We start from the raw sequence: 144179 nt of genomic DNA on the forward strand, positions 1-144179 counted from the left end.
GCTTCTTCAATTTAGTTTACTGCTGACCCCTTGTATTTCATTTTTACTTCCCTTTACATATGGATTCAAATCTACTATACTTAGGATTTTATCTCCCCTGGTGTCAGTGGGATTTCAATGGGGTGGGGCAACATGTAAAAAAAATGTCACAGTGTGAGGTGGGCTTGACTGTGACATCTACCTGAAGTTGGTCATCCTCTGAATTAATTTATTGGGTCCTCAGATGTAATCAGTCTTACTAAGATGTCCATATCACCATCAAATCCTTAGACAGAGAGCCTCAACCTTGGCTCTGTCTCTCTTGAATATATTAAGTTATACACACATTGCAACCTTAACCTTGCTGACTATGACATGAGCTATGTCTTCTTTCAGTCAGTTCCACAGACAATTGAGCTCTTCTCTGTACTGTTCTGAGGAGACACTGAAGATGCCTTGGGCACGTGCCAGGCTATTGGCCACTGTCACTGTGGGCATCCTTGGGGTCAGGGCTTCCATTGTGGGCTTGATATTTCTGTCCTAGGCTCATGTTGGGAAATGGGATATAGTGTTTCTACAATCTGGGACTTCTCCAGTCATCCGTACATTCCAGTTGCACCCCAATGTTATTAATGATAATTATCTCTAAATTTGAAATATAAATAACTTTTCTTCTCTTACAACTCTGCAAAATCTTTTGTTTGTTTTGATATTTTTTCCTCTTTATAGAGGGCATGTATTAGCTTTATAATATCAACAAAGTAAAAGTCAAGAACATTTGTACAGGAGTGTTGGAGAATTATAAATATGGAGGTAAGATAATAATATGTATTATTCAATAAATGGCAGAAGAGAAAATTCCCACTTAGAAAAAACTATCAGTTTGGACCCAGACATCACAAGATAAACCAAAACAAATCTCCTTTGTGTGTATACTCCTACTTCTAAAGATTTATCCCAAGGACTCTGTGTCCAGTGCCTCACTGCAATGATATACTTTGAAATATTATTTATACATAATAGAAACCATCTGGAAATCAAGCAGATATCCAAGAATAGTGGAAATGGCAGGATAAATGATGGCAAAATCAAATAAAATATTCAAATGTTTGGCATAAAAGCACTTTTAAAATGATTTACTCCAAATGTGTAGATAAGCTTGTCTTATGGTGTCAACTTGGAAAACATGAGTGCATTGCATAAAAACTAATACACACGGAGAGAAAGATCCGAGGAAAAAGCACTGGGCAGTGCTGTCCTGAGTGACGGGAATGAAGGTGCTCTATATCCCCACCTTATCATTGTCTCCCTTGTTCACATTTTCCTCAGTGATATGTAATATTTTTGTAATTACAAAAAAGTCTTTTTTTAAATGTAAGCACAAAAAGTTTGTAAGCACAAAAAATTTAAAAGGTCATTATAAATATAACTGGCCAAATCTCAAATAAAAGAGAGAGACAGACTATTATCAAAGAAAGGGTCCTGACCTGGTGGTTAACAGGGGAAATTTGTTTTTCACAATCTTCCAGCAATTAGATGAGTAAAACTTTAAAAAAAAAAAAAAGACAGAAAACAGACACTTCTAAAACACCATAGTCTTGCTCCAAGTGTCTTGTCTCCCCCCACCCCCCACCCCTGCCACACACACACACACACACACACACACACACACACACACACACACACACAGTCTCTCTCCTGCAACAATCCCTGCCTGTCTATCTTTTAACTTCAGACCAGCACCTCCGTTGTTGATTTCTGTAACCGACAACAACTGTCACAAAATAATTGATGAAAGCCTCCTTCCTCATTTTGCCTCTGAAAACTCTGGCATGCTTTAACCTCTTGGAATATCTACAGGGTTCACTACTCTCCACGAAATGTTGCATCTCAAGCAAATTCAGCAATGCATCTTGAAGGACCTTTCGCCCCGTGTTATTTAGGTTCATAAACCTCTAAGTAGCTCTCCCAGAGTAATTCACGCTGCACGAGGGAGACTTCCTACTGGGTTATGATTAATCCTCATTCACTCTCTTCAGCCTTACAGAAGACTGAGATAAACTTCCTGTTCAGAGCCGGTCCCTGGGTGTGGCTGCTTGCTCATGCAGTAGGATTCCGCCTCTTCGTCCAGGACATAAATCCTCCACTAGCCTCATTACCAGCACACAGACATCGGCTCTCAGGAAGTTTTCGACAGCAACCATGGCCACCTTCGTGGAGCTCAGTACCAAAGCCAAGATGCCCATTGTGGGCCTGGGCACCTGGCAGGTGAGTGTGCCATCTTGGGAGACCTGCTGTCTTCAAGGCGAGTCTTGGCATTTCCCTCTCTTTCCCCAGTATCTGCTGAGGGTTTGGAATCCTGGAGCCAGGACCCAAGTTGCTGTTGGCTTTTGTACCGCTTCAGGCCTCAAGCTCAGACAGGTTTTTCTGAGCCGTGATGATAACTTCTTGAACAAATGTTGGGGTTCCAGCTGTCCCTGGACTTTAAAAACAAAAGGCTCCGGACAGTTACTCTCTTAGGAAGCTTTCCTCTGAACTTATGAGACAACCAACATTTTGTAGGTCTTGACTGTGTTTTGGGTTTTTTTCTTGCTGAGTAATTCAAAGACAGAACACTGAGCTCCACCAACCCGGTTTTCCTTGCTGCCAATGGGGAAGGACTCCGTCTGTAGCATCTGGCCTGGAGCCTGTGTGAAAGGCAGAATATCAGACCCCTGCCTAGTCTACTGAACTGGCTCCTGCCCCTTACTTACCAAGACTCCACCCGATTCCCAGGCACATTAAACTCTAAGCACGAAGACCACAGAGCCTGGGCTTGGGGCCTGCCTGGCAGTGTTACTCCCCTGGCAGAATGTCCCCTGGCCCATCCTCCTTTCCAGTGAAGAAGATTCCCCAGCTTCTGCTGAGACAAGTCTGATACTGTTCCATCTCCCAACCCTGCCTTGCACTTCCCTTGGTGATAATAGGACAGTGGCTAACTCGTTTCCAGGAAGGAGCTCTCTATTCTGGAGACAGGGAGTTTAAGTTGCCCTAGAACTCACCCTGTAGCTTAGGTTGGCCTTGAACTTGGCAATCCCCTTGCCTCAGCCTCCAGATGTTATTACAGGTGTGAGCCTCTCCAAGGAGCTGTTGTTGGAGCCCATGGCTCCTGTTCTAGGGATTTAGCCACTGCCTCTGTCTCCTGTACTGTCTTTTCATCTGCCCGTGGGACACAGATAGGACACCGCCTTGTTTCAGCACTGGGTTGAAATCTTAACTTGAATTTGCTCTATAACAGAAATTTCACTTTCTACCAAGCTGACAGGCACTCTTACCAGAAGAAACTCTCAGAAATTCAAAATTAGATGGAGAGCTGGACAAGGGAGTTGTTTTAAAGATAGAGTTGGTGAGAGAGGAAGGGTCTTTGTTTGTTTGTTTGGTTGAAGGCTTTTTTGTATTCATGTTTTATTTTGAAGGCAACTATGTACCCCAGGCTGGCCTCAAACTCACAATCCCCCTGCCTCTTATTTACTAAATGCTAGGATTACACACATGGGCCACCACACCCAGTGGTTTGGCTTTTGTTTAAAAAAGAAGTCTACGGTATTCCGTCCATTTACACTGCTGTGTGGCAGAGTCTGAATTTATCATTCTCCACCTTCTTCACGTGGTCTGGGGCTGAAATTCCTCTGGGTCACTTCAGAGTTGAGCTTGGCTCTTAGCAAGTTGCAGTGGGAGCCATCTGTCACCTCAGAAACAAGAGACCCTTTAAGAGCTGGTGGATTTGATGGGAACTGACGTTTAGCTAGGAAGAGAACATGTGCTGGTGAACACTATGGTCCACTTTTTCTTCCCCTTTGAAAAGTTGGTTTTCTTCCCCAGTGTCCCCCAGCAATGCTGTGGTTTTCAGAAGCTGGGCTGTTTGGAGTCTGGTGAGCAAAGTCTTGGCATAAGAGCATCCAATGGCCTTTTCTGTTGCCTTTTAGTCTCCCCGAGGCCAAGTCAAGGAAGCTGTGAAGGTGGCCATTGATGCTGGATATCGCCATATTGACTGCGCGTATGCATATTACAATGAGCATGAAGTAGGAGAAGCCCTCCAAGAGAAGATCAAAGAGAAGGTTGTGAAGCGGGAGGACCTCTTCATTGTCAGCAAGGTACAATGGCCCACTTGGTGGACATGACTTCAAAGCCAGTAGAAGAATCTGGTCCATACCAAGAGCCCTATCCATCATTCTCCTAAACTCCTTACTTGCTCTTGTTATATCTGTGGACGTGAAGATCCACACCCCAAGTCAATACTGAGAAGGTTCCGCTGTTGGCCTACCCTCCAGTGTTAGCTTTCCCATAACAAGATGGTTCCGTTGAGGGTCGAGTGCTCTTCACTGTCTTGCTTTCTGTCAGTGGGATCCTTCTACCTGGTCAGAAGCTAGGGTTGCCATCAAGGGTGGGTCCTGGGGCTGGAGAGATGGCTCAGGGGTTAAGAATGCATACGGTTCTTGCAGAGGACCACGGTTTGGTTCCTAGCACCAACAGGAGGTGGTTCACAGCTCCTGTAACTCAAGCTCCAAAGCACTCCACACCCTCTTCTGGCCTCTCCAGGCACCCACTCACATTTGAGTGTACATAGGCATGTACACATAAATAATAAATAAAATAAATCCCTTGGAAAAGGGATGGGCCCTGAGCCATACCGCTCGGTACCGTGTTCTCAGTGGCTGTGTAGATAGAGCTTTTTTTTTTTTTTTTATCATTACATAGGAATACCTTTTTAATCTCAATTCAGTAAAGGGTGAATTATAAAATGCTATTTTTAAAAAAGGAGAGAGGCGAGTGGAGTGTGAGGCTGTTGTTTGGGTATAACTAGCTGGGACACTCTACCCACTTGGAAGCAGCATCTGGTGTGAGAAACAGACTCACTATACAGAGTCTTTGTAATTTACCATTAGGGTCTGGTGTCTTGGAGATATGTGACTAAGCCCCAATATCCTCAGAACGCTAAGTGATCTAAGAAATACACAGAATTCTGTAAGCATGGGAAAATAAATCACCCTGAACACGCAGGAAGTAACCTGACTCACTGAGCCCTCGGAACCTTGCATATCAGATCATGTATGCTAATTAGCCAATCTGGTTAAATATAAATAGCTTGTCTTGAGGTGAGATCAGACTGTAAATCTCAGAGCAGGGAGGGTGAGCTTAGCGTGGCCCCTTCTCTCCAGTTCCTAATGCTTCCTTGTTGCACTCTGCAGCTGTGGCCCACCTGCTTTGAGCGGAAACTGCTAAAGGAAGCCTTTCAGAAGACGCTCACGGATCTGAAACTGGACTATCTGGACCTCTATCTTATTCACTGGCCACAGGGACTTCAGGTTCAAGCTGCTCTCCGTACCTTCTATGGCTGCTGAGACAGGGCTGTGGGAAGGGGGGCAGGGGAGAAGCCTGCCAACTTCCTGTTGATTCCAGGCCCAGTGATGCCCTCTCAAAAGATGTCTTTGGCTATTCTTGCATATCCTATTTTAAAGTTCGACACTCCTTCCAAGCAAAGTGTGCCTAGGGAGTGGCTTCCCAGAGCAAAGCCCAAGTATGACAATGTTGGGAAGTATTAAATCCATGCTAAAACAAAACAAAACCCCCCATTACTCAGCGCCTGGAGCCCTGCCTCTGCTTGCTGTGAGGGGTTGAAGGGCTGTGAGTTCTCAGTAGCTCCCCTCACTCATGCCACAGCGAGGGTGATGGTAACCACCCAAGCTCCGGACTTCCAGAGGAGTCAAGGACAGGATCTGGTTACAGTCTTCAGCAAAACTCTACCATTCAGATCTAGCCCATGCCTAGTGATGTTGAAATTAAAATTTCCTCCAGGTCTATGTGGGTCCAGGTATGCTGCATTCATTTCCACAGTGATGGAAATTCCTGATAGCATCTTTGACATACAGTAGTAGATTTGGGAATCAGTCCAGCAGTTTCTGTAATTTAGGATTTACCTACTACGGTAGGTTGGGATAGAGATGGTATTGAAGCTGACCAAATGCTAAACAGGTGTGGGTATTTGGTATTTCACTGTCCTGGAGGCTTGCTTCATAGGGCAAGTTCAGCCAATGGGCATTTTGTTTTGTATTTACAGCCTGGAAAGGAGTTATTCCCCAAAGACGACCAAGGCAATGTCCTCGTCAGTAAGATAACATTCTTGGATGCCTGGGAGGTAAGTTCCAGCTTCTACTGTCCAATGGAGATGTTGTCATTACGGTATGAAAAGGCCCACGTCTTGTGTGTAATTCTGTCTCATTTCCTCAAGTTCTTCCTACTCCTTCCTTACCATCTTTGGATTTAGGGTTCATCTGGCATCATCTACTTTTTTTTTTGAGATGGTCCCACAGTGTATCCCTGGCTAGCCTGGAGCTCCCAGAGATCCATTGGCTTCTGCCTCCCAGGTTCTGGGATTAAAATCCTTTGTTTTTTGAGGTGACTATTAGGATCTTAATTGAGACAAGAAATACAGTGTTCCTCAGTTTGTGGTAAGCATGTGCTGTGTTGACACTAAGGGCAGGTGCTTGATACAAGGATGCTGTCTTGACTTTGGTACAAGGATGCTGTCTTGACTTGCACAGTTTAGCTGAGTAGCCAAGGGAAATTATTATTATTATTATTATTATTATTATTATTATTATTATTTTGGGTTTTCAAGACAGGGTTTCTCTGTGCAGCCCTGATTGTCCTAGAACTCAGACATCTGCCTACCTCTGCTGGGATTAAAAGCGTGCACCACCACACCCAGCTAGCCTAGGGAAAAGATTGAACTCCTTCAAGCCAGTTAATTCTTAGATATGGGCTTTTTGTGAGAAGGCTTAGTGGTTCAGTGCTTGCTGCACAAGCAGAAGGATCCAGAATGCACACAAAGCCAGGTGTGGAAGCACATGTCTGTAGTTCCTGTGCTCATACAGCAAGGTAGGAGGGAAAGACAGACAGTCCCCAGATCTCCAGCCCGTTAGTGCGGTATACACAGAGATGAAAACAAAGAGACCCTGTCTCACACAAGGTGAAAAGTGAGGAACAACACCTGAGGTTGTCCGTTGACCTTTGCACACTTGCCATGGCCTGTGTTCCTGCACACACACACCGTGAACACATTCACATAATACACTCTACTGCTCTATATCCTTCAGGGTGTGATAAGGATGAAGAGAACGAACATCCAAAGCTTCATTACGGTGCATTAGTCACCAACCCTGTGAGAGAATGTTACTTTCTCTATGTACAAATGATGAAACCAGTAACCAGGAGAATTGGGACATCATCAAGTTACGCAACAGGGGTATGACACAATTAAGATTAGACACAGTTCTATCTGACTCAAAAGTCCAGTTACCAAAATTTTTAGCACCGTGCTTGGCAAACAGTGAGCATATATCTAAACATCAGAAAATAGCAAGCACCCTTGCTTTTTAAAAACCCAAACAATTCAATCTATCAGCTGTGTTCCTTTGGAGAACCCAGACCAACACTTGATGTCCAAAATAAATGTTCAAAAGCTAAATAGGTTGTGGGTGCTTTCAAACATCAACAGTGGAAAAAGTGAACGAGCTAGTCATAAACAAGCAGTGATAGAGATTCCAAGAATTCATGTGTTGCTTGTCCAGCAGCCCTGAATTTGGGTTGTGTCTCCCTACTTCAGAATGACTTACACGGATTTTCCTAAGAGGAGGGAACTGATAGAATGACATTAAATGTAACTCTTCTATGGTTAGTTTGTGTAGACACCAGCACAGTGTTTTTGCTACTCTGAACTTTAACTGGAGGTAGCAGGATAGTATAGAGAACACGGTGTGTAACAGTGGAACAGTGGAAGGGACAGAGAGGAAGCAGAGCCACCACTGATGTTTTATAATGGCAGGGCTGGCAGCCTTAGTGTTGTGGAACGCTGTGCTCTGGCCAAAACACGGCTATTGCTTTCTTTTATTTATTTATTTTTTTTATAATTTGATTTAATATTACCTATCAGCCACGGATTCCTCTGTCCTCCCCCCCCTCCCCCAGCCCATCCCCCATTCCCATCTCCTCTAGGGAAGGACTCCCTTGGGGATTCAGCTCAACCTGGTAGATTCAGTCCAGGCAGATCCAGTCCCCTCCTCCCAGGCTGAGCAAAGTGTCCCTGCATAGGCCCCAGGTTCCAAACAGCCGGCTCATGCACTAAGGACAGGTCCAGGTCCCACTGCCTGGGTGCCTCCCAAACAATTCATGCTGATCAACTGTCTCACTTATCCAGAGGGCCTGATCCAGTTGGCTTTCTTTTAACAGAGCAATCTCCCGTAAACACAAGACCCTCACAAGACTGGGCCCACTAACCTTCCCTTGTGAAATGAGGGTGGGAGGAGGGTTCACAGGGATCGTGAGGTAGACCAGGGGCTCAAGAGCAGCTCAAGTGTTAGCACACAGGGCCCCTCCTCTTTCATGTGGACACGTAAGGGGTTAATAGTTGCTGGAAAGACGTTTTCTTTGGTGGTGTAGCAGCTCTGAAGTTGCCCCTGCTCCTATAGGTAGCTCCTCATTCTTGGTCCTGTGAGAAACCAGTTCAATGATTTGTTTTACCGGCTTAGACCAAGGACTCGGGTCACTTGGTCTGCTGTTGGCACCCCATCTGGGCTGAATAGATGTCTGTGTCTCCCCTGGAAAAGATAACACAACACCTAAAGATATATTTGAAAGGAATTATTCTCAACAAGTAAATCATTAATTATATCTGCTAGCAATAGAAAGCTGATTACAAGAAAGTCTAGGGCGAAATTTAGAAACTGTGGATTTAGTTCACTGGTGAGAATTTACCTCCCAAGCACAAGGCCCTGGGTCCAGTCACTAACACAGCAGGAAAATAAAATTCAAAAATCTGTCTATATTTTTTATAATGGGTCTTGAGTCTTTCTGACCTGGATGGGAAAAGGAAAAATTAAAGGCCTCCAAAATGACCAGCAACAATAAAGAACCACCTACTTTGATTGATGGCTTAATGAACAATAGAGTGGTTTTATACACATGGAGTAAACAACAATGAATAGTCTGTGTGGCATTCATTTTTGCACTGAAACTTATTATTAATAACTTGACATTATAACTGTTGTACATGACCATGTAATAATTTAGTAATATTTCATAGTGAGATGTGGAGACCACCCAAGCTTTGGTTCTTATACTGAATTAACTATGACAATTCTGTCACAATCAGATACCTAAGGATATCCCTGACTTGCCTAGTGCTATGTCCTAAGGCTGAATCCAATAATTAACGCTAAATGGAACCTTTTAAGAGCATGTGTAGACAAGCTGTCGGTGTTGGTTAGAGAACAGAAGGACTAACCACGCGAGCATGGAGCAGTTCCTTTGGAACAACCACCAATCCAATAGAAACCTTACTGACTGAACTCCAGAAGAGGGTAGGGGAAATTAATGTAAAGAAGGTGGGGTGGATCAGACATGCAAACCAAAGTTAATTTAGGATACAAACACATTAAAATGATCTCATTCCACCTCCTGGTCTCATCAACGCTAGATAGCTCTGCCTATCAAAGTCTTTCTTCACTCACCCTGGTGGCTCTCAATTTTGTACACTAAGTTCAACAGGGAGTTTTGAATATGCTGTATCACAGAGGAAGTCAGTAAGAAGCTTGGGAGTGGGCTGGAATGTTACCACAAGACTTTTTTTTTTTTTTTTTTTTTTTTTTTTTTTTGAGGCAAGGTCTCACTATGTAGCTTTGGCTGCCCTGAAACTCACTATATAAACCAGGCTGCCTCCTGGCTGGGATAAAAGTTATGTGCCACCACACCCAGCAACATTTTTTTAAGCTTTCAGAGGGTTCCAAGTTGCACGAAGGCTGGGAAACTGTACCCAGTTCTCACGGTTTCTACTGTTAGTTTTGCTTCTGACTTCTTTTGCGCTCTGTTCATAGATTCCCTCCTTTGCGTTATTTTTTCTCAGGCCCAATTTAAACTCTGCTTATCCTGTCATTCTGGGACCCATGTGGATTCCTTCCTTTCCACACTGATGCTCAGGGTTATGCCAACTGTCAAATGAACCCAAACAGCCTCATTGTGAAGGCTGATGGCTCACTGAAAGACACACACTGTGTACTTTTATATTCTGCAAACTCCTTGGCAGGGAATTGTAATAAATGAATTCTAAGTACATGTTGAGTTTGTGGCTACCACTATCAGGTAGGATATCTTGACAAATTTGTGAATCGTTCATCCTGGGCAAAATTATTTTTAGAAATACCGGTTCTTAGGGTTAACATAGAGTCATGGTTGTGGCAAGTAGTCAGTTGGCCAGATTTCAGACCCACCTAGCCCTAGGTTGGGCGCCTTGCTAGGGTCTGATATGTCTGCATGTCTCCCCACTGGAAAACCAGCTATATGGCAGAGGAAAGTGGGGGTCAGAACCCAGCTAGGCAGCTGGTTCTGATGGCACGGGCCTGTAATCCAGGTGCGGGAGGAGGCAGAGGCGGGAGGATCCAAGAGGGGGCTAACCTGGGCTGCAGAGGAAGTTCAAGGCTAGTCTGGATAATTAGAGAGACCGTGTCTCAATGTCTAAAATGAAAAGAAAAAAGGCTAGAGATGTAGCTCAATAGCAGATTGCCTGAATGACCCTAGCATCAGTCTCTCTCTCTCTCTCTCTCTCTCTCTCTCTCTCTCTCTCTCTCTCTCTCTCTCTCACACACACACACACACACACACACACACACACACAAAGTAGGGGGAGAAAAAGGGTAAAAGCCAGGGAGCCTATTTTCTCAGGTTATGCCGATTTGGGTGAGGTGAGCGCAGAGCACATACATTCCTAGCAGCATCTGCCTCTTGATGGGCATCCACTGTCGGGACTGACATTTCTAGTGTCGCAGCTTACCTAACCTGGAGGGTTGTTTAACCATTCCTCTTATCTCAGGACTAAGCCAAGCCAGCATCCCTGTATCCTCCTACAGCCATCAAACTGTCTCCCTTACTGTGACAGGTCATGGAGGAACTGGTGGATGAAGGGCTAGTGAAAGCCCTGGGTGTCTCCAACTTCAACCACGTGCAGATTGAAAGGCTCCTGAACAAGCCTGGGCTGAAACACAAGCCAGTGACCAACCAGGTAAATTCTCTTTGGTGAAGGGTTCTGCTCTGTGACTGCTTCCACACTGGGAGGCAATTTCCATACTATCTACTGAGTCTCATCTCTGAGGTCTGTGTTCAGGATGCTCAGGGAGGTGGGAGGCAGATCTCTGGACCTGGTCTGTAGCACATCTATCAGTGGGTTGCATTTGGCCTGTGTGTTGGTCTTTTCTTATGCCTAGAGTTCCCTCTGAGCCACTCAGGAAGGAAGGCCCACTTCCCTAGTGACAGGTGTTTTCTCTTGCAGGTCGAGTGTCACCCATACCTCACCCAGGAGAAACTGATCCAGTATTGTCACTCCAAGGGCATCACTGTCACGGCCTACAGCCCCCTGGGCTCTCCACATAGGCCTTGGTGAGGCTTCGAGTGGTGACTTTCTTCTATCACTCTTAAAATTAGTGTCTAATAATTGGCTAGTATTGGTATGAATTTCTTTCTTTCTTTTTTTTTTTTTTTGGTTTTTAAAGACAGGGTTTCTCTATGTAGCTTTGGAGCCCTTCCTGGAACTCACTCTGTAGCCCAGGCTGGCCTCAAGCTCACAGAGATCCACCTGCCTCTGCCTCCCCAGTGCTGGAATTAAAGGCATGTGCCACCACCGCCTGGCTGGTATGAATTTCTTATGCACCTGGAAAAAAATGTTTCTATAGCAATATATCTGACATACCCAAATCGGATTGGGGGGGGCACATTTTTATTTTAAATACAGGATGCCTTACCTCTTAAGAGTGCTCCATTTCTGCTATTTAGTGCTAGAGCATGCTTACAAATTCCCGAGGCTCCAGAGCCTACGGATGGGACCCCAGGAAAGACACAATGCTTCCAGGTGGCTCCCCTGCCTGCTTTGCAGTTGGAGAAGGCTGTGGTGCTCAGCCTTGATACTGTCATGGAAGTGGGGTTCATTCAATGCATGGAACAGCCCTGGTGATTTGTTCATTCCAGCTATCTTTCTGCCTTTAGGGCCAAGCCAGAAGACCCTTCACTACTAGAGGACCCCAAGATTAAAGAGATTGCTGCAAAGCACAAGAAAACCTCAGCCCAGGTAAAATATGCTGCTCCCATTTTAATCCTGCAATCCCTTTAAATTTGTTTTTTGAGAGTTTCTCTGTATATCCCTGACTGTCCTAGAACTCACTCTATAGACCAGGCTGGCCTCAAACTCATAGAGATCTGCCAGCCTCTGCCCCCTGAATGCTAGGATTAAAGGTGTGTGGTGTTTTGTTTTGTTTTGTTTTTTTTTTTTTTGCAATACATTTTTATAGTCTTGCTTTATTCTTTATATTGCCTTCTTTTAATCCCTTAGAGAGAAAGAAGTAGGAAATGTACATCTATTGGCGTCTTTGGGAAATCCAGTTGGTGGTGTCCAATGAGAATCACCACTCTTCATCAGCTCCCTGCCACGTCCTCGCTTCTAACTGGAGAAATCATGGTGTATCTCTCAGGATTAAGGGAGATAAGGGAGCCATAGGGAGCTGCAGAGATTGTCCTTGTGTTAGTTACTTTTCTATTGCTGTGAAAGGTGCCATGACTAAGGCAACTTACAGAAAAAAAGGGTTTATTTGGAGCTTACAGTTCCAGAGGGATAGGAGCCCATCACCATCATGGCAGGGAACATGGCAGCCGTCAGGCAGGCGTGGTGCTGGAGCAGGAGCTCACATCTCAACCCACAAGCAGGAAGATGAGAGCACACTGGGACAACATAAGTCTTGAAACCTTAAGCCCGCCCCCAGTGACATACTTTCTCCAACAAGGCCACGCCTAATCCTTCCCGAACTGTTCCACTAACTGCGAACCAAGTTTTCTAACACATGGACCTGTGGGTCCATTCTCATTTAAACCACAATTCTCCTCTTTTAGTGAACACATGCCTTCACATTTTGTGCACAGGTTCTGATTCGGTTCCACATCCAGAGGAATGTGGTGGTGATCCCCAAGTCTGTGACACCAGCACGGATACTTGAGAACTTTCAGGTAAAATCCTGGTTGACCCTCTGGTATGTATGTATGGGAGGACTCTCAGGCTTCTCATCCTATGCTGCAGCATCAGTGACGTCCCTAACTTCTCATCATCTTGTGAACTCTTGTGCCAGGGAGCTGAGATAAAGCACCAGTGAGCCACAGATAAGCTGAGGGTGGAGCCAGAGAAGCCCTGTCAGCTCTGAGCATAGGTGTACCTTATGCACAGAGAAAAACCTTGCTTTCCCATGAGCACTTAGATCAAGGGCCATAGATTATCCTGCCTAAGTGCAGACTGCCCTGGCCTTCACAGCAACCTTTTAGCTGAATGGACTGGACTTGAAGAAATGTCCTTCTGGAAGGATCCATGTGTCTTTCAAGGATTAGACACTGTGCAAACTGAGATTTTGTGACTCTGAACCCTAGAAATAACTCAGTTTTTAACTAGAAATGGTTTGTATGTAGTGCGAGCTTATGTATAGCCTCAGGTGCCAGCCCTTTCCTTGCTAAGGAGCTTTGGGACTTTTGTCTTTCCAGGTCTTTGACTTCCAGTTGAGTGACCAGGAGATGGCCACTATCCTCAGCTTCAACAGAAACTGGAGGGCCTGCCTGCTGCCTGAGTAAGTGGGTAGGGTTATGTATGAGCTTCCTGAAGCTGCAGAGGATTAACTGGAAGGGTTGGAAGACATCCAGGATAACTTTATCTTTAAATACTATCTTCTGGAAGTTGTGAAAAAGTAAAGTTTGAGTCATGGGAAGTCATGACTGCTAATTGCTGCTAATTCTATGAATTTTACACCTGGAGCCAGAGTTTCAAGAAAGAACATGATGTTCTGTAGTTGGTTTTTTCACTCTTTGGGGGCCCACCACCCAGATCTGAAATAAATATGTGGAGACTTATTCTTACTTATGAATGCCCAGCCTTAGCTTGGCTTGTTTCTAGCCAGCTTTTCTAACTTAAATTATCCCATTTCTCTTTAACTATGTCTTACCTCTGAGCTTTTTACCTTTCTTTATTCTATAAATCTTTCTTTCCATCTTACTCCATGGCTGCCTGTGTGACTGGGTGGTTGGTCCCTGGTGTCCTCCTCCCCTTTCCTCTCTTCTCACTCCTCACTCTCTTCCCTAGATTTCTCCTCCTATTTATTCTCTCTGCCTACCAGCCCCACCCATTTCTCTCTTCTGCCTAGCTATTGGTGTTTCAGCTCTTTATTAGACCGATCGGGTGTTTGCGGCAGGCAAAGTAACAAAGCTTTTTACGGAGTTAAACAAATGCCACATAAAAGAATGCAACACATCTTTGCATCATTAAACAAAATTTCCATAACATAAACGAATGCAACACATCTTCAACTAGTAATCCACAACACTGTTCCTTTTCTGGAGGCAGAAGTGCTTATCCACTCACTCATTCATTAATGACTTACCTGCAATGTAGTACATGCCAGCATGTCCTAGGTGTTTGACACAGCACACTATACAAACTTCATGCTTCCCAAGCTTGTATGGTAGCACCATCTGAAGTAACTTTAAGTGTGTATGTCAGACAGTAACAAATGCCGTAGAGGAAAGTAAAATAGGTAAAAAGTATGGGAAGTGGTGCATCCTGGTGGAGTAGGTGTTTTATATGTCATGATCCAGGGGGCAGTTTTGCTGATGTATCAAGTCACAGCTGAAAGAGGGCAAAAGATGCAGCATGTGGTATTAGAAGAACGCCTTTCTTGGCGATTGCAGCAGTGAGTGCAGATGCCCTGAGGGAGTGGATTTGGGGCGATGGAATAAGGGGGCCAGTGAAGCTGCAGCAGATGAGTAAAGGCTGTTGTGGGAAGAAAGGAATTCAGCCTTAAAGCTAAGGGCATGCAGCTGGTACACACTGTGAGAAGGATTTTGATTTTCGAATGGAAGGCACTTAGAAGCCAGGAGAGGATGTGACGTGTCTGAAAAGTTCCAAGCTGACTTCTGCATTGGGGGACCACAGGGAGCTTGCTATAATAATCCGGTGAAGAGAGGACAATAATTGGACCTGGCTTCTAATAGAAAACAGCCAACTGAATTTGCCAAAAAAAAAAAAATGAACAAACATGGTTTTGCTTGCTTGGTTTTGTTTTTGCATGAGCAATTCAAGAGCAGAATTGTCATTTAGAAGTGAAGGATTTGGCTTGAGACATGATTCTGATGCCTTTTGATTACCAAATAGGTAATGTGAGATACTTATAAGTGAGTGGAGGTAATAGATTGGTCATTCAGGAGTAAGCCCCGCTGGCTTGTAATCCAAACTTCAGCCATTCAGTAGCTATGAAGTCTTGGATAGATTTATAACTTTGCCAATTCCAATTCCTTATTTACAGGGTAGGGATGATAATACCAAATACAGCAAATATTCATTGAGTACAAGTTTAGGATTTATCAGAGATCCTAGCTCATGGCTTATCTTGCCTTGTTTAATACAACTATAATACATCAACCAATCTATCGATTTCATCATGATTTCCCACTTTTCTGTAATATGGAATGAACAGTATGTATGAGGGCCTTGGCAGTGGGCCTGTTTCTGAGACCCTGGCCACTGCTTACTTCCCTACCCTCTTTTCAAATGCTCTGCTCATCAGTTTGAGATCATGGTATTGGAGTGACTTATGTGTCATAGTTTGTTGTCAGTTGTTTTTTCTCTTTTGAGGGGACCACCACCCAGCTCCCAAATAAGTCACACATGGAGGCTTATTCTTAATTATAAATGCCTGGCCTTAGCTTGGCTTATTTCCAACCAGCTTTCCTTAACTTAAATTATCCCATCTACCTTTGGCCTCAGGGGCTTTTATCTTTCTCTATTCCTGTATACCTTTTCTTTACTTCTTAATCTGTGTCTGGCTGTGGGACTGGGTGGCTGGGTAGCTTAGTGGCTGGCCCTGAAGTCCTCCCCCTTCCTCTCTCATTCCTCCATCTCCTTCCTCCACATTTCTTCTTCTACTTATCCTCTCTGTCTGCCAGCCCCACCTATCCTTTCTCCTGCTTCGCTGTTGGCCATTCAGAGCTTTGTTAGACCACCATGTGTTTTAGACAGGCACAGTAACACACCTTCACAGAGTTAAACAAATACAACATAAACAAAAGTAACACACCTTAAAATAATATTCCCCAACAATCGTTCCAGGGAATGGGGTGAGGAGAGGCTGAGAAAGCACATAGAAAGTACATTCTTATGTATTCCATATAAGAATGCCTGGACTGGGGAAGTGGCTCAGTTGAGAGAGTGTTTATCTGGTATACATGAACACTTGAGTTGGATCCCCAGTAGTACATAACACCAGGCCTCTTCTAAATCCATGGTCTATTTTACTGTTGTTACATACATGTATGTTTATGTACATACATACACATTCCTAAGAGATCAAGGAGAGGCATATGGGAGGTTTTGGAGGGAGGAAAGGGAAGAGGGAAGGGATATGATCATATTATAATCTCAATACATAAGAGAAATAATAAAAAAAATAAATAAAACCAGGCCCAGTGGCACATGCCTCTAATCACAGTCCTCTGGTGGTGGGGGCAGGAGGATCGTAAGTTCAAAGTTGTTCTCTGCTGCGTAGAGTTCAGAGCCTTCTGGGATACACGGGACCTTGTCTAAAAAAAAAATCATTAGATGACACTAACGTTTTCTCCATGCTTGTTGCTGCAGGACAGTAAACATGGAAGAATATCCCTACAATGAGGAATATTGAGGCTAAACCATCTGATGAGGCTTTGCTGACGTACACCTCACTCATTCCTGGACTCCCATTTGAGCCAATCCTGCCTGACATTGTGCTCTTGGCGATGCTGTTCTTAAATCCTCATGCTGAACCCAGGAGTAGACTGCAAGGAAATGTGACTCAGAGAAGCGAATGGGCATTTCTTTCACTAATTTAAACTGACCGAATGTTCGTCAAAAAACCCAGAAACTCTGGTAACATAGGAGGATATAAAGATAAAACAATAAAAATCATAACAGTCACAAACATATCCAACACATTTTGAGGTGATTTTTGAATGAGTGAACTCGTTGGGGCCAACTCTTATCCTTCATATTTTACACAGGACAAAATGGAAGCGTGGCAAAGCCACGAGCTTGCTCGCTTGAGGTCCCTGAGAAGTGAGTGGCTAAAACCAAGTTTCAAAGGAAGGTGCTCTCACGGAGAACACAAGGCAATTTGATGCCCTCCTCTGCCCAAGTCTTCTTACCTCTTCTATTTCCAGGTGACTTTCTTGGTACTTTCTTCTGGTCACTCCTCAACCTTGCCTTTAATACCCCATCATGCCTTAGAGTCAGTGCGTCTTTAATACCCCATCATGCCTAAGAGTCAGGGCTGGTAGGGAAAGAGTCTGAAATCCACAAAGGACATACCTGGGTAAATGGGGAGTCTGGACATGAAAAATCTATTGCCATTTATTTATCTGGGACATGCTCCTTTTCTATAGTATTTCTTCTTGGAAACATTGCAGTCATTGAGAAAGGCGTAGAGAAGAACATAAAGGCACCTGGCCACCCATCTTACACACTTAAAGACGTTCACATTGGGTCACATTTGCTCCAGATGTTTTGAAAAGAGAAAAGCATTCAAAAACTAAGTGGTAACCGTAGGGTAGAAAACCTCTCTAGCTCGCCCTAACCCTGCTTCCACGGTCAGTGCCTCATCTACTGCTCGGAGGCCTGCTTGCTTCCGGTCCTACCCTTCCTCCAGTGTGCACGGTGCTGATGGTGGGTAGACACCTATACTTCAGGGCTCCTCGTCAGATGGCTTCCCCTGGGACTGCTTAGTGGTGGGGACTACCATTAGGGAGCTGTAGGGCTCAAGAAGCAAAATGTGGTTTTCAGATGCTGTTTCTCATAGACGTCTCGTTTGCTGTGGGAAACCAGCTCTTTCTCACAGCCTTGACCTTGCTTCTGTCTCCTACCAGTTCACGAAGCTTCTGGGATTAGAACACACCACTTTGTCCCTTCCTTAATGCAGTACTCCGTTGACTTCTCAAAGGGGTGGTTCTTCCTTTTGAGGCTCTGGTGTTGCCCTCACTGACTCTCTCCTACTTTTGCTGGCTGCTGGCCTTATAGTTTCTTCTTCAGAAGTGCTGACTTCTCTGACTTCTCATGATGCTCTTATAGAGAAACCAGCCATTGGATTCATGACCCACCCTTACCAAGCATGCCATCGTCATCGTCAATATTATTTGTTTTTTTTGAGACAGGGTCTCACTATGTAGCCTTGGCTGTCCAAGAATTACATCAACCAGACTGACCTCAAACTCACAGAGATTCCTCTTCCTCTGCCTTCTGAATGCTGGGATTAAAGGTGTGCACCATCACACCTGGAAATATATCTTAATGTAGTTTATTCTGTTTGCAAAGGCCCTTTATTCAAATAAAGTCACATTCTGAGGTCTGGGCAGACATGTGCTTTTGGCTTCCTATTTAGGCAATGTCTGGAACATTATACCTTTATTTGACTACTTAGTATTTCTGAGACTATAGTGTGGACATTTAAAAGATAACTTACTATTATATTCATTTGTTACCAAAATGGCCAAACTACCATCTTCTTATATCATCTGAAAATATTTACACTTCATTTTTTTCCAGTAGCTTGTCTGCTTTTGTCGTAATTCATCTTTCTGGCTCCCTGGACTCTGTAATGTTCTATGTACAGTGTAGACTGTTAAATGTTGGCAACTTTCCACCAACATTTGCCCCAAGACAGATGTGGCAGTCAGAATCTATGACCCTCCAATGACCTTCCCTGTGTGATTCCTTCCCTTGAGTGTAGGCAGAACTGTGAATTATACTCATACAACATATGAAAATTTGATGAATATATACAAATATATACAAAATTTGATGAAATAAGGGTTTTGGTTGATGTAATTGTCTCAAACCTGCTGAGTTTTAGATAAGAAATCATTAGGGAGGGTATGACTTATCTGCGCCACTTCTGTTCATGAGACAATCACTTGTGTGGAATGTGACAGAGAATAGGAGAAATGATAGAGTAAGCCATAATTCCCTTTCATGTCAGTAATCCAGGCTCATCAATAATCAATAGCAGGGCTTGTTAGTAGCCGGTGCATATCTAGAATCGAGATGAAAACACTCTTGCTGATTCTGTGCAGTATTTCCTCTGCTCTGTTGAGAACAATACTCATTTCAAGTGTGTGCTCCAAAATAAGAGTTTTACAGTGTGTGACCCTGTGCTTGAGTTAAATATTTTATGTTTATACTTTAAACAGCCTTGCAAAATAATAGAGGCATACTAATAATTAAACATCTAAATGCTTCTTCACTTAAAATGATAATGAACAGCAAACCAAAACAAAGTCCACAAACAACGAAGGAGACAGCGGCAGAAGGGAGAAGGTCATGTGTTTATACCACCAGCAGCACGTTTTCCCTGTGCATTGGGAGCTGCTAGCTTTTGCATTTTCCAGCTGTGAGTAAATCATGTAGTGAGCTCTGAGCCAGATTTCTTATCAAAAGAAAAGTCTACAGCTATGAAAAGTTACAAAAACTAAAATATACCCTTTAGAACTGGGCAAAAATGAGGAAGAACTCTTGGCTTTCAGTAAAAGCAATACAGACATAGCAATACAGACATGAATATTTGTGCAACTAGAGACACATGTGTACCATTTCCCATGAGAAGAAACCAGAGTGTTGAGAAGCCAAGGAAGGATGATGGCTTCATGTTTAAGATCAGCGGATGATGAGCCCTGCCCCTAGGACACAGAAGCCAGCTCAAACAGAGCAGACACACAAACATTGACATTAGTCAACAACAGTCCAGTGAATGAAATGAAATTCAGGAGGATACATGAGAACGAATAAACAACGAAGAAATGGTAAAACTTCCTCAAACATATTGTCACCTGATCCATGCGCAAGAGATGGAAAAGCCATGTTGTGACAACCATATTAGCATTAATCCACTCAAGGAACGTCAGTCAAGGTTTAAACTAGTAAATAAATATTTGCCTTTTCACTTATTAGTTACTTATTAATTTTTTCTTGTAGAGCCCTGGCTACCCTGTAACTTCATTTGTAGACCAGGCTGGTCTTGAACTCACAGAGATCCACCTGCCTCTGCCTCCCAAGTGCTGGGATTAAAGACATGCGCCACCACTGCTTGGCAATTCTTGCCTACTTAATCACTAAAGGAAGAAGTAGCTTTAGGATAGACAAATTCGAGCGACTTTGGAATGGGTGGTTCTCTGCACTAGCACTTCCAAAAGCCACCTCCATCACCGAGAACTTGGCTGAGATCTCACACCAGCCTTGCTGTATCCTGTGATGTCGCTCTGACTCCGTGTGGCTTTAGCTTCCTGTCTGTGACAGCCATCGCTCCCTGCCAAGGCAAGGGCTGTAGCCTCACAGGAGAACCCCTAAGAATCAAATTATCCACAAGACTAGCCCCTTCTCTAAGGACCACTTTTCTGGGTGTGAACTGCAAAATATTATCAGTAATAATGAGCTGGCGTGATGTTGCAGGTATTTACTTGTAGACGGAGGAGTCTGAGGCAGGAAGTTGCAGCAAGATCCAGGCTGGCTCTGACAACCTAGTGACTCTCTGCCTCTCTGTCTCTGTCTTTCTCTGTCTCTTTGTCTCTCTCTCCCTCTAACACACACACACACACACACACACACACACACACACACACGTACAAAGGTGTCACGCACATCACTCACATGGTCTTCAAAATACATGGCCCGACAAGTATACAGTGTCCTCTCACAAGTACAGAGACAGGAGGAGGGACCTGTAAGTTGGAAGTCACGACTCCCCTAAATATTAATATTTCTACATCTTCCAAAGTAAGTTCTCCTTCTGCCTGCCTCAGAGATGCTGCAGCTCTAGAGACAGGCTCTTTCTCTAATGACGAACTGCAGCAGTTCCTAAAGGCCCTGGGTCCCTTCAATGACCATTTCCTTCACTTTTGCCTGAGCTCTGACAGAGAAAAGTGACCCCAGGAAAAAGAGCCTTCCCACTCCATCTCCCCTGATTTGGTCACTCAAGTGCAGCCTCTCTCTCAGCTTGGCTTCAGCTGTTTATGAATGAACAGCCCTGGAAAGCCAGTGTCTCTGTGGTAGCTCTTAGGTCTCTGGAGTCTTGTGACTTCACTCCGTTCTCCCAGGAAGCTGGAAGCCAAGTTCCGGGACAAGCGGGTAAACACAGGCCTCATAATTATCCGCCGGCACCATCATCCCTTAAGAATTCACCAGACAAGGAGCTGCACGCTCTCAGCTGCATGCTCTCCTAGCTCTGAGGAGCTGAAGGGTTTGCTCTGCCCCAGTGGATGTCTGCGCTGCTTCAGCATGGGGTGAGCCTGGGCTGGCAGCAGAGGCCACATCTAACTGTAAGGAGTAGTAGAGTTGTGGGCTTTAGGCTGCAGAAGAGGGAATGAGACTGTTCAGGAGCTGCAGCCTGGGTCAGCCAGCCTGGAGTCAGGGATTAAGATGTAACCAAGTTCTCCCAGGTCTTCAATATCAGTCTGGCTAAGAGAGTCCTTAGGAAGTCCTATGTTTATAGCAGCCTCTCTCATGTGCTTTGTTAATCCTAATGGTGAGAATAAGACCACTACCACAATTTGAGCCAAATTTGAAGAAAGCTTGGTTTTTATTGGGGTGCACCCAAGAGCTGGTCAGCAACTGCCTTCTAAGTCAGGTTAAAGAGAGCAGCCCCAATCCATCTCTTGGCCCCCTTTTAAGGAGTAAAATCACAAGTAGTTTTACAGAAGGGATACGATGGGGCAATAAGGAAACACACACACACACATCTTTAAAATAACATCATGTGGTCGCCCACCATGTGATTAGGGAGGGGTCAGGGAGAGTCAGGGTAGTCTCACAAACAAATCAAGGTCATGGGTTGGGGAAGGTCAGGTTCTAGGAAACAGAGAGCAACTCAGCTCTCACAGTAAATAGAAATTTATTTTAAAAAATATAGCATAATGGCTCCTGCCTTCAAAATGGAATCAGGCAGGTTCTCCGCTTTCTTCCACTTTCCTTCTACACTTCTCAGTGCTGTGTGCAGTGACGCAGACACCGGCAAACGGAATCCAGCTGGCCACATTGGTCACTTTTCTGTTGCTGCGATAAGATGTCATGACCAAAGCAACTTAAAGAATACTTCATTTGGGCTTACAGTTCCACATTGTGAGGGCTGAGGCAGCAGCAGGGGGCTAGGATTTTTATCCCAAACCTGCCCACAGTGCTACACTTCCTTCAGCACGGCTGTGCCATGTAAACCTCCCCAGAGAGCACTACCCTTGGAGTCCAAGTATTCAAATGATTGAGATGAGACCATGGAGGGCATCCCATTCACATCACCACATTGACATGTTCTGGTGGAAGCTCCACCCCAGCCCCTGGCACCCTGGCATCCATATACCCAGAATCTGGAAAGGTCTGGTGGAAGATCTACCTCTCTGCCCAGACCCTGCCCCTCAGAAAGTCCCGCCAAACACAGCTCGTCCCCTGAGATGCTCAAGACCACTCTAACAGGGTATCTAAACTGTACCCCAGAAAACAGACACATGGTTTTTTGGTCTTTCTTTCCCATCTCCTCTTTGGGGGCTGAAGAATCACCTGAGAATGCTTTACTCATTAAACCGGGTCTTTTTCTAATTTGGTCTGATTTGGTCTGATTTGGATTGCTGCGTTGGTGGAGAGCTTATTGGGGTCTAAAAGCTTATCATGGCATGTGCTTATGTTACCCTCAGTACATATTTTGAGAAATAAGTATAGTTAATGGAAGCAATTGAATCCCATTAGTTTCAATTGTATTGCTTTAATTGGTTAGTGGGCTATCTTACTAATTTAACATTAAGCTGACAGATTAAAGTATTGAATTCAATTAAAGCAATTAAAGATGTTGGTGTCTTTGGGGCGGTGATAGCACACGCCTTTAATCCCAGCACTTGGGGAGGCAGAGGTAGGCAGATCTCTATGAGTTTGAGGCCAGCCTGGTCTACAAAGCCAGAACTGTTACACAGAGAAACCCTATCTAGAACCCCCTCCCCCACCCCCCAAAAGATGTTGGTATTTGTACTGACTCATTTTGTGTCTACTTGACACAAGCTAGAGTCATCAGAGGAAGGAGCCTCAGTTGAGGAAAGGCCTTCATGAGATCCAGCTGTAAGACATTTTCTCAACTAGTGATCAATGGGGGAGGGTCCAGCCCATGATGGGTGGTGGTCCTTGGTTCTATAAGAAGGTAAGCTGAGCAAGACATGGGAAGCAAGTCAGTAAGCAGCTTCGTTCCTTGGCCTCAGTATCAGTTTCTGCCTCCAGGTTCCTGCCCTGTTTGAATTCCTGTCCTGACTTTCTTCGGTGATGAACAGCAATGCTGAAGTATAAGCCTGATAAACCATTTCCTCTCCAAGTTGCTCTTTGGTCATGATGTTTTGTTGCAGCAATAGAAACCCTGACTGAGACAGTGTCTTTAAGTTAATTCTGGTGGCTTCATAGAGCCACAAAAAGTGGAGTCTTACAGAATCTTAACACATCGATAGGGTTGTTTTGATACCAACCCAGTGTGTGGTACTGCAAATTTAAACTTCATTTTCAAAATTCTCATTTTGCTACTCTAGTCAGGAATAACCTTGGAGATAATCCAGTATAATCTAGCTCAGAAAAAAAGCTGATCACTATGATAAAATTCTAAATTACAGCACTCTTTCGAGATTATTCATCACGCTGGTGAGATATGTGTATCTGTTAGCGTTACATTATGTTACTGGTAGGTGGGAAGCTTTTGAAAACTGAGCTAGAAGTGTTGGCACAGAATGAGAATCCCAATACTTAGTGGGCTGAGACAGGGTTGCCACAATTTTGAGGCCACCTGGACTATATAGTGAACACCAGGCTGTCAGGGTTAATAGAGTAAGACCTTGTCTCAAAAACAAACCAACAAGGCCAGTGAGGTAGCACGGTTGGTAAGGGTGTTTGAAGTCAAGTTGGAGTGTAGCTAGAGTTTTCCTGCCTGGCCCACAGTCAGGACAAATCTCTCTCACCTGCCAGTCCCACAGCTGCTCAGACCCAACCAAGTAAACACAGAGACTTATATTGCTTACAAACTGTATGGCTGTGGCAGGCTTCTTGCTAACTGTTCTTACAGCTTAAATTAATCCATTTCCATAAATCTATACCTTGCCACGTGGCTCGTGGCTTGCCAGCATCTTCACATGCTGCTTGTCCTGGCAGCGGCTGGCAGTGTCTCTGACTCAGCCTTCCACTTCCCAGAATTCTTCTTCTCTTTGTCCTGCCTATACTTCCTCCTGCCTGACTACTGGCCAATCAGTGTTTTATTTACTAACCAATCAGAGCAACACATTTGCCATACAGAACATCCTACAGCATTGGAGGACCTGAGTTCAATTCCTGAGACCCATACAGGAGAGGAGAGAATAATTCCCACAGGTTGTCCCATGACCACATACCAGCTGTGGCATGCACGTCCATGTGAGCATGCATACACACAAATAAGTACATGAAAGAAAATATTTAAAAACAGGCAAATAAAAAAAATTGCAGACTACCTAAATGTCAGAAGATTAAGAGTAATGAAGCCTGAGTCAATCACTGTCTCACTGACCAGGACAGGGGAGCCCACAGGCATATGCCCGCTAGCCAGTGAGTGGCTTTTCTCTCTATAATGCTAAAGGAAGACCTGGCAAATGGACTTGCATGATTCCCTTTTGTCAGCGTGTGGCACCTGCCATAAAACCCACCCCTGATCTTACTTCTGAACTTGTCAAGTATACAGCGGCTATATATCTTGGCTCCACAGTCAGCAATATGTATGACATGTCTGACTATATGAATCATGAGTCTTTGGGATAGGATTCTGTTAGCTGAAATGTAAAGGAATAGACAACCCCAGTTTATTTGTGTTTGTGAGCTCCTCTGTGAATATTGTGAAAGGACCATCTTCTTAGGGGAACCCTGTAGAAACCGCTTCCCCACACCTCTTCCTAGGATTTAGGAAAAACTCCAGTGGCCAGCATTTCTAGCTCATCTTCCACAGGAGTAAACGGATCCAGACAATGAGACCTTTTGGTTATTCCCCATTGGAAAAGGGTGGATGTCTTCCCCATCCAACTCTGTCAATGCCCAGAGGTTGGAGCCCAGCTTGCTCTATCTGCAGGAGTGACTTCAAAGCAGGCAGGGCAGACGGCCCCAGCCCTGTGGAGAGGAGAGGCAGTCATCTGTGTACATGGGTTGCTGAAGTCTGATAAAGAGGTTTTGGGGAGCAGAGATGAACTACCTCTGTGAGGTCATGGCGAGCCAGACAGAAAAGAAGGGGAGTGTTGTACAGCCTTGATTCATTTGTGAGGATTTTTGAGTTGATTCGAATGCACAAGCTTCTGTAACTTTCTGTAGAACACCTGGCTGGAGGTAAGGTTGACTTCAACCACGGGGAATAGCCATGTAGCTGAGAGCAAAGGATGCTGGATGGAGGCTTGGTATTAAAAAAGCGGTTCTTACATTAAAAAGTCCTTCAGAGTCATTGGGTGAGAACTGTGTCAAAGCGGAGGGAAGATCTCCCTTCTGGATATGTGTGAATGGTTACAATTAACAGAGAGCGCCCGCCACCCCATTGCTTGGGTATGCCTGCTTCACTGACTCACACTTATAAAGGGTTCGGTATCTTGATCTCAGCTTATTGGTCTCATGGCTTTCTGGTTTTCCTTTTGTTCTTGGCTCCCTGCCACCCCATGCCACCCACGGTACATTTTTCCAGGCTCAAGATGGTCACCTATCTCTACCTATCTACCCATCACCCCTTACCAGGTACTGAGACTGTAGGCACAAGTACTTCTCGTTTTCCTTTACCCGTTTTGAGCCACATTTTGCCATTTGGCTCTGGCTGGCTTATAACTGGAGATACAGATCAGGGCCTTTAGGTCGCTGAGATCCCCCTGCCTCTTCTGCTCCACTCTAGGTATTGCAGCATGACTCACCACTCCCAGCCTGTCCATCTTTTTAATCCTTTAATTGCACTGGCTTCCCCCTTTATACTTGGGGGCCATTAAAGTGCCAACTTGGACATTAGACTCTGTCGCCACCTGGTGGCCCTTGGTGACCTTACCTATCCGTGATGTCTAGTCTAAGAAGGAAGCTCCAAGGTTTCCATACAAGCATTAGCCCTGAAGTGCTATAGGCCTATAATCCTTACCGCGCAGGAGGCTGAGGCAGACAGATTGCAAGTTCAGGGACCCAGGGGCTAAAGAGTGAGCTCCAGGCCAGCTCTAGTTAATGACGACCTTTAAGGACCAGCCTCAAAGTCTTCTTTTTAGTGTTCAAAAAGTGAGGAAAACTAAGAATCTGAGGGCGAAGGAATGAATCTGCTCATATTATACTTTGTTGCATGTCTCTTTATTCTTCTGTTGTTTTTCCTAATTTTCCTGGCCTAATTGTCTATACTTTCTCAGCTCTAATTCTCTGCTCTCATCTTCCTGCTTCTTCTCATTTAGCCTAATCATTCTTTTTTTATAGAAGGCTTGAAGCAATAGCAAAAGTTACAAGAGTTACCTCTCAGTGGCCAAAACATATTCCTAGGGTAAGCGATAAGAGCAGAGCCATTTACCATGGCAACACAAGGTTCCTAGGTCTCAGGACCAGATGGAGGGGGTGCCGTGCCTGGTGTGACAAACTCTGAGACATAGCTCTTTATCAGCAGACTTGGCAAGCGAAGAATTGGCAGGCTTTTCCTAGGCTGCTTTGTGTAGTAACCTTGGTAGACACCTAAGACTCTAACCTTGTGCATGAATGTAAAGTTTTAAACTTATGACCTATTTACAAAGGTCTTTAGTCTAGTTTGAACTTGCTCTGAGGTAAAAATGAGCTAAATGTGTGCAGTTTGTGTTAGACTGAGGTAAGACTGTTATTTTTGTTGGTCTGACTAGAAGGAACAAGTCAGGCTTTAAGTGTCTACAGTATCATGGGACAATAGATCTAGTTATGAAGCATTTGGATATATCTTCTATATATCCTAATTATACAATTAATGAGAAGTCATCATCCTGACCATCCATATGTATGCCCATAAGATTGAGATATAATCATGAGATTACATATACACATTACACGAAGATGCATGGCAATGGGGAGATATCATAGCTGTAATTGCACCAAAAAATCTACAACAAGAAACAACCAATTCGTTCAAAAGGCAATAATTCCAATATGCCCTGCATTTTTTTTATATTTATGTTGTGAGATATCTGATGCCAAGATTTTCATATTATTCTCTCTCTTTTTTTTTTTAAATTTTTATTTTGCAATGCAATTAAGTTCTACATACAGGCACAGATTCCCTTGTTCTCCCCCCTCCCGCCCCCCTCACCTTCCCCCCAGCCCGCCCCCCATTCCAATCTCCTCCAGGGCAAAGCCTTCCTCACAGACTGAGATCAACCTGGTGGACTCAGTCCAGGTAGGTCCAGTCCCCTCCTCCCAGGCCGAGCCAAGGGACCCTGCATAAGCCCCAGGTTTCAAACAGCCGACTCATGCAATGAGCACAGGACCCGGTGCCACTGCCTGGATGCCTCCCAAACAGATCAGGCCAATCAACTGTCTCACCCACTCAGAGGGCCTGATCCAGTTGGTGACCTCTCAGCCATTGGTTCATATTTCATGTGTTTCCGTTTGTTTGGCTATTTGTCTCTGTGCTTTATCTGACCTTGGTCTCAACAATTCTCTCTCATATAAACCCTCCTCATTCTCGCTAATTGGACTCCCAGAGATCCACCTGGGCCCTAGTCATGGATCTCTGCATCCAGATCCCTCAGTAGTTGGATGAGGTTTCTAGCACGACAATTAGGGTGTTTGGCCATCCCATCACCAGAGTAGGTCAATTCGGACTGTCTCTCAACCATTGCCAGCAGTCTGTTGTGGGGGTATCTTTGTGGATTTCTGTGGGCCTCTCTAGTACTTTGTTTCTTCCTATTCTCATGTGGTCTTCATTTACCATGGTCTCCTATTCCTTGTTCTCCCTCTCTGTTGTTGATCCAGCTGGGATCTCCCACTCACCCAAGCTCTCTTTCCCTCGACCCTCGCCCTTCACTACCCCCACTCATGTCTAGGCTGTTCATGTAGATCTCATTCCATTTCTCTGTCATTGGGCGATCCCTGTGTCTTTCTTGGGGTCCTGTTTTCCAGGTAGCCTGCCTGGTGATGTGAGTAGCAGTCCAGTCATCCTTGTTCCACATCTAGTATCCTGTTATGAGTGAGTACATACCATGTTTGTCTTTCTGAGTCTGGGATACCTCACTCAGGATGATTTTTTCTAGGTCCTTCCATTTGTCTGCAAACCTCATGATGTCATTGTTTTTCTCTGCTGAGTAGTATTCCATTGTGTATATGTACCACATTTTGTTTATCCATTCTTCAGTTGAAGGGCATCTAGGTTGTTTCCATGTTCTGGCTATTACAAACAATGCTGATATGAACATAGCTGAATAAGTGCTCTTGTGGTGTGGTTGAGCATTCCTTGGGTATATGCCCAAGAGTGGTATAGCTGGATCTTGGGGGAGATGGATTCCCAATTTTCTAAGAAAGCACCATATTGATTTCCAAAGTGGTTGTACAAGCTTGCATTCTCACCAGCAGTGGAGGAGAGTTCCCCTAGCTCCACATCCTCTCCAGCATAAGGTGTCTTCAGTGTTTTTGATCTTAGCCATTCTGACAGGCGTAAGGTAGTATCTCAGAGTTGTTTTGATTTGCATTTCCCTGATGATTAGGGATGTTGAGCAATTCCTTAAATGTCTTTCAGCCATTTGAGTTTCCTCTGTTGAGAATTCTCTGTTTAGTTCTATAGCCCATTTCTTAATTGGACTGTTGGGCATTTTGATGTCTAATTTCTTGAGTTCCTTATATATTCTGGATATCAGTCCTCTGTCAGATGTGGGATTGGTGAAGATCTTTTCCCATTCTGTAGGCTGTCGCTTTGCTTTGTTGACCGTATCCTTTGCCCTACAAAAGCTTCTCAGTTTCAAGAGGTCCCATTGATTGATTGTTTCTCTCAGTGTCTGTGCTACTGGTGTTCTATTTAGAAAGTGGTCTCCTATGCCAATGCGTTCAAGACTACTTCCTACTTTCTCTTCTAGCAGGTTCAGAGTAGCTGGATTTATGTTGAGGTCCTTGATCCACTTGGACTTAAGTTTTGTGCACGGTGATAGATATGGATCTATTTGCAGCCTTCTACATGTTGATATCCAGTTTTGCCAGCACCATTTGTTGAAGATGCTTTCTTTTTTCCATTGTGCACTTTTGGCTTCTTTGTCAAAAATTATTTGTTCATAGGAGTGCGGATTAATGTCAGGGTCTTCAATTCGATTCCATTGGTCCACATGTCGGTTTTTATGCCAGTACCAAGCTGTTTTTATTACTGTAGCTCTATAGTACAGCTTGAAGTCAGGGATCGTGATGCCTCCAGAGGTTGTTTTATTGTACAGGATTCTTTTGGCTATCCTGGGTTTTTTGTTTTTCCATATGAAGTTGAGTATTATTCTTTCCAGGTCTGTGAAGAATTGTGTTGGTATTTTGATGGGGATTGCATTGAATCTGTAGATTGCTTTTGGTAAGATTGCCATTTTTACTATGTTAGTTCTGCCTATCCATGAGCATGGGAGATCTTTCCATTTTCTGACATCTTCTTCAATTTCTTTTTTCAGGGACTTAAAGTTCTTGTCATATAGGTCCTTCACTTGCTTGGTTAGTGTTACCCCAAGGTATTTTATGTCATTTGTGGCTATAGTAAAGGGTGATGTATCTATGATTTCCTTCTCCGCTTTTTTGTCCATTGTATATAGGAGGGCTACTGATTTTTTTGAGTTGATCTTGTATCCTGCTATGTTGCTGAAGGTGTTTATAAGTTGTATCAGTTCCTTGGTGGAATCTTTGGGGTTGCTCAAGTATACTATCATGTCATCTGCAAATAAGGAAAGCTTGACTTCTTCCTTTCCAATTTGTATCCCCTTAATCTCCTTATGTTGTCTTATTGCTCTGGCTAGAACTTCAAGTACTATATTGAATAAGTATGGGGAGAGCGGACAGCCTTGCCTCGTTCCTGATTTTAGTGGAATTGCTTTGAGTTTCTCTCCATTTAATTTGATGTTGGCTGTTGGCTGTTGGCTTGCTGTAAATTGCCTTTATTATGTTTAGGTATGTTCCCTGTATTCCTGATCGCTCCAAGACCTTTATCATGAAGGGGTGTTGGATTTTGTCAAATGCCTTTTCAGCATCTAGTGAGATGATCATGTGGTTTTTTTCTTTGAGTTTGTTTATATGGTGTATCACATTGACAGACTTTCGTATGTTGAACCATCCTTGCAACCCTGGAATGAATCCTACTTGATCATGGTGGATAATTGTTTTGATGTGTTCTTGGAGTCTGTTTGCCAGTATTTTATTGAGTATTTTTGCATCAATGTTCATGAGGGAGATCGGTCTGTAGTTCTCTTTCTTTGTTGTATCCTTGTTTGGTTTGGGAATCAGGGTAATTGTAGCCTCATAGAAGGAGTTTGGTAATGTTCCTTCTGTTTCTATTGTATGGAACAATTTAGAGAGTATTGGTATTAACTCTTCTTTGAAGATCTGGTAGAATTCTGCACTGAAACCATCTGGTCCTGGGCTTTTTTTGGTTGGGAGACTTTTAATGACTGTTTCTATTTCGTTAGGGGTTATTGGACTATTTAAATAGTTTATCTGGTCTTGATTTAATTTAGGTATGTGGTAACTATCCAGAAAATTATCCATTTCTTTTAGGTTTTCCAGTTTTGTGGAATAGAGGTTTTTGAAGTATGACCTGATGATTCTCTGGATTTCCTCAATGTCTGTTGTTATGTCCCCCTTTTCATTTCTGATTTTGTTGATTTGGATGCTCTCTCTCTGTCTTTTGGTTAGTTTGGATAAGGGCTTGTCTATCTTGTTGATTTTCTCAAAGAACCAACTCTTTGTTTCATTAATTTTTTGTATTGTTCTCTTTGTTTCAATTTTATTGATTTCAGCTCTCACTTTGATAATTTCCTGGCATCTATTTTTCCTGGGAGACTTTGCTTCTTCCTGTTCTAGAACTTTCAGGTGTGCTGTTAAGTCACTAGTGTGAGATTTCTCCAGCTTATTTATGTGGGCGTTTAGTGCTATGAATTTCCCTCTTAGTACTGCTTTCATAGTGTCCCATAGGTTTGGATATGTGGTGTCTTCATTTTCGTTGATCTCTAGGAAGTCTTTAATTTCTTTCTTTATTTCTTCCTTAACCCATTGGTGATTCAGGTGGGTATTGTTCAGTTTCCATGAGATTGTAGGTTTTCTGTAGTTTTTGTTGTTGTTGAAATCCAACTTTAGACCATGGTGGTCTGATAGAACACAGGAGGTTATTCCAATTGCTTTGTATCTGTTTAGATTTGTTTTGTGACCAAGTATGTGGTCGATTTTAGAGAAGGTTCCATGGGGTGCTGAGAAGAAGGTATATTCTTTTTTGTTAGGATGGAATGTTCTGTAGATGTCGATTAAGTCCATTTGAGTCATGACATCAGTTAAGTCCTTTATTTCTCTGTTAAGTTTCGATTTGGGGGATCTGTCCAGTGGTGAAAGTGGGGTGTTGAGGTCTCCCACTATTAATGTGTGGGGTTTTATATGTGATTTAAGCTTTAATAATGTTTCTTTTACATATGTGGGTGCCCTTGTGTTTGGGGCATAAATGTTCAGAATTGAGACTTCATCTTGGTGGATCTTTCCTGTGATGAGTATGTAATGCCCTTCTTGATCTCTTTTGATTGATTTTAGTTTGAAGTCTATTTTGCTGGATATCAGGATGGCTACACCCGCTTGTTTCTTAAGACCGTTTGATTGGAAAGTCTTTTCCCAGCCTTTTATTTTTAGGTAGTGTCTATCTTTGAATTTGAGATGTGTTTCTTGTATGCAGCAGAAAGATGGGTCCTGCTTTCGTATCCATTCTGTAAGCCTATGTCTTTTTATAGGTGAATTAAGTCCATTGATATTGAGGGATATTAATGTCCAGTGATTGTTCATTCCTGTTATTTTTTGGTGGTGATGTGTGTGTACTTTTCTTTGTTGGGGTTTACTGCTGTGGCTTTATCTATTGCCTGCGTTTTCGAGGGTGTATCTGACTTCCTTAGGTTGGAATTTTCCTTCTAGTGCTTTCTGTAGGGCTGGGTTTGTGGATAAATATTGTTTAAATCTGGCTTTGTCATGGAATGTCTTGTTCACTCCATCTATGATGATTGAAAGTTTTGCTGGGTATATTAGTCTAGGCTGACATCCATGGTCTCTTAGTGTCTGCATTACATCTGTCCAGGACCTTCTGGCTTTCAAAGTCTCCATTGAGAAATCGGGTGTTATTCTGATAGGTTTGCCTTTATATGTCACTTGGCCTTTTTCCTTTGCTGCTCTTAATATTCTTTCTTTATTCTGTACGTTTAATTGTTTAATTATTATGTGGCGAGGGGACTTTTTTTGGGGTCTAGTCTGTTTGGTGTTCTATAGGCTTCCTGTATCTTCATAGGCATTTCCTTCTTTAAGTTGGGAAAGTTTTCTTCTATGATCTTGTTGAATATATTTTCTGTGCCCTTGAGTTGGTATTCTTCTCCTTCTTCTACCCCTATTATTCGTAGGTTTGGTTTTTTCATGGTGTCCCAAATTTCTTGGACATTTTGGTTCATGACTTTGTTGACTTTAGTGTTTTCTTTGACTGATGAGTCTATTTCTTCTATTGTATCTTCAACGCTAGAGAATCTCTCTTCCATCTCTTGCATTCTGTTGATTATACTTGCATCTGAAGTTCCCAATCGTTTTCTCAGATTTTCTATTTCCAGCATTCCCTCTGTTTGTGTCTTCTTCATTTTTTCTATTTCCCTTTTCAGGTCTTGGACTGTTTCCTTCATTTGTTTCATTGATTTTTCTTGATTTTCTTTCAGTATTTTATTGTTCTCTTCCAGGACTTTTTTGATTTCTTCTAATTTGTTTGCCCTTTCCTCTAGTTGTTTACAGCGTTCTTCACATTTTTTTGTCTTTTCCTCTACACGAGCCTCTAGCTTCTTCATGATGACATTCATAAGGCTATTTTCTTCTGCTTCTTCCAATTTCTGATGTTCAGGTCTAGGTGTTGGAGGAGGGCTAGGGCCTGGTGATGGTGTATTGCTATTCATTTTGTTGTATGTGTTTCTGCCTTGACGTCTGCCCATCTCTTTGTGGTTCGTTCTTGGCCTTATCCGCACACTTGGTTCAGACAGAGCTGACAGATTCAGGAAGTCTCTCTCTCTTGTCCAGATGGGAGCTCTCTTGTCCAAATTGGTAGTCCGGGGCAGGATGGGAGCTCTGTGCTGTGCTGTGCTTCAGAAGGGAAGTCCAGGGCAAGATGGGAGCTGGGAGCTGTGCTTCAGAAGGGAAGTCCGGGGCAAGATGGGAGCTGGGGCCGGCCTCTAAGTCTCAGGAAGAGGCTTGGGGCTCAGGCAGATGGGGGGTGGGGGCAGGGCGTGGAGACTGCAGGGTCTGCCAGGGGTCTTGGAGAAGGGGATCCTTCCCGGTGGGGCTAGAAGGGAACTTGCCCAGTGACCAGAACCTGTGCTTCAGAAGGCTCAAGTCCGGGGCAAGATGATGCCCTGCATTTTAATTTAATCCTCAAATCAAAGATTCTGATGGATTGACCTTGTAAATGACAGCTGAATTCTAACTGCATAATCCTGCGGCCTACAATAACTCATGATAATGGCTCCTGACATCTAGTAACTTAGCAAGACCTTCTCAAAGGTAAAGCAAAGGAGGGCTGTGAGTATAATGCAGCAGTAGAGCGCGCCTCCCTGGCGTGCTCTCAATATTATTGAACTTGTAGCTGAAGGTTAAGAAATCTTGGTTTTGAACCCAAACAAAAATAGAACAATCTTTTTGGATTTTGATGAATTCACATGACGATTATTTCCTCCAAAATAGAATTCTCTTAGCTCTGCATTGAGAAAGAAGGGAGGGGGGATGGACACAGGAATGGAGGGAGGGAGAAAAGGAGAGGGGTTGGGCAAGAATATGAATGACTTATTCACATAGTATCACACAGTGTTTCAGTTAGGTACATTCAGCTGGTGCTTTTATTTTTATAGATTAATGAGGCTTATTTCTGTATATGGTGGTTTGGGTCCATAAAAGACCAAAGGTGGCTAAAAATAGAATTAGAGTAACTTAAAAACTGTATATTAGGAATATATTAGACTCCCCCAAAGCTGGCTGCGCCCAAACTTGATTTACTATTTTGCATGTTTTCCCTCCACTGCTTAGAAACACATTTGCTTCCTCTTTCTCCAGTCGGCTTCTGGCAGTGATTTTTCCTGGTTTGTCAGCTAACCTTTCACCTTCTGCTTTACCAGTTCTGGAGGAACTGTAACACTCAATGTTCTTCTATGCTGCTTAACACCCTTCACACTTCCTCTCTGAAGGCTTGAACTCCTTGCTCAAAGGCGATAAGGCAGTGAGATGAGGCTATTCATCATCCTCATACTCTCCCGAGGCAGCAGGCTTCCCCTTCACGTGTGGCCATCTTGCTTGGTGTCACTGTTCAGGTCTACTCCTCTCCTCAGAAAACCCAGTCATGGATCTACAGCCAGAAACCTGCCCTTTCGTTTCTTCTAAAGTTTGCTTTAATTAAGGCATTTCAAAACCGTATGCATCAGCACCTCCCTCTGATAAACTGTTTTCCTGTTTGCTTGAGGTTTACAGATGAGCAGCAACAATCGCCATCCAACCCATCGGCCTGCTTCCGTTCATTCTCTACCTCTGGCCTCCAAACCTATGTTTTTTCTGACATCTCTTCATCAGAAAATGAGAAGTCAGATTCCTCTTCTGATTCAGTCATTTTATCATCTGGACCCCCTGGAGGTAGCACTTTATCATCTGCTTGTATCTCCTTTGTGTCACCAATGGCAGAGACCTCAACATCAGGAGTGTGCCCCCCCCCCAATATCCCTAAAGGTTGGGCAGAACTCATAGCCAAAATGTTTCCTGAAGAACTCTCTAAAGCATTTAACAAATCTGTCAAAATACTATTCAGCATTCAAATGAGAAGTGGAAACTATTTGTGGAAAATCAATCATGGTGGTATCCACTGAATCCACTGAAATCTCCATGAATCGGCCCATGATTGCCCAGCTAGACTATTAGTCCCATAGATTCATCATATATTGATGTGGAGTCTTCAACATGATGTCTCTGACACAGGGTATAACCATGCATGAGCTCCATGACCACTGCACAGCAATTAATAATCAATTGGCTTTGGAACTGGACATTTCCTCTCACATAATGCCTTCATGTAGGCAAGTTCCTTCACAGCAGAGTGTTCTGAGATATTTGTACACTGTGTGAAGATGTGTCACTGTGATTGCTTTAATAAAAACCTGAATGGCCAATAGCTAGACAGGAGAGGTTAGGCGGGACTCCCAAGCAGAGAAAGGAACTCAGAGAATTAGAGTCTGGGTATGTGAGAGACACCAGCAAGACATGGAGAGAGTTGAACATACAGAATGGAAGAGAGGTAAAAAGCCACGTGGCAGAATGTAGATGAATAGAAACAGGTTAATTTGAGTTCTAAGAGCTAGTTGGGAGCAAGCCTAAGCTAAAGGCCAGGCTATTATAACTGATAAGACATCTCTGTGTCATTATTTGGGGGCTGGCAGTCCCAACAAGAAAGCTCACTACAGCAGAGAAATGAAAGAAATAAAGCCACAGAAAAGTGCTTGTGCTTATGGTAGTCACGCTTGTTTTTCAGATTTTGAAAGGAAGTTCTTCCCAGTCTGTGAGGCTTTAATGCAAATCGCTGTCTTTCTTCATTTGCAACAGTGTAAATATCTGATTCCGTCAACATCCACCTGGTTTCCTACAGACTTGACTACCTGTCTAGAAGAGAGTGCTGTCGATGCTGGGTAATCAGCCAGCGTTCATCAACCAACAGCCCTGGATGGTTTTAGTACATTCCCAAGCTGAAAGTTTATGCTTCGCTAATTCTCTTAAAACTATTACAGCCACGGTGTTTCAGGTTAGTGATAGAGGCAACCCAACTGCAGGAAACAATTTCATGGTTCTTCATACCCATTTCAACTTCGGTCGAGACCCAGAAGTCACTGCAGCTCATGGTCACGTTCACTTTCCCCATGCTGGCTCAGCCCCAACACAGACACTCCCTCCCTCTGCGGAAGACACAGGGCTGGTCTGAGTTGATGTTTTTAAAATCTAGAGGCTTGAAATGTATCTACATGATGCTTTCAGGGAAGTTCATGAAGCCAAAGTGCTGGGATTAAAGGCATGGGCCACCACTGCCAGGCCAAAACCATTTTTGTAAATATGCTAGAACCGCATTTTCCTGCAACTCTTATCTTGGTTAGATTCCCCCCCCCCCCCCAGTTGATACAAGCCAGGAATAGCTGGGCAGAGTGAACTTCAACTGAAAACTGGCTCCACTAGACCAGCCTAGGCAGACTATTAATGACTGATGTGGGAGGGGCCAGCCCATGGTGGGGCAGTGCCACCCCTGTGCAGGTGGTCCCAGGTTATTTAACAAAGCAGGCTGTGTAAGCCATTGGGAGCAAGCTAGCAAGCAGCAGTCCTCCAATCTCTCTGCTTGAGTTCCTGCTTGAGACCCTTGTGAGCAGGATCTGTAAGTCAAGCAAACCCTTTCCTCTCCCCAACTTGCTCTTGGTCGTGGTGTTCATCTTAGCAATAGAAAGCAAAATAATGAAAACACAAACTAATGCCACTTCCCTCACTGGACTTTTATTTTGGAAAATGGTGACATTTTTGTACGTAATTTTTTTCACTCTCACCATGTAGACTGACCAAGTTATACATAATTGTATGTGATCCCAATCACTTAATTGTTCCCACCTCCTCATTGGTGTGTTACAGATATATTTTTATATATAATATACTGACAGTGGGACACAGAAGGAGTAACTTTATTTTCAGTTCTGGAGGATGAAATTAGGACTTTGCACATGCTAAACAAATGCTCTATTAGTGTTTGCAGCCTTTTTTCAAAATAATTTGTGTGTGTGTGCTGCATGAGTGGTGCATTTAAGTGTTCATCTAGGTATATCCACCCATGTGCGCAGGTAAATGTGGAGGCCAGAAGTCTACTGTAGGAATCTTTACTCTGCCTTGTTTTCTGAGACAGGGCCTCTCACTAAACCTGAAGTTCAGTGACTCAGTTATGGTGGCTGCCCAATAGTCTCTGCCTCCCCCGTGCTGAAATTACAGACACCTTGCTGGGCTTGACTACTTACGTGGATGTTTGCGATCAGATCAGAAATCCAGGTTCTCATGCTTGCAGGACAAATGCGCTACTGAATGAGCCACCCGACCAGCCCCTCTTCTCTTTCCCTTTATTCTTCCTTTCCCCTCTCCTCTCTCCTTCCTCTTTCCTCCCTCCATCTTCCTTTCCATTATATTTTCTTTTTTTAATGACGGACTTTCTAGCTTAGACTGGGCTGACCTCAAAAATCCTTATGTAGTCAAAGATGACTTTCAACTTTTATGGTCGTTTGAATGAAAATGGCCCCCCATAGGCACATATATTTGAATGCTTAGTCATCAAGGAGCAGAACTGTTTGAGAAGGATTAGAAGGATTGGGAGGTGTGGCCTTGTTGGAGGAAATGTGTCACTGGGGGTGGGTTCTGAGGTTTCAGAAGCCCACACCAGGCCCAGTCTCTCTTTCTGCCTGCTGCCTGTGGATCAGTACATAAAGCTCTCAGCTAACGCTCCAGCACCATGCCTGTCTACTTTCTGCCATGGTGATTATGGACTAACCCTCCAAAACAGTAAGCAAGCTCTCCATGAAATATTTCTTTCACAAGAGTTGCCTTGGTCATGGTGTCTCTTCACAGCAATAGAACAGTGACTAAGACAGGTTTCCAACATCCTGCCAGTAGCTGGTATTACAGGAGTGAGCAGTCGGGCAGGGTTGGCAAGGGGTGACTTTCTATACTAAACCAAATGTCATTCTTACATCTTCATGAATTGCAGTTCAGGCCACACAGTGTTCACTCGGGTCATCACTGGTCAGTATTCTCTGTGTTTGATAGGGAAATAGGCTATAATGCCCATAGTCACTTTCTAACCAAAGTTAGTAAGTTTATCAGCTTGAATATGATACAGCTCATTTCTGAATTAAAAAAGAAGCTTTCAGCCAGGCATGGTGGTGCACCTGTTCAATATCAGCCCTTGTGAGGCAGAGGCAGGTGAGTTCAAGGCCAGCCTGATGTACATAATGAGTTCCAGGCCAACCAGGGGTTTGTAGCAAGACACTGTTTCAAGAGAGGTGGGGAAATAGGTTTTATCTCCAGTGTCCTTTCTCCCATGAGGCATTTGAATTGAAGCTGTTCTCTTGTTCTAAGCCTCTGCACAGCAAAAAGTCCAGTTAGATGTCACATTGTCTCTCAAAAATTTTACCCTTCTCCCATTAATCATCATTTTAAATCTACATTTCCCCTCCCAAGGTAGGACCTTCTGTTCAGCCACTGGGAAATCCATGCTCTTGGTAGCAATATGGGAAATGTCAGGGCTTCACTTTCAGATCCTCTTCAAGCCTGTGGGTTATACTGAGGGAGTGAAGAGACACAGAACAATATCATTACGTATCTTATATCTAGGGCACTTCTGTGTAGCTCTGGTTTAGAGACCATGAGTTCAGCATTGAAAACTAGAGTTGTTTTTTGGCTCGGTGTCCACACTTATAATCCAAGCATGCAGAATACTGGGGGAGACAGATCTACAGTGAGGCCTAGGCCAAAGGAGAGTATATAACAAGACCTTTAATTTAAAAAAAAAAAGATGAATAAATAAAAGAAAGGGAAACAAGAATTGTGGTGAAGATGGAGCACTTACCAACCACTGTCTGTACTGTCCTCTTACCCAATTCCACTATAAAAGCACAGCGGGCTAGCTGATGGATACTCATGTTAACATGAAAGTTAACTTATAAAATACATCACTTGAATGTTGTAGATAAATTTTCAGTTCTTCCAAAGCAAATGTTTTAGTTGTTCATTCTAATGTTCCATAAAGCTCATTATTAATTTGAGGATGATATGTATAAATAAGACAAAGATATAAGTCCAAAGTGTCTTCCATGGAGGTGCTTTTCAGGTCACTTAGTCTGGACAACTTGTTCTATCCTAGATGACTTTCATGTGAGTATCCTGTCCTGAAGTACATGACTCTTCTCTTCACCTTTCTCCAGAGGCTTTGAGGCACAATAGCTTCAGTGTATTCTATAGTGATCACACACACACACACACACACACACACACACACGCACACACACGTGCACACACACCCCTCATCAGAAGCTCTATGCATACCTCCCAATCCTCTGTGCCTAGGACTGCCCCCCAGTCTGGCTCCAATACAAACTTCTAGAAGGCAGGAACTGCATCCAAGCATTGTAACACCCGCACTACCACCCGTTCACCATGTCTGAGTGAGGGGCTGAGGATTAAAAACAGAGACAAGACAGGGGGTCATTGGTCTCAGCAGAATGCAGAAGTTCGCTACAGATGTTTTACATACTTGCATCCTAGCAGTTTACACCAAATGCAGGATACACAAACAAGGAACCACTGGTAAGCATCCAGGAGGAAGGAAACCGGCAGGGAATTAGCATAGGGAGGACATCTGGTCAAGGTCAGCAAGCAAGGCAACAGCTACTCACGGAATGGAGGGCCAGGGCCCAACAAAGCATAGAGTACACATGATAGATACAGAAAAGCTAACTGCATAGATTAAACAACACTGAACTGGTGAGAGTGAGGGATAGGGTGATGGTTATGATCTGAGCCCTCACTCACTGGATGAGCAGGGCAAACTGGAGTGAGAACCTAGAGAGAAGGACGGAGTGGCAGAGGCGCACACGAGCACCTTTACTCTGAGCTTGTGGCCTGCGAGCTGCTTGTCATCCAGAGTCACCATTAAGTAACTGGCCTTCTGAAGCCAAAACAGCAAAACCAGACTCAACAGAATGCCCCAGTGAAGTCTAGAAGGAACCTGGGGCAGGGGGTAGGAAGTCAGAGGGGGAGTGGAGAGGAGCAAGTGCTAGCATGGTGATACATGGTGCCCTTGTTCTAGAAACTCCAACAAGCAGACTGCTATAGTTCTGCATATTTCAAGGTGGGGTTAGGCATCTTCTGAAGGGGTAGTATCTGTAACAAATGCTGCATTAATTTTCAGGTGACCCTCTCTGTCTCTGTCTCTGTCTCTGTCTCTCTCTCTGTTGGTTACGCTGTGGCGCTCGTGGCTGGCCGCCACCCGCAGCGGCCATGCTGGCGGAGGAGATGCTGATCATAAGAATCACAGCCATGGTTACCTTTTTAGAGCTTCATTGGGGGGGGGGGGAGAGAGAGGGAGAGAGCGGAAAGAGAAGATGGGGGGAGAGAGAGGACAAATGGAAGGAAGGAGCGGAAAGGAAAGAGAGAGAGGGACGCACAGAGGGCCCACCCGCTTTTTAGGCTGGGATGCTGTAGCAGGCTGATGACATAATTAAGGACCGAATCCTTACACTCTCTCTTTAGAGACAAGATCTTACTATATAGCATGGCTGGCCTGGAACATGCTAGGTAGAGCAGTGGCCATGGAACTCACAGAGATCCATTTACCTCTGCCTCCCAAGTGCTAGGATTAAAGACATGTGCCACCATGCCCAGACGTAACACTTGTCTTAATTCAGGAACTTAGAAATGAAATGATGTAAACATTACCAGATGGACTGAGGGAGGGAGGGCTTCGTTATCTAACCAATGTGGTGATTGCAAATGTTCAGTGGCAACAAAGGGACAGAATAATGTCTGGTGTCACTGACCTGCTTACTCCATTCCTTCCCCCTTATCCTCTCCAGGTGCCCATACTGTGCTCTTACTTCTGCCTGGTTCCTTACGGATGGTGTGTGGTGATATTTTATTTGTGCTGAAATGTGGTGGTATTTATTTGTATGTTAATAAATAAAGCTTGCCTGGAGATCAGAGGAAATAGCAAGCCGTTTTAAGCAAACACAAAAGTCAGGCAGTGGTAGCCCACGCCCTTAATCCAATCACTTGGCAGGCAGGGTCTCTGTGTGTACAAGGTCACACTAGAGAACAGAGCCAAGCGTGGTGACACACGCCCTTAATCTCAGTACCAACCATAGAGATCTGGGGGTCTGTACAGACAGGCAGTGACAAGGAAGTGAGGTAGCTGAGCTAAGAGCCAATGAGAGGGCAGAACAGCAAGGCAATAAAAGCCTGGGTAGACAGGAAGTCGAGGCATTTTGGAAGCTACAGAGCTGATGAGGTAAAGTTGGTTGGTGGCTCTCACTATTTCCCTGATCTCTAAGGCTTTCACCCCTATATTTGGCTCCATGTTTTTCATTTAATAAGACCTCTTAGAAATTTGTCTACAATAGTGTCAGGATTTATATGGACTATGTCAGTAGCCCAGGGCATTGGCATCTAGGCATGGAAAGTCTTTGATTCTCCCAGATTGGGATTCTGCTACAGCCAGCCTGAGAATAGGCTATTGCCTGTTCCTTGCTAAATACTATTGAGTCCTCTTGGGCTTTGGGAATGTTAATACAAGACCCTGTTATTATTCATAGTTCCTCTGCTCCCACCCATGAGGAATAAAAGTATGCTATGATATTAAGATTTTCATGAATAATATTGACAAGATTAATATAGTATTGATAGATGAAAGACAAAATGTATAATATATTCTCCAATGATAAGATTATTCTCCTTCTTATTTGGACACTAGTTCCTTGTTTCTATTCCCTCTTGAATAAACAGAGGTAAGAATGTTAAAGGAGATAAAATATGATCAAATAGCAAGCCCATCTATTTTCTTTAAATTTTTTTATAGATCATATTAGGCATATATTTTTATCAGATCAGAAAAAAGAATATGCTTCTTTAAAGTACAAACCAGGAATATATTGGTGAGTCAGTGAGGGTAGGAAATGCCTATCAAAGCTCTTAGTAAACCTTTTGAGGTTGCTTAAAAGTAACCTCAGCTTCTTTCCAATAATAAGAAGGGTCTCGGTCTCTCTCTCTCTCTCTCTCTCTCTCTCTCTCTTTCTCTTTCTCTCTAGTCCTCGACTTCTGTGCTGGTCTGGTAACTTACGTTGACTAGGAAAATGTAGCAGAAGTAATATTGCATACTTCCCACTAGTAGAAACACTAGAACGCTATTGCTTGTGACCATGTGAGCGAGTCTTGGAGGATGAGAGCAGATGCCTTAGGAAGAGGAGTCTCAACCTTCCCTCATATCCCAGTGCACCCAAAAGAAGCAAAATGATAACAAGCCAAGTTGACACCAAGTAAATAGAGACAAGCCTTACCAACTAATTCTAACCCAAACCACCTCCAGCCCATAAATTCATGAGCAAATGAGTCGTCACTGTTACATTATCTGACTTCTTACCTAGAGAGACTGTTTTCCCCTTTAATCATTCCCAAGTATGTACCCGAGACCGGCATAGTAGGGCCTTTTTCCTGAGAGACCTTATACCCCTTTAGGATCCTTTATCTTTTGTTTTGTTTTGTTTTGTTTTTGAGATAAGGTTTCTCTGTAGCTTTGGAGCCTGCTCTGGAACTTACTCTGTAGACCAGGCTAGCCTTGAACTCACAGAGAGTCACCTGTCTCTGCCTCCTGAGTACTGGGATTAAAGGCATGCACCAACCACTGTGGTGATATATTGTGTCCCTCAGTATATTGTGCACCCTAATAAAGTTTATCTGAGGATCAGAGGAAAAAGCCAGCCATTATAGTAAACATAGAGCCCAGGCAGTGGTAGCACATGCCTTTAATTCTAGCATTCCAGAGGCAGAGATCAAGGCTACAATGGGAACCGAGCCAGACATGGTGGCATACACCTTAAATTCCAACACTAGTTAACCATCAAGGTCTGGAGGTCTGTACAGACAGACAGGAAGTGACAGAGCTGGGTAGGAAGAGGAGGTGATACAGCTGGGTGGAGATAGGAAATAAGATGGCAGAACAGAAAGGCATATAGGTGTGTGTATACAGGAAGTGGGTCTCTTTGGAGACTGAGGTGTCAGTGAGGCGAGGTGTGGCTTGTCCTGTTCCTCTGATGTAGCAACACCTGCGTTACTACTCATTCTCCATGTCCGAGCAAGGGGCTGAGGATTAAAAAGAGAGACAAGACAGTGGGTCATTCATCTCAGTAGAATGCCGTTTATTGAAGGAGGGAGGAGGCCTTAAATACAGACTTACAGCACTGTGGAAGAACCTGGGCGGGCAAAAGTAAGCTACAGCTGTTTTACATTCTAGCATCACACCAATATCAGGATACGCAAACAAGGAACCTTCGGTAAGCTGTTTAGGAGGAATGAAACCAGCAGAGAAATTAGCATAGGGAGGAGATCTGATCACGGTCAGCAAGCAAGGCAAGAGCTCCCCAAAAATGGGGGCCCGGGCCCAACACTCTGATCTCTCAGTTTTTCACCACAATATCTGACTTCAGTTTTGTTTTTCTTTTATTAATAAGACCATTTAGCAATTCATCTTACACACCACCACTGCCCAGCGAGGATCCTTTATCTTTATGACCTTTTCATATTGTTTTGTTTTCTCCCCGAGCTCCAAGTAGAGACTAAGAGGTTGTTATGCCTGTTTCCTTTCTATCTCATGGTTTCTGTGGTTTAGTCCCCCAGCTGCTGTCCCCAGGTCTTTTTGCACTAAGTTTTATACTTTGTACATTCCAGAGAATGACCTACCCTGGCCATGCTCTTAGTTGTGGGTCTAAGTAGCAAATAGAGAGAAGCAGCAGACACACAGAAAACCATTTTCAAATCTACATTTACAACCCTCCTCAGAAAACAAGAAAGAAAATCTTATTACAACTATTATACTTGAGTTCCTGGTTGAGAGATTTCCAGGTAGGAAGTCATCTCTGTCTTCTCCACAGATGAATATCATATTTTCCAATTTTACTACAAACATCTTTATGTTATGGGATAAACAATAGTAGCTTTTATTGGCAATAATTTATTCTTTAAGAGCAGCATGCCTTTGTTCTTAGGACATTTAGTTGTACTCATCTTTCCTTGCCAGTAAGTCTGAGAACTAGCCTGGTCCAGGACGGGGCGCTTGAGGACATTTTCAAACAAACATGCTTGAGTCTGAAGTGGGGAGGCCAAATCTCATCTCCAGAGCCAGCTTCTCAGTGAATCTAAACAGCCAGTGACAACTCACCAATATACTCTATACCCCAAATGCTTCTCTATAAACCCATGGCTTACACTGGACAGAGAGCTTATTGCAGACTCCAGTGACAAGTGCCAGCACCCAAGACACCCGTCTTCTCTGACCTGCCTAGAGTTGTCCAAATGAATCTTACTTTCTGGACTAAATGTTGGGAATGGGGACTGACAAAAGGTAGAAAGAATTGTCTTCCCTTCAAGAGACAGAACACTTAATCCTAAAGCATCACCCTCTGACCTCTTTACACTTTACAAGGTCACAGGTGCATGGCAGTCTGCACCCATGATCAAGCAGGATCAAGCTGACAGAAGCATTTACCTTTAACAGTATCTAACCCAAGATTCTCATTGCCTAGTCCTGGGGTGACCAACTGCTCAAAACCTTGTATCCATAATCAGTTTGTGTGTGTGCAAATGAAGGCATGTAACCCAAGGAAGCTTAGTAAGTACCCTCCTTCCTATAAAGAGATCTGGTTGTATAAGACGCTAAGTCTACCCCTGCAGACTGAGTATCCTTTGTTCCTCTAAATGGGATCTAGAAGGCTCTGGTTTAGCACCTTAGAGAGTCCTCAGGATATAAAGAACATGTCTTCAAAGAAGGTAAGGTGGGGTGTAGTCTGGGATCTTCAGGAATGAGAGGAGGGGAATCAGAAGTTACAAAAAAGCAAAACAAAACAAAACAACAACAACAAAAACAGTGGTAGCGGTGTGATGGGAAAGATCTTTGGTTTCTTTTCTCTTTTTTTTTTTTGGTTTTTCGAGACAGGGTTTCTCTGTGTAGCTTTGCGCCTTTCCTGGAACTCACTTGGTAGCCCAGGCTGGCCTCGAACTCACAGAGATCTGCCTGGCTCTGCCTCCCGAGTGCTGGGATTAAAGGCGTGTGCCACCACCGCCCGGCTGATCTTTGGTTTCTAAACAAGAAAGACTCTTTGGTATACAAGGCCTAGCATAACAGGGTCTAATTTTTTCTATTTGCCTATCCTAGTTAACTCAGGGCAATCCAAGAGACAGATTGTACACAATGTACCTCTGACCATTTTCCTTTCTTTTTGCAGTTGGAATGTGGTATTATAATTTAGACTGGGGGGTGCTTTTCTTATTATCTTGATAGACTCATCACTTAAGGTTTGGGGGCCCTACGCTGCTCAGTGTTTCAGGAGGCAGCTGAGTGGAGATCTTGGAAAAATCTTGGAATCAGTTTATCCCATCTGCAGAGAGACAGAGGAGGAAAGATGGAGAAGTCTTAGGTGGAGGTTGCCCTTTCCCCATGGCCTTCCCTGCACTATCTGGAGGGGAAGTTCTAGCCTATAGCAGGCAGTAGTCGGTTTAGTCTGTCCTAAAGAGATGCCAGACTTAGCAGGGACTCCCCTCCTACCCATGCCTCCACTCCTAACACCACCCAATTTCCTCCCCTTTCTACCCCAAGTACCTGGTCCCCAGCAGTTCCTCTTACAGTCTAATATCTCTTGTAGCATTGCTGCTTAAAACAAAAGATTAAAGCTGGGCAGTGGTGGCGCACACCTTTAATCCCAGCACTCGGAAGGCAGAGGCAGGCGGATCTCGGAGAGTTTGAAGCCAGCCTGGTCTACATAGTTTGTTCCAAGAGAGCCAGGGCTAGATACTGAGACCCTAAGTCAGTAGGAATCTGTCTGGAGGAAGACTGAGGCAAGTTTCCTTTGGTCTCTGAAATGTCTAGTTGGGAAAGATAACGCCCTTATTTCCAGAGACCATCAAACATGATGGGTCCAGGGGGGCTCTGGTGAATATCCACCAGGACTCTATCAGCTACTGTAATGATGATACCCTCTCCACATCTTTTGTTTGTTTGTTTGCTTGCTTTGTTTTTTCCAGACACAGTTTCTCTGTGTAGCCCTGGCTGTCCTAGAACCTACTCTGTAGACCAGATTGGCCTTGCACTCACAGAGATGTGCCTGCCTCTGCCTTCTGAGTTCTGGGATTAAAGGTGTATGCCACCATCAACTAGCTCCTCTGCATCTTTGCCTTGGTTGTGTTGAAAAGGAGTAAGTCTGGTGGTAGCCAAGTGGTCAAGTGGTAGCTAAGATGGAAAAGCCTTGGGAAATGGGATGCTAGTGATGTAGACTGAGCCAAGAGAAAAGGGGATAGCAGAAAGGGCTGTTGGGAGAATCCAAATGGGGTACTAGATGTTTGATGAAAGAATGTACATCTTTCATGGACCTTACCCACAAAGAGAGTTGCCTAAACATCATGGAGACTATGGTGGTTTGAAGAAAATAGCCCCCAAAGGGAGTGGCACTATTAAGAGGTGTGGCCTTGCTGTAGGAAGTGCATCACGGTGAGGTCAGGCTTTGAGGTCTCCTATGCTCAAGATACCACCAGTGTCTGAGTTCACTTCCTGTTGCCTTTGGATCAAGATGTAGAATTGTTTAGAATTTGTTTAGCTGGGAAGCTCCACCTCAGCCCACTTCTTCCTCTCCAAATCCTGCCCCCAGAAAGTGGCAGCTCCTCCCCCAAAGCTCCTCAAGACCATGCCTGCAGGGTATTTAAGCTCTGGCCCATAGACTTGCCATATGATTTCTCCTCTTCCCTCAAGATCACCAGGGAATGCTTTACTCAGATTAAACCTGATCTTATTAATTAGGCTTGATTTGGCTTATTACATAGGCGTAGAAACCCACAACTGGGAATTCAAAATACTTACCAGAATTCTCCAGCACCATGTCTGCCTCCACATTGCCATACTCCCAGCCGCCGTGCTTCCAGCCATGATGATTATGAACTAAACCTATGAAAATGTAAGCCACCCTAATTAAATGTTTTTCCTTTATAAGGGTTGCCATGGTCATGGTGTCTCTTCACAGCAATAGAACCCCTAACTAAGACAGAGATGAAAAGGTTGATTGGGCATTTTAGGGCTAGAATAAAAGCTCTCCCTCTGCCATGGATACACATTTCCTGGAGGGTGGCAGGTAATGCCACTTAGCTTGGGAGTGGTAGTATAAACCCTGCCCTGATTATCCCTATTACAGGGAGTGATCTCCGTTTAGCTGTATGAGATCAAATCCATTTGTTCCCTCCAAAGATTAGGCCCTCTATTGTTCCTAATCTGCTAAGAAAATAAAGGGGTGGTGGTGGTGACTGAGGGAGTTGGCTATGCCAATAGTGGCCAGGATGTCCTCTCGATCTACCAGGTTGTTTGGAGGCACCAGACAATCACATTCATCCTCCATCAAGATGTTCAATAAGTTATATGGACCTTAAGCAGTGTTCTTCAAATCCCAGTGGGGAGGAGTCTATCCTGGATTATCTGCTGCCAATGTTAAGGGGCACTTGGGATGGAGGGCGTTGGGCTAGACTACTACTAGTAAATTGGTTTTATGGGAAGGACAAAGAATTTTATCTCCTAACGAAGACCTGTGTAGTGAGTCTTTCTGTGTCTCACAAGGCAGCTCCCATATAACAACATGGAAACTTCTTATTAATCATGAAAGCTCAGCCTTAGCTTAGGCTTGTTTTTAACTAGCTCTTATAACTTAAATTAATCCATTTCTGTTAATCTACGTTCTGTCATGTACCACCCATCTTGCTTCCTCCGTGTTCCCTTGAGTCTCTCTAGAGTGCCTCCTCCTCCTTCCTCTCTCTGCCTGGAAGTCCTGCTTATACTTCCTGCCTAGCTATTGGCCATTCTGCTCTTTATTACAATCACAGCAATACATCTTCACACAGTGTGCAAGTATCCCTCAACAGACCCACCGAGAGAAAGCGAATGCCACTGGGAAGTGAAAGGACACTGAAAAAGAGGAGGGCAGCTAGCTGATGCAGGGAATGCAAGAATGGCTGTCCTTCAAAGTGAAATGATAGTTGGAGATCAAGATGGCCTAAGATGCAGAGAAGGCAAAAGCAGTCATTGTCTCAAAGTGACATTTAGAGACAAGCAGAAGGACTAGCCACATACAGAGCAACAAAGAACAGAATGACAAACTTTGTTCTCACTAAGGAGTTGGGGGGGTTCCAGGGCTGGGAATCTGCCAGGGGCTCTGCATTGGCTTCCAAGTCCTTCCCCCTTCCAGACTTCTGCCCTCCTTTTCTCCCTGATTGGTCCTGCCAAGGGTATTCAGCTGAGCAGTAAGTAGTTTGTAACAGTTGTGGGGGAGCATGGGGGTGAGGGAGACAAGCCTGGAACCCAAGAGAAGCCCCCTTAAAGGGTCCCAGCTCACTTATCCCATTCATTTGGAGGCTAGAGATGTGTTACGTTCTATAGTCCATCAGATCAGCTATTGAAATAGATGCTATTGAGGCCATTAGTAGCCAGAGGTTATGGCTCTTGACCTACAACTCTGTAGGCTATTATGAGAGCCAAGGTGAAGCAGTCTGCAGCATCTTTGATACAAGTGTGGCTTCCTCAACTTAGTTCTTTGCCTTTTGTATTTCCTTTTGACTCCCATTGACTTCTAGATTAAAATCTGCTGCATGTAGGATTTTCTATCTCCAAGTGTCAATGGGATTTTAGTAGGTGTGGGGGAGCATGTGTAAAATGTCCCAACATGAGTTGGAGCTTGGCTGTGTCTTCTCTTTGAAGATTGGCTTCCCTTGACCTGTTTCTAGTCTCAGCTGTGGTGAGCTGTGTGTGGGGACAATGTGAGGGTATCCATGTCACTGTGAAATCTCTAGCCACACAGTCTGACCAGTGACTCCATCTTACCTGAAGGCAACGAGTAACTTAAAATGAGCACTCTGAAGACACCTTTAGTTTTGTGACAATTTCCTCCTAATTAAAACATCCCTTTCAGGAGGGAGGAGAGAGACAGAGAGATTCAGGAAGTAAAAGATTTCACATAACTGGGGAAGAGGAAACAATCATAAGGGCCCTCCCCAAGGTTACAGAAACAGTAAACCATCACCACTGAGAAGGGGAGCTTGTGGACCAGCCTGCCTGGGAGAGACTCTCCTTTGGCCAGCTTCAAGGAGACTCTGAACTGTCAAACTGACTTCAAATCACACACGAAGTTGTAGGCATGCAGTTTTTGTGAGTTGTTACCCAAGTCAAGATGGGCTTTTGAGAGATGCAGCTGCCTTAAAGCTGCTGCTGGTCCTGTGAGTAACCCCTCACCCACACTCCTGTGAGTAACCCCTCACCCACACTCCTGTGAGTAACCCCTCACCCATACTCCTGTGAGTAACCCCTCACCCATACTCCTGTGAATAACCCCTCACCCACACTCCTGTGAGTAACCCCTCACCCACACTCTTGTGAGTAACCCCTCACCCATACTCCTGTGAGTAACCCCTCACCCACACTCCTGTGAGTAACCCCTCACCCACACTCCTGTGAGTAACCCCTCACCCACACTCCTGTGAGTAACCCCAAACCCATACTCCTGTGAGTAACCCCTCACCCCCACTCCTGTGAGTAACCCCAAACCCATACTCCTGTGAGTAACCCCTCACCCATACTCCTGTAAATAACTCCTCACCCATACTCCTGTGAGTAACCCCTCACCCACACTCCTGTGAGTAACCCCTCACCCCCACTCCTGTGAGTAACCCCAAACCCATACTCCTGTGAGTAACCCCTCACCCACACTCCTGTGAGTAACCCCTCACCCACACTCCTGTGAGTAACCCCTCACCCATACTCCTGTGAGTAACCCCTCACCCATACTCCTGTGAGTAACCCCAAACCCATACTCCTGTGAGTAACCCCTCACCCACACTCCTGTGAGTAACCCCAAACCCATACTCCTGTGAGTAACCTCTCACCCATACCCCTGTGAGTAACCCCTCACCCATACTCCTGTGAGTAACCCCTCACCCCCACTCCTGTGAGTAACCCCTCACCCATACTCCTGTGAGTAACCCCTCACCCATACTCCTGTGAGTAACCCCAAACCCATACTCCTGTGAGTAACCCCTCACCCATACTCCTGTGAATAACCCCTCACCCATACTCCTGTAAATAACTCCTCACCCATACTCTTGTGAGTAACCCCTCACCCATACTCCTGTGAGTAACCCCTCACCCATACTCCTGTGAGTAACTCCTCACCCATACTCCTGTGAGTAACCCCTCACCCATACTCCTGTGAGTAACCCCTCACCCCCACTCCTGTGAGTAACCCCTCACCCATACTCCTGTGAGTAACCCCAAACCCATACTCCTGTGAGTAACCCCAAACCCATACTCCTGTGAGTAACCCCTCACCCATACCCCTGTGAGTAACCCCTCACCCATACTCCTGTAAGTAACCCCTCACCCATACTCCCGTGAGTAACCCCAAACCCATAGTCCTGTGAGTAACCCCAAACCCATACTCCTGTGAGTAACCCCAAACCCATACTCCTGTGAGTAACCCCAAACCCATACTCCTGTGAGTAACCCCTCACCCATACTCCTGTGAGTAACCCCTCACCCATACTCCTGTGAGTAACCCCTCACTCATACTCCTGTGAGTAACCCCTCACCCATACTTCTGTGAGTAACCCCTCACCCCATACTCCTGTGAGTAACCCCTCACCCATACTCCTGTGAGTAACCCCTCACCCATACTCCTGTGAGTAACCCCTCACCCATACTCCTGTATCTCCTCACCCATACTCCTGTGAGTAACCTCCCATCCATACTCCTGTGAGTAACCCCTCACCAATACACCTGTGAGTAACCCCTCATCCATACTCCTGTGAGTATCTCCTCACCCATACTCCTGTGAGTAACCTCCCACCCATACTCCTGTGAGTAACCAACCCCTCACCCATACACCTGTGAGTAACCCCTCATCCATACTCCTGTGAGTATCTCCTCACCCATACTCCTGTGAGTAACCTCCCACCCATACTCCTGTGAGTAACCCCTCACCCATACACCTGTGAGTAACCCCTCACCCATACTGACCTCAGAGGATGAGGTGGAAAGATTGTTAAGAGTCAGAGGAACAGGATGTCTGCAGCATGATAGTATTTTCTAGACATGGCATGGAAGCTGTGCCCATGAAATTTCAACAACAAGGTTATCTAAACAAGACCTGCATAATGACACCACCAGTCAGCATGCAAGCCTGAATGACAAAATGCTACAGGAAATCAATGGTTTCTGAGAAAGGGAGAATCAGTCTCTCCAGGGTAGAGCCCTCTAATAGATTATCCAGTCCCAAGTGGTCAGTCCTAAACACACATATATATGAGCAACACTAAATGGACGCAGTAAGTTGTGTGTGTGTGTGTGTGTGTGTGTGTGTGTGTGTGTATCAAAAATAATTAAAGAAAAAAGAGATCATGAATTTGAGAGGAAATGGGGGATGGGAGGAGTTGGAGAGGGGAGAAAGGAGGGGTAAGAAGGATATAAATACAGTACTTGGGTGAAATTCTCAAAAAAATTAAGAATAAATGGAAGTAGGGGATCCAGCTTCCAGCAGTCTTTAATTGACCCATATATTCAGAAGTTAATACATAGTGCTCTTCCAAAGGACTGAAGTTCAGTTCCTAGCACCCATACCAGGCAGCTCACAGTCACCTGTAACTCCAGCTCTGGCTCCTTCAGGCACTTGCATTCATGTGAACATATCCCCACATGTGGACATAGGTAAATTTATTAAATTAAGAAAAATCATACATTAAGAGTTCTGCAAAAATGCAGACTAATGCCACTCTGACCTAGCTTTGTTTTATGTGAAAATCTTACATGTAATGGTCTTCTGATTCTCAGCAGCATTGACCCTCCAGGTTATAATAACTAATGTCCTATGTCAGGACCCAAGTGTCCTGTTTGTACCTTCACCTCATCATTGATGTCTGACACAGCTTTTTTTTCTTCTTTTCTTTTTAAACATATAATATACTGACGGATGGGACTCAGAAAGAGGTAACTTCTTTTCAGTTCTAGGGGTGAAAGTTAGGTCCTTTCCTGTAGTGTGACAAAACTTTTCCTGGGGAGATGCAACACACACATCTACTCAACCCCATTTAGGGAACTCATGAAAGACCAAAGTATGGATACCACCAAAGACCAATTAAGCGAAGCAATGAGTTTTATTGGGGTTACTTACAAGAGTATGGGTGAGGAGTTACTTACAGGAGCAGAAATAACTCAAAGACAGCTGCATCACCAAAGCTCACCTCAGAACGGGTGACAGCTCACAAAGCTGGGAACCTGGAGCACACTGCCCAGCCTGCAGGCAGCCCAACAGGTTGGACAGTGGCCTTTCTGATGTCTCAGTTGGTCTAAAGCTCCTCTAGGCAGCTCAGCTGGCTTCTGCTTCTTCTAGGAAGCTGTTCTGGTCTGAGAGACTTCTTTGTACCATGGCTTCTCTGGGAGTCTTCTTGGCAACTGTTCCAATTGCTTACTCTGGTGGGGAAGGGTCTAGTGAGTCTGATCAGTTTCAGGGACTACCAGAAGCTATTTTGAGTTGCTGTATTTTGTTTGTTTGTTTGTTTAAACCTTCTTGCTTAAGGAGTTTCCTTGAAGGATGGAATGTGTAGTCTTGGAGGAGGAAACTGTTACGCAGCATTCCCTTGCCAGGCAAGTCCTTCAAGGCTGAGCTTCTGCAACTTTTCCAAAATGATTTTTAAATTTTTGAGACAAATTTTCACTACACAGCCATGCTTGGCCTACAGCTGACTTTCTCTGCACCCCAGTGTGTCCTTGAACTTCACTCTTTTGAGTAAGGGACTATAACTCAGGCTGGCCTTGCACTCCATAGTAGCCAATGATGACCTTGGCTTTTTAATCTGCTGTGTCAGCCTCCTAAGTTCATGGCATCATAGGTTTTAGCTATCATGCATAAAATAATGCCTTTTGATTTTTGGCAAAAGCAAAAGGTAACCTTGTGCTGTTATAGCCAGGGTCATTCTCATTAATCACGGGTCAGGCCACAAAGTGCTTACTCAGAACACCATGGATCAGTGCTCTCTGCATTGTATGGGGAAGCATGCCCATGAGTAGCTTTCTAAGCAAAGTCCTTGATGAGCTTATCAGTTTGAACATGATGCAGCTCACTTCTGAATTCTTGAAAAGCTGCTCCCAGCAATTGTGTCCCAAGAGTTATCTGAATTGAAGCTGTTCTCTTGCTCCAAGACTCTGCAAGGCATGAAAGTCCCTTTAGATGCCACACCTACTTGTTCACTCTATCTCTCAACAATTTTATCTTTCTTTAATTTAATAATTCTAATCAGCCCGGCAGTGGTGGCACATGCTTTTAATCCCAGCACTTGGGAGTCAGAGGCAGGCAGATGTCTGTGAGTTCGAGGCCAGCCTGGTCTACAGAGCGAGATCCAGGACAGGCACCAAAACTACACAGAGAAACCCTGTCTCAAAAAACCAAAATAATAATAATAATAATGATAATAATAATAATAATAATAATTCTAACCTGCACCTTTCCTTTCCAGGGAGCCACTGAACAGCCCCGTGTTGTTGGTAGCAATCTGGACATGCCAGGATTTCTTTTAATATCATTTCTAATCCTATAGATCATACTGAGCAAATGATAAGGCAGAACAATACTATCACTTAGCAGTCTCAGTGGCTCTCATTTGGTGACTACCAGATTTGGCATTGAGTATAACATTGAATGGAGGGGTGGCACATACTAATAATCCCAGCATTTATGAAAAAGACTGAGTTTGGAGGATCTTTAGTTGCCATGCCAAGAACATAGCAATTTCCAGGCCAGATTGGAACACACAGCAAGGTCCATATTTTAAAAATAAATAAATGAAAGAGAGAACAAACAAAAGAGAATTGTGGTGTAGAGGGAAGATGCATTCACAAGTTTCTGAATTGTCATCTCTTGCCCCATTTCACTATAATGCACAGCAAGCTACCCAACGGGGAATTGTGTTGGCATGGCAGATAACTTATAAATACTTCACTGGATGTTAGAAAGAGCTTTTCAGTCCTTCTAAAGCAGGTATTTTAGCTGTTCATTCTAACTTTCCAAAAACAATGATTAATTTAGGACTACAAGAAATAAGACAAATGCACACAGTCCCAAGTAGGCCCCATGTGTTCTTCCCTGCACTTACCACCCCACTTGCTATCCAGGCTACCACAGCCTCCTTCACCGTCTAGCCTTCCCCACAACCAGCAGATTTAGCCTGGGTCCCACATCCATACACCATTCTAGTCTGGCCTTCGGTCTTCACTCCAAAGGAGCTCTAGGCTTGGGCCAGGATTGGTCTAGGACAGAGCCTAGACCACTGCTGTTATAGCCAGGGTCATTCTCATTATTCACAGGTCCCAATCTGGGCATAACAATACTCCTCCCAATCTCCCAAACCTCAGGACCCTCCCATGTCACATCCAACCTTTTCAATGAGACCTATCCACCCCACACTCCTGGGTTGGACCAGGAAGCACATCCTGCATAACAGCCCCTGTCGACCAGGCTTCATTCCATCCAAGCCATTTCCAGCCTCTAAAGCTAACGCATCCCACATCTCTTCTTGTCCAACCTTCGTGTTGTAGCTGACTTCAGTCAGGTCAGGATTTGTCAGTCGCTAAACTGAATCAAAACTTGGCAGTCCTTAAAATCAAGATCTGCTGTTCCTTTCTCCTCTGGATCTCATCTCTCACAGGCAACACCCAACAGGCAGAAGAGGCGCTCTCTTTTTCTTCCACCCAGAAAGCTTAGTTCCTGTTTACATTGAGGGAGTCTAGCTTTCTGACATGCTACTCTGCGGAATTTGCCAACTCATGGTGAACCAGCAGAGAAAGTATATTATTCAAAGGTCACAACTACAGAGGAAACTGCTTTGCCTTTCCAGAGATAAGTGAACAAGCCAACTGTGGTACATGCAGACAGTGGAAGAGTAACACTGAGAAAATAGCAATGAGTCATCAAGTCACTGAAAAGCACAGGGGGATTCAAAGTTTACAGTAATAAGGTGTGGATGCCTTTCTGGAAATGCTTTTTGTTTTCAGTGGTTGGGACATATTGAGAAAGAAATAATTATGAGGAAGAAATACAGCCAGAAGCCAACTCCTAAAGTCTTGTCATTACACCCATAGCTTAGTACATCTATCAGTCCTCATCGGAGATGCTTCCGTATGCAGTAAGTAGATGGTGGTTAACACAGATTCAAAACTGGCCAATGTGCGGAGAATGAAAATGCAGTGTGGTGATGTATTGTGTCTCCCAATATACTGTGTCCCCCAGTAAAATTTACCTGAGAGATCAGGGAAATAGGAAAAGCCACAAGCTAATCTCACCTCACCGACACCTCAGTCTTCAAAGAGACTTACTTCCTGTATACCCACATCTATATTCCTTTCTGTTCTGCTCACTCATTTGCTCTCTCAGCCCAGCTACATCACTTCCCCTTCCTGCCCAGCTCTGTCACTTTCTGTCTGTCTGTACAGACCTCCAGACCTCTATGGTTAGTGCTGGGATTAAAGGCGTGTGTCACCACATACGCTTGCTTGGCTCTGTTCCCCAGTGTGACCTTGAACTCACAGAGACCCAGATAGATCCCTGCCTCCTAAATGATAGGATTAGGGGCTTGTGCTACCATTGCCTGACTCCTGTGTTTATTTATAGTGGCTGGCTTTTTCTTCTGATCCTCAGATAAATTTTATTGGGGGACACAATACATCACCACAATGCAGAATGCTCATCTCCAGGTGGGGCTTCTGTATCACACCCCTCTTTTAAGGCTCAGAGATTGTCAAGGAGTGGGGCATAAAAGCTATAAGAGCCAGAAGGAAGTCAATGATTATAGGAAAAGCATTTTCTGGGCATGACAGGGCATTAACACATGTCAACTCCCAGGGGCTGTGCCTGCATGTGTTAGACATGCACAAGACCAAACCAGAAAAAAAAAATCTCCGCACAGGGAGTGTTAATTCCACTGATCCAGAAATAGACTACTATCACAATTTAAAGCCAAATTTAAAGCAAGCTTTAATTAAATACTGGCCAGGTAGATGAACTCTGACCAGGTTCATACCCAGGTTCCAGGGAAATGGCTCAAATCACAGTTTGTAGCAACTTAAGAAGGAAAACCCATAATTCATTGCTTTTACCATCAGGTCTAATCAGGGGCAAGCATACACCCTGACGTACCTCCAGCCTGTGAACCTCCCATCGGTAAGCGATCAAGGCATCCAGTGCAGATAGGTCAAACAAACTTGTTTAGGGGAATGAAAAACATGTGGCTTGTTATCTCCCACAAACAATAGCCTCCAGCATGTCAGGAACTATCTGTCCTTGGGCAAGGGGCTTGCAGATCAGAGACATTTTTGTTTCATGGATCTCTTAGGCATTGTAATTAAAACTTAAAATGTAAGTTCGGCTCTTACAGTAGTCACAAGTCCTACTCCTGGCTGAGGAGCTATTGGCAGTTGATAGCTGTGTAAAGAGGGAAAGTCTATTTTCTCCATGGACACTACCTCTCAGAGCTTCCCATGCTCCAGTCCATGGCCCTACATCCACAAACATACCGGCAGCCTAAGTGGTATCCATGGTTCGGGGTTTGTTCGTTTGTTTTTTAAAGAACTCATAAAATTAGGAAGGAGTAGTGGTGGGGATGGGTAGGGAAGGCATTGGAGGGCTGGGAATGGGGAGTAGACTTGATCAAAACAAATCATGTGCATGTATAAAATTCTCAAGCAATAATTTAAAAACGAAATAAAATCAAGCATAACCCATGCTAGGAATCCCAGCATTCAGGGGCTGGAGGCAGTAGGATCAGTGGATAAAAGCCAACCATGGCTACATAGTTGTCCACATTTCTCATAAAGCGGGGAGGGGCAGTAATAGGGATTAGCTAAAATGGTAGGGTGCTTGAGGAGTATGCACACATCCCTGAGTTTATTAGTACTATTAAGTCTCAAACTCTAGGACAAATGGCTGAGGTGTCTATTTAACATATCAAAGCAGACCAGGCTACCAGGTTCTCCCAGCATTCCTCAGTTCCTACCTGTTACAGGGTATGGGTGGCATACTCTGCACTCCACCCCAACTCTCCAGCCCAGGAGTTAGGCTGTCCTTCCCCCCGCTGCCCTTCTCTATATAACCCAACCATTTTGGTTATCTCTTCTTCTTTTCATCTACCCTTTACCCTCCTGGCCTTTTGGTCTGTCTCCTTTCCTCTCTCCCTGTAGAGGGGACCCAAAACAGCTTGACCACACAGCTGCCATGACAGGCTTAGAGGCCCAGACACAGCTTCTGTGACAGACTTACTGGTAGGCAACATCAAGACCCAGGAAAAGCCATAAGCTGATACCACCCAGGGAGAGCCTACACCTGACATCCCAAACATTCCAACCATTACATAAGGTGGCCAGATGTCCTTGAGTCTAACACACACCTATTTTCTGTTTTACAGATACCCCTAGACAAATGTCAGCCAGTCAGGGTCCTGAACCCTGGAAATCCCCTCACCCCATCCTCTGCTATGATAAAAACTCTACCCCATCTAAGCTCGGGGTTCTCTGCTCTCACCGCTGCATAGTCAGACAGACAGAGGGACCAAGCTCAGAGCTTGAAAATAAAGGCTCTTTGCTTTTACATATGGGATTCGGTCTCTGTGGTGGTCTTTTGGGGGTCCTCACGATCTGGGCATAACACTCTCCTCCCCCCTCTCCTTTCAGGGTCATGTCCAATCTGGACTCTCCCAGATGTCTCTCCCTCTGGCTGTGCTCTCCCTTTTAACTATAATAGACTTTCTCTTTCACCACACCTAGGAGAAGTCTTGTCCTTTCCTCTTCCTTTCTTTCTTCCTTCCTTCCTTCCTTTCTTTCTTCCTTCCTTCCTTTCTTTCTTTCTTTCTTTCTTTCTTTCTTTCTTTCTTTCTTTCTTTCTTTCTTTCTTCATTCATATGGCACTGAAAATTAGGAGTGGCATAAATGAGTTCGCTCCCAAGGAACTTGGCCACTCTGAACCATGCTACTAATCTGACTCTCTTAAGGTATGTATGGATCATTTGTTTCTGCTGGCTTTGGCCACCGGCCAAATTTGATTCTAAAGTCTGCCTGTTCTTCTTTCCACCTGTCTGACCACCCACCTCTCCTCCACTACTCAGTAAGTGTCCTCTCTCTGGCTCCCGGAGCCTGCTACCCACTTTGTGGCACCCATTATGGGGCATCTCCCTGCTTTGGGGCACCTACCTACCACCTGGGCAATTGTACTTACTAAGACACTTGCTCTTCTATTGGAACCCTCACTTTCCAAAGCCTCTCCTAGCACACCTCTCCAGCTGTTTTCTCCTCTACCTGCTCTAACCACTTGCCTCTCCCTGTCTACAGCCTAAGTGTCCCTACAGAGCTCCCTGCTTTGTCTACTTTTATTATGAAAGCCACAGCAGTGTGCCAGGAAGCCTCCTCTCACCCTATTGCCCCCTATCACGTGGAAAGGGATGCCTCTCCTCTGTGGTTTAGGACATTTCTCCCTGACGAGACTTTCAGTCCACTTGAGGATGCTCGGGATTGAAATTCTTGTTATACCTTGTGGGTGAGGCCAGGGAAGTGGGACTGAGGAGCCAAAGCCAGGATTGCCAAGGGCCCATTCCCAGACGGAGCTCAGGGGCCTGCACCTGGGGAAACACATGGTATAGACCTGGGTTTGGAGGACACAGCAAGGAGGGTCTTGTTCTGCACAGTGGGGTGGGGGTGGGGTCTTGCAAGAAGCTAAAACTACCCACAACCACAAGCACCTTGTGGAGAGGCCTGGGAAAGTCACCAGTCAGCAGCAGTGGCAATGTCAGAACTGAAACCCTGTGGCCCTGGAACCTCTCAGAGCTCACTGATAGTCAGACCTGCTCACCTGTGGAGCAGAACAAACAGGCCTGGAAAATGGAGGTGGAGGAGACAGTAGCAAAGGATTCAGGGCAACAAACCATCAATTCATTGTCCTTGAAGGAGAAACTCAAAGAAGAGAAACAGAAAGAAATGGCTGTTTCTCCAGTAAACATGTGCCGGGGTCTGTTGACATTCTGGGGTGTAGCTGTGGACTTCTCGAAAGAGGAGTGGGGATGCCTGGACTCTGCTCAGAGTGCTTTGTACATTGATGTGATGTTGGAGAATTACAGCAACCTGGTCTTGTTGTGAGACCCTGAGCAAGACCACCACAGAACTGATATCTGATGTAAAACACACAGGGGTTTATTGATAACAAGCAAGCCTAGGCTTGATCCATGTGCAACACTCGACACAGCAGGTGGAGGAGGATGGCCCTGAACTCTCAGGATGAGGGGTTTTTAAAGGGAAAAACCCGCAAGCAGGGTGGTACAAGCCTTTGCATCATATGATTGGGTGAGGATGTGTAACCTTTGAATTTACTGGTTTGGTGTTACAGTTATTATTTTGGGAAGGCCTGAACAAGTCCCAGGCTCTGTCCTTGAGCTGCCACAAAGGCTGGTTGGCCTAGCACATTCACCTTAACCTATACACGTAGCTCTAAGTTGGTGAGGGGTCCCAGATAGTAAACAACTGGTTGAACCTTGAGCAGTCAGAGTATGTGCAGGGGGGGGTTGGAGGGTGTCTTGTGCCATGTGCTACGTGATTGCGCAAATTCACGCAGCGGTCACACAATCAGCGCATGTGTGGTGTACCTCTGTAAGCCTGCCTGCACATGTGCACAGGAATCCTTAAAAAGCTGGACACAGACTCCTCCTCTCTCTCCTCTGCTCTCTTTCTCCCCACTATCTCTCTCCCTCTTTCTCTCTGCATGTGCCTCTTCCCCAGGCCTGGTTCTTTTGTTCCTCCCCTCCTCCTAATAAAGCTCCGATACCGGGTTTTGTCGTGGCTCGTGCCTCCTGACCTTTCTGCATGGTAACCAGCTCCACTTATCATTTTTTAAAACAACACTGACCTATGAGTATAGCAGAATATCATTACTTATCATTTCATAGAATTTTTCCCCCAGTTGTGTTTCATTCTATCCTTGGTCTCCGAGCTGTCCAGCCTCTGGTTTCTGGCCATCCAAGCAGTGTCAGACATGGGCTCCCTCTCCTGGTGTGGGACTCAAGTTGGACTAGTCATTGGTTGGCCACTCCCAAAAGTTCTGTACCACCATTACTCCAGCACATCTTGGAGGCAGGACAGATTATAGGTTTTGTAGCTGTGTTGGTATCTCAGTTTCACTGCTAGAAGACTTGCCTGGTTGTAGAAGACGGCCAGTTGAGGCCCCGTGTCCCCCATTACTAGGAGTCTTCACTAAGGTCACTCTCAAATATTTCAGAGTTTCTGTTGCAATAGGTTTCCACATGCCCCCCAGTTCCAGTCATCTCTCCCAGTACTCTCTCCTTCCATCGCCTCCCACCCCAACAGGCCTGATCCCTCATGTTCTCATCCCCCTCACCCCCAGTACACCCACAAAACCTATTCTATTTCCCCTTCCCAGGAAGATCCATGTGTCTACCCTTGAGCCCCCCTTATTACTTAGCCTCTCTGGGTCTGTGGATTGTAGCATGACTACCCTTTACTTAGCAGCTAACTCCACTTATAACTGAGTATATGCCATGTTTGTCTTTCTGGGTCTGAGTTACTTCACTCAGGATAATTTTTTCTAGTTCCATCCATTTGCCTGAAAATTTCATGATGTCGTGATTTTTAATAGCTGAGTAATAGTCCCTTGTATAAATGTACCATATTTTTTTGATCCATTCTTCAGTTAAGGGACATCTAGATTGTTTCCAGTTTCTGGCTATTATGAATAAAGCTGCAGTGAACATAATTGAGCAAGTGTCTTTGTGGTAGGACGGAGTATACCACAAGGTATATGCCCAGGAGTGGTATAGCTGGATCTTGAGGTAGATTGATTCTCAATTTTCGCTTATAGGAATTTTTGCTCAACAATCTGGCAGAACTGCATGAATACCAATTAAATTACTGGCATTTGCAGAACCAGAGCCTGGCACAAAGGCTACCATGACCTTACATTATAAAATCTTTCCACAACGTCATCTGTCAGTTTACTCTAGAACAGACATCCTTCTGTGGCCCATGACGGTTGTTTCAAAATAGTTACTGTAAGATATCTCAGTTTGCCTTGACATTTTTCCTTGCCTCAAATGGCTTGAACACCCACTCAGTTCACAGAGTTATATCCACTCCTATGGCAGTGTCTCTTTCCTAATAAACTTGCCAATTCATCCTGGAGGGCCTCTTTACTCATGTTGTTTAGGTTCACAAACCTCTGAGCTGTACTCCACAGTAAATCATGCATGCTGCACCAGGGAGACTTCACAATGTACAAAGTTTAATCTTTGTTCACGCTAATCAGTCCTACAAAGATTTGAATGAGTATCCTGTTTGAGTGCCCCACCCCTTGACTGTGGCTGCTTGCCAATGCAGTAAGAGCCCGCCTCCTTATCCAGGACATAAAAACTCCTCCAGCCTCCTTGTAGAGGAAGCAGGCATTCATCTGCTCTCTCAGAAAAATCTCTGCAGCAACCATGGCCACCTTCGTGGAGCTCAGTACCAAAGCCAAGATGCCCATTGTGGGCCTGGGTACCTGGAAGGTGAGTGTGCAGTCTTGGGCCACCTGCTTCTCTTGAGGGGGGACCTTGGCATTTTCCCTCATTGCCCAGCATCCGCTGTACAATGAAGGAAGCCCATAGCTGGCCCCCAAAGTCCTTTCACTTGGGGCTTCTTTGAGTTGCAAAGTTTCAAGACGAACCTTTCTCTGAAATGAGGCTAGCTTCCCTGCTTTTTGTACTGTCCTTTGGGAAGAAAACTGTTTTCAGAGCCATTGTTTTCTTAGACGCTTCTCCTTCTCAGACTCTCTGTTGGTTTGCTACTGGCTGAGTGACTGAGAGAGAGGAGAGAGTTCTGAATGACCCTTCTCCCTCTCCTGCTCATGATGTAAGGCTCTATACCAGCATCCCAGTTGCCTGGGAGCCTGGGGGAGAAACAGAGTATCAGAGCCCAGCCCGGGCTACTGAACCGCTACCCTTTACCGAGACTCCGTGTGGTTTCCTTTACTGAGACTCCGTGTGGTTCCCTGACACAGTGAACTCTGAGCAGCATGAGGACTACAGCTCAGGTCCTCCCTGGGTGTGTTAATCTCCTATTGCTCCATGGCCCATCCCAGTGCTCAGTGAAGCAGATTTCCCAGCCTCTCTTGGGACAGGTCTGGAATTGTTCCATCTTCTAACTCTGCCTGTCTGCTCAGTGGTAACATGACAATAGCCAGCTTGTTTACAGACCCGTTTTCAATTTACAGTTTGATTTCTTGAGACAGGGTCTCACTCTGACTGGCCTCGAAGGAACTTGGAGTAACCCTCCTGCCTCAGCTTCATGAGCACTGGGATTACAGGTATAAACCTTCATCCCTGGATCATGAGCTGTTTGGGAACCTTTCTCTCCTGTCTCAGAGACTCATCTCAGTCTTCCTCCTCAGTTTCTCTTTCTTCTTTGCACAGAGGGTAGGATCCCTCTTTGTAATTGGTGCTGGATTGAAATCTTCCTAGAACAGTGAGACTTGCAACCAAGTTAGAAATTTCACATTCCATTACGGTAACAAATAACCATAAGTCTCCAGGGAATCTACTCACCCTGGATAAATTCACAGTAGTTCAACTTTCAGAATTTCAAAAGCAGATGTAAATATCGTAAAGGAGTTGTTTTCAAGGTAAGGAGATGGTGCTGTGGAACACTATTTCTGTACACTGTGAAGATGTGTTGCTCTCACGGTTAATAAAAAGCTCATCGGTAGATGGCTAGGCAGGAATTTTGGGGCAGAGAGAACGCTGGGAGGAAGAATAGAAATGGGTTAATTTAAGTTGTAATAGCTGCCTGGAGGCAACCCTAAGCTGTCAGCCAAGTTAGTTATTAATAACTTATTATTAATAGTACCTTCCTGTGTGGTTGTTTGGGAGCAGACAGAAACTTCCACCTACAAGATGGTGCTGCTATAAGGACTCTGCTCATCAGTGGACATGCAGGAGAGTGGGGCCTTGGGCCCGACCCCAGAGCTTTTGAGTTTCTGGCAATTCCTTGTTCACATGAAGGTGTAACTGTTGATCTCTGCTTAATGTGCTTCTCAAAGTTTGATACTTTAAAAAGAATGTTTAGATTTTGTGAGAGATAAAATGTTATTTTTATTGTATGAGAGTGTGTTAGGTATCCCAGGTTGGCCTGTTGCTCATTATGTGGCTGAGACTGGCCTTGAACTCATGATTCTCCTACCCTCTACCTCCCAAATACTAACATTACAAACATGGGCTTCCACCTCCAGCAGATGCTCTTTTGTTTGGAGTGAGATGGTAATGTGCCCCAGGCTGGCCTCAGGGTCAGGACCCTGCTGCCTCTGTGCCTCTCATAGTGGGATCACAGGCATGTAGCCCCATACTCTGCAGAGAGATGAGTGCTGAGTGCTACTTTTCTTACACTAATGTCTAGCTTGGCTAGGTTAGATCACAAGGTGATGTTTCAAATGTTCTTTTCTCTTTGATTTTCTTATTGGTCAGGGGAAAAATCAGTTATTATAGTTTCCTATTGTTCCTTTTCTGAAACATTGAGCACATATTGCATCTACCGAGCCTTACTAAGTGCAGGTGATGTGCTAAAAACTTCACATTCTTGTGGCAAACAAGCAACACAAAGGTCTCATGAGGCAGGGCTGTTATTGTTGTTATAATTCATTGTCAAGGTTCAGAGAAACTGAGGAATCTGCTCAGCCTCATACTCCACCATGGCAGAGCAAATTAGCTTGTAATGACCATTTTGAGGTCCTTCTCTCCGAAGTCTGAAAATTCCTCTTGGTCTCTTCAGAATCTAGTTTTCAGACTGACCTTGGGCAAGTTCAAGGAGAGCCGTCTGTCACTCTCAGAAACTGGAGGGACTTCAAGATCAACCTGGATTAGAGGACAACTAATTATTGACTAGACTGGGACATGGGTGATAACATTACAATGACATGTGTATTAAGATGCCATGATGAAACCCATCACTTATATGATAACCCCAAAATTGAAGGAAATAAAAAAAAATTCTTTTTTTCTTTTGCTTTGAAAAGTTCCCCAATGTATGTTTTCGTCTCCTGTGTCTACTTGGATTAAAGATCCCAGCAAGGTTATGGTTTTGAGAATCTGGTCTATGTGGAGCCTTTAAGAGGGGACCTTGGGAGTGTCTAACTGTCTTTTCTATTCTCTTTTAGTCCCCACCAGGCAAAGTCAAGGAAGCTGTGAAGGCCGCCATTGATGCTGGATATCGCCACATTGACTGTGCCTATGCCTATCAGAATGAGAGTGAAGTGGGAGAAGCCATCCAAGAGAAGATCAAAGAGAAGGTTGTGAAGCGGGAGGACCTCTTCATTGTCAGCAAGGTACAATGGCCTACGGTGGATTGTCAGGCCCTTATCATGAGCTATTGTAGGTCACAGGCTTATGCAGTGAGAACTCAACTGTCATTTACAAGGTCAACCCATAAAAGTCAAGAATTCTGATGGAGGATTAAAGCAAAACACAGAGAATTTTGAAGTTATTGCCTTTTGAATGAATTGGCTGTTTATTGTAGATTTCTTGTGCAATTACAACAATGATATCTTCCCATTACCAAACATTTTCATGAAATGTCTATATGTAATCACATGATTGCATTTCAATCTTATAGGCACACATATATCTGTGGATGGTCAGGAAGATGACTTTTCATTTAACTGTACAAGTTTGATATGTTGAAAATGTACTAGGATATGTTTCATAACTAGATCTATTGTCCCATGAGACTGTAGACACTTAAAGCTTACCTTGTTCCTTTTACTCACACTAACAAAAATAACAATCTCACCTCAGTCTGACACAAACTGCACACATTTAGTTCATTTTTATCTCAGAGCAAGTTCAAACTAGACTAAAGGCATTTGTAAATAGATCATGAGTTTAAAACTTTACAGTTATGCACAGGTCAGGGTCACAGGTGTCTACCAAGATTACTAACACAAAGCGCCCTAAGAAAAGCATGCCAAGTCTGCTGACAATAGACCTATGTCTCAAAGTTTGTCTCATTTAGGCACTATGGCCCCCTCTCTTACTCCCAAAACCTTGAAAATGTGTGTTGCCTTGGTAAATGGCTTGGCTCCTTATCCCTTACCCTATGAATGTGCTTTTGACCAATGAGAGGCAACTCTTGCAACTCTTTCTATTGTTGGAGCCTCCTGTGAAAGAAGACTTATTAGGCTAGATGGGAGGAAGCAGAAAGATGAGAACAGAGAAATAGAGCTAAAAAATGATAGACAATTAGGCCCAGAAAATTAGGAGAAGAGCAAAAGAATAAGGAGACATGCACAGACAGATCACAGTGTGAGTGGATTCATTCCTTCGCCGTTAGTCTTTCCCTCACTTACTATAGTGTCTCCTTTGGACCCTGAGAGGAGGTCTTGAAGGCTGGCCCTTAAAAGCCTCCATTAGTGGATACGACTTCAAGGCAGGTAAAAGTCTCTGGGTATGACCGGCTTCAAGAGCTTACCAGCTGATCATATGCCCTTGTATGTCTCCTAGACCTTTTCCCCTGCCTCCTTTATATATCTGGGCAGATTTCCACACACACAAACACCCACTTTTGGAGTGGCCACACTTATATCTACTCATTGTCATTCATCACAGGGCCTGGCCAGCCTGGGCACAGGGAAGTACTAAAAGGGCCAGCTGCTTCTAATTGCGTCCTAATGCTTGAATTTTAAGAGCAAACAACAACTCCTGCCCTCTGAGAAATGAGAGCCAAGGCAGGGCATAACACAGGAATATACATTTTAGCCAACGGCCAACTGTGTTAAATGACCAAAGAAACAAACAGAATATCAAGAGCATAGAAGAACCCTTAGGAAATGACCTTGATGAGAGCTGATGACCTGCTTGATAAGTTTCAAATCCCAAACAGCTGAGGTGTTTTATATTTAATATATCAAAAGGGGCCTGACTATCAGGTTCTCCCAGCATCCCTAGGTCCCTACCTGTTACAGAGTATGACTAGCACACCCCACCCTCTATCCTGAACTTTTCAGGCCAGGGGCTGGCCTGCCCGTTCCCCAGAGGCTCTTCCCTATATAATCCAGACATTTTAGTTACCTTCCCCTTTTGTACCTTTGGCCTCCAGGCTGCTGGACCATATTCCCCCCCTTTCCCTCACCACCTTCCATGGCCCAGCTCAGTCTGGTCATGTCCATTCTGGACTATTCCAGATGTCCCTGCTTCTACCTATGCTCCCCCTTTTATGTACAATAAACTTTCTCTTCCACCATACCTAAGAGCAGCCATGTCCTTTTCTTTCCTTTTTAATTTCTTTTTTTCCCATTCACTACTGGGTTGCATTACTTAACTAATTTTACTATACATGAATGGCCTGTCCTGGGGTTTACAAACCTCAAAGCAGGGAGGGTGACTGCAGTGTGGCCCTTTCTCTCCCTAGTCCTAATGCCCTCTTGTCACCTGCAGCTGTGGCCCACGTTCTTTGAGAAAAGCCTGGTGAAGAAATGCTTTCAGAAAACCCTCACGGATCTGAAACTGGACTATCTGGACCTGTACCTAGTGCACTGGCCACAGGGATTCCAGGTTTGAGCTGCTCTTTGCCTTATCTCTACTTTCTGGGAGATGCCACAAAGTGGCTACAGTGCCAAGACTGTGACTCTGGGGAGGGATGAAGCAGGAGATCTTTTTTAAAATTTAATTTTACCATGAGTGTATGGATGTTTTGTCTACATGTATGTATGTGCACCATGTGCATGCTGGGTGCCTGTGGGGGTCAGAAGAGAGCATGGGATCCCTGGGACCTGGAGTTGTGGATGGTTGTGAACCACCACATGGGTGCTGGGGACCAAACCCAGGTCCTCTGCAAGAGCAACAAGTGCTCTTAGCTGCTGAGCCATCTCTTTGGTCCCCAGAAGATCATGCACAGAGCAAAAAAGGACCTCGTTGTAGCGTGGAGGCTGACACAACAGGTGGTATTTGGTGAGCTTCATGCTTGGTTTTATGCAACTGTGTTGGAAAGAAACAGTAATTTCTGCCAGCTCAGATAAGCTCAAATGACCAGCCACCTTCCTCTTGAATCCATGCCCAGGAGTGCCCTGGGTAAGACATCTTGGGATAATCTTGCGTAAGTCCCTAGAAATCAAAGTGTGCCAAGGGAGTGACCTCCAAGTGTGGTGATATTGGCAGTTAGTTCGTCAAGCCTGAAGAACAACTCCATAGTGTCTGGGGCTCTGCTCCCAAGGATTGGAGGGTTGTGAGTTCTTCTGTTGCCCTCAGGAACAGCTGTGGTGATAGTGGCCTAGTCTCCAACACTCAAGCCTTCCAAAGGTGGCAAAGGCAGAAGCTGGCTACCCACTTCCCCAGATAACCACACCCTTCTGATAGGACTTTTGTCTATTGACCTTGACCTTAAAGTTTCTATTGGTTAATTTACGGGATGATAATGATGGCTTCTATAATACACTAATGTATCTGGAGCCTATCCAGTATTGCCAGAAATAGAGGACTCATATCCTATGGTGGACTGATATAGAAATTTGATTGAGGATTACTGTTTTTATGTGAGCTCTCCAGAGTTTGACCAAATGTTGTGCAGGCATGGGTATTTCTTAGTGCACTGTTCTGAGACATCTCTTCACAGGACCAGGTATCTAAATGCAGATTCCAGTGAGCTTTTTGTTTTTATTTACAGGCTGGGAGTGAGATATTCCCCACAGACAATAATGGCAAACTTCTCATGAGTAAATCCACATTCTTGGATGCCTGGGAGGTAGGTTCCAACTTGTTTCCAGGGTGCTCAGAGTTAAAGTCTTCTGTCAGGGCCCCTTGAGACTCTGCCCTGATGTGAAAAGGCTCGAATGTTCTGTATATAACTTCAGGATTATTATTCTCCAGTTCTCACTCTCCACTTTAAAGTGATGCATGTGCAGGCACTTGTGAAAGTCAGAGGACAGAAGTAGGTTGTTTTCCTTCTAAGATGCAGGTTCCAGAGATAGAGACTGTCAAGCTTGTAACCAAGGACCTTTACCAACCGAGACATTTCCCTGGTCCATGTCTTGCTGAAAGTCAGAGGCTCTGATAGAAACCAACAGGACTGAGCACGTCAACTGTGTGGCAGTTCTGTGGACCCGCTAGAAACCAACAGGACTGAGTATGTGTCAGCTGTGTGGCAGTTCTGTGGACCTACTAGAAACCAACAGGACTGAGTATGTCAGCTGTGAGGCAGTTCTGTGGACCCGCAACAAATCTAATAGAAACCTCAGGGAACAGAATTCAAAAGAGGGAAAGAGAAATGGATGTAAGGAGGGCAAGATGGATCATACAACCTACCCAAACTTGGCCCAGGACACAGAAGAACATTCACAGTATCTCACTGCCCACTGGATTTTCTTGTCTCATCAACATCCAGCTGCCCCGCCTAGAAAAATCTGTCCACATCCATGCTTTGGTTTTCAACTCTGTACACTGAATCTCCAGAGGAGTTCAGAACATCCTAATGCCCATGTTACATTCTAGAGAACTCCTCAGAAGCCAAGGTGTGTAACCTAGATATGCATTTCTTATAGAGCTTTCAGAGTGTTCCAACTTGTAGGCAAAGATGAGACACCATGTGTCAGCTGGACACACCCGGCTTGTCCCTACCTCTAAGCCCTAGCTCCTCCTTCCCCCAATCTCTTCACGATTTTACCACCTTTCTTCATGTGCTATTTCATTTTCAGCCCCAATTTAAACTCACTTCCTAATGTCTCCCCTGGGATTAGATGATTTCCTCCTCATCTTCCTCATCCCAATGCTATCTGAACTGCCAAATAAGCTGAGGTTCCCAGTACTGCGGTGATGGCTCAGTGACTGGAACCCGAGCTCTTGAACTGGGCTGTAAGAATCCCAAGCAGGAAGCACATTGTATATGTTCACATTCCTGAAGCAGATTATAAACAGGAACTTAGAATGAACCAATTATGTATTCATTTTCTTTTTCTTTTTTTCTTTCTTTCTTTTTTTTTTGGTTTTTCGAGACAGGGTTTCTCTGTGTAGCTTTGCGCCTTTCCTGGATCTCGCTCTGTAGACCAGGCTGGCCTCAACTCACAAAGATCCGCCTGCCTCTGCCTCCCAAGTGCTGGGATTAAAGGCATGTGCCACCACCACCCGGCCTATGTATCCATTTTCAATGTAAGGCTGCCAGTATCAGCTGGATAATTATCTTTGGAAAAGGTCAGAACAAGCTCATTGTATTTAGATAATAAATAAACTTCACATCCTTAGGTTGATGCAATTTGGGTTGGACAAAAGGCCACTGGGACAGATGCCAGGCCATCCAAGTCCAGGCTGGGGTACCTTGCCAGGGCCATATATCGGCAAGGCATTCCTTACTGCACATTTATAATCACAGCTATGTTAGAGGCTTACAGAGATCCTATCTCAAAACTGAAAAATGGAAAGGGGATGGAGCTAGAGATGAAGCTCAGGGGTAGATGGCCTGTCTAGCACAGGAGCGGTCATAGATTCAGTCCCTAATACCACAAAACAAAAAACCAAAAAAGAGATCATAGAAATGATTCCTTTCTTCACATGTTAGGCCATTTCCTGGGTAACTCATGTCACTTTGTCTGGGTCACTCTGGCATAAGAGCAGACAGCAAATAAAATCTTCTCTTTTCCTTCTTGGTTATAGCTGTGCTGAGGAGGGCTAGAATGGCTGGAACCAGCCATACGGGCACCCCAGTCTAGATGGAAATCCTCTTTAGGGCTTCACTTGACCTTGCCATGCAGGAGCTATTCCTCTTATCCAAGGACTAAGCCACGCCAGCATCCCTGTATCCTCCTACAGTCATCAAACTGTCTTCCTTACTGTGACAGGGCATGGAGGAACTGGTGGACCAGGGGCTGGTGAAAGCCCTGGGCATCTCCAACTTCAACCACATGCAGATTGAAAGACTCCTGAGCAAGCCTGGACTGAAACACAAGCCAGTGATGAACCAGGTAAATTCTCTTTGGTGAAGGGTTGTGCTCTGTGACTGCTTCCACACTGGGAGGCAATTTCCATACTATCTACTGAGTCTCATCTCTGAGGTCTGTGTTCAGGATGCTCAGGGAGGTGGGAGGCAGATCTCTGGGTCCAGTTTGTAGCACATCTACCCACGAGTTGCATTTGGTCTTTGTCTTTCCTTATGTGGAAAAGTGCTTTGACCACCTAGAAAGCAGGACTGCTCCTCTGATGATGGGGATGTTTTCTCTTGCAGATTGAGTGCCATCCATACCTCACCCAGGAGAAACTGATCCAGTTTTGTCACTCCAAGGGCATTGGCATCACAGCATACAGCCCGCTGGGCTCCCCAGACAGACCTCAGTAAGGCTTCAGAGTGGTAGCTCATTTATTACTCTTAAAATTAGGATTCCATAATTGGTTAATACTACAAATTTTCAAGTCACATGGGAAAATGTATTGATGACAAAGTGTTTTTAAAATGGTAGTATGTCAGGTCCCCCCAAATACCCCATTTCTGCCATCCAGTTCTGGGGCGGTCTTCTCAAATTACTAAGCATTAGACGTATGCATGAACCCAGGGGAAAGACACAACGTTTTCAGATCACGCCACCTGCCTTGCAGCAGAGGGAAAAGGCTGCAATGCTCAGCCTTGGCACTGACTTGGAACTGATGCTCACTGGCAGGTAGCCACGGTGCTTTTCACTCCAGCCGTGTTTCTTCCTCTAGTGCCAAGCCAGACGACCCTGTAGTACTGGAGATTCCCAAGATCAAGGAGATTGCTGCCAAGCACAAGAAAACAACAGCTCAGGTAAAACAGTGTTTTTTCCTTTCCCCCAGCAATCCATTCATGGAATCATGGAGTGAACTGTGTTGCTTGCTTTTAATCCCTTGGAGAGGGACAAGTGGGAATTGTAAGCCCATCGGAAGTTTCAGAAAACACGACCAGTATCATTGAAGCAAGGACTGCCTCTGTCCCTCAGCTTCCTGCCAAGCCCTCGGGTTTGAGGTTCAGGGGCCAATTGTATAGGGTCTCAGCCTTACGGCCACAGGCTGTCCTCCTCATTCCTAACTAGGAAAATCATAATGTTGTGTCCTGGATCAAGGGACACAGGGAGGGAACTGGCAAATGTCCCTAGTAGTGACGTGCCTTGTTAATAGTAATTGTTGCTGTTGGACCATAGGGAACTACTTAGTCGTCATTTCACCAGAAGGAGGATTTCTTGTAGATAAACGGACACATGCCTTCTCTTCCTCATGCACAGGTTCTGATTCGGTTCCATATCCAAAGGAATGTGGTGGTGATTCCCAAGTCTGTGACACCCTCACGCATACGTGAGAACTTTCAGGTAAGATGCGGTTGATTAGCTGATATTTTTCAGTGGAACAGATGATGGGAGAAAAGGAGGGTCCCTGTCCTTCAGCGTCTCATCCCATTCCTTCATTGCCAGTGTGTCTTCCCTTGTTCCAAGCCCTTTATCAACTCCTAGGCCAGAGAGCTGGCCTCAACAGGGCTGGATGATCACTAGTGGGTCGTGGATGGACTAGGGCAGGTACCAGCAAAGCCTTGTCAGGACTGATCACAGCTGTGCCTTACACCACTGAGCAGACCACTGCAAACCACTGAGCTCTTAGACCACAGGCCGATCATTGTCCTGGCCAACTGTGCGCTGTCTTTGTCCTCTTTTTTTTTGTTGTTGTTTTGTAGACAGATGTACTGGACTGAAAAGCTGTCCTCCTAAAATACCTTTCAGGAATCATAGTCATTGTGCACACTTAGCACACCTACAAGCCAAATCTCCTCCTGCTCAGAACACTAAATTCTGTAATTTACTCTCAATTTAGAGAATAATGTGTTTCCCATGGACATATTAGGGGAAATGCCTAGAACCTCATGTCCCACCAACACTTTCCTGGCTAAGGATGTTTTTGGAACTTTCTAGGTCTTTGATTTCCAGTTGAGTGATGAGGAGATGACCACCATTCTCAGCTTCAACAAAAACTGGAGGGCCTGTGGCGTGTTTGCGTAAGTGGCACCAAGTTAAGTAGGAGGTTGAGCAGGCCTTATCTAATGTTGTAAAGTGTTAGTGGGAAGGAACAGAAGGCCTGAGGGACTGGGGGATGACTTTTGTCTTCAAATACTATTTTAAGGCTCTTCTGAAAAATGAACATCTGAGTCCAGGGGAATCACCAGGAATAGAGACATTGTTATGTGATGCTCATTTTCTGAAACTTACACACAGAGCTAGGATTTTAAAGAAAGGAGTTGTCACTATTATGTGGGAGTCAAAAGTTCTCATTCCCTCCCTCATTCACTCAGTAACTTACTTCAATGTGCTATGGCCAGGAATGGTCTAGATATTCATGACATCACACTACAAAATTCCTGTTTCCCATCTTATACTCTACAGAGGGAAAAGCGAGCTAACTCTATGTACATCAGAGAGTAACAAATGCCACAGAGAAAAACTAAGTAGGGCAAAAGGCGCAGGATGTGGTGAGCCCTGTGTGATAGATACTTTAATGCACGATTGTCTAGGGGAGGCTGTGTTGATAGAGTGACAGTTAAAGAAGGGGAAGGATGAGTAACATGATATTAAGGAAATGGCATTCTTGACAGTCATAGCAACTGTTGCAAATGCCTTGATGCAACAGGTTCAGAGCACTTGAGAAAGGATGCTATTGAGAATACAGTGCAATGAGTGGGTGTCATTGTAAGAAAACAGGAAGTTGGAGACAACGTCAGGTTAAGGTCATGCAGGTGATATAGACTTGTATAGGCCTTTGCTTATTAGGTCTAAAGAAGGAATAAGCCATGAGGGAATTTTGAGCAGAGGCTGGCATAATGTGACATGCCTTAAAAGATTCACAATGACTTGTGCTTTGAGAGACTATTATAATAACCCGTGGGAAAGATGATAGTCATTGGACCTGGACCATGGTGTCTCGGAAGAAATGAGGAAGATCAAAATCTAGATAAATGGGAACACATAGTCAATTAAATTTGCCAAAAGCGTTTAACAGTTCAATATGTTTTTATTTCTTTGTTTTGTTTTTGCTTGAGCAACTCAAGTCCAGAATTATCATTTTGGGAAAGTTGAGGTTTGGGGATGTGTTTATTATGCCAGTGGGTATCAACTGGGAGGATTGTGGAGCTAGTGGATTTGGTGGACTCAGAAGTGAACCTAGCTGGGTCCTAATACAACCTCTACTGCTTATTCACTAGAGATGAGGCTGGGGTAGTCTGGGTAATGTCACCAAGTTGCTTTCTTATCTACAAAGTGAGATGATAGTATTAATTACAGCAAACATTCACTGAATACCAGGTTAGATATAGCAGATTCTTTAAGCTCTTTGATAATATTTATATCTTATTTAATATTAGTGAACCATCTGTCAATTTCAATAGTACTTCCCCCTTCATAACTTTGTGAGAATTTGAGATAGTAGTTCTGAGGCCCTCAGCGGTGTGTCATCTTGCTTACGATCCCTCATTAGGACAATCTACTGGTGACCATGTCAGTAATAGTTTACAGGCTCTCTTTCCTTAATACTCCCCTCATACTTCAGGGGGAGGGTCATGTTGTAGGCCCTCCCCACCATGCCCTGTGTCCATAGTCATGTTGAGGAAGAGACTGAAGAGCGCAGAGATGGCTGGATACACCATATGAGAATGCCTCCCTCCTATCATATCTTTGCTTCTGTGGACTCTTTCCTTTCCATCTGTGTTGTTGCAGTGCAATCAATGAAAAGGACTATCCCTTCCATGAAGAATACTGAAGCTGATTCACTTGATGAGACTGACTGGTGGATTCCATCTTCATTGTGTGACAGTCACTCCTGAGTCCTATTTTAGCCAAGTGTGTCCAACATCGACCTTGATGTAGGCCCTGATCACGCAATGCTGAATTTAAATCCTCATGCTCAACCAGGAACAGACTGCCACAGGGAAATGTGACTTGGAAAAACAAAGGACAATACTTTCCACTAGGAAGATCTGACCAAATCTTTGTTAAACACCAGGGACTCTGATAACACTGATTATTCAAAAAAATTAAATAAATAAAGGGTAATAGTAATAAGTCTTGTGGTGTGCTGTCTATTGCTGTAATAACCACCATGACCAAAAGCACCTTGTAGAGGAAAGGGCTCATTTGTCTGACATAATCCAGTCACAGTCTATTATATATGGAAGTCGTGGCAGAAACAGAAGCAAGAAGTGGGAGGCAGGAACTGAAGCATAGACCAGGAGGAGTGCTGCTCACTGGCTTGCTCCACGGCTTATTCAGCTTGCTTTCTTATAAACTTAGCACCACCTGCCCATGGGTGAGGCCTGGGCCCTCCTACACCAATCAATCATTAATCAAGGAAATGCCCTACACTACAGACATGTCCACAGACCATCTGATTGAGGTTCCCTCTTTCTAGGTGAGTCCCGTTTGTGTCAAGTTGACAAAACTCACCAGCAGTCACCAAAGTGTCCAACACAGTTTGAAGTGTTTTTTAATGAGTAAACTCACTGCATCCAAAATCTCATAATTCCCATTTTACAGAAGAGAAGGAAGGAAGGCCACCAAGAACTAAGTGGTGACCAGTATGAACAAAAGTTCCTGGAAAGAGTCACATCTTCAGCTGAACCTTCTGCAAAGCTGATTAAGGGATTTGAATTCCCATGATGTTGAAAGATCAGAATGTTGAAAGTCCAGAGCCAAATTACCTTGAGCCATCTTTAGTAGCCTTAATAGCCTTTAGTTACCTACCTCTGTTTGTGACCAGGATATTCAAGACAAGCAGCAGACATTGGGGGTGGGAGGGCTCCCGTGATGGTTTTATAAAAACACAAGTACAGAAAAGGCAGCAAGAAGACAGACAGAACTGTGGCTTTCTAGGACAGGGCAGAACTCCAGCAGTGCTGTGGAACTAGGTGTGCCATACTTGAGTGAACCCAATAGAGCATCATGGGAAACCCACAGAACAATCTCAGCCTGCCAGCTCTCACATCCCACTAACAGCAGAATGGGCACTTCCTCTTGTTTGGTGTGGAGAAACCTCCCTGCTTCTACGGTACACATTCATTTCATATATTAATGACAAAATGGTAATTCCAAGTGGTAAGTGTAGCTAGAGTTTTCCTGCCTGGCCCACAGTCAGGACAAATCTCTCACCTGCCAGTCCCACAGCCTCTCAGACCCCACCAAGTAAACACACACAGAGACTTATGTTGCTTTCAAACTGTATGGCCGTGGCAGGCTTCTTGCTAACTGTTCCTATAGCTTAAATTAATCCATTTCCATTAATCTATACCTTGCCACATAGCTCGTGGCTTACCGGCATCTTCACAAGCTGTTTCTCATCATGGCGGCTGGCAGTGTCTCTCTGACTCAGCCTTCCACTTCCCAGCTTTATTCTCCTCCTTGCCCCGCCTATTCTTCTTGCCTAGCCAACGGCCAATCAGTGTTTTATTGATTAATTAGCAACACATTTGCCATACATCCCACAGCACTTCCCCCTTTTTTTTTTTTCAAAAAGGAAGGTTTTAACCTTAACAAAGTAAAATTACATATAATTTGGGAATTTGGGCATAGCTTCTCTTACTACTTCCTGCTGGAAGGGGGCGCTGTATCTTATGGGGAAACAAAGAAAATTTTAGAATTATGGAATAGTCCATGAGGCTGTATCGTCTGAGCCAGATGCCTTCAAACCATTCTGGATGTTGGATCATCTGGGCCATGGTGTCATTGGAGACCTTTCAGGTGGTCTTGGCTGGTCAAACCTGATGTATCTTAATCTGGAACAAATCCATAGCCTCTGGCTTTCTGTGGAAACAAAAGAAACTCTTTTCCAAAGCAACATATCCTTATATCCAAATTTTGAAGTCAAGGTATCTTTAAAATATACATTTTGGCATAACTTAACAGCTTTTACAATCAAATGTTTTTCTGCAGTTAAAAATCCCAAAGACAACACAATCCAGATTCTCTGTGTAATATTCATCTTCACGTGGCTTATTTTTTATACTACTTTTACTGTCTCTTTAAAGACTTTATTTTTAAAAACTATGTATTTGTTTCTATAACTCTATATATCACCTTTTTTGTCTCTTTCAAGCCTACGTATCTTTTACACACATTGTAAACTATTACATCTGAATCTGTCTTATTGTGAATCTATTGCTTTAAACTGCAGCAGCTGTGGCTGCTGGCTCCGCCCACCTCAGCTTCCCAGCATGGCTACGTTTACCACCAGCTCTGGGAGCTATCGTGGGTCTATGCTTTTATCCAAGCAGTGTGTAGCCCAGAAACCTCTTTTTTTGTTTTGTACCTGCAAAGGCTAAATCCACCATGCAGCTTAATGTGCCACTTGCAGAGGTCTCATTCCCGCCATTCTGCAGGTCGAGCACGCAAGCTAGGAACCCACAAGTAGCTCAAACCAGCAGCTGCCGCTCATTTGAGAGAGACAATTAGGAACTGTTTTTAGCTCCATTTTAGAATCTTTTTCCTCAGTTTTTAGGTGGAAACTCTTGCCACCACGTTGGACGCCATTTGTAGCTAGAGTTTTCCTGCCTGGCCCACAGTCAGGACAAATCTCTCTCACCTGCCAGTCCCACAGCCTCTCAGACCCCACCAAGTAAACACACACAGAGACTTATGTTGCTTTCAAACTGTATGGCCGTGGCAGGCTTCTTGCTAACTGTTCCTATAGCTTAAATTAATCCATTTCCATTAATCTATACCTTGCCACATAGCTCGTGGCTTACCGGCATCTTCACAAGCTGTTTCTCATCATGGCGGCTGGCAGTGTCTCTCTGACTCAGCCTTCCACTTCCCAGCTTTATTCTCCTCCTTGCCCCGCCTATTCTTCTTGCCTAGCCAACGGCCAATCAGTGTTTTATTGATTAATTAGCAACACATTTGCCATACATCCCACAGCAGGTAAGGATTGATCTCAGAAAAATAACCCTTTCCACAACCTGCCTTCCTGCAAACAGGCAAAACAGCAGATGTTTCACTACAAAGCTCGTAAGCAAGTTTGCAGCAGACACTACCAGAGCTGAGACTCACTCCTTCCTGCTCCACTTCCTGTGCTGCTCTGCGCAACTGTGTCTGTCCTAGATTGTAAGACACCAAGCCATTCATTCGCAGTGGATGTGCATGGATAGGCGTGTTCATGCATGAGAAAGTGACTAGTAAACCAGTTCCCATGGTAGCCCCAATGTCAACAACTTTGCCCTATCCAAAGACCTCAGGTCACCATGCCAAGCTCACCCTACCTGTGGAAAGTGATAGAATGTAGTTCTGGTACATTCTCCTTTACCTCATGCATTCGCCAAGAAAGAAGGCTCATGTGAAAAGAGGAGAACTCAGAGCTTCTCTGTGTGTAAATAGTTATTGCTCAGTCCAAATCCAGAGACTCCTGCAAGAGAAAATCTCAAGTCACAGCAAATATCTCACAAGTGGCTTAAAGTGGGTTTTCCTTAGTTCCCCTAATACCTAGCTTTCCTGTGTTCCTCGGCTGTCAGGTAATAAAGGATGGCTTTAGTTTTAAAACTATTATTTTCATGCAGTGGCATCTTTCTTTTCATATCCCACTCTGATAAGCCATGACCTACTGTCAGTTTAATTCAGTTGTGCTATGTGGAGGTTTTGAGGGGTGTCCCCCTGCCCCGCGGGACTCTTTACTTAGTCAGTGAGTGGCATGCAGCAATTGGGAACACAGATTCTCTGTGGAGCTCCTGACACCAACCTAGAGGCAACAAGGAGACAGGAGAGTACACGGGTTCCCAGCAATCTGGTGCCTCTGAAGTGAGTAATCGCCTGTCTGAGCACTTTACTGGAGTTTTGTGCCTCGCGGAGACAGCTTACATGTGAGGTTGGGGTGCCATGGAAGCCTGCAGAGAGAAGCTGGAGGTTGGCTTCAGTCTGTCTTTAGGGTTCGCTGCCAACCTCCAGCGGCCAAGGGGCTGAAATCCAAGAACCACTCTCCCAGGTAGTGGTGGTTATGTCTCTACCTGGGGCGACCACCTTGCCGCCACCCCCACCCCACCAGTCGCGCTCACCTCGGAGCCCGAGCATGCCGAGGGTACTGCGCCGGTCAGGGCATCCACCTTCCTGGTGCCCAGACCAGGGGTAGGTATCTCAAAGCGGTAGATGACCTCCCAAGTCTCAGTCACAAACCCCGACCAGCACATCCAGCTGCTGAAGCAAGGGCGCACATCTTTAAATAGCTCCTTGCAGAAAGGACTTCTGCGATTGGCCGGTGGCTGAGTGAAAGCGCCTTCTGATTGGTCACCGATGAGCTCCTCCACTTGGGCAGAGTTCAGTGTGCTAGGGTCCCAAGTCTGCAACCCAACTGGTAACAAAGATGAAGCCAGCTGCTCTGGTGTGGCCTGAGAGAACTGACAGAGGTAACTGGTCATCCAGGAAACAGAGTTGTAACACCTCTTGGAACTATAACACTCCTAGGCTTTCAGATGGCACCTTGCTGCTAAGAAGAGCTCCAATCCATTCCATTTGTCACTCCTGCATGTTTTTCTCACTTAAGGTTGTTGATCCTGAATTAACTATAAAGTGTCTCCCCTTTGAGCACTTTGCTGTCTGCCCACTTCGTTGTTGGGGAGGGCGAAACAAGAACCTGGTAGGAGATAGAAGATAGTCCAAACATCAGTTGCCTCCTACAGAGATGCTGTGCCTGTCTGAACAAATGGGACCTGGTGCAACCACCATATTTACAAAAGACAGCAACCCCTGAAGTTCAGAAGCCCCAACAGATTCTTGTCATGGTTTGAATATAAATATCCCCTGAAGAGGCTCCTGTGTTGAACTTAGCATTGACGAGTGGTGTGAAGTTTTGAAGATATTGTCCAGTTTCAGGAAATAGATAATTAGAATTATGCCCTAGAAAGCTATACCTTAAAAAAATAAATTTAGAGATTCATTTTATTAATTTTATATATATCTACGTGTACACCTGCACACCAGAAGAGGGCATCAGATCCCATTATAGACGGTTGTGAGCCACCATGAGGTTACCTTGAACTCAGGACCTCTGGAAGAGCACCAGTGCTCTTAACCTCTGAGCCATCTCTCCAGCCACCGGAAGCTCTACCTTTTAAGGATTTCTTTTCTGTTTCGTTTTTTTTTTTTTTTTTTTTTTTTTTTTTTTTTTTTTTGCTTCATGGTCATTATGAAACAGCTTTCTATTCATGCTGTTACAACGATGGTACTCTGCTTCACTCTGGCAGCTGACACAGGAATCCATGGATAGAAAAATCTGGAACCATGAGCCAAAATACGTGTTTTATACTTTATTTTATTGTTTATTTATTGTCATGGTCTTGATGCAGGGTTTTTGGTGAGTGAAAAGCCCCATCTTACCCAAATGAGGATTGCCCAGAGTTCTAAGACGCCTGATCCTCAGAGCATCAAGGTTCCATTTGTAACAGTGGCTCCACGTGGGCAGTTAGAGTGAAGATGGGGACTGTCCTGGGAGTAAGCCAAGGGGAAGCAGACTTTATTGCAAATTATTACAGGAGACTGGAGCAATGGGTCAGCAGTGACGAGCACCAGCCACTCTTCCAGAGGACCGTGGTTTGATTCCCTGCACTCACATGGCAGCTGTAACAACCATCTGTAACTCCTCTCCTGGTGATCCATACCCCTCTTCTGTCCTCCTCAGGCACTGCACACACATAGTCAAACAGACATACATGTGGGCAAACATTCACACACATAAAACAAATAAATCTCTTCAAAATTTTGAAAGAATTATTACAGAGCAGTGAGAAATTAAGGAAAACTGAAAATTAAGGAAAACTGGAACTCCCAAGAGAAGGAGGGTTTCCAATAGAAAAAAGAACACATTTATCCAGGGTTTTTATAGGGCAATGTATAGAAACAGATATGAGGCACAATTGTCCTTTCGTGCATCATTTCTTCTTCGGCAACTAAGTTCAACAGACTTCCATGTAAGGAAGCTGACCTCATAAAAGAGAGCAGAAGTTGCACAGAGCCTGGGGTGATCTCTACTAGGACTGGTTAATTCTCTTAGGCAAAGCCAATGGAGGATCTATGTGCTGTATGCATGACATCCTTATCCAACCAGGGAGATGATCATGCAATGTTCATGTGCTGCTAGCCAAGTTAGGGTTGAAGTCTCCCTCCCACAATGCCCCTCCCTATTCATCTCTGACTCCATTTTTAACCTTTGGCTGTTACTCACTTGGCCAGTGTTACTACACTTTGACCTTGCAGGCTTCTTGGGTGCCATTGATTATACTGAGCTCTCATGGTTCTCACATTTCCATGATTAACTTCTAGCTTTACTGTAGCATGAATCTTAAATTGTCTTATTAATAAAATCAAACCTGAGGCCAGTTATTGGGGTGAATGCTGGAAGATCAGAGAAGCAGAACAAGCCATAGCTTCCTCACCTCACCAATTCCTCAGGTGATCCTGTTTCCTCAGACTGGATGCCTCTCAGCTGAACTGTGCTGCTCAAAAGCCTAAAAGCTTAACCAGCTCTAATTCCTTGTCCTAACGCCTTAAAAACCTTTCTGCCTCCTGCCATTACTTCCTGGGATTAAAGGCTCACTTCTTGGGATTAAAGGCGTGAGTCACCATGCCTGGCTGTTTCCAGTATGGCTTTAAACTCACAGAGATCCAGATGGATCTCTGCCTCTCAAGTGATAGGATTAAAGGCGTGTGTGCCACCATTTTCTGGCCTCTATATCTAGTGGCTGTTCTGTTCTCTGACCCCAGATAAGTTGATTAGGGTGCACAATATTTTGGGGAACACAATACCACCACACTTTACCATTACAGAATGTTATCTACGTCTCAGCCACCAAGGTGTAGCTGTGGTCTTCACAGTTCCCTCATATTAACTCCTTGTCTCCTGGGTGGTCTGGGGACATCTCCTAGATGGACGTTTCTTGTCAGTAGCCATCTTTACTTAACCAGGCTACAAGTAGTTTCATTAGAAACAAGGATATATGAAGGGGTTAATAGTTGCTGAGAAATATTGTTCTGTATGCTATGAATGTGTTGCTCTGATTGGTTGATAAATAAGATGCTGATTGGCCAGTAGCCAGGCAGGAAGTATAGATAGGATAAGCAGACAAGGAGAACTCTGGGAAGAGGAAGGCTGAGTCAGCAGTCGCCAGCCAGACACAGAGGAAGCAAGATATCAAGGCAGAACTGAGAAAAGGTACCAAGCCACGTGGATAACAAAAATAAGAATTATGGGTTAATTTAAGTGTAAGAGCTAGTCAATAATAAGCCTGAGCTAATGGCCATACAGTTCATAATTAATATAAGCCTTTGTGTGTTTATTGGGGTCTGAGCGGCCACAGACCGGGCAGGACACAGGAGAAAACTTCCAGCTACAAATAGTGTCTTCTGAAAATAGAATGTTAGGGGTTGGGGATTTAGCTCAGTGGTAGAGCGCTTGCCTAGCAAGCACAAGGCCCTGGGTTCAGTCCTCAGCTCTGGAAATAAACAAACAAATAAATAAATAAATAAATAAAAATAGAATGTTAACAATTTAAATGATAATATAGCTATCTATAGCTATCTATCTATCTACTGATATCTATGATGTCTCCCAATAGAGAAACTTCTTTACTGCCTGTTTCCTCACGATCTTTTTTTTTTCCTTTGATAAATTGAAATGGGAATGTTAAAAGGGGTAAAATGAGACCACAACTCTCATTTCATTCTTCATCTGAATTCTTTATTCTCAACGTAGTATGTATTTCTAACAAAGTAAAGCTAATTATTTATACATATTTACCTGAAAGTCAGAAAGACAAATTTCTTAAAAATACAAGCCAAGAATAGATTTGTGAGGCTATCATTGCTAGGTATCAGAAAATACCTAAGCAAAAGCAAAAGCAACAAAGCTCTTGTTGAACCTTCTGGATTTATTCTTTAAAGCCACCATGGCTCTTAAAAACAAACAAACAAACAAACAAACAAACAAACAAAAACAATAACTCTCTCCCATCAAAAAGTGGTGTCTCTCTGCATTTCAGCTCTCCTTTTGGCCTGGTGATTTGTTTTGGCCAGGATAATGTAACAGCAAACACATACCACCAGCAGAGTCACTGGGAAGCTACCCCTGGTGACCCTGTGAACAAGCTTAGTCAAGGTGAGCGTAGACCCCTTCAGAAGAGGGGTCCCAGCCTCCCCTCCCATCCCACCCCACTCAAAGATGATAGCAAGGCCAGATGCCACCAAGTTGAGCAGAGACAGACAGACCAGCCAGTTCCATCCCCACAAAGTCGTCAGCAAATAAGTGACTTCTTACACAGAAATACCTAACTAATTAAACCCAAGTTCCTGACAAAGGTCTTTGCTCTGACTCAGATTTCCCGGTTCCGGAATAAATCTTGTCTTTATTGTGTCTACCACAAAGGGTTTCTGAGTTCTGATTACTTGTCCCATCATGTCACTCACTGTGCAGGCACTACTCAGGAGACTTTGCACTTCAATCTAGTGGCCACTCGATTATGAGATATTTGTATATGATTAATGTTGAGGTAATCATTTAACAAAGGATTAATGATGTGTATTAAGGTTTCCCAACTGTAGCTATAAAATATCATGCCTTTTAGCATCCGTGAATGGTATGATCATACACAGTCAAGAGGTTAAAATCTATGTCGAGATCCAACCAAAATCAGCTTACAAATGAACCAGAATATGTAAAAGGCTAGAAAACAAAAGCAAGAAGAGAGAGACGTTTTATGCAGCACTGTATCCACTGGTAAGGGGCCCATCTTTCAGAAAATCATCTCCCACCCATGCTCATCTGGGCAAACACAGTGGGTCAAAAACTAAGAAAATGGGGCTGGAGAGATGGCTCAGCGGTTAAGAGCATTGACTGTTCTTCCAAAGGTCCTGAGTTCAATTCCCAGCAACCGCATGTGGCTCAGCCATCTATAGTGGGATCTGATGCCCTCTTCTAGTGTATAGGCATGCATGCAAATTAGAGCACTCATATACATAAATTAAATATGTTATAATCTTTACTATTTTCTACAGAGAAAATATTTTTCCAGTTTCAAATAACTCTGGACTTTAGAATTATAACCTGTTTTTATGTTCAAAAAAAAAAAAAAACCATTTAAGTGGAAAATGCTGAAGGACCACTGAACTCGATGTTGTAGTTACATATCTATATCTGTATAAAATAATGATTATAAATATTTGTTTAAAAGGGTGAAGTGCAAATGTGAATTTAACAAGAAGTTGTAGATTTTCAACACAGTATCCAAACTCCTTTGTTACAAATAAATATTTATGCTTCTAAAAAAAAATAATAATTTATCTAAAAAGAATAAAAATAAATAAATAAATCTAAACAAAACAAAACAAACAGAACATGAAAGTAGAATAGGAACCAATACAGAAGAAAGACATTCTGCAAGAGAGTGTGAAAACAAGAGAAGGTGATAAAGAGGTGAACTCATCAAATATGTTATATACACCTGTGGAATTAGTTTAAAAAACAATTAATTAAAAAAAACTGGAGACGTCTCAACAGTTAAGAGGTGTGGATGGTTTTCGGGAGAAGTTGGGTTTGGTTCCTAGCACCCACATGGTAATTCACAACCAACTCTTCGTAATTCCAGTACCAGGGGATCTGACTCCATCTCTGGTCTCCTTAGGCACCAGGCACAGACTACATGCAGGCAAAATGCCCACACACATAAAATAAAATAATAAAAAACAAAATAAAATAGAAATACCTCACTGTGTGTCAACCCAAAACACTGTTCACCATAGCAAGGCCTATGTCCTTACCATAGGTTACTGGCTACAAATGTTATCGAAAACGCCAATCATGTCAAGTCTTGTCCACCCCTAAACTGAATCTGGAATTAAAATCTTTAAAACTAAGACACTACTGTTCCCATCTCCTCTGGACCTCATTTCACACAGTAAACACTCAACTGGCAAAAGAGACCCCCCCTCCGAAAGAGACCCTCCTCACACATGCACTTTTTTCTTTCCCCCAATGACTGAGTTCTTGTCTACATTAAGAAAGTCTAGGTTTCCAAAGTCAGCTATGCTGAATTTCCTGACTCATGGTGAACCAACAGAAAAGGCTTCATTCACATAAGTCCACAAACACGAAAGAAACACCCATGCTTTTCCAGGGAAATGGACAAGTGAGCTGTGGTGTATGCAGACAATGGGACAGGAATTCCAAGAAAGCAGAACTGAGCAGAGAGGAGTCCAGAGTGTACACGATTGAGTTATGGATGCCATTCCAGAAAGACTTTTTGATTCCAGCTGTGGGGAACACTGGGGAAAAAAATTACAAAGACAGGAGATGGAACCAGGTGGGGTTCATGTCTGTACTCCTAGTCAGAAGGTGGAGGCAGGAGGGGCAGGGGACCAAGGCCAACTTTGGCTGTATAGTGAATTCCAAGAATGTCTTGGCTACAGCTTGAAATTAAAATAAATAAATAAATAAATAAACAAACAAATAAATAAAATGCTGGACAGGTGAGAGCCTGGGAATGTAGCTCAGTTGGTAGAGTGTTTACCAAGCGTTGTCAGGGAATCTGGTATTACCATTTGGATTCTTAGACTTACTAATAAAGTTATTTTTTTTTTTTAAATTGACTCAGCCGGGCGGTGGTGGCGCACGCCTTTAATCCCAGCATTCGGGAGGCAGAGCCAGGCGGATCTCTGTGAGTTCGAGGCCAGCCTGGTCTACCAAGTGAGTCCCAGGAAAGGTGCAAAGCTACACAGAGAAACCCTGTCTCGAAAAACCAAAAAAAAAAAAAAAAAAAAAAAAAAATAGACTCAAAAGGAAACTCAAGAACAATTTTATTAGAGTCAGAGAGAAAAACATCAGGGCAAGAAAGTTGTAAGTATTGGCAGCTGCTGGAAGGAGGGAGATGAAGAGGAAGGGAGAAAGCCATGTCTTTTAAACTGGCTCTTTGGCTTATCAAGCACCTGTAGGAAGTGTGTTGGGGGGTGTCAGGGGCAAGGGTCTTCAGGGAAACACTGAGAAAGTTCAGAGCTTCAGAACATTCAGAAAATTCAGAGCTCGTGCTTAGGGTTTGAGGAAATATCTGAAGAAGGGATAAAGAAAAGGAAAAGGAATAGGAAAAACATGCTTAGTGCCAGGATATGGATGTGGTTTCAGAGAGAACCTGATTCCAAGTTCTTGTGATGCAGGACAAAGGACTCCACCAGGGACACATAATTAGAAACAGAAATAGAGACACTCTGTTAAGAAAGAATAGCCCTTCTCAACACGGGAGTAGGATAGTGAGCAAAGAGGATAAAATTGGCCACGGGGTGTATATCCCTTTAAAAGAACATTGGCATTGTACCCACCTCTCCCAATTGTTTACCATGGGCTTTCCTCTGCGTGCTCTGTTCAATACAAGAAGCCTGGGTAAGAAAGGACTTCCAGACTTTCTCTGCAGACTGGTTTCTTTTGTATGTTAATATTGATGCTTCAGTTCCAAGTCCTGCTCTTCCATATGATCCCCAGCACTGCCTAAATTTAGTGTGATGGCACACACACCTTTAACCCCAGTACTTAAGGGGTGGAGGTAGGAGGATCAGGAGTTCAAGGTTATCCTCAACTATATAGTGAGTTTGAGGTTAGCCTGGGTGAATGAGACTCCCAGTAGGAAACAGGATGGTTGTTGTCAAGGGTCAACTGGAAAGATGAGTAAGGGAGGAAAGGGAGTTCTGGACAGTGACAATATTCACAGTGAGACTGTGAGGGTGGACATACATTATTAGACAATTGTCAGTGCTCATAGGATAGACACACAGAGAGTGGTTGCTAATGTCAACCGTGGACTTTTAATTGACAATACTGAGTACTTTCTGTAAACCCTAAACAGCCTTTCAGAACAAAGTCTCTCTCTCACGCCCACCACCACCATCACCACCACCACCACCACCACCACCACCATCACCTCTCATTGTAAGAAATAAATGAGGAGCCTGGCCAAGCGTTATGTAATAGCACACGCCTGTAATTTCAGGACTTGTAAGGCCAAGTGGGGAAGATAGACTGAGGTCAGGAATTACACATCAGTTCAGGCAATGTACTGGGATTTTTGACTCAAGAAAATAATGAGAGAAGAGAATGGAGGAGTTGTGCCAACTGGGAATGGCCAAGGTTTAGAGTCCACATTTCCACAAAGCCCAATGGGTACAGAGTCTAAGGTGCAGGAGACTCTAAGGGATCAATGAAAATTCTATAAATTTTAACTTATTTTAAGCTCAGAAGAAAAACTTGAACATAAATGCTAATGGTGGGTGCACAACAAACCAGTTTTTCTATCAATACACTGTTAAAATATACCTAATTTTTCAAATGCAGGAGAGAGCACATGTTGTCACATTTGGGGTTACCATAACAGAATATCTGAGATAATTGTTTTTTTAAAGAAAAGGCTTTATTTTGTCTCATAATCTTGGAAGTTTCTATCCATGGTCAACTGGCCCATCATTTCAACTTTGTGGACAAGGCGGATCACTATAAGAACAGGATAGATGAAGTTCCTCACCTCATGGAGGTCAGGAAGCAAATGAGAAGAAAAAAGACCAGAGGCCCACTGTGGTGGTTTGAAAGAAAATGGTCCCAAGAGGCCCATAGGGAATGGCACTATTAAAAAGTATGGCCTTGTTGGAGTAGGTGTGGCCTGTTGGAGGGGTATGTCACTAGGGGATGGGCTTTGAGGTTTCCGAAGCTCAAGTCAATTCACCTCCTGCTGCCTGTAGATTAAGATACAGAACTCTCAGCTCCTTCTCCAGCACCATGTCTGCCTACATGCTGCTATGTTTCCCACCATGAAGATAATAGACTACACCTCTGAACTGTAAGCCACTCAATTAAATGTTTTCCTTTATAAAAGTTGTCATGCTCCTGGTGTCTCTTCACAGCAATGGAAATCCTATCTGAGATACTCAATATCTCCTTGAGGGGCACACCCCTATATTGCCTAGAACTTTTTACCACACACTACCTCTTCCATCACTGTCCAAAATAGTGTAAAGCTAAAGACAAAGTCTTTAACATCTGGGCTTTGTGGTGCAGCATATTCCAAGATAAAACCATCTGTTTTTCATGGAAGCTTGTTAAGAGGCAGGCTGTGAAAAGGGGTGTGTGGGAAACAACAGAGCATACTCAGGGGAAACATTCCGTTCTGCTGTTAATCTTAAGAAGGGAACAACTCAATAGATTTAGGAAGTCCCTGAAGCTGACTAGATTCACTACACTCCCCTTTCTCTCAAACAATATAAGCTATATGGATTGCTGAGAGACACTTTCAGACAAGCTGAGTTCCTCACCAGTTTAAGTGTCTGGTGGAGACAGACATCAGCCAAGCCACCGGGAAGAGGCTTAGCACAACTGATCCACCTGGAAAGAACACTCTCCAACCTGTTAAGATGACTGCAGCTGTGTTGCATGCTCCAGTTCCCACTTTTGTGAGCTGTCACTCCTGCTGGAATGGGCTTTTAATGATATAGCTTTCTTTGAGTCATTTCTGCTCCTGTAAGTACCCCCTCACCCACATTCCTGGAAATAACCCCAATAAGACACATTGGTTCACCAAGTTGGACATTGGTGGTATTGGTACTTTCGTCTGTTATTGGTTCCCTACCTGTGGTGAGTAGACATAGGAATAGTGTCATGCAACAAGCCTTCAGAGGATGTTGTTGAGGGATATTTGCTCACACTGTGTGATGATGGGTTGGTGTTTTATCTCACCTGCCTAAGGCACCTTCTGATTGGCTTAATAAAGAGCTGAATGGTCAATAGCTAGGCAGGAGAGAATAGGCTTCACCTTTGCAGCTTCACACAAAGGTCTTTCTGGGCCTCTATACATGGACATTCCTGATACACACTTGGCCTCAATGGCTTTCCTTAGTCTCAGAGAGAGATTCTGTAACCTCTTTCTTCTATCCTTGACTCTAAAGCCAGAACTGTGTGGCTGAAGTTGCCAAGTTCTGCCGCTTGCTGAGGCTGGAACATGGCCTCCTTGTTCAAACACATTTCACTAGCTTTCTGTTTTCAATTGTTTCCTTCACTGCCTAAGCTTGGCTGACCTGGAACTCACTCTGTAGACCAGGCTGGCCTCAAACTCAGAGATCCACATGACTCCACATGCTAGGATTAAAGGTGTGCTCCACCACACCCAGCCCTAAACTTTTCTTTAATTCCTTTTCACAAGTTGTAAACTTAGCTGGGTGGGGTCTTGCCCTGACAAGTAGTCTTGTCACTACTCCCTTCATTCCATTTAGCATCAGGTTTTTCTTTAAATTTTTTATCTCTTTGAGCACCGGACTTAATGCCATTATACTTCCTAGTGCTCTTTTTCTCCTCAAACTGTACATTTTGTATTTTTTTCTTGCTCAGATGGCTCCATTCCATCATTAATTATAGTAGCTACAAATAACCAAGCAACACAGCTGCCTGGAAATCTCCTTTGCCAAAGCTGTTGATCAATAACTCTTCAATTTAACCTGAAGCAGATTTTTTTGGACAAGGACAGAAAGCAGCCACATTCTTTGCCAAAATATCACAAGAATGGTCTCTAGGCCATGTACTAATATACTTCTCCTCTGAAACCTCTTGAGCTGGGACCCCAAAGCTCAAATCACCGTCAGTACCACTGTCTTCCATGCTTCTACTAGTATGGCCCATTAAGCTCTACTAGGTATTCAGCTGTTTGTGGCATTCAAATCCACTGGGAAAGACCAAAGACTTAGACTCAATTCAAATTTAGATGAAATGAATTTATTCTTGCTGTTAACAGAAGGATGGCAGCCTTAGAGGTAAACAACATGACATGCCAAAGGGAGATAAAGGAAGGGTTTATTAAGGTGGATAACAAAGGTGGACATTACAATGATCTATGGAATCTATAACTGGGCAAGGAAATTGTTGTACTCCCCTCAGTTGTTTATCTTTCCCACTGTATAATAATAAAAAGACCACTCATCCCAGTACCACAGTCAAAAGCAAGGTTTACAAAAGTAGAAAGCAGGAACACCATTATCCTATTCATATCTCACCTGCAGGCCACTAGGATCTCACAGGCATTTCAAGGCAAAGGTCAATGGCCCTTAAGGGATGCCTGGTACCATACTGAGTTTCTTTAGCCATCACAGGGGAGTTACATGTAAATTACTACACAGGTCTGAGCACTCTGGGGGAAGTGTCTCTAATGACTGGGATGAGAACAGGTAAACATGGTTTCATCAGGTTGGGTTGGCTGTCACATTCCTAGACAACTGCATTCCTAAGTCCCAAAGTCCATATTCCACCAAACAAAGCAAGGTCAGGCCTATCACAGCAATATCAATCCTGGGTACCAACTTCTATCTTAGTTAAGGTTTCTTTTGCTGTGAAGAGACACCATGACCATGGCAACTCTTATATAAGAAAACATTTAACTGGGGCTGGCTTACTGTTTCAGATGTTGTCTTAGGGTTTCCATTGCTGTGAAGAGACACCATAACCATAGCAACTTTTACAAAGGAAAACATTTAATTGGGTGTCTTACACTTTCAGAGGTTTAGTCTGTTATCATCATGGCAGGACACGGCGGCACACCAACAGACAAGGTGCTGGAGAAGGAGCTGAGAGTTAGTACATCTTGATATGCAGGCAACAGGAAGTGAACTGAACTAGGCATAACTTTAGCACAGGAGATCTCAAAGCCCACCCCACAGTGACACACTTCCTCCAATAAGGCCATGCACACTTCAACAAAGCCACACCTCCTAATAGCACCACTCCCTATGAGCTTATGGGGGCTAATTATGTTCAAACTACCACATTCCACTCCCTAGCACCCATAAGCTTATAACCATATCATAATCCAAAATGCATTTGGTCCAATTTCAAAAGTCCCCACAGTCTATCACAGTCTCAACAGTGTTTTAAAATCTAAAGTTCAAAGTCTCTTCTGAGATTATTAACTGTAATCCCCTATAAAATTAAAATAAAAAGCAGATCACATACTTCCAACATATAATGATACAGGATGTACATTACAATTCCAAAACATAGGGAAGGGAGCATAGTGGGGAAATATTGGACCAAGGCAAGACAGAAAACCAGCTGGTCTAACTCTAAACTCTGCAGCTCCATGTCTGATGTCAAAACTCTCTTCAGATCTCCAACTCCTTTCAGCTTTGTTGACTGAAACATACTTCTTTCTCTTGGGCTGGTTCCTTTCCCTCTTAGCAGCTTTCCTTTGCATGGCTGTGGCATCTCTAACATCTTTGGTTCTCTAAGGCAATTCAGGCTTCACCTTCACAGCTTCATGCAATGGCCTCTCTAGGCCTCTGTGCAGAGACACCCCTTCCACATGCTTTGCCTCAGTGGCTTTCCTTAGTCATGGATGAAGATTCCATAGCCCCTTTCTTCTATCCTTGACTCTACAACCATAACTGTGTGGCCAAAGCTGCCAAGTTCTGTTGCTTGCTGGGGCTGGAACATAGCCCCCTCATTTAATTACCTCTTCATCAGCTTTCTGTTTTCCATGATTTCCTTCACTGTCTAAGCTTGTTTGTCCTGGAACTTGCTTTGTAGATCATGCTGGGCTCAAACTCAGAGATCTGCCAGCCTCTGCCTTCCCAGTGCTGGGATTAAAGGCGTGCACAACCACACCTGGCTCTAAGCTTTTCTTTAATTCCTTTTTACAAGTTGAAAACTTAGCTGGATGGAATCTTTCTCTGAGATCACCACTCCATTTTTTCCATTTCTTAATTTGTTTATCTCCTTAAACACACGACTTAGTTTTATTCCATTTCCTGATGCTCTTTTTCTCCTCAAATTGTACATTGTGTATTTCCCCTTGCTCAGCTTGTTCCTTTTTATTAAAAATCTTTATAAGCATGAACACTAGTAACCATATGACAAAATCTATACTAGGCTGTTTTGAGATTTCCTCTGCCCAGGAATTAATCCAAATCTCTTCACTTTAGCCTCGGGCAGACTCTTTGGACAAGTGCATAAAGCAGGCGCATTCTTTACCAAAATATCACAAGAATGATCTCTAGGCCACATATTAATATTCTTCTCCCCTGAAACCTCTTGATCCAGGCCCCCATAGTTCATCAAATGACGCTCAGCACCACTGTCTTCCATGTTCCTACTAGGACTGACCATTAAGCAGCATTTAAAGCATTTAACTGCTTTTCTAATCCACAATACCAAGGTCCATATTCCTTTAAACAGAAGCATTGTCAGGCCTATCACAGCAATACCCCAGTCCCTGATACCAACTTCTGTCTTAGTTAGGGTTTCTATTGCTATGAATGGATACCATGACCACAGCAACTTATATAAAGGAAAACATTTAATTGGGGTTGGCTTACAGTTTCGGAGGTTTAGTGCATTATCATCATGGCAGGAGATAGTGGCATGCAGGCAGATATGGTCCTGGAAAAGGAGCTGAGAGTTAATACATATTTATCTGCAGACAACAGGAAATGATCTGAACTAAGCATAGCTTGAGCATAGGAGACCTCAAAGCCCACCCTCACAGTGACACACTTCCTCCAACAAGGCCACAAATACTTCAACAAGGCCATACCTCCTAATAGTATTACTCCCTATGAACCAATTACATTCAAACTACCACAGAGACTTAGTTCATTATCATCATGGTGGGAAGCATGGTGGCATGCAGGCAGACATGGTGCTAGAGAAGTAGCAGAGTTCTATATCTAGATCAGCATGCTGCAGGAAGAGAGAGCCTGGCTTGAGCATCTGAAACCTCAAAGTCCACCCCTAGTGACACACTTCCCCCTAATGCATAAGCTATCAAATCTATGAGTCTGTGGGCACTATTCTTATTCAAACCACCACAGGAGACATTCTAGAGCAACACTGTATGTAGCAAAGCCCATGAGACAAAAGCATTTAGAGCATATAAGAGTCCTAAGGTGGCCCAGGCTGTGTATTCGTGAATCACATCACCAGCCAACTTTAGTACAAGTTGCTCCATGGCTAGAATTTTATTGAGAGGGACCACAGTACCCAACAGCTAGAGAAGTTTGGGCAAGTTGACTACTGCAGAAGAGTGAAAGAACAAATTAGAATTTTGTGAGGAGGAATGGGGGCTAAGGGGAAGCCAGGATTTTGTTTGTTTATATGTTTGTTTTTCATGAAAAACAGAGAAAGGAGATTTATTCGCAATGACCACACTGGAAAGAGGAGTAAAGGGGTCCTGTGACTGCCCCTTGCCCCAGCCTGTCTTCGAGGGTACTGATAAGAAGCTTAAGTTTAGCCAGGCAGTGATGGTGCGCCCCTTTAATCCCAGCATTCGGGAGGCAGAGGCCGGTGGATGTCTGTGAGTTCGAGGCCAGCCTGGTCTACAGAGCGAGTTCCAGGATAGACTCCAAAGCTACACAGAGAAACCTAGTCTCAAAAAACAAAACAAAACAAAACAAAACAAAACAAAACAAAACAAAACAAAACAAGTTTAAGTTTAAACAGAAGACAAGAGGTACTTATAGCTAAGCACTCCTGGTCAAGGTGTTGTTCTGCCCATCACAGACTAGTCATTGTCCAAGCCTCAGTTTGTCCTGTGAGGTGGTCCAGTAAATTGTTAGAACTCTTCCTGGGAGGCAGTTTCCTCTGGCAGGCACCGGGGTTCCAGCTCTTCCTCCCCTCAGCATTGGATCTCTAGGGAAATTTCATTTCTTCATGGCCAATTGTTTCAATAGTTTGACAGCTGAAGGGAAGGACGCAAATGTCCTTAGAATACTCCTCTTCTACCAATACAGTTGCAGCAATCTGATAGACATGTGTAAATGAAATTTTGATAAGTGCCAGACTTAGGAAAGGTCTCTATTTAACTATATTTAGACCATCCCAAAATTGACATATCAATAATTCCAATAATAGCCAGGTAGTGGTGGCACATGCATTTAATCCCAACACTTGGGAAGCAAAGGCAGGTGGATCAGGATAAGTTCAAGACCAGCTTGGTCTATAGAGCAGGTTCCAGGACAGCCAAGGCTACACAGAGAAACTCTGTCTTGAAAAACAAACAAAAAAAGAAGACAACAATAAAAACACCTCCAATAAAATAACATTTAGAAATGCATAATACAAGATAGGCCAAAATCCTGAAACTAACCAAAGCAAAAATTAATAATTAACTTTAGGGAAAATTACAAACAAAGTTTGTTTCAGAAATTCTTAAGAGCACACAACTCCTATTAATATTTTACTAATATGATGAAAGCTGAACAGCTATCCAGATCATTTTATGAGGTTAAAATAATGCTGAGTTGAACGAAAAACCAAAAGTCTAATATAACTTATGAATAGAAATGTTAAAAGTTTTGAAAAACATTTGAAGTTAATTCCAGGCATATACTAAAAATAAGTAGAAAAGTAGAGATGGTTCAGTATTTGAAAAGCCACAAATGGAGTTCTTTTTTTCTTTTATTGAAAATAGTTTTTTTCATACAATATATTCTGATTACAGTCTCCCCTCTCCTGATTCCTCTGAGTTCCTCCCCATCTTTCCTTCCATCTGGATCCACACTTTCCATCACTTATTAGAAAACAAACAGGCATCTAAGGAATAATAATAAACAGAATAAGATAAAACAAAAACAAAAAGTTTAGAATAGGAAAAAACAAACAGAAGGAAATGAGCCAGAGAAAAAGCACAAGAAACACATACAGACACAGACGCACATGTTTGTACACACAAGAAAACCATAAAAACACAAAACTGGAAACCATTATATATATGCAAAGGACCTGTAAGGTACAAAAAGTGCCCTGACACAACATTGTGAGACAAAGAACTACCTCCAAAGATGCTCTTGAGTTTGTGTTGGTCATCTAGTGCTGGGCATGTGGCCTGCCTTTTGGAGTGGTTTGTTTCCCCAGTGAGACTCCCTTGGAGAAAACTGATTTTTCATTTGCAAATGGTTATCAATCAGAACTAGCTTCTGGTTTATGAATGCAGACCTGTCTCCACTTCTTCTCTCAGCTCTAGGACCCCATCTGAAATAGACCTGTCCAGGCCCTGTGCATGCTGCCGTAGTCTCGGTGAGTTCATCCGCGCATTGGTCTGCTGTGTTTAGAAGCTTTATTCCCTTGGTGTCCTCCATCCTCTTGGCTCTTACACTCTTCCTGCCTCCTCTTCTGCGTGGTTTCCTGAGCCCTAAGGGTAGGGATTTGATGGAGGCATCCCATTTAGGGCTGAATGTTCCAAGTTATCTCACTCTCTGCACATTGTTGTAAGGCCCCATTCCTGAAGACAGCACCTATACAACTCATTGAACACAGAGAAGTTGAGCTGGTGTGCCTACCCAGAGCCTTCACCCTTATGGACTAAAGTTCATCGTACTAGAAGGCACTGTGCACACTACCAAAGGAGAAGGGTAAACACCGACCAGCTACCAACCCTTTGATCGACAATGTTGGCCAGCCTGCCAGCAAGACGCGCTGGTGCAATAGTCACAGAAAGTTTCTTGCAGTAGCCAACCAAGATCTGATTTGATTTAAGGCCCACTTCATGGGATGGAACCTATACCCACCACTGCTTGGTGGCCAAGAACCTGAGCTTAGATAGAGAAAAACCAAATACTACTGTCCTGCAAGGAACAGAGCAATAAAATGACTCCTAATGATATTCTGCTATACTCGTAGATTATTCCTTGCTCCGCCATCATCAGAGAAACTTCCTCCTGCAGCAGACAGGAACAAATAACATGGTGCTTTCTAATCTGGGTGGGGGCTGGGAGTAGAGGAGCTAAAGGTATCCTTTACACTGGGAATGGCTAGACAGGGGGCAGATGGGCGGCCGAAGGCTAGGACCAAATGAAACAAAGAAGGCTGATGCTCTTCAAGATGTGGGATGCCCAGGAGGGAGGCTCTGCTCTGCTTGGGCAAAGATGGGACAGGCCGGAAAGCACTCACGGTGCTTGTTCATGCTTTGTGAAGTGGGAAACCATTCCTGGCACAGTCTGCATGTGCTCTTTTTCCATCACAGATAAGAATGGGGTCACCTCGCTTAAATCCATACCTGCCTCTCCTTTTTCTTATTTTGAGTAAATGAAATATATTCTGTCAATCCCAAAGATAATATGAGTTTTTTGTGAGTTACAAAATTTTATTAAAATGTTTAAATTATGTCCATCCTTGTATCACGCTCTCAAAATTAACAATAAGAGCAAAGTTTCCTATCTTTAGATCCTGAATGGAGGCAAAACCCACCATCATCACCACCATCATCATCATCATAATCATCATCTTTACTTTTATCAGAATAATCATCACCATTTTGCTTAGTAGCTGATCTTTCATCAGTTTCAAAAAAAATCATATATTTGTATACTATTATTGGGAGCTAGAGAAATTGGCCCTGTGGATAAATCTTGCTGTACAAATGTGACCACCTAAGTTCAAATCTCCAGACCATAAGAGCCGAGACATCTGTAATCTCGGTACTCCTGTGGTGAGATGGGAAGCAGAGCCTGGGAGAAGCTGCAGAAACTAGGTGGCTTCATATACCTTGAAGTATTGTCTATTCATATTAGAAAGCAAGCATCTAAGAATTTTCAGAACAACAGCATAAATAATTATAAAATTGAACCTTTTATTATCATTAAATGTTCGGGGTGATAGAAGTTTAAAATGACCCTTTATAAACATGTAGAACATCTGTTGCACATGTACAACGTAGGCAGATAGACGAGAGCACACGTACACGTGCAAAGATTAGAGGAAGACAGCATTGGACAAGGGCATCTTGAGTGATGGTGATAAAAGTGATTTGTAGGCTCATCCTTACAGTCATTTTATTTTTCATCCTTTCTGTATTGAATACATAACATCTTATAATAACCAAAGATTTTTAAAGTAGGTATTAAAATAATTTTAGTATGAAGTAGTCTTGGCTAAATGGTTAGTAGGTAATTTCTCACTCTAAGCATTTTTACCACAATCTTAGAGCAACTAGACAAGTACAAATTAAATTACGGGCACTGCTGGAATCAGAGGCCAGTGTGAAGGTTACCATAACCTCACATAAAAAGTCTCTCTGCAAGGACACCTGTCCAGCTGTCCGTTTGATCTCAGACAGACAGCCTCTTTTTATTGATCTATGTGTCCCAATATAGTTTGTTGCAAAATAACTTGTGTAGGCTTCCTCATTTTGTCTCTCCGAGCTTCCGTAGCCTGCTTAGTGCCCACACAGTTCACTACAGCATGCCTCCTCTTGTGGCAACGTCCTTTCTCGAATAATCTAACCAGTTCTTCCTGGAAGATCTTACAGCCTATGCTATTTTGGCTTGCAAACTCGTAAGTGGCACTGGAAAACTAATTCATGCATTCTGAATCAGGGAGACTTGGCACTTGGTAGTGTTTAATCTTCATCCACATTACTCAATCTGACAAAAGACCAAAATAAAATTTCTGTTGCTGTGCCAGACCCTGCCTTGTGGCTGCCTGCCCATGCTGTAAGAGCTAGCCTCCTGACCCAGGACATAAAACCACTGCTCGCCTCCTTAACCAGGGCACAGGTGTGTATCTGCTCACTTAGAACCATTTGCGCAGCAACCATGGCCACCTTCGTGGAGCTCAGTAACAAAGCCAAGATGCCCATTGTGGGCCTGGGCACCTGGCAGGTGAGTGTGTAAGCTTGGGACACTTGAGCCCTTTGAGGCATTTGCCCAGGGTGTTGAACTCCACAGCCAGAACCCAGGTGCCTTTCCTTTCTCAGGGATGCTCTAGGCTTCAAAGCTTCTGGAGTGGGTTTCATAGAAATGATGGTAGTTTATATAGCAAGTATCGAATTGATGGTATATGTAAAACAGAAAATGGTTTTTGGGCAAGTTTTTAGCAAGTTTTTCCTTGGGACTCAGCAACTTCCTGCATGTTCTAAATCTTTGCTGTTACTTTGTTTCTGGCTGGTGGTTGAAAGAGGGGGTAAAAATTCCTGAATGACCCAGCTCCCCTTGCTACCCATGGGGAAGGACTCCATCTGTAGCATCTGGCCTGGAGCCTGTGGGAAAGGCAGAGTCTCAGACCCCAGCCCAGGCTACCGAACTGGCCTCTACCCTTTACCAAGACTCCACCTGGTTCTGGTATACAGTAAAGGCAGAGCACCAGAACCACAGAAAGCCTGGGCTGGTAGCACAGGTTCTGCCTGGCTATGTTAATCTCTCCTGGCAAAATGTCCTGGTGCCTATTCAAATGCCCAGTGAAGCAGATTTCTTAGCCTTTCTTGGGACAGGTCTGACACTGTTCCATCTACTAATTCTGCCTCCTTTGCCTTTCCCCTCAGTGATAACGTGACAGTAGCCGGCGTGCTCCCAGGAGCTGTCTTGGGTTTTGGTTCCTTGAAATAGGGTGACCTTGAACTTGGAGCAATCCTCTGCCTCAGCCTCCCCAGTGCTAAGATTACAGGTGGGAGCCATGATGCATGTCAGGAGCTGATTTTAAAGCCCTTCTGCTCTCCTGTCCCTCACGGCTCATCTCCAGATGGCCTCCTGTTTCTCTTTTCCTTTTTCTACATGGTAGGACCTCTTTTTCTTTCAACACTGGGTTGAAATATTATTGGAATAGCAAGATTTGCTGCAAATCAGAAATTTCACATTATCAAAACAGTAATAATCACCTGCAGATCTCCAGGGAATCTACTCACCTGGAAATATCAGCTGAGATGAACTTTCAGAAATCTAACAGCGATGTAGAGACTGTCAAGGAGTTGTTTTCAGGAGGAGCTGGGGCTGTAGGCGAGGACAACGTGCTCATCAATGTGTGTGAGGAGAGTGGGGCTTGGGCCTAGCCCCCAGTACCTCTGAGTGGCCGGCAGCAATTCCTTGTTCCCATGATGGTATAGCTGTTGATCTCGGCTGTATATGCTTCTCTACGTTTGACGTCTACAGAAAGAATTTCTAGATTTTGTGAGAGATAGCTTTTTATTTGTCTGAGTTTCTTTTGTTGTTTTGTGACCTCACAGAGCTCACAGGGCCTCACAGAGCTCAGGCTGGTTTCCAACTCATGATGTGGCTGAGAATGGCCTTGGACTTTCAATCTTCCAACCTTCCACATGCTAATATCATTCATAACCATGAGCCAACACACATCGTATTTGGGGGTTCCGGGGTTTGTGTGTGTGTGATAGTGATGTGCCGCACACAGGCAGGCCTCAAATTCATTCTCTTCTTGTCTCTGCCTCCCTTGTGCTGGGACTCAGGCATCCACCACTATACTCTGCCGAGAGTTTGTATTTCTCCAGCATTCTATCCGGATGCTAGGTAAGATCAGACCATGATATTCACACAACATTTTCTCTTGTTCTAGTTTCTTCTTCTTTTTTAGTCTATGAGAAAGCATGTTGGTTTTCAAGTCTTTCTACTCTTTCTTTTTCTGAAACAGTGATTCTCCAATGGATTGTACCTCCTGAGTCTTACTGTCAGGTGACGTTTCTCTTTTTTCTTTTCTTTTTTTTTTCTTTTCTTTTTTCTTGGTTTTCTTGTGACAGGGTTTCTCTGTGTAGTTTTGGTGCCTGTCCTGGATCTCACTCTGTAGACCAGGCTGACCTCGAACTCACAGAGATCCGCCTGGCTCTGCCTCCCAAGTGCTGGGATTAAAGGCGAGTGCCACCACCACCCAGCTTACCATCAGGTGATGTAATAAAATCTTTACAGCAAGCAAGCAATGTAAGGCACCGCGGTTACTCTTCTTATTTGTCAGTGGGTTTAGAGAGATTGAGAAGTCTGTTCAGCCTCATACTGATACATGGTAGAGTTCAGATTTAGCCTGTGATGATCATTTTGAGATCCTTATAACTGTCTGGGGTCTGAAAATTTCTCTTTGTCACTTCAGAGTTTAGGAAGTTGCAATGAGAGCCACCTGTTACTCCTAGAAACTAGAGACCCTTCAACATCAGCCTAGATTAGAGAAAAGTAATAATTTATTACTAGAGTAGGACATGGGATGATAATCATTACAAATGACATATGTACTAAGGTGCTATGATGAAACCCCTCACTTCCTATGCTAACCTAAAAAAAATCAGTGAAACCAAAATTAATTCACGTTTTTTTTTCCTTTGGAAGTTTTCCAAGCATATGTTTTTTCTCCCCAGTGTCCACTTGGAAATGGGACCCCAGGAGGCTATAGTTTTGAGAATCTGGTTCATATGAAGCCTTTAAGGAGGGGCCTCGGGTGTGTCTGATGGGCCTTTCTCTTGCTTTTCAGTCTCCCCCAGGCAAAGTCAAGGAAGCTGTGAAGGCCGCCATTGACGCTGGATATCGCCACATTGACTGTGCCTATCTGTACGAGAACGAGAGTGAAGTGGGAGAAGGGATTCGAGAGAAGATCCAGGAGAAGGCTGTGAAGCGGGAGGACCTCTTCATCGTCAGCAAGGTACAATGGCACATTTGGCGAGTGCAGCTTCAAGGCAGGTGGAAGATCTGGACCACACCAAGAGCTCTGTGCATCTTTCTTATGTGGCGACGTTACTCCTAACCTCCTTCTTCCTTGATTTTTGTTATCCCTGGATGTAAATATTCACACTCCAAGTCAGTACCGGAAGAAGAAGATGCTGCTGGCCTCCAACCCTTGCTGTTTTTCCTGTGGTAGGAATGGCTCCAATGAGCCTCCTGGTACCCTTGGCCTCTCAGTCTTCTCTTAGGAAGGTCTATCTGCTAAGTGGTAGGCAGAGGCTAGGGGTGGATTCAGGGTGCATTTCAGAACACACTCTGGCCCTGAGGGTTTTTTTCAGATGTGGACATTTTGAAAATGGTGGGAGCTTATTTACTGATAAACAGGGATCTCTTTATTTCAGTTCAGTAAAAGGTGAACTGTAAAATATTATTAAAAATAAGGGGGTGGGTGTATGAGGGGTCCTAGGCTCTGTATTGGACATAGCTCTCCAAAACAGTCTAGTTCTAGGTGCTTGGAAACTGTATCTGGTGTAATACATAGACCCACTGTGGGGAGTGGCCACATCTGGATAAACTTGTATTTCATTACTTGAGCCGGACAGGCTTCAGGTTGTTGGGGGTACAAAATGGGACAACTTCTCAATAGCATCAGAATGCTTGACGTTTAAGGGCTAGTCACAATGTCTGCCCTCTGGGAGCTGGCAGCCAAGTTAAGGAATAACACAGGAACAAACATATTTAACCGGAGGCCAAATGTACAAAATGATTTAAGAAACAGAACACCAAGAGTATGGAAGAACACACATGCATGACCTTGACTTGATGAGTGTTGGTGGCCCACTGTGTTGCCTTTTTTTTCCTAGACAGTGTTTCTCTGTGTAGCTTTGTGCCTTTTGGAACTCACTCTGTAGACCAGGCTGTCCTCGAACTCACAAAGATCCACCTGGCTCAGCCTCCAGAGTGCTGGGATTAAAGGCTTGCGCCACCATCGCCCAGCTGTGTTGCCTTTCTTAACCAACTTTATTATACATGAATGGCCTGTCCTGGGGTTAGCTCAGCTGCAAATCTCAAAGCAGGGAGGGGCGACTGTGGAGTGGCCCTTTCTCTTCCTAGTCCTAACCCCGCCCCACTCCCTTGTCACCTGCAGCTGTGGCCCACCTTCTTTGAGAAAAGCCTGGTGAAGAAAGCCTTTCAGAAAACCCTCACGGATCTGAAACTGGACTATCTGGACCTCTATCTAGTGCACTGGCCACAGGGATTCCAGGTTTGAGCTGCTCTTTGCTTCATCTGCAGCCACTGAGCAAATGCTAGAAAATAGCAGCTGCATCTGAGCTGGGGGCGGGAGAGAGAGCCGGGGTGGGGGTGGGGGTGAGGGTGCAGAGGAGGAGCATGGGCCGGAGAGAGCGCCGGGGTGGGGGTGGGGGTGGGGGTGGGGGTGGGGGTGGGAGTGGAGGAGGAGCATGGGCGGGGCCTGGGTGGGGGAGTTGCGGGGAGCGCTAAGGTCGGAGCTGTTGCCCAGAGCAGAAGGACTCTGATCCGGAAGGGAGTCTGGGTCAACATGCGGTGCTTGGGGATGACACATGCTCAGGTCCTGCTTTAATTCTGTTTTAGGGAAACTGTGATTCTGCTCAGCCCAGATAAATATGACTGTCCTGTCCACTTCCCATTGACTCTAGGCCCAGCGGTCCTTTCCTAAGGAATATCATAGGATAGTCTGGCATAATGTTCTTAAGGCTCAACATTCCTGCTAGTCCAAGTGCGCTCATGGATTGGCAGCCTGTTGATGCTGAGAGGCAGCCAACCACTGGAAAACTGCCATTCAGTGCCCGGGGGGGGGGGGGGGGGGGGGGGCGGGAGGCCGAGGGGCCTTCCTCCTGCCTGCTCTCAAGAGCTTGGAGGAAATGGAATGTTTAGCCTTTTCCCCTCAAGACCAGCTATAGTGATGGTGGCATGCCACTCCAAATTCAATCTTTCAGCAGGTTGTGACAATAGATGCTGGCTGCAGCTCTACCCTTCCTATTTAGTGTTTGCCTAATTAGCCTGAAATTAAAATTTCCTCCAAGTTTATATGGGTCTTGGTATGTTGGGTTAGTTTTCATGGTGATAATGATGGCTTCTGCAATATACTAACAGCAGATTGTAAAGCCAACCCAGGAGCATCAGAAATAAAGGATTTATGTGTTGTGGTAGACAGAGCAGAGATGGTCCTTCGGCTGTCCTGAAGTGTGTTCTTCAGAGCTTGAGCAGATGCTGTGCAGGTGTGGGGGGTTCTTACCTCTCCGTCCTGAGCCCTCTCTCCACAGGAATGGTTATCTACAAGCAGACTCCAAAAGGTTTATTGTTTTACATTATAGCCCGGGAAGGAGTTTTTCCCCATAGATGACAAAGGCAATATTCTCACCAGTAAATACACGTTCTTGGATGCTTGGGAGGTAAGTTCTGGTTTCTTTAAAGTGTGCTCAAAGAGAAAAAAAAAAAAAAAACTGTCAGATACCCATTGACTCCACCCTGGGATAACAGCCCATGTGCCTTGTATACGATCTCATCACTGGATTCTCCAATTCTCTCATCACCCTTTCCCCACCACCAGATGGACTGGGGTTCTGTATGACACTATTTACATTTTTCAGGATGAGACTGAGATCTAAGTGAGGCAGGAAATACAGTGTATCACAATTTGATATAAACATGCTGTACTAGAAACAGAGGGATACACTGGGGGCTCATAATAATTGGGCAACCTGGAGTAAAACTTTAACTCCTGTAAGCCTCAATGCCCTTATTGTTAAAAAAATCATAGTATATAACAATGATGCATATCCTTAGGATGTAGCAAGGATTAAAATAGCTAACATACAGAAATTTAATCAAAGAGCCCATTGGTCATTAGCTCTCTAAAGGGAAGTTGCTTCCCATGTACAGAAGATAGTCTCTCTCCTAGGAGACTGGTAAGTTGTCAGATCATAAAGAAAATGTGTGATATAATCAAGACCACGGGATCCAGATCTGTGTGACTCAAATCCAGGTACTAAGACTTTGAGCATCCTGCTTGGCTATGAATATACATGCAGACATCAGAGATTACATGTGGCTTGCTTTTTAGATCACTTGAGGCCTTGATTTGCATAATCATGTTAAAAATGAATTAAAGAATGATTGTTATTCTCTAATAACTTTTACCATTGTATGAGTTAGGGTTATTATTGCTTCGATAAAACACTATGACCAAAACTACTTTGGGAGGCTTACACTTCCACATCACTGTTCATTAGCAAAGGAAGTCAGGACAGGAACTCAAGCTGGGGAGGAACCTGGAGGCAGGAGCTGATGCAGAGGCCATGAAGGGGTACTGCTTACTAGCTTGCTCCTCATGGCTTGCTCAACCTGCTTTCTTATAGAACCTAGGACCACCAGCCCAGGGAGGCACCATCGACAATGGGCTGGACCCAATCTCGTTGATCACTAATTAAGAAATGCCTTATAGCCAGATCTTATGGAGGCATTTTCTCAACTGAGGCTCCCTCCTCTCTGATGACATTAGTTTGTATCAAGTTGACATAAAACTAGCCAGCATAACCACTATTCTCTTGCAAATGCTAAAAGGTAGGACAAAGTGAATAAGCAAGTTATGAATGACTGGAGAAAACAGACTCCAAGAATTAGCGTATTGTTTGTCAGGCAGTCCTGAATTGTGTTCTGCTTCAGACTCTGGGAAACTTGCCTTCTCTGGAGAGATTGGAGTTGATAAACTGAAGTGTAACTTTTCCATGGTTTGTCCCAAAGTGCTTATCTACTAGCACAGCACTCTTGCCACTTTGAGCTTTCACTGGCTGTGGTAAGAAACTGCAGAGAGCAAAACCTCCGTGACAACTGAGGGTGAAGGCAAGGCAGGGCAGCCTTCCTGCCCCAGGGGTGAGGTTGGAAACCCTGGTGCTGAGGAACGCTGTCCTGGGGGCACGCATGGCCTGCCTGCTGTTGTGAAGTTAGAGAGGCTGTGATTACCTCACAAACTGCTGGGGAAAGAAAGAGTCTTTCTCTCTGTGGGTATAGTCACTCCTAAATTGACCGTGTTCCTTAAGTAGTCCAATTAGACTCACTGTTTCAGGAACTAGACAGATAGAACTCTTGCTCTGTCCATTTGTTGTTGGTACCCCATCTGGGGTGAACAGATGTTTATTTATCTGTTTCATCTCCCCAAGAAAAGTTAACACAACACCTGGAAATGTATTTAAAGGAATTAATCCTTGGCAAGTGAATCATTAAATTTGTCCTCTAGTAGCAGAACTTCTGTTACAAGGAATGTGGAGGGATGGGGGACTGGAGGCTGGGAATTCAGCTTTGGTAGAAGCTTTGGTGCTTGTAGAGCAAGCACAAGGCCCTGGGTTTAAACAAACAAATCTTTTAATACTTGGGTTCACATGGATGGGTCTTCAAGACTGGGTGAGGCTTCTGGTGTTAGATGTGAAAGGAAAAATATTAACCCCAAACTACAACAATAAAGAGGCTCTATAGAATTACCTCATGTGATTGATGCTTAACAAGTAATAGAACAGCTTATGCACACAGAACCAACAATGTTGTAGTGTGTACACTGAGACTCACAGGTTGCCTGATTTCATTGTTCCTTTTGCTGTGAGTTGAGGGTACTAATTAGATAAGATGGGGAGTGTATGTATTACTGGATTAAAGATGGCCTCTTCAGTAGTGATGTGGACACTAGTGTGTCTAAAGTTCATTCCATAACATTTTCGCTATAGCTCTTATAATGATGTCATACTAAGATGGCAATTCTGCCATAGTATCTTACATTGGGGCTAATTTGCTGTCTCGCAAATAAATCCAAGAATGATTCCTAAATAAAAACTTCACATACGTAAAAGATATCCTACTGCTCTGATTTGATCTTGGCAGGATTGAATATGTCTGGATAGGGTAGTTTTATGGATCCACAACCAATCCAATAGAAAATTCACTGGCCACAGTCTATAACAGGGGAAGGGAAGTGAGTCTAAAGAAGGAAAGATGGATCATACACCCAAACCAAACCTGACCCAGGTCACAGAATAGCATTTGTCTTATTTCCCATTGGGAAGATGCTGGGACCTTCAGATGCTTCAGTGCTAAACTGTCTTGTCTGGGAAAGTCTTCCTTATTCCTCACTCACCTTTAGTGCTTCTTATCCTGGAACATTCACATCTGCAGAGGGCATTTTGAACATCCTAATGTCCATGCTGCATCCTAAAGGAAATCAGCAAGAAGACCTGGGTGTGGAGTCTAGACCACTCATTTCTTTTAGAACCTTTAGAGGGTCCAAGATTGAGAAACAATAGACAGTGTTAGCTGAACACATCCTGCTTATCCCTACCTCTGAGCCCTTGCTTCTCTGTTCCCCCAATATGTTCATGATTTTACCACCTTTCTTCATGTTATTTTTCTATACCCAGTTTGCACTGTACTTCTAATGTCTCCCCTGGGGGCGGAGTGGAGGGGGGGATCCAGTGGATTCTTTCCTTCCCTCCTTGATTCTTGAGGCTGTATCAACTGTCAACTAAGCTGAGGTAACCTCAGCACTGAGGCAGCTGGATCACTGAGGGGCACCCTAGAACTTCAATTAAACTGTCAGAATCTCAAGCAGGCTGGGTGTGGTGGCACGTTCCTTTAATCCCAGAACTTGGGAGATGAAATTCTGTAAGTTCAAGGCCAACCTGGTCTACACAATGAGACTCTGAGGGGAAAAAAAAGAATCTCAAGCAAAAAGCACATTGATTACTTTTACATTCTAGAAACTCCCAACAGGAATGTACAATAAATGGAATATAAATGTGTGTTCAATACAGGCTCTTTATAGGCAAAAAATAATAAACCCTAGGTCTTTGAGGTTGAGGCAGTTTTTGTAGAAAAAGAGGTCAATGGGACAAATTTCAACCCCACTTCAGCTCTAGGCCGGATTTTCCTACCAGGGTCTGTATATCTGCATGGCATTCCCTGCTGCACACCAAACTGTTGTGAAAGATCATAGAACCTAGACCAACAGCTGGTCCTGATGGTTCAGGAATATAACCCTAGACAAGATGGAGACAGGGGCAGGAGGATCACGAGTTCAAATCCTGGCTGAACTGCAGAGTAAGTTAGCTTAAGGTTTCTATTGTGGGAATGAAAACACCATGAGCATTTACAACTCTCAGGCCACATTCCATTGCTAAGGGAAGTCAGGGCAGGAACCTGGAGGCAGGAACTGATACACAGGCCATGGAGCAGTGAGTGCTCTTACTGGCTTGCTCAGGCTGCTTTGTTATGCTCCCTAGAACCACTTGCCCAGGTCTCACACCACCAACAATGAGCTGGGCCCTCCCACTTCAATCAGTAATTAAGAAATGCCCTACAGACTTGCCCATAGGCCAATCTTATGGAGGCAGTTTTTTCATTGAGTCCCTTTTCCCAAATTACTCTAGTTTGTGTCAAGTTGACACAAAACTAGCCGTCACAAAGGTCAAGGCTAGTTTGGGTAGAAAGACACTATCACTGAAAGGGAAAGTATCAGCTTAGGACCCCCAAGAACAAGTTCTCATTTCCCCAGAGGGACAGAGGGCAGGGAATAAGAGACAAAGGCAGGAGATAGAGGGTTTGGAAGAAGGGAATAAGGGAGAGGAGACAGGGGTATTTGTCCTGGGGGTGGATATTGCACACATACACACACACACACACACACACACACACACACACACACACACACACAGGACTGCCTCTGGGTAGAGAGGAGACAGATGTGGCACATAGGAAAATGGCAGTTTATAAGGGTAAAAGGGGAAACCCTGTGTTAGGATGAGGTGTTTAATTTTAACTGGGCATGTTAATTAGGTGAGCCAAAGGGGGCTTTTGATTGCTGGACTTCAATACTTTGACAGCTGGACTTTGGTGGTCAGCCTCAGGAGGAGGAAGTGGCCAAATAAGGGAATAGACTTTGGTGGCTAGCTTTAGAAAGGTAACACAATTTTTAGCAAAGAAGAGGGAAAGGAGGAGAAGGCAAGGCCTGCCAGAGCCATGCTCGCTGTACTCGAGCTGGCCAGAGGTCCCTTCACTCACGAAATTTAAAAATGGGCCAGCAATGTAGCTCAATGGTAGTGTCTATCTAGCATGTGAGAGGCCCTAGGTTTAATAATCCTTGCTAGCAGAAAACAACTAATTTTAAAATATATCTCATAGAAGTGATGTCATTCCACAGACTAGAGCCTCCTTCATGAATGACCCAGGTTTGGATGAATAGAGAGCAGAAAGCATGCGAACCCTTCACATGTTTTACTTTTCACATTATTTGAGCTAGGGTAATGGGGCTTGAAATAGCCAGAGTGCACCATGGTCTGGACTGAAACTTGCTTTTAGTGCTTTTGCTAAACTTGTAATGGTGGATTCATTGCAAAGTTACCAGTATCCTGTATCATTGTAAAGCTGAGCCAGCATCCCTGTATCCTCCTACAACCATCTAGACTGTATTCCTTACTGTGACAGGTCATGGAGGAACTGGTGGACCAGGGGCTGGTGAAAGCCCTGGGCATCTCCAACTTCAACCACTTGCAGATTGAAAGGCTCCTGAACAAGCCTGGACTGAAACACAAGCCAGTGACCAACCAGGTAAATTCTCATTGGTGAAAGTCTTACTTCGGGACTACTTCAACATTTGAGGGCCTATGGACCGAGTCGTCTCTCAGGGGTCTGTGTTCAGGATGCTCAGGGAGGTGGGATGCAGATCTCTGGACCTGGTCTGTAGCACATCTATCAGTGGGTTGTATTTGGCCTGTGTGTTGGTCTTTTCTTGTGCCTGGAGTTCCTCTGAGCCACTCAGGAAGGAAGGCCCACTTCCCTATTGACAGGTGTTTTCTCTTGCAGGTCGAGTGTCACCCATACCTCACCCAGGAAAAACTGATCCAGTACTGCCACTCCAAGGGTATCACTGTCACAGCCTATAGCCCCTTGGGCTCCCCAGAGAGACCTTGGTGAGGTTTCTGAGTGGTGGCTTTCTTTTATCACTCAAAATTCATGTTTCAAAATTGGTTAATATAGCTATGAACTTCTAAGGCACCTGAAAAAAAATGTGTCTATAGCAATGTGTTTGGCCACAGGAGGGACACATATTTTGTGGGAGAAGCAGGGGGAGGAAGAGAGAGAGAGGGAGAGAGAGAGAGAGAAGGAGAGACAGCGAGAGACAGCAAGAAAGGAGAGAGATAGAACATGCATATATAATCCTGGCAATGTTCCATTTCTGCCATCCAGCACCAGGATGGATTTAAGTTGGTAAAGCTCCTGATCCTATGGACAGGTCCATGGGAAAGATAAAAAGGTTTCAGGTTCTCCTGGTTGCCTTGCAGATGGGAAAGGCTGTGATGTTCATCTTTGACACCGTCCTGGCAGTGATATTCACTGTGATTATTATTCACTCCAGCTATCTTTCTGCACTCAGGGCTAAGCCAGGGGACCCTTCACTACTAGAGGACCCCCATATTAAGGAGATCGCTGCAAAGCACAAGAAAACCCCGGCCCAGGTAAAATACTGTTGTCATTGTTGGGTATTTTCCCTGTTCTCCAGCAATCCTTCTTACTAGTCTTATTTTATGGTGTTGCCTGCTTTTAATCCCTTGGAGGAGAAGAAATTGGAAATGTGGGTCTGTTGGGAATCTCCAGGAGATACAGCTGGTCTCAGTGAAGTGAGGACTGCCTGTGGCCATCAGCTTCTTGCCAAGTCCCCAGGCCGTACCATGAGAGCATGCCTTCGGGTTTGGGTGCCAACTGTACAGGGCCTCGGTCCTTTGTCTGCTAGTCTCCCCATTCCTGACCAGGGAAATTGTGGTATTGTTTCCAGGATCAAGGGCAAAAGAGTATTGCTGTCAAGTGTCCCTATGGTGAAATCCTTAGTTAACTTTAGCTGTCCTAGCTAAAGCTGGAAGTAGCTACACACACATTTCCCTACACTAGCAGAGGCTCTTGTAAGTGGATACCTGTTATCTCCCCGACGTGCACAGGTTCTGATTCGCTTCCACATCCAGAGGAATGTGGCCGTGATCCCCAAGTCTGTGACACCCTCCCGCATGCAGGAGAACATTCAGGTAAGATCTGAGATGATCATCTGCTGTCCCTTGGTCATTAGAAGACAGGGTCCCTGTCCTTAAGCTTCTCATTCCACCCCTGTTTCGCCAGTGTGTCCTTCCTTCTACTGTCCTCCTTGTGAACTCTTGTCCCAGGAAGCTGGCCTCAACAGATGTGAAGGCTATTCTTGGTTGTCAACTTGACTACATCAGAATGAAGTACAGTCCAGAAATGGAGGGCACACCTGTGAGAGATTATTTTTGCTTGCTTTGAAGTGGGCGAATCCACTTTTAGTATAGACCTTTGAGAGAGGAAGACACATGCCTTTGATTTGGATCTTGAGGTGGGAAGGCACTAATCTGGGCCACCCTTTCTGCTGGAAGCCTATATAAAGACATGCAAAATGGAAGCCTGCTTTCTTTGCCTGCTTGCCCTCATCTTGCAGCACATCCATTCCTTCACTGGCATTGGAGCCTTCTTCTTTGGGATTCCAGCACATACTGAAGACCAGAAGAGACATCCAGCCCTGTGGACTGAGCAACTACTAGATTCTTGGACTTTCTGTTCACAGCCAGCCCCAATTAAATGTTTTCCTTATTAAGAGTAGCCATAGCCAGGTGGTGGTGGCACACGCCTTTAATCCCAGCACTCGGGAGGCAGAGCCAGGCGGATCTCTGTGAGTTCGAGGCCAGCCTGGTCTACAGAGTGAGATCCAGGACAGGCACCAAAAACTACACAGAGAAACCCTGTCTCAAAAACAACAACAACAAAAAAGAGTAGCCATGGTCATGGTGTCCCTTCACAACAATAGAACATTGACTAAGACAACAGAATTGAGATGAATCACCATTGGGCAAAGATAGGCAGGAGGCAGGGACTAGCAATTGTACCTTTTAGCACTGCAAATAACACTGCTTACCACTGTGCACTTGGATCATGGGCCATAGACTGTCCTACCCATGCACAGACTGTTCTGGCCTACTCAACCCACCTGCATGCAGAAGAAGAATGGGCTAAATTTGAAGAAATGTCTTCTGAAGATTACTGTCCAGTCGTCCCTCAGGGATCACAGCCTCTGTCCACTAAGCATTTCTGAAAACCCAGTCTCCCTCCTTTAGAAGTACTAAACCCCATAAACAGTCCAGTCTTAATTTATAGAATAATTTGTATGCGGTGTGGACCTAATAGGAGAAACACTAGAACCTCGGGTCTCGCCAGCACTTCACTTGCTAATGATGCTTTGGGAACTCTTGCTTCTCTAGGTGTTTGACTTCAAGTTGAGTAATGAAGAGATGGCCACCATTCTCAGCTTCAACAGGAACTGGAGGGTCTGCTCCTTGCCTATGTAAGTGGTGCTGGGTTAGGAGGATGATCAGGAGTTTTACTAAAGTTGTACAGGGTTAGCTCAAGAGATAATAAGGCATGGGGGATGACTTTGTCTTTAAATACTACTTTCAGGCGGTTGTGAAAAATTAAAACTTGAGGGGAGATATTGTTAGTTGGTACCTGTTTCTCAACTTTGCACATAGAGAAAAGGCATGCCATTCCACTGTAGGAGACAGAAGTGCTCATCTTCTCATTTAGTCACTCAATAACTTCCTGGTAATATGGTCTGGGCCAGGCATGTTCTAGGAGTCTGAGATATCACATTATATGAACTTCCTGTTCCCACAGTCTTAGATTGTATAAAGGGATAGTTGAAGTAACACCATACGCATGTGTCAGAGAGTAACAAGTGATATAGAGAAAAATAAAGTAGGGCAAAAGGCATGAGGATTAATAGGTCCTGCTAGGACTGACTCTTTCTTCATATGTGATGACCTAAGGGCAGTTTTGCCGATAAATAGAGTAGGATTCTTGGTGCTGAGAGCAAGCACCAAGTAGGTGCAAACACACCAGGTGTGTGTGGGCTGAGGGGAGAGCACTTGAGTAGGAGGGCAATGAAGCCAGAACCAAATAGGCAAAAGCTATTGTGGGAAGAAATAAGGTTAGAGACAACCTTGGGCTAAGGGCACACAGGTGGTCCAGAGCATGGGAAGGACTTTAGCTCCTCAGGAGCTGAGAAGCCAGGAGAGAATTTTGTGTAGAGGTTTGCATATCTCATAGGTTGGAATGAGAAAACTGACTTTTTGCACTTAGAAATTACAGGGAGACTAGTAGAATAATCTAGGGAAGAGATTACAGTCATCGGACCTACTTCATAATGTGATAGAAGAAATTAGGAAGGTTGAATTCTGAATAAACAGGAAAACAGAGCAAACTGAATTTGCTAACAAAACAACAACAATAATAAAACCATCAAATGTGGGTTTTGTTGGGTTGGCTTTATTTTTGCTTGAGCAACTCTAGAGGAGAATTGTCATTTAGGAGTAGCCATGTGTTTGAGAAATGCTTATGACACCTATTGGGCATTGAATAGGGAATGCCAGATAGAGGGAATTTATGAGAGCAAGTCATAGGTTGATAATAAGCCTGGTCTTGTGGCTTCTAATGCAAGCTCTACCACTTACTCACAGGCTACGAAGCATCAGGTAGACTCAGTAACTTCACCAAATTGTTTTCTTTTATTTACAAAGTAATGATAATAGTACTAATAACAGAAAATACACATCGAGTATTTAGGATCCTAAACCCTTTGCTTATATTCGTATTTTACTTAATACAACAACCAATCTGTTAATTTCACCATGATTCCTCACTTTACAATGTGAGAATGAGCCAAAACAGGATTTGTGAGGCCCTTGGCCATGTGCCAGGTTTCTGATGATCTGTCATTATGACACTAGTCTACAGACTTGGCCACTGATTCTTCTCTTGCCCTTTTCTCTCAAATATTCATCAATTTGATGGAAGGTCATAGTATGGGTCCCCTTCTGCATTCCCATGGTCTTGTGGGGGAAGAGGCTAAGAGAGCAGAAAGGTTGCTGAGTGCATCACATAATAATGCCTATGAGATCATATTTGTGGCTTCTGTGGAACGTTGTCTTTTGTGTTCGTGTTGCTGCAGGACAATTAATGCGGAGGACTACCCTTTCCATGTGAACTACTGAAGTGTCATTGCCTGATGAGAGTGTCTCATGGATTCTCTCTTTGCTGATGTGCAAATAATTCCTCCTGAGATGTATTTAAGCCAAGCCTGTTTGATATCACATTATATCATCAAGCAGGTCTTGATGTTGGCCAAATCAAGGCAATGCTGTATTCAAATCCTCATTGTTCAACCAGAAGCAGACTACTTCATAGAAATGTGACTCAAAGAAGTAAATAATACTCTCTTGTATATAATTTGATGTACTTGTCCAACACCAAGAACTATGGTAACGTTGAAGGCACAAAGATGAAATAATAAAAACAAGAATAGTAACCAACGTGTCCAACACAGTCTGAAGTATTTGTTGAATGAGTGCACTCACTGAGTCCAGGTCTTCCCATTCACATTTCACTTGGCAAATAATAAAGGCACAGGGAGGCCAACAACTTGCTCATAGCCACCCCTGCAGTAAGTGGCTAAACCAAATATCAAAGGCAGGTGCTCTCAGAGAGAGTTCAAGTCAATGTGTTGCTCTCTTCCTGCCAAGTCCTCTTCCCTTTGTCCTTTCCTTGTGATCTTCTCAATTTTTGTTGCTTCCTCACCTTGCCTTCAATGTACCAGCATGCCAGAGTTAGTGCTGGTGGTGACCAAGCCTGTGAAACCCACACAGATGCCACTGTTCATTGACAGACTTTGTAGTAACCCTTGGAGTGCAGTGGAAAACAGAAGTGAGTCTAGACATGAGAATACCATTGACTTCTGTCTTAGTTATGGTTTCTATTGCTGTGAAGAGACACCATGACCATGGCAACTCTCATAAAGGAAAATGTTTAATTGGAGCTGGTTTACAGTTTCAGAGGTTCAGTCCATTATCCTCATGATGACAAGCATGGCAGTGTGCAGGCAGACATGGTGCTGGAGGAGGAGCTGAGCATTCTACAACCAGAGCAACAGACAGCAGGAAGAGAAACTGAGTCAGTGGACCTGGCTTGAGCTGTGGAGACCTCAAAGTCCCCGCCTTCTCCAACAAAGGGACACACCTCCTCCAAAAAAGCCACACCTACTCCAATAAGGCCACACCTCCTAATGGTACCATTCTCATTGGGCCTATGAGGACCATTTTTATTCAAACCACCACACCATCAATCTGGGACATGCCTTTTTTCTATAGTATTTCTTCTTAGGAAGTATTCCAATCGTTCAGAAATGCATAAAGAGGAACATGGTGGGCATCCAGTAACCCATCTTACAAATTTTACCATGCTAATATTTTGCAACGTTTTCTCCAAATGCTTTTAAAAAGAAACTGATTCAAGGACTAAGTGCTAGCCAGTGAAGTGAAGTACTCCTCAGTACCTTTCCCCATCCCTGTTCCCCAAAGCCAATGCCTGTTCTCAGATAGCTGCTCACAGTCCTGCTTTTTCTCAAATTTCCTGCCCTGCCTTCCCCATGCTGTGTATGACAGTTGGGGACAAGTGGTCACCTACATTTCCAGGCCTCCTAGTCAGATGGCTTCCTCTGTGATTGTTCAATGGGGACCTCTGTTAGGAGGTTGAAGGTCTGCAGAAAGAGAAAGGCAGCTGTCTTCTTGAGTGGCATTTCAGTAGAAGTAACATTTCCTTTGTAATCCCAGCTTGAAGCCTGCACATTAATTCTGACTCCTACCAGTTGACACCAGTTCTGGGGTTAGGGCATCCCCTTTCTCCTGTATCCCCTCATCTCTAGGAGTGGTGGTCTCTTCCTGCTGCTACTAACCTTGGAATTACCTCCTACTCTTTTGCTTGATATCTCAGCTCATCCATCAAGGTTGCAGAAGGGTGGAGCTTGCTTTTGAGGCTTTGATGTTTTCAGCCTGGACTCTCCCTGACTCTGGTGATTGCTGGAGTCCCTTTGGCTCTTTGACATGTAGCTGCTGGACTCACTTCTCTCTTTGCCTTCCCATGATGTTCTTATAGGGACATCAGCCATTGGATTCATGATCCACCTTCATCCGGCATGCCCTAACTCTAGTTGCAAAGATCCTTTCTTTGAATGAATCTCATTCTGAGATCTGGGCAGACATAGACTTTTGGTAACACTATTGTCTGAAGTATTGCAATGCCCTTATTTCTGTGACCCATGCTTCTAAAAATATATTTGTGTACCTTTTTTTAAATAAGCATTTTTTTTTTTTTACATTCATTTGTTACTTACTCAGAGGGGATGAGATTCCCCTGTGTTGCTGGAGAATTTCTCTCCAGCTCCCACCACCAAGTCCCGCCAGTCTCAGAGCCCACTTATAAAATAAACACACAGACTCTTACATTATTTAAACTGCTTGGCCATTAGCTCAGGCCTGTTATTGTCTAGCTCTTACTCTTATATTTAGCCCATTTCTATTAATCTTTACTTTGCCACATGGCTCATGGCTTACTGGTACCTTACATCTTCCTTGTCCTGATGGTGGCTGGCAGTGTCTCCCTCTCCGCCTTCCACTTCCCAGAATTCTTTTCCTTGTCCCGCCTATACTTCCTGCCTAGCCAATGGCCAATCAGTGATTTATTTACTGACCAATCAGCAACACACTTGACATACAGACCATCCCACAGCACTTCCCCTTTTCTTTTCTTAAAAAGGAAGGTTTTAACTTTAACATAGTAAAATTACATATAACAAAACAATTATCAAGCAAGAATTACAGTTACAATATTAAAGAAGAGATCCTATCTATCTTATATTTGTAAGTTTAAGGTTTTATATCTAATTTATCTTTTATTATAACTAAGGAAAATTGTAAGTATCTAGTCTTTAACCACATCAAAGACCTCAGAAGGATATACTACTACCTGAGAAATGGAGAAGGATATAAGCAACTTTTGGGAGTCTTGCAGGGTAGACAGAGACAGCTGAGCCTGGACAGTCATGCAAAGTTTTCTTGTAAAGTTGGGGCATCTGTCTTCAGCCCACAGGCCTAGAGTCTCTTATTCACTTTTTTCTGTGTCTTGTAGAATGTCTGGCAGTTTTCTCTGCAAAGCAGGAACCTGAAGGACCATTTTGTCAAGCAAAGTTCAGTGGTCACCTTTCTATGGGTCCTGCATGTCCAGTTGATCAAGCAGTCCAGGCAAGAACAGTTTCTTGCCCAAATGGCTATTTTTGTCAAGGTGAAGATAAACTCCATATGGAGTGTCTTTGATGCCCGTCCTCCTCTCTGAAGTAAATCGGTGCTGTCAGGAGCAGACATGTCTCACTGTCCAGAAAGTCTAAATTTTTAAAACATTTTAAATGCCATATTCTGTAGGTCTTTGAAGTGTTTGAAGACTACCTATCTATCTGAAATATATCTATGTATACCTAGAAGACTTAACTAACATGGCTACAAATATTATCATAGATGACTAACTATTAATCTATTTTTTAATTATCCATTACAATTTTAAATGAGTTACATAAACATAATACCTCAAACAAGAATAGAAATATATATACAGTATAACAAAATTAAGTTTAAATTTGTATCAATAAACTAAAATCTATAGCAATGTAAAACATTTTAAACAAGTTGTTACTCTTTAAAAGTAGGTTCATTAATCTACCCTTTCATCCTATCATATCTAAACTATCCCCCTTTTTGTTTTAGAAAGAGATTGTATTTATAATCAACCTGATTTAAATAAAAATATTGTTTTTTCTCTGTCCCACACCAGAGGGCTCTTCTGATTTGGGACACAAGAATCTCTTAACCATTTTTTTTTTTTTTTGAGCAATATGTCTGGGTTTAGAGGGGGAGTGAGCCAATTCCACCTCTAAAGCCAGCTTGGTATATTTGGGAATTTGGGCGTAGCTTCTCTTACTACTTCCTGCTGGAGGGGGGCGCTGTATCTTCTGGAGACAGAAAGAAAATTTTAGGATCATGGAGTAGTCGTGAGGCTGTATATCTGAGCCAGTTGACTTGAAACCATTCTGGATGTTGAATCATCTGGGCCATGGTGTCATTGGTGACCTTTCAGGGGGTCTTGGCTGGTCAAACCTGATGTATCTTAATCTGGAACAAATCCATAGTCTCTGGCTTTCTGTGGAAACAAAAGCAGAGACTCTTTTCCAAAGCAACATATCCTTATATCCAAATTTTGAAGTCAAGGTACCTTTAAAATATACATTTTGGCATAACTCAACAGCTTTTACAATCAAATGTTTTTCTGCAGTTACGAATATCAAAGAGAACATAATCCAGATTCTTTGTGTGGTAGCCATCTTTACGTGGCTTATTTTTTTATATTAGCTTGAGCCTATTTCTTTTAAACTGCAGCCTTCTAAGCCTGAAATGGCGCAGTGGCTGCTGGCTCCGCCCACTTCAGCTTCCCAACATGGCGGTGGTCCGCTTTCCGCCAGCTCTGGGAGCCATAACTCTCAGAAATAGTGGGTCTACACTTTTACCAAAGTAGCGTGTAGCCCAGAAACCTCTTTTTTTGTTTTGTACTAGCAAAGGCTAAATTCACCACACAGTTTAATGTGCTACTTGCAGAGGCCTCATTCCCACCATACTGCAGGTCGAGAGCGCACGCTAGGAACCCGCCAGTAGCTCAAACCGGCAGCTGCCGCTTATTTGAGAGAGACAATTAGGAAGCTGTTTTTAGGTCCGTTTTAGAATCTTTTTTCTAAGTTTTTAGGTGGAAACTCTTGCCACCACGTTGGACGCCATTTGTTGCTGGAGAATTTCTCTCCAGCTCCCACCACCAAGTCCCGCCAGTCTCAGAGCCCACTTATAAAATAAACACACAGACTCTTACATTATTTAAACTGCTTGGCCATTAGCTCAGGCCTGTTATTGTCTAGCTCTTACTCTTATATTTAGCCCATTTCTATTAATCTTTACTTTGCCACATGGCTCATGGCTTACTGGTACCTTACATCTTCCTTGTCCTGATGGTAGCTGGCAGTGTCTCCCTCTCCGCCTTCCACTTCCCAGAATTCTTTTCCTTGTCCCGCCTATACTTCCTGCCTAGCCAATGGCCAATCAGTGATTTATTTACTGACCAATCAGCAACACACTTGACATACAGACCATCCCACAGCACCCCTGGAACTGAAGTTACAACCTGTTGGAAGCTGTCATGTAGATGCTGGGAATTGAACTGGAGTCCTCTAGAAGGGCAACCAGTACTCTTCACCACTGAGCCATCTCTCTGGCCCCATACTTCCTTTTCATTTCAGTATATCTCAGTGTATTGCAACTCAACCAGTAATACAAAAGTAGAACTTGTTAGCTGAGTACGTGAATACCTAGAATTGAGATGAAAACATTTGTTCATTTTGTTTGGTGTTTCCACTGTTCTAGAAAAACAAAACACATTTGCAGGTATGAGGTTCAAAATGTGTGATTCTGCATATGAGTTAAATGCTTATTATATTTATATATTTAATATAATTATTACATAATAACAGATGCATACTGCAATTAAACATTATTATATAATAGAGGCATGCCAGGACTTACTCTTGTCTAAAAACCTATTGACAGTTGATGGCTATTTGGGGGAGATGTGATTCCTGGCCCATGCTCCAGTGGGTGGTCCCACACTCAAGTGCGTGCAGGCAACACTAATTGGATTCAGCAGGTTGAACAAAATAAAAATAGAAGATGAAGTTGGGAAAAAGACATATTCCAGGGTGTCCCAGTAAGAGTCAGAGAGGGAAGTGGGTGAACATGATCAAAATATATCATATATATTTATGACATTCTAAAAGAATAAGTAAACAATAAAAGGAAATATAGATATAAGTAGTTGTGTAATTATAGATACATCCCTGCCATTTCCACTAAAAGAAAGTAAAATGTTGGGAGGCTGGGGTGAGAGGATTTCTGTGAGTTTGAGGCAAGCCTGAGCTCCACAGTGAGTTCTGGGCCAACTGGAGCTATAGTGAGACCCTGTAACAAAAGGGAAAAAGAAGAAGAGGAAGAAGGAGAAGGAGAAGGAGGAGAAGGAGAAGGAGAAGGAGAAGGAGAAGAAGGAAAAAAACTAGAATTACATGGAAAAATAGCTGTTCTAGAGTTGAAGCAGGGAAAGATAACCTTGAATAGCTTTTTTAGCCAGAAAGTAAGGGAGCACTGAGCAGATAATGGGGCCCACTAAAGAGTACAAAACCCAACTCAAACAGAGTATGCAGATTAATGGCACTAGTGGATAATAATTCTTGAATAGCATGGAATTCATAAAAACCCACTAAAATGAAAAAAAATGAGAAAAGAAAACCTGAGTATTTTTTTAAACCTAATCTGTGTAGAAGAAACAACAGTTAGAAAAGCCCCATTTTGATAACCGTATTAGCAATTAATCTACTCAACAGCAGGGGATGTTTAAACTAGTAAGCAAATGTTTGGTGAGCAAGTGTATTTGCCTGTCACTCATTAGTTGCTTATACTTCTTCCTTATTTAATTACTAAAGGAAAACTGCATAAGAATCTGATCGAGACCACATACTAGTTTCTTGTTGATAGGTATTAAATTATCACAAACTTGATAGCTTGAAACAACAAGCATTATTGGTATCTAAATTCTCTAGATCAGACACAAGGCAGATTTAACTGTGTTTTCTTAGGTCTCCTACGCTAAAATCAAAGTCCCAGTCAAGCTGGATTCTTATCTGGAACTCTTTTGAGTAAAGGATTCCACCTTGAAGTCTCATTCAACTTATTGGCAGAGTTTGGTTCTTTACATATGTAGGACCTTGGATTCCTGTTCCTTGTGGGCTGTCAACTGGGGACATACACCATCCCTGGTGGCAACTGTTCTCTGCTCTGGTCTTTACTGAGACAAATCTGAACCTCCTTGGAGTTGAAGCTCAACCACACTTTAAATCTTGTTTTTTCTTCTGCAGCCTGCCAAATAAAATGCTCTTTTTTTAAAAGAGGTGATTTGTTTGGATCAGGCCTTCCTGGATAGCCATCCCTTTACCACATAAGAATGCAACCATGGACGTGAGGTCACAGGGCCATCTTACAGTTCTGCTTCTAATATTACTTTAGTCAATCAAATAATCAATTTAACATTGCCAATAACAGGACAAACTGAAATCATATATGCCGACGCAGGAAGAAGAACTGGCTTTAGATTTGTGCTATCTCTACGGAAGCTGAAAACTTGAAATAAATACAAGGACTCATCGGATGATTAGAAACACTCAACTCAGTTAGCCACCTGTGATCTTTAAAACCATTGAGATCGGGAAAGACAAGGGCTGTAGAACCAGCAGAGATTCAAGGAACACTAAAACCATGAATGTGCGAAGGCGGCATGTGATTCTAGCTGGGTCTCTTGACTATGAAGGACATTATTGCAGCAACTGGTAAAACTTCAATGGGTCTGAATGAAAGGACGGTAAGGACTTAAGATCAGTGTCCTCATCGAAAAACTTGTGATGTAATAATAGGTGTCACCCCGTGTAAGAATTACATGCTAAAGTATCCAAAGGCCACAGCATAGCATGTCAGCAAATCACTTTCAAGTTACTCAGTAAAAAGTACTGTTGCTATTATGTTCTAAGGACTATTTCTGAAATTATCTTTCAAGGGGGGAAAAGGGATCATTAATAATCAAAGTAAACAAAAAAGACAAAGTACATTTCAGCTGAATTGAGAGGGCTTAGGAAAGAATTTCAGTTTAAAAGAATAACCCATTTCAGGAACTGAGGCTGTAGCTTGGAGCACTTGCCTAGTACACAGAAAGCTCTGGATTCAGCCCACAGCACAGCAAAGACAAAACAATAACAAAATCCATTTTGCTTTATGCCGAATATTTTTTAAAAATCACTGAGACCTTTCTCCTGTGGAAAATGTGAACAAAAATGTGCTGTCTTTTCCATCAGAGGTTGAAGAAGACAAAATCTATTGTGTCTTTGCACAGTTACAGAAGACAAAATCTACTGTGTCCTTGTGTGTCTCCAGGGACTTGACCTGACTGGTGCCACGAGGGAATGAAGAAATGACAGATACATGATATATGGACCCAGAAAAGTTGGTCTGGGGTTCTGGGCTCTCTGATGGAGAGACTGCAGCACCCAGGAAGCTTAGCATGTTTATCATATACAGTTGAACAGCAAGATGGGACTATGGGTATGTCTGAAAAAGGAGGTGGGTTGTTACAGATAAACAAGGAGATAGGGTTTATGATAAACAGCTGGATCAATGAGAAAGCTCTAGCTAACCCTAGTAGGGGCAGTCTCTGTGGGCTTGCACTCTTCAAGCTGCTAATATCCAGGGGAAGAAAGCTGTGGTGGACATTTTCTGCACAGACTAACAGCATTGGCAAATCGGACCCCCAAAGAAGGCTTTGCCATTTTCCCACGGGTGTGAGGCTGTGATCCTTCATGTCAGCAACACACATTGACTCAGGACTTCACATTCTCAGGCCTTCCTCCAGTTCCACAAAACTCCATTTAGAAACATTGTAAAGCAGTTTAAATTCCTTCCGGGTCAGCACTTCTCCCAATGAAAACAAATGCTCAGTTTAATTTCTCCCTGGAAACTGTGCTGCTCTGCATTCTAACTTCCAGGGTATAAGCCCTAGAGACAGGCTCTTTTGACTTCATACCCTCTATTGTCTGATGAATTGCAGCAGTTCCTAAAGGCCCTGGGTCCCTTCAGTGACCATTTCCTTCACTTTTGCCTGAGCTCTGACAGAGAAAAGTGACCCCAGGAAAAAGAGCCTTCCCACTCCATCTCCCCTGACTCCATTTAAGGCACAGCCTCTCTCTTAGCTTGGCTTCATCTGTTTATGAATGAACAGCCCTGGAAAGCCAGTGTCTCTGTGGTAGCTCTTAGGTCTCTGGAGTCTTGTGACTTCACTCCGTTCTCCCAGGAAGCTGGAAGCCAAGTTCTGGGACAAGCGGGTAAACACAGGCCTCATAATTATCCGCCGGCACCATCATCCCTTAAGAATTCACCAGACAAGGAGCTGCACGCTCTCAGCTGCATGCTCTCCTAGCTCTGAGGAGCTGAAGGGTTTGCTCTGCCCCAGTGGAGGCCTGTGATGCTTCAGCATGGGGTGAGCCTGGGGTGGCAACCAAGGACATGTCTAACTGCAAGGACAAATGCAGTTGGGGGGTTTGGGTTGCAGAAGAGAGGATGGATGGTTCAGGAGCTGCAGCCTGGCTCTGCCAGCCTGGAGTCAGGGAACTCTCAAAGATAGGAACACTTTGAGAAACCAGGTCCCTCTGTCTTCAACATCACAGTCTTGCTAGCACTCCAACATTGCCAGTGACCAGGAATTCGTTGCCACAGCAGGATATAATGCTGTGTCTAGAAAAGTCTTGTTCTTGTCTTTACTTTACCCCATGCATCTCAATTCTGTGTGCAGTGACAATATAGAACAGGTTCTCCTAGGGCTCAGGAAAGCCTACAGACCTCCAAGTGCTAAATCTAGCTTGGCATACAGATAAACTGTGTCCTCTGGGAACTTTTACTGTCTTATGCCTATCTATGCCTTGTTTGGAAGACATAAAATGAAAACTACAAATCACAAGTCATGGGAAAGGACATTTTTAGCAGGCAAATGCTTAAATAACTCAAATCTGTTGACCAAAACAAAAACTCAGTAGTTCTATGCTCCCTTGGCAAACTCCTTCTTCTCCTGTGATGTTACACTTTATATATATATATATATATATATATATATATATATATATATATATATCAACAACTAGCCAGGTATGGTAGTGCATGCCTATAATTTTAGGACTCAGAAGGCTGGTGCAGGCTGATTTTGAGTTGGCTACATAGCAACTTCCAGTCTCAGTTATGTACAGATTGTCTAAAGGCTAAGACAAATTCTAGTCAATGGGTAGAGTTGAAATTCATCGAATTAAGTTCAACTCATTAATTTATTAATGAACTTTATTATTAGCTAACTGATTAATATTAAATTGACCAATGACATGAGTGAAAAACAATTGAAAATGACTATGTCTTTGAGTTAGTATTGCCAGCTTTATGAGAGACAGAAAGCTCAGATTGAATCTTGCCAGATGCTACATGGGTAGGATTCTTCTGAGACTAAAGTCCAGTATACTGTTTTAATCATTTAAGTTTTCATTTTTGAAAGTTCACTTTGTTAGTCAACAGAGGAATGATCTTGGAGATAGTCTATTATAATCTAGTTCATGAAAAAACTGGTAAATATGATCACATTCTAATTGGCATCACTGTCCAGGGAGATACACCCCTGAAGTAAACTGGAACTTACTAAGTTTATTGCTGTTTATACTTTGTCCTTGCAGTAGATAGGAAACTTCTGAAATGATTTGAATGCTAGAGTTGTGAGTATATATATATATATATATATATATATATATATATATATATATATATATATTAAATTAAGCCTGAGTCATCTACTTTCTGAACTGACTCAACCCTTGTAGCACATAGGCACATGTCTGCTGACCAAAGAATAACTGCTTTCTTAATAGTATGGGAGAAGAATCTGGTAAGTTCTGGTTGCATTATTGTTTTCAATATTTGTTACTAGTCATAAAACCACCTCCCTCTCACCTCATTTCTGTACTTGCTGATGCGTGCAGTTGAGGTAGGTGAGCATAGGGTCTAGCTTACCAGCCAGAGATGCCACTTACACAAACACCTCTTCCAACAATGTACTTGGAACCTGACCCTTACCTGCATGCCCTATGCATACAGAACCCTCTTCTAACAATGCACTTGGAACCTGACCCTTACCTGCATTCCCTATGCATACAGAATCCTCTTCTAACAATGCACTTAGCAGCCTGCTGGCAATCTAGAACTCCCACCTCCACATACACCCATTTACAAACAATTGAGTAAATGTCTTCTCCTTTTAATGACCATCAAAGGAATATTCAGTCATACTCCAAGTATATCATAGTATGGAAGGTAGGGGCCCATCCATCCTGAACTAGTTTTGGGTGCATACATAGTAATACAAATGGTATCTTCTGAATCAACTTTTAGGAAGAATCCTCTCTATTTATCACCTTAGACTTGTGCATAGTTAGGCGTGTGTACAATTAAAATTGGATGCATCATAGAAGGGACATGCTCAGTGAGTGAAGGTTTACGTAATACAAGCTTGTGTCCATCAAAACAGAGAACCACAACCATTTTCCCCCTAGCAACAAGCTTCCCCCTTCTCTGAGATCCCATAAAAGGAAGCACAAACATTACCAGGGCCTTTAGTACTCTTGACAGCATAATTCTTCCTCATACGCAGTATCTTTTCACATTTACATGAAGTTATCTGCTACTTTTACAATCTGTGTGTGCCTTTATTTCATTCTTGAATAAGACACCAAGAAACAGGAAACACCTGGTCTGGACCCAATCACCAGTAACGGTGGCCATGAACCTTAGCTCTAAAGGCTGCAGGTACTTAGTAAATGACTATGAATTACAAGCCATTGGGATAGGATAGTGTCAGTTGAAATTTGGAGGACTGACACATATTTTACGTTTATAGATTCTTTATTGAGTAGTTAAAAAGCACCCTTTTTTCCAGATGAATTTTGAAGTTCACCTCTTCCCATGATTTAGGAAAACCTCTGGCAACCAGAGTTAATAACTTATCTTTCAGAAGAGTAAACTGATTCAGAGAATCAGACATTTTTATTATTTCCTGATAAAGAGTATGTAGAGATGTGTGAGCAGCTCCTGTGCTGTTTGAAGTAGCAGGATTTCAGAAGAAGGCAGAGCAGAAGACCCATTCCTGTAGGGAAGGCAGAATGCACTTCAATTGCTGTGGATGCTCTGATGTGTGCTAAGGGGTTTTCAGAGCTTGGGAAGATGCTAACCTGTTGCTATGAGTAACATCCAAGGAGCTTCCAAAGAAGAGGACAGTTGTGCAACCTTGACATCAGATGAGGATAAAATCCAGGAATTTAGAGTTAGGTTCACTTAGCTTTCTGCAGGAACACCTGGCTGCCCAGTACAGAGATACTGTTGACTCAAAGCATTGGGGATTAACCATGCCGCTGAGAGCAAAGGGCTCCTGGATGCCGCTGATGTCAAGAAAGGGATTCTTAAATAGAAAATCCTTTAGGATCATTGGGCAGGAAACATGTCAAAGCAGAGACAAGACCACCTTCATGGATAGGTGTGATTGGTTACCAACAATGAACTGAGAACACCTGTCATCTGCCATCACTTGGATGTAGCTACTGGTTCACATTTGTGTGGAAATCAAGTTCCTCTTGATCAACCACTCTATCTCCTTGTAGTCTCAAGCTTTGGAGGATTTTTTTTTGGGGGGGTGTTGGTTGGTTTGTTTTTTGATCTCCCTACATTCTCAAACCTTTGTTGTATGTGTTTTGTTTTTGTTTCTGTGGGGTTTCCCTAGGCAAACCAAACCGATCTCAAAATCCCGGATGTATATGATCCTGCTGCCTCAGCCTCTGGAATGTTGGGACTAAAGATACGCTCCGTTTTTAAGTTTAATTAAACTCTGATCCCTTCAAACTTTGGGCTCCCTTACAAATACTAATGGCCTTACCCTACTAGATGCCCAGGGATTTGGACAGCTTAGTTAGGGTTCTGCTGCCACCTAGTGGTTCTTGGCCATCTCATTTATCCATCTGGCCATGGTATCCAGGCTAGCAAGGAGTCCAGCAGGACACCAAGACAGAACCGGAAGATTTGAATATTAGCACCCAAAATGTCTGGAATTCACCGTAAGGGAAAGGGAAAAGTCATTAGGTACAAGAAATAGAAAAATGTAAGATTTTAGGGGCTAAAAGAAATCCTGAGTTAGAGCTCCTTGACAACAGAAAAATACTAATGTGGGATAATATCAAAGGTGTGGTTATAGTTGCCCAGAGACAAAGACCGAAGAAGGTTCTTAAAGTTGAAGGTCAAAGAAGTTACTATGGCCACTCACATTCCTCACTCAGGTGTTTTTTTTTTTTTTTTTTGGTTTTTCGAGACAGGGTTTCTCTGTGTAGCTTTGCGCCTTTCCTGGAACTCGCTTTGGAGACCAGGCTGGCCTCGCGAACTCACAGAGATCCGCCTGGCTCTGCCTCCCGAGTGCTGGGATTAAATGTTTGTTTTTTATGATCCATGTTTCAATGCTAGTGTTTAAATCTACACTGTCCTTCACGTTGTCTATAGGAAGTTGATGGAACTGATTTGAATGTCTGAAATTAATGGTGACTGTGAGGCCGCGTGCAGCCAAGATGACAACCTTGAACTAGGTGGCTTAACTTTTAAAGGAGACAGTTTGAAATACTTGGTTGTCTCAAGCCAAGCAGCTCTGCTCAGCCTTTCAAAGGCTGTCCTCATGTAGCTCCACTGGGTAATCTCCTGCACCTGGCACTCCAGTGGCCTGTGTATGTTTGCAGGACATGAAAACACTTGGATGTTGTGTGCACGGGCTGCCTAAAATTGGCCCAAAAAAAGAGGTCCTTCTCACCTTCCCAACTGTTTAGTCTCCCTGAGAACTTTCTCCAAGCAAGATTTCCATTAAGAATCCTGAATCCAAGGTTCACACACACCAGACGGTGGAGGATTCCCTAAAAAAACATATGGAGAAATTTGCTAACTCTCTTTAACCACTTTAAAAAATCAGAATCTCAAAAGGATTGTATCCCATGAATACAGAGCCCTTGCTTTGGACAATGGAACTTCCTTTGATCTCAGGAAAATGCCTGTGCCTTCCCAAGGTCCCCCCCCCCCTACACCCCCGCTGCCGCCTTCTGAGCCCATAAGTTACTGAGAGCTATTCTTCCTCAGACTTCTCTTAAATTTGGAATTGATAAATATTGGCTTCCTGGCTACCTCATTCTTGACCTTGTAAGTATTTGGTCAGCCTGGAGGAATTCCTTTCTTTACTTCCCAAAGGCAAAATGGTTTCTAGAGCCTTCTTTCTTTGCTTGGACTATATTTCTGTCAACCATGATTGTCAGTGGGCGTGAGAAACACAGCAGCACAGTGTTGCCTAGCAGCCCAAGGAGTTCTTCCAGAGATTTCTATTCAGATGAAGCTACAGAACTTTAAAGTCAACTCTTTGATACTGTCCCCACTTAATACTCCTCCATTGTCAAGATCTCTAACTCAAAGATTGTTTCAGCTCCCCAAATCTGTATTTCTTGTACCTAATAACCACACAACACACACACACACACACACACACACACACACACACACACCCCTTCCTGTTGACTTTACTACAGGAAAGAAGTTCATGGTAAGTCAGTAGAAAGCAGAGTCAGACTTTATTGATGTAGCTCAGCTGGTAGGTTGTTTGCCTAGTGCCATGGCCTTGCCTGGCTCTGGGGACAGACCTAACTGGGGACATTGAGGGAATGCTGAAAAGACAGCACACAGACACACAGAAAAGCTGGGTGTCGGGTGGACTGGGCTCCCTGCTGGAGACATCTCAGAAGCTCAATGTGTGTATTATCTACAGCTGAACAAGGAGGTGGCATTATTGCAGACAGGTAAACAAAGAGGTGGGGGTTATGGGATACATCTAGATCAAGGAGGCAAGTTTGGCTAATCTCGGTAGGTGCAGTCTCTGCAGGGGAGCAGAATTCAGGCTGTAAATATCAGGGAGGTGTGGGAGGATAAAGCTGTGGTGCACATTTTCTTTGTACGCTGTCAGCATCCACACATGGACCAGAAAGGATGGCTTTTCCATTTCCCCATAAGCCTCACCCTAGGCAGGGGAGACAGTGAAGCTTTGCTGGGTTTGAGGCTCGGGTCCTTGACATGACTATACAGCACACACACACATTCACTAAGACTTCGCTCACTCAGGGCTTCCTCCACTCCCAACAGCCTAGAATGCATGCATGAAGTCTTGGATTTGATCCCCAGTACTGCACAAATGGGGTATGTGGGACATGCCTGTAATCCCATTGTTCAGGAAGTGGAGGTAGGAGTATCAGAAGTTCAAAGTCATCTTCAGCTGCACAGCCTGTGTAGCTTGTGCCAGCCTGGGATAAAGACCCAGCTTCAAAAGAAATAAAACGAGGAGCTGTATCATAGATTTAAGCAAAGGCCTTAATAAAGGGGTGTTTAGGGAAAGGACAGTATACACTCTAAATATGGATGTGGATTTCTCACATATGACGGTTATGTGTCTTTACAATTATATATATATATATATCACAATTTTGTGGCTTCTGAAGTTAAATTTCAAGTGGTTGTTAACTTTCTTTTTCAGTAAATGAGCTTATAGGGTAAATACGTAGGTCACAAGGTCAAAGGAATTCTTACTATATTAAACCAAAAGGAAGTTACAAAACATGATTTTCCTGCTAACAAGGCATATAGTATTGTTTGTGAAATTCTCAGAAAATTGCAGGTTTGCAGATAGAGAAGCAGTAAGGTGTTATATATTCAGGCTTTGGACAAGGATCACTAATATTTTAACATTCTTACTGAAATATCTCTACATAAAATGAATAGTGTCTTTATGTAGACAACATTCAGGGCACACTCTAACTTTGGTGCCAGGACTACCAGCATGTGCCACCCCCAGCTTTGTGCAGTCCTGGGGACTGAACCCAGGGTCTCATGCCTCTAGACAAGCACTCCATCAACTGGCTACATCCCCACACCTACAGTTCTGCTTTCCCAGGCTAAATTCTTTGGAGTTTTGTTTTCCTTTGTTCTGTCTGGTTTGGGTTAGTAGCCACAACTTGCCACTGACTCATTCCTATCTTCAAGCCAAAGGAAATTCTGAGTGGGTTTTTTTCATGTGATTTTTTTTTAGTAGACCAAAATAAAGGACTTTTTGTAATCATTAAATTCCATCTTGTTGGATTCATTGTCTCCATGATAGACTTTAACACATTACTATACTGCCCCATGATGTATCTTCTTCCAATTAGAACTATTTTCCAATTATGGCCTTCACTGAATATATGGCTAAAATGTTAAATAGGATAGGCAGTAACACAGATTTGCTGCAAGAAGAATGAAAGAAATTAATTTATCATTACTCTTTGGGTATGGTCATTCAACTGGTATGAATTCCACTAATCTATAATCTAGGACCCATTATTATATGTTTTCATCATAAAAATGAAGAATCTTTCCAAATGCCCATCCAAGTCCATATACTAAGTGTATGCTACCTTTACTTCATCTTCCAGGTCACAAATATATCAAAAATGAAAAGAAATCTACTGTAGGATGGCTTACCTTTGTGAATACCATAGTCATCAACATCTGAGATACAGGGCCCCTCTACCCACATTAGGAGAACAAAGAAGTATATTACAATTTTCAAAAATTCTCTTCTGGGGCATTATCATCAACAGCTGGCGACTGGGGAGGAGGGGCGTCTGGAAGACTGAGGGGACAAAAAGAACTAGCCATCCAAGAATGGGAAAGAGGAAAAAGGGAGAATAATGACCAAGACGCACCAAAGGTTCATTTGAAGTCAGTGGTTCTAAGTTTAAAGTAAAAGCTGTCTTCATGGATTTTTCTTTCTCCAGCTCTGTGCAGTTGCTTGGGTTCAGGCTCAAAATGAAGGTGAATTCAGTTTAGCCTACATTGTCTATACTTTACCCAACAGCTTCCAACATGCAATTTTGCTCTAGGATGACACAGAGGAATTTGCTAAGAAATATTTCCTTAGGAACATAATTTCAAATTCCAAGTCTTAAGAACAGCTCTGAACGTAAACTTACTTGGGAATAAGGTCATTGCACTGGACTAAGCTAGGAATCTGGGGGTTAGATGATCCTAGATTGAAGGCAGGTTCGAAATCCAAGGCCTGGGTCTTTGTGGGAGAAAGGGGAGGATTTGTGGCACCGGAAGGTGATGTGAGGATGGAGGCAGGGTTTAGAGTGCTGTGTCTGCCAGGGCCCAGTTTGCTAGATACCTCCGGAAGCTAGGAGATGGCATGGGACAGTTCTCCCTTATCCACCCCACAAAGAAACAACCCTGTTGACAGTTTGACTTCAGATTCTCTCTTATTCAACTGAGAATAGACTTTTGTTGTTGTGAGCCATTGGTTTGTAGTAATTTATTATGGTAGCCCCAGAAGCTGAGACAGGGAAGGAACTCATACTTCAGGGGAGTGTAAAGAAAGTGGTTGGGGGACAGACAAGGAAGTTGTCTTGAGGCCAGGAAAGGAGACTGGCACCGCCTGAAGTTCCTGAAACCTTATGACATATCTGGTAGGATCCCTCTAGAACACCATGACTCCTTCAGAAACCACACACAGAGACAGCCTGGAAACCCGGCGGTTATTTTTGAGTCCATTGTCCTATTCCCATGAAAGCATTTGCAAATATTTTGTTCTCCAGGAAGTCTTATCCCTATGGCTTACTCAGCCTGGTTCTGCTGTCCTGAAGCAGCTTACAGTAAGTCTGTGCTAGGTCTGTCCTGGAGGAAGGCAACCTCCCACACATCTGAATGTCTCTGAGTTCTTGACTTGTCTCATCGGGAATGAGAAGAGTCTGCAACCAGAACCACACCTGGATGCTTCTCTTCACGGATGCCTTACTTGAATCTAGTTTCTGTGTCAGGTGCCCTCAGCCTCCTCAGGGAATCCCTGCTTGTCCTCAAAGATTTGTCTCAAAATCTGCTTTGTTCATGCAAGTGAGACACGAATTATAGTTTCTTTCATTCTCACAGAATTGTGTATTTCTATTAAGAACTTACTAAATTCTATTATGGCTTACTTCTTTCATTTATGTCTACCTGAAACATTGGAGAAGCTATCCTGACTTACGAATCACTGGCCCTAAGTTTAGAATCCAGCTCAACACTTTTTGTATAAGGCGAGGAAAGTTTTGTCAAGAATCTACAACCACCACCTTCAAAGTTCTTATAAAACATGCAACTGCAGTGACTGAATTTCTTTTATTTACCTGAGATTTCAGGTTATTCAGATTTGACAAAGAAACCAAGTGACATAAAAATTAGTGTGTGTTACATCAGAGTTCAGCAGAGACTTCTGAGGAGTTTAATGCTTCGCCCTACAGATGGAAATGACAATGTCATCCCCAAGATCACCAGCTCCTTGCACTCAGGGCAGGTGGGGTCTTCTATTTGAGATCAGCTTAGCAGAAGCTTCCCAGAATTCATCACCAAAGGAGCCCCCTGAGCCCATTTCCCCCATCTGGTCGATGCAGAAAGCGGGATCTCCACCAGCAGATGGTGTCCCGCCTGATGCTACTGTTCTGCGTTTGATCCAAATGCCCCCTTTCATTGTGCTTCACTTGGGGTCACATCTAGAGTATTTCGCATTTAGAAACATTCAAAGTGAATCCTTAGCTGCATTCAAACAAAATCAGATGCTGTTGCAAGCATCTAAGCATCTATGTGAGTATGCTTCTCTGGAAAATATAAAAACATTCCAGTAAACAGGAGCTCAGGGCAGAAACATTAAAAGAAGTTTGGGGGAGGTAAGCGGTGTGTTCCTGTGGGATGAAAACCGTGGGAAAAGGCTACAGATTCCTTTTATGATTCAGACTAAACTCAGATTTATAAAAGAGTAAGAAAATACATGAGTCACCCCCACCACACTCACCATCATCACTGTCTCTAAATCAAAACCTGACCAAGAGTCACAATGAAAACCAGACTGCTGTACACTTACGGATGTTTACACTGGAGACTCTTCCCAGCAAGGCAGTCCAGCAGTATCTAACATCCATCACATAATATTCCTCAGCTTATTAAGACTCTCATAATCTGACACAAGAATCTCTCTCACCTAATTGCAGACCATCTTCCCATTTTGATGAATGTGAGCTTCCGTCATGTCACACAGGCAGGGAACTCGTTCATCTAGGACCCCCCAAACACACACAAACCTCCTAGAATGGGCCTTTCTAGATAGCAAAGCCTAAAAGAAATAGAGCTCCACGCGTGGCTAGTGAGTGCTGTCACATCGAATACTAACTGAATCCACAGTTTTTCCAGACACACACTGTATCCAGAAATATCCTTGGGACTTTTCACACACTGGTCTCAGGCTGAAAATAAAAACAAAATGAAAGAAAACCCTATGTGTCTTCTAGTCTAGCTAGGCTGGTTAGATGCTAACTTTGGACCCAGTTCCTGTGGTATAACATGCTCCCTTCCCTATCCCCTCACAAGGGACCCTAAAAGAGCATATGTTGTTCTCCCTGAACAAGTTAAAGTATTTGCTTCAGAGCCTTGCTCTGTTCGTTTCAATAAACTCTTTGTCTGGAAGCGGATCTGAATCTGAACCTCTCTCGAACCTTGTTTCTCTTTAAAACTTAACAGTACTTTCCAAACATTCATGACTGTTCCTAACTCCAGTGTTTTCTCATGTGATGCATCTTTCTACCCCCAGTGCAGTTTCCATCCTCTTCATCTAATCACGATGATTTATCCTCCAAGGGCTGGTGTGGTCGTATTGTGTTCCCCAAAATATTGTGCATGCTAATAAACTTATCTGGGGTCAGAGAAGAGAACAGCCACAATATTAAACATAGAGGATAGGCAGTGGTAGCACATGCCTTTAATCCTAGCATTCCAGAGGCAGAAATCCCTCTGGATTTCTGTGAGTTCAAGGCCACATTGGAAACAGCCAGGCATGGTGACTCACGCCTTTAATCCCAGAAAGTGAGCCTTTAATCCCAGGGAGTGATGGTAGAAAGCAGAAAGGTATATAAGACGTGAGGACCAGAAACTAGAAGCATTTGGCTGGTTAAGCTTTCAGGCTTTCGAGCAGCGGTTCAGCTGAGATTCATTCTGGATGAGGACTCAGAGGCTTCCAGTCTGAGGAAACAGGATCAGCTGAGGAACTGGCAAGGTGAGGTAGCTGTGGCTTGTTCTGCTTCTCTGATCCTCCAACATTCACCCCAATAACTGGCCTCAGGTTTGATTTTATTAACAAGACCTTCTAACAATTCATGCTACAGGCTGGGACCATCTGGTCTTTAGGGATTGTCGCTGCTTCTCCTTTCCATTCCCACAAGGGCTGTCTGATGAACAGGACAGGGAGGAGAACAGTGACCAGATCTTGGTTAAGCAGAGTCAGGAGGAACACCCAGCAGTAGAGAAGGCCACTGTCGGAGTCACGGTGAGACAGAGTAGGACGGAATGAATATCAGACATCTCTCTTGTCCCATAGGCCCAGAGCACAAAGAAACGTAAGCAACACACTTCACAGAGGTCAAGATCCCAAGAAAAGGAGGTAGTGGAGAAGCAGCGAAGGGTCTGTGTGGAGCCAGAATAACCAACACATATGTATTAACCCTTGCTGAGAAGGCAGGAGAGGCTAAGAGTTACGTTCACAAGGAAATTAGCTACAGAGAAACCATGAAGTCTTTGAGTTGAGTTCCTCCCAAATGGATAATTGCAAAATTTGTGCCTCAACCAGTTGCTATCTGTCTTAGTTAGAGTTTCTATTGCTGTGAAGAGACACCAAGACCACGATGATTCATATAAAGAAAACATTTAATTGAGGCTGGCCTTCAGTTCAGAGGTTTAGTCCATTCTTGCTATAATAGGAAGCATGGTGGCATGTAGGCAGACATGGTACTGGAGAGGTAGCTGAGAGTTCTACATCTGGATCAGCAGGCAGCAGGAAGTAACTATCACATACTGGCCAGGCTTGAGCTTCTGAGACCTGCAAGCTTGCCCCCAGTGACACACTTCCTCCAACAAAGCCACACCTACTCCAGCAAGGCCACACCCCCTATCAGTGACACTCTATGAGCCTAGGGGGCCATTTTCATTCAAACTACCACACTATCCATGTGAGGTACTTGGTTGGCCTCAAAATTGTCTCTGAAGAGCTCACGAGACAGCCTTGTGGCACTAGAAGGTGATAAAATACAAAGTTAGACGCACCTGGAAGATGTTTATTGCCAGGGAGGCTATGGAACTAAACTCCAAGCCAAGTCCCTGGATCTTGAATTGGGTGTGTTAGTGTTAGCAGACTCCTGAGCCACATAACCCTGACACTGCTTCAATTCCACAATACTTCTCTTGACCTTTGCAATTATGATGTGAATGCTTTATCAAGCTTATCAACCTAAGACAAGTCCATAAGCCCAAATCCTCCAGAGTATTTTAATTATTAATGTTTGGAGAGGTGGGTGTGGATGGTGGGGAACTAATAACTTATCAGCTCACACCTATACCCTGGTATCAGCTATTTCTCATCAGCAAAAATTACTCTCTCCGTTTTTCTCATCTAAAATGGGCAAAACCAAAATGTCAATATATTAAGGATTTCTTTTATTGCACATACAAGTCAATACAGTAGGAAACAACCGTTTTCTTTGAGAAATAAATTAGTTGACTGCCTATCTCAATACAAATATGAGACACATTTCCTTAGACTAGAGATTATTTCTTAAAAAGTCTGTATCTGAGGAGAATGCATGCTCTACAAATAATATCTTAGGAGTTGGGAATGGTGGCTCATGCCCTATAATCCCAACACTCTGGAGGCTGAGGTAGGAGGGCTGTTGTGTGCTAAAGGTCAGTCTGAGCCACATAGTGTCAGGCCAGGCTGAGCTATAGCACGATTGTGTGAGACCATGTCAGCAAACAAAACACCCTAAGGACAATACCAAATAAACCAAGTGAACTGTAAATACTGAATGTCAAGTGGGACATTAGAATATTAGAATATTTACTTATGTTCATCCTCATTACTTTAGTAATGATTCTGCTTGATACTAAATTAGGCCTGGTCTATTTCTTCAGAGTGGCTCCCAAGACTTAGATTGAGTGTTGGTAGTTTATTTAGACAGGTGAATCTAGAGTTTGGACAGGAACAATGAGTATGAGAAGAACAGGAAGCCAGCAGAGGATACAATGAGGAGGTTATGCTGTAGGGAGCTCATTGCTACTGGGCAAATTTGGAAGGTAGAGTACAGCATGCCTTGGAGTTGTACTATCCAAAGGATGAGAAAGCTAGAGAACTACCATTTGTCTTTCATTGGAGGGTCATTCCCAGTGAGGCTAACTTTTGAATACCTCCTGCCTGTCTGGTACTCAAGTAGCATCCTGTGATTAAAGAAAGGATTAATGCTAAAAGATACAGGCATTTACTTTAGGCTATGAGCTTCTAGAGGAATGTCAAATATATATATATATATATATAATAGAGCATGGAATTGTGACTGATAATAGTCTACTATAAACACTTCTCTTAATAGGAAAACCAAAAGGTTGGCAACCAAAGGTACTAGATGTGAAAGCATAAAGTGTATCCTTTCTTTCCACACAGGATCTTCGCATGCTCCTGCTCAACCCCCAGGTACTATATAGATGGCCAGAGAAAACAAGCTTTCCCTCTCAGAAGACATGAGGGACAGTCCAGAGAAGCTCTATAGAGCATACTCAGCAAGAGAATGCACTACTTTTCTTATCAATGAGAACTTAGTGCCTATATTGCAAGGAAATTGTTTTCATGTGCTATAAATTTTCACCATATTTCTTTACAGGTGGAGAGCCACAAGATTATCCTTTCAAAGGGAAATGCTGAGGCCAACATATTGTGTTTATAATCCTTCTCTTTCCACTCAAATGCCAATCACTTTAAGTTATTTGTGTGTGCATGTGTTCACGTGCTCGTGCATGTGCATGCACGCATACAAAAGTGAGGTTGTCACAACACATGTGTGGATGCCAGAGGGCAATCTTCAGGGACTGGTTCTCTTTCCACTGTGGGTTCTGGGGGTGGAACTCGGGTCACCAGCAATACACAGCAAGTGCTTTTACCCATTTCTCCAGCCCTCAAATGCCACTCTTACGGAGATTAACACTTTACTTCAAATAAAATATCTTTATGCATGGGGCTGGAGAGACGGCTCAGCAGTTAAGAGCACCTGCTACTCTTGCATAGGACCCAAGTTTGCCTCCCCACACCCATGTCAGGCAGCTCAAACTACCTGTAACTTCAGTTCCAAATTTGACATGCTCTTCTAGTCTCTGCAGGCACTCATGTGCACATGGGCATGCACACATCCTCACATAAGTAAAAGTAAATTTTAAAAATCTCTCTATGTGGCTGCTATGGTTGATTATAAATAAAATTATTTAGTTAAATTATAAAAATGCAATACAGCTATTGTTGAAGGAGTAATGGTAGAAAGCTTCTGTAACACTGATTGAATAACATGCCTGAAGATATTGATATTTCCTCAAAGAAACAATTCCTCCTCTAAATGAACAAGATGTAATCACACACTTATGAGAAATGTGCAGCTATGAAGAGCTCATGTGTAACTTCTCATTTACTGCACACCTGATAAATAGATACAATGAATGGTTAGAAGTCTTAATTAGTGGAGTGCCAGTAAATTAACTCTCTGGATTTATCTTTCCCCACTAACTTACAAGAAAGATAAGCAATATCACAGAAGGGTGGGGCTTTAAAAGCAATGTGCTTTATTTCTCAGCTTGACCTGTTTAATCCTGTATTTATGTCCATCCTGTGGTGCATTAGCACCTTGTACCTCAGCTTCTGTCAATATGAGTAATAGCTTGCATTGACTCTGGAGTCACACTTTACAAAGCCCTTCAAATACATCATTTCCTTTAAGTTCTGTTTTATTATATTATTTTGTGTATGGAAAAACTGAGTCTAAAGGGAGGCTAAGTTGTGTCTGAAATGCCAATTTTCCTACTCTGTATTACTCCATGCCCATTAGAAGAGCTAAAATTTAAGAGTGAGGATCTCAACTATTGGTAGGATGTGGAACAAATAGAGCCCAATTATGTTGCTGATAGGAATATAAAATGATATAACCACCTTGGCCATAGTGGCAACTTCTTGAAAGTTAAATGCACATTTAACCTTCAAATACAGAAATACAGTCCTAGGTATTTATCCAAGATAACGTAAGCTCACAAAAGGATTTATTCAAGAAGTTTCACTGCAGTTTTATTAGCAAGGGTACAAAACCAGAAATCACATAAGTGTCCATCAACAAGAGAATGGGTAAACATGCTATGGTACAGCATTACTGAGCAATACAAAGAATGAATTGCTGTGCCAGTGCACAGAATAATGTGAACAGATGTTAAGAAGAGAAGCCAGATACTAAGGAATATACACTGTAAATTCCACTTACTTTAAGTTACAGAACAGATAAAAAATAACATAAAGTGAAAACAGATTATTGCTTGCCTTTGGGGTTAGGAGATAGACCCCAAGGAAGTACTCTTTCTCACAAGATAGAAATGTGATAAGCATGTATATCCAGCTGTCAAAATAATTAAGACTTGTATATTCCAATATACATAAACTTTTCCTTACAAATCACAATGTTAATAATTAGAGCATCTGAGGACTGGGTAGCATAGATGAAACAAGAATGGCAGAATATCAACCATAATTGAAGCTGAATGATGAGTAAATGGGGTTCATTGCATTATCTTATTTATGCTTGAAATTTTCCACACACACACAAAAAGACAAGCAAAAATGATCAAAAGGATTTCAGAGATCTGAAAATAGCCCAGCATGGCTGGAGCAGCCTCTTGCAGTCTTGGCTCTCATAGGAATTTTCCAAGGTTGCAGTGAGCTGAAAACACCAAATCTCTTAGTCACGTCTCATTTTAGAGCATGGATGGTTACAATGACTAACTAAGAGAAATGAATAACATGGTTAGAAAAACAGATTTTTTTCAAATGTAAAGATAAATCAAACACTGTTCCTTGAGTTACCTGCAGCAACATGGGCCATGTAGCTACCATGGCAATCTGGACATGTCTAATGGTACAGGTTCAGACTAGAATAATCCCATTTTCTTAACTAAACTTAGTTTCATGTGTTTCAAGTTCTCTCCCTCTACCATATGGTTTTTTGGGATCTGGGCCAAAGGGATCATTACCTACACACTAACTACTTAGGTAATATTTTCAGAAAATTACAAGCTTCTTGAGAATAAAGGAATTTGTTTTATGAGCCCCTACTTGTCAACTGTTAGCCATAATTCCTGGGCAAATAGAGTTCTATCCAGAAAGTTCTTTCCTACACCTATATCTTGTAGGGTACTGCCTTGCTCTGGTGGACCTAGCTTTTCAGGCATCGAATTGAGGTCATTGGTCCACTTGCAGTTAATTTTTGTGCAGGGTGACATATATGAGTCTAATTTCTCTCTTCTGTATGAGGACATCTAGCTTTCTAGTGCTCATTTATATGCTGTCTTTTCTCCAATGTATATTTTGGCTTCTTTGTCAAATATTAGAAGGCTATATATACTTACAGCATGTACTCATGTATGGGCCTTCAGTTTTGTTCCACTGGTCCACATGTCTGCTTTTGCACCATTACTATACTGTTTTTTATTATTACAGCTCTATAATATAGCTTAAAATCTAGAATGGTGATCTCACCAATATTGTTCTTTTTGCTCAGTATTGCTTTGGCTATCCAGCATCTTTTATGGTTCCATATAAGTTTGGGAATTTTTTTTCTATTTTTGTGGAAAATGTTGTGAATGTTTTGGTTATAATGGCATTGTATCTGTAAACTTAACTTTGGTTGAATACTATTTTTCACAATACTAATTTTACTAGTTCATTAATATGGAAGGTTTTTCCACTTTCTAACATCTTCCTCAATCTCTTTCTTCAGAGATTTGAAGTTCTCATTGTAGAGGTCCTTCATTCCCTTGGTATGTTTATTCCAAGGTATTGTGGGTGGAAATGCAAACTGGTGCAATCACTCTAGAAATCAGTATGAAGAGTCCTAAAAAAGCTAAAAATAAATCTACCATATGACCCTGCTGGTAACACTATACTATATGGCATATTCCCAAAGGGCTCAACATCCTACTTCACAGATACTTGCTCAACAATGTTCATTTCTGCTTTATTCACAATAGCTGGGACATGGAAACAACTTAAATGTCCGCCAACAGATAAACAGATAATGAAAATGTGGGACATATACCTAGTGGGATACAGTAAAGAAAAAAATAAAATCATGATATTTGAAGGTAAATGGATGGATATTGTATTGAGTGAGGTAACACAAACGCAGAAATACAAATGCTGCATGTTCTCTCTCATCTGTGGTTCCTAGTGCCAAATCTTCAGATGAGGCTATATAACTTGGAATAACCAAAGAAACTAGGAAAATATAAAGGGACTGTGGTTGGGATGGGGGTGGGGGAGGGGCAGAAAAAGAATACCATGACCCAGGTGATATGAAGGGGAAAGTGGCAAGGAGTGCTTTAGTTGAGAAGGGGAGAGCAGGTCAATTCAGAAGTTAAAAGGAGGGAAGAAGGACAAGCAACACTAAGGATGTTTGATAAAGCCTCAAGGAATCATATTTTATATTCAATTAAAATATAAATACATGTTTGTATGTGTGTATGTGTGTGTATAAAATGAAGTCATGCCACTTGGGCTGACAATACTACCCACAAGAGTCACAGACTGTCTAATAAGACTCCTAGCATCTGGTATGAAAAACCCCATTGTTGCTGTTGGTCAGGGTAGTCCAAGTCACTCCAAAAATAATATGGGCTATTGCTGTTGCTCTTGGTAGCCTTTCAGAGGTTGAAGGTAGTTCCCTATTGCTGAAGACACTGTGCACTTTGGACATAGGACTTGGAAGATTAGAGCTGGATCTATTCTGAAAGCTCCTGGAATCTAGCTTTGCTAGTACTAGAAGGTGCTAGCAAGATGCCTATGGAGGAAAGCAATCAATAGTTTGATGAAGCTGTGATGCCTACGAACCACAGCAATGAACAGGGCAAGATATTCCTAAAGATGCAAGAGTGGCACTCAGACCTGGGTGATAATTAACTGCTATCTAATTGGACTTAAGGCCCAACACTCAACAGGAGGGAAATCATGTATAGTACTAGAAACTTAACCACTACCTGGGGCTAGTGAGATCATAGATCTTAGAGGAGACCTTTACTAGAACAGCATAATTCCTAACTGCATTATAAAATTTAACCTTATGACCACAGAGACATGTAGATCTCACCCTCACCCATCCCCTGACCCCCTGCACCAAAGAAACACTTTGCAGCAAATGGATCATTATAGAAAACCACAAGTGTTCAAAATGCAGAGATCACCTGAGCCCAGTCCCAATAGATACAGCTGTAGCATACCTTCTGCACTCAGGGAACTTCAGGGAAGAGTTGGTGGAGAGATTGTAAGAGCCAGAGAACCAGGAAGTCGGCTGTGAGATTGTCTCCTAGAAATGATAGAGAAGCTACGCTCATGGTATTTCAACAATATGGTTGCCTAAACATGACCAGAATAATGATAATACCAATAGACTTGCTAACACGAAAGGGGGAGATTTCATGGGGGTCCCACCTACTAGACAAAGAACTACAGGCAACCAATGGCTCTCTTCTGGAAGAGAAGAAGATAAGAACTTGGGGTATAATTTTATTTTCTTTATATATTTAAAACATGGGATAGGGATATAACTCATAGCTTGCCTAGCATGAATGATCTCCAATACTACATAAAACCCAGCATGGTGGGGCATGCCTGCAATCCCAGTACTCGGAAGGTAGAGGTAGGAGGATCAGAAGTTCAAGGTCATCTTCAGCTACATGAGTTTAGGCCAGCCCGTCAAAAACAAAAATGATCATTGCCTTTTTAAAGATTTGTTTTTATTTATGTGTGTGTATGTGTGTACGTGTGTGTATGAGCCAAATGTGTGTGTGTGTGTGTGTGTGTGTGTGTGTGCCATGTGTGTGTAAGTGCCTGCAGAGGCCAGAAGAGGGTGCCAGATGCCGTAGAGCTGAAGTCACAGGCTTGTGAGCTACCCAAGATGGGTACTGGGAACTCTACTCAGGTCCTCTGGAAGAACAGCAAGCACTCTTAACTGCTGAGCTCTCTCACTAGCCCCCACTATTGCTCAAGTCCTAGCATACAGGTATAAATATTTCACTTTATTCTCTAAGTAGCAGTGAGAGTAGACGGAAGGGAGTACATCATTTCTATTTAGTTGGTGTGACGCCAAGGCTCAGAGACATTCCGTAACACAGTGAAAACTTCACGTGTACTTGTATGGGGATCCAGATCTTAAGACATCATGTACAGGAATGATCTTTTGTCCCGTGGCCCATGTTCTTTCTTTCCCCTTTCCTTGATTTCCTGTCCTTTCCCTTAGCTTCTTCTTCTTTCATCTTCTCCTTCCTAACGATGTAATATTTGCATCTATTTGTAAGTAAAATGAACTGGCATTATCTCAGCATTCAGCTAAGAAATGAGATACTGTCAATACCTCTGAAACACAGGGACTGCATTTTATCTCCAACATGTCACCACTATGCTGGACTTTGTAGTCACTGTTCCCTTCTTGTCACTTACACATCCTTACAAACATACAGTGCTTTATCGCCGGGCCTCACGTTAGGGGAACCACTGTATTCCTTTTTATTAAAAACTACATATCTGACATTTATCCATGCTGATTTGCAGATATATCTCATATTTGTTTTGATGGAACTAGAGCATTCTGCTTCAGGACTGTGCCGTGTTTTCTTACTGATGGGCATCTGCATTATTTTTAGTTTTGTGCTATTAAAGTTATATGACTCCAATCGCACATACGCAAAAAGCTTCTCCAAGATACTCATGTCACATTGTGTAAAATGACTACCTCATTGAACGTATGTACCTACAACTTTACTGGCTTATGTCAAATTCTTTTCCAGATCTCGGTTCACATCTTGGTTTCTAAGTACTGTTTTGCAATCAAGAGAACAAGTGTTCCTTGAAGAAATATTTGATTCCAGGGCCAGCACAAAGAATGCACAAGAAACATGCTGTGATGCCAGAAAATAAGAAAATGCTCCAAATAAAAAACAAAAACACACTCCAACTCGAAGGAGCACTAGAAAAATGAGCAGCAAAATAAGTTAATAAAGCACTCAGTCATAAACCATAAAATATAATAAACACCCAAACCTAGAAAAATCATAACTCAGGGTAAATGTTCATGAATTCATCTGATAAACAAGTCACCGAAGCGCTTGCTCTGGGATGCTGGGCGGAAAGGTATGAGGAGGAACACAATTCACATCATTTTAATATAATTGTGAAGATGTGTATTAATTACAAAGGGAAGAACAGTGATTTTAAAGGACAGAAACTTGGCCAAGGCACAATAACCAAGTGACGTGTCAGTATCGCAAACCACGTGCTGTGAGGCTGTGTGGACAGAACACCAGTTTGTGGCATTCTCAGCCAACGTGCATAGCTTCAGTGACAAGAAAACATCAAACTCACAGCTGGGAGATGTCTGACAAAATAATGTATACACTTCAAATATATCAAAGTTGGGAAGAACAAGAAAAATGGAGGAACAAGTACAGACTGCAGGGGACCAAGGACAACTAGCCAACTAAATGCCAATGAGATCCCAGATAAGATCCGGAACACAAGAGAGCCTCAGTGGGAAGTCAGCGAGCGGCAAGGCTTAATTGAAGTTTTCAGTTAATGTTAATTTCCTGGCTCTAGCTACTCGGGTATGGTTATCTAAGATGTTACAGTTAAGAGAAGCTAGGTGAAGAATACATGTAAATTCGCTCATATTCTGGCTATTTTTTAAGAGTATAAATTTAGTTCAAACCTCTCAAATGTCTATTTTGCTATTCTGAAGCTGTAAGATGATAACTAAGTCATGAAGGTAGCGATCAGAACATCAGCTCTATCTCTGATAAGGCTGTTGGATTACATAGCCCAAGGAATAGGCACTGATAAGCTTCTTAATGCCAACCTCAGATTAGTGCACACAGCAGAGGCTAACCTGCAAAGAGGCGCTGGTACTGCTAATACGACTCATGAACATTCAATTCCAAAGAAGGGGCTGAACCAGATCCATCTCAGCTTTGCTTCAGTCTCCTAAACATAAGGGGACAGAAAGAGTCTAAGTTACACTAACAGACCTCTTTCCACACTAGAGGAAAAGCAAGTATTGGGAGTAAGGTTCCCTTTGACCATCACCTATAAAATCATGTGGGCCAGAAGGCTTCTTTTCTTTGTATTATTATTATTTTTTAGGGAAGATTTTATACTATGAACCTCATCCCTTTATTGATTATAGAACTGGTTATGTCTCTTTCTTGAGTCCGTTTTAATAAATCATTGTCAATTCAGCTTTCATTTAAGAAGAGTAAAGGAATCAAAAGGAGGAAAGGATAAGCAACAGGAATTGGTAAATGGTGTTAAGGTCCACGAGAAAGGGCAGGAAAAAGGTAACGAAAGAAAGCCCAGCTGATGGGGACTTTTAATTCTAAAATAAATGCTGGTGATGAAGATACAAGGATAAATCAACAGAAGGGGAAGGGGAGAATTGTAGACCAAGGAATACAGGAAAAAGAAATCTTACAAGAAAGAGAACAGCCACTCATTCTAAAAACTTTTAACCACTCTCTGGAGGATCCCTGAAAGGTTCAATGAAACCTGAGGCCCCGAGATTCACCACAAAACTGCAGACATGTCTGTTATCTGGCAAAAATATGGCTGTTGCTAAATAATAAAATACTGGAAAACTATCCCATAAGGAAGCAAATGATGCAGAAAGAAAGTACATCATTGATGGTTACATTTTATAGTGAATGCTGTGACTGATGAGACAAGAAGACGCATGGGGATGAAAGAAAGGAGCCCTGCCTTTAAACTGAAACCAGGTCATGACTATAATCCCAGCACTTGCGAGTCTGAGGCAGGGGGATCGCCATATGCTCCAGGCAGCCTGGCCTACATTGAGACCTTGTCATCAAAAAGGGAAGGGAACAACTAGACAGATTAAAGAGAAAGAATAAAATGCTAAAGGGAAGGATGACAAAGATTTCTGATTTTCTAGTACATACTTGTGTGTATGTGTGGTGTTTGTATGTGTTTGCTCATGTCTGAGCATGTGTATGGAGGCTGGAGATCTGGTGTGTTACTAGGTTACACTCTATTATCATCATCATCATCATCATCTCATAATCATCATCATCATCTTCTCCATCTTCTTCACCTCCATCTTCATCATTGTCATCACTGAGACAACGTTTCTCACCATCCCTGGAGCTCACTGACTCAACTAGGTTCTCTGGCCAATGAGTTCCAGAGACCTATATGACTTAGTTCCCTAGCCCTGAACTTAAAAGCACACATCACCACACCTGGCTTTTACATGAGTGTTGAAAATCCAAATTCAGGTCCTCAGCTTGTGCAGGAGGCACTCTGCTGAGTGAGCCATCTTCCCAGCCCCAATATTTTGTTTTAATAACAAATCCCCAAATGATGCACATTTATAATATAAAAGGGATTTACTATGTACACTTACCTTCTATTTGATTCTGTCTGCCATTTCAGGAGAAAATACTATAAGCAGGCTCTTTGAGGCATTTAAGATGGACTGACCACAGTAACTTACCATTTGAAAATTTGAAACCATGAATCAACACCTACTATATTAGGAATAGGGATGTAGACACTGTGTTCATAAAATGAGACTCTTCAATCTCATATCACAGGATGATGACATCATGTCTACATATTGTTCAAAGCACTTCTTGCCAATGAAAATGGTCAGTTATTGTGTAAGTTATGAATGGAAGAAAGACTTGACTGAATCTACTCTCTACTCCATTATACTTTAATGCCAGCATAAAAAACTAAATTAACTCACAAATTTGCCTAATTGAAAAGTTATGAAGCATAGCAGAATATTAGGGTGTGATAAATCTGAGTTTTACATAATATTTTCTAGTCTTGTCTGGAAATATTACATAACATTAAAATAACCAAAGTAATAATTAAGGATTCGTTCAGGGAGGAGGGTTAAGAAACACATTTCAGGGGTTGAGGAAATAGCCTAGTAGGTAAAGTGGTTGCTGCCTAATCATGAGGACCTGAGTTCAGATCCCCAGCAGCCACATATAAGCTGGGTGTGGTGGTGCATGCACATCTGTAACCCTAGTACTCAGGCAATGGAAACAGGCAGAAGCCTGGGCGCTTTCTGAATAACCAGTCTAGCAGAAATGGTGAGGTCCAGTGAGAGACCCTATGTAAAAAAAAAATCAAAATTAAAGTCATAAGATGGATAAGCAATTGAGGAAGACATCCAGATGTCAACCTCTGTCCTATGCATGTATGCCTACACAAGTAAGTGCATGCCTTCACTAGCATGCAATCATACACATGCATAATACCCTCCCCAATAGAAAAAAGAATGGGATGTACAAAAATATAGAGAAATATTGTTGGACAATAGGTAAGAAAATTGGTGCTTACAGGGAAGGGAAAGAGAAAGGGGACAGTAAATAGTGGGGGTAACAGAGTCACATTGTAAGGCAAGGACACCAGAAGAAGCTACAGGTGCTCTCACTGCGTTTCATGACCCAGGAAGCAGGAATCTGGTGGACAGTGGATATAATTACTCATTAAGCACCCCTGAGAGAGAAAGGGAACTAACAAATACTAGACACCTATGTAGCTAATTCTTTAAATTATCCTATCTTAGCTTCCCAACAAGCCAAAGCTAGGTATTATTCCTGCTTCACACAAGAGTCCTGGAGATGAGGGAGGTT

At 43.5% G+C, this 144179-nt stretch overlaps 3 protein-coding genes and 1 pseudogene across 3 annotated transcripts; 3 read left to right on the forward strand and 1 right to left on the reverse strand.

The window, feature by feature from the left end:
• Positions 1–2112: 2112 nt before the first annotated feature.
• Positions 2113–17043, forward strand: LOC131906783 (aldose reductase-related protein 2). Its single transcript, XM_059257541.1, has 10 exons — positions 2113–2247; positions 3945–4112; positions 5208–5324; positions 6077–6154; positions 10949–11071; positions 11339–11445; positions 12049–12130; positions 12976–13059; positions 13582–13664; positions 16721–17043. Exons 1-10 carry the CDS (start codon positions 2182–2184, stop codon positions 16761–16763), a joined length of 951 nt encoding a protein of 316 aa, XP_059113524.1. The 5' UTR covers positions 2113–2181; the 3' UTR covers positions 16764–17043.
• Positions 17044–34283: 17240 nt separating this feature from the next.
• Positions 34284–36224, reverse strand: LOC131906243 (serine/threonine-protein kinase RIO2-like; annotated as a pseudogene).
• A 25401-nt stretch (positions 36225–61625) lies between these two features.
• On the forward strand, positions 61626–74262 carry LOC131906784 (aldo-keto reductase family 1 member B7). Its single transcript, XM_059257542.1, has 10 exons — positions 61626–61750; positions 64390–64557; positions 66665–66781; positions 67890–67967; positions 70054–70176; positions 70437–70543; positions 70910–70991; positions 71446–71529; positions 72124–72206; positions 73918–74262. The coding sequence occupies exons 1-10, from the start codon at positions 61685–61687 to the stop codon at positions 73958–73960; spliced, it is 951 nt and encodes a 316-aa protein (XP_059113525.1). The 5' UTR covers positions 61626–61684; the 3' UTR covers positions 73961–74262.
• Positions 74263–96768: 22506 nt separating this feature from the next.
• Positions 96769–112008, forward strand: LOC131905734 (aldose reductase-related protein 2-like). The gene is made up of 10 exons (XM_059256549.1): positions 96769–96834; positions 99416–99583; positions 100751–100867; positions 101958–102035; positions 107110–107232; positions 107488–107594; positions 108059–108140; positions 108618–108701; positions 109944–110026; positions 111689–112008. The coding sequence occupies exons 1-10, from the start codon at positions 96769–96771 to the stop codon at positions 111729–111731; spliced, it is 951 nt and encodes a 316-aa protein (XP_059112532.1). The 3' UTR covers positions 111732–112008.
• Positions 112009–144179: the final 32171 nt, after the last annotated feature.

This window comes from Peromyscus eremicus, chromosome 3 (genome assembly GCF_949786415.1).
Source record: "Peromyscus eremicus chromosome 3, PerEre_H2_v1, whole genome shotgun sequence".
Lineage (NCBI taxonomy): Eukaryota > Metazoa > Chordata > Mammalia > Rodentia > Cricetidae > Peromyscus > Peromyscus eremicus.

What these genes read in the sequence shown, in the direction of transcription:
- LOC131906783 (XM_059257541.1), top strand. Translation starts at nt 2,182, where the DNA reads ATGGCCACCTTCGTGGAGCTCAGTACCAAAGCCAAGATGCCCATTGTG. An exon ending in TGGGCCTGGGCACCTGGCAG is followed by an intron (nt 2,248 to 3,944) that starts GTGAGTGTGCCA and finishes GTTGCCTTTTAG; the next exon opens with TCTCCCCGAGGCCAAGTCAA. An exon ending in ACTGGCCACAGGGACTTCAG is followed by an intron (nt 5,325 to 6,076) that starts GTTCAAGCTGCT and finishes TTGTATTTACAG; the next exon opens with CCTGGAAAGGAGTTATTCCC.
- LOC131906784 (XM_059257542.1), top strand. Translation starts at nt 61,685, where the DNA reads ATGGCCACCTTCGTGGAGCTCAGTACCAAAGCCAAGATGCCCATTGTG. An exon ending in ACTGGCCACAGGGATTCCAG is followed by an intron (nt 66,782 to 67,889) that starts GTTTGAGCTGCT and finishes TTTTATTTACAG; the next exon opens with GCTGGGAGTGAGATATTCCC. An exon ending in GCATACGTGAGAACTTTCAG is followed by an intron (nt 71,530 to 72,123) that starts GTAAGATGCGGT and finishes GGAACTTTCTAG; the next exon opens with GTCTTTGATTTCCAGTTGAG.
- LOC131905734 (XM_059256549.1), top strand. Translation starts at nt 96,769, where the DNA reads ATGGCCACCTTCGTGGAGCTCAGTAACAAAGCCAAGATGCCCATTGTG. An exon ending in ACTGGCCACAGGGATTCCAG is followed by an intron (nt 100,868 to 101,957) that starts GTTTGAGCTGCT and finishes TTTACATTATAG; the next exon opens with CCCGGGAAGGAGTTTTTCCC. An exon ending in GGCTCCCCAGAGAGACCTTG is followed by an intron (nt 107,595 to 108,058) that starts GTGAGGTTTCTG and finishes TTCTGCACTCAG; the next exon opens with GGCTAAGCCAGGGGACCCTT.